Raw genomic sequence first — 143,550 nt, 5'->3', positions numbered from 1 at the left:
TCTCCTCTCCCTCCCCTAGGTGGTCACCCTCAGGACTTTGCGATGTTGCGGCTGATTGCAACGTGTCTGCAGTGCCAGCGAGTCCGAGCTCTTCCTCTACAGCTCAGGCCGTGTGCAACACTGAGCTCAGCAGAGAACCGGCAGACGGTGGAGGCTCTCTACGATCTCTCAGTGGACATCCAGAAGATCCGAAAACTGAAGGGCTGGGTCCTGCACCGGAACTCGGCCTACGTTAAGGAGGTAGCGGACCTGCTGAAGGACATGGGGGCGTCGGGTGTCATCATTGCCCGGATCCTAGCGCTCCACCCGGAGGCGGTCCTCTGCAGCCCGCAGCAGATGCAGGCACAGAGGGAGCTATGGGTGTCAGTCTGCCCAAACCAGAGGGAGCTGGTTGGTATTATTGAGAAATTCCCCGCTTCCTTCTTCACGTCCTCCAGCCACCACGCCAACCAGCGGAACAACATCGCTTACTTCCAGAGCTTACACCTCAACAAGCGAATCATCACCAAGCTCATGGCCAGCGCTCCCCAGAGCTTCAGTCGACCGATGGGGCAGAACGAGATGATGGTCCGCACCCTCCAGCAGGCCTACCTGGAGCTGGGGGGAGAGGAGGCCAACATGAAGATCTGGCTTCAGAAGCTGCTGAGCCAGAACCCGTTCGTTCTCCTCAAGCCGCCCGAGGTGCTGAGGCAGAACCTGCTGTTCCTGAGAGACAAGGGCTTCAGCACCGCAGAGCTGCTCCGCCTGCTCTCCAAGCTCAGGGGCTTCGTCACCGAGCTGAACCCGGACAGCATGCGTCGCACCCTGGCTTACTCCCAGGACACCTTGGGCTGCTCCGAGGCAGAGCTGCGGGACATCGTGCTCAGCTGCCCCGCTCTGCTGTACTACTCTGAAGCTATTCTGGCCGAGCGCTTTGAGGGCCTCCTCGGCGCCGGGATCAGCATGGCTCAGATCGTAGAGACTCCCACCGTTCTGGAGCTGACCACACAGATAGTGAACCACCGCATCCAGAGACTGAGGGCGCATGGTTATGACATAAGGACAGGCAGTCTGAAGCCCCTGAATGGCACTAAGAAGGATTTTGAGATGAGCTATGGCGAGCTACGGCTGAGGAGAGAGAGGCCGCTCTTTAACCCCGTTGCCCCTTTAAAAGTCGATGATTGACAGGGGTGTTATGGACTGATGCAAGTGAATAGATCAGTAACTGGATGCATGTTCTTCTTGTGATTATTGGTATTTACACTGTCATTATCAGATAAAACTGGGGTCTATGGGTGTGTACACACCAAGCATGTTTGGAGCGGTGTTGAAGAAATGTTTCAGGAGTCAGAGGTTTGTCTTACTTGAATATATATTTATTGAAGGAGTCTTATAAGAGGAAGAGATGCACACAGCAGGAGGCTACATACACTTCTTCCAAGAGGAATAGATTGAACCAGTCCTTTATGTATCTTCCAAGGACGTACAGAATGTGCTGACATCAGAACAGGTCACCAAAGTAGAGTATAAGTTACACATATTATGTCTCAAGTTAGAGTTCCCATGGCCATCTTGGAGACATCCTGGAGCCATTCTGACAACAGGCATAGTAAGTTACGGCACAAAGGTTACAGCGAGGTGACCATACATCATGAACCTTACACTCCCTGAGGTGACCCCAATTCAGCTGTTAATACATATATTAAGTTTTCTTTCACAAGGGGTTTATTTGAACTTTGGAGCTTTTCCTCCTTTAGTTTGGTTCATTGGGCAACTATTCGATCTCAGGTGGCACCAAATAGCCGCACCGGCATGCCTGAAAATGCAGGTCTGGAGGAGTAAGAACATAATCTGAATCAACTACACGAAACGACCCCAAAACGCAAGGTGTTATGGGTATGTTCTCTAAGCAGGTGAAGAGAAGCAGAATAGGTCAGTTGCAGACAGGTCCATCATGCTTAGCCAAAGGTACCCAGCTGTTTTGACCCCCCCTTCCTCTCTCTTTCTCTGTCCAATGCACAAGCCACTTGTGAGTCTTTTGTGTGACTTTTGTTTGCAAGCTTTGGTTCGCAACAAAATAAAGCTTTCAACTATGGTTTTGACTGAAGAATCCAAACTAGGTGTGATTCAAGATGTGGTTCAAGATTTGTCATTGAGTAAGATGGTACTATGCATGAATACCAGGGCAAATTCATTGCAGGTAAAAATGAATGTTGGAAGAGACAAGGATAACTATGTAATAATTTGCAAGAGCAATATTAAAATGTAAGACAATTGGAATGACATCTAAACATCTCATGCTATTTGGGGAGGTAGTCTTTTGCCAAATGAACAATTTATTACAGCCTATTTACAAGTTACCTCATCACAATAACCTAATATAAAATGCCACCTGACATAATATAACTGTTTGATGATAGACGTGTTGACACATCTATCCAATGAATTACTGGAAAAACAGAGGAGTAAAGCTCCACAAATAAGGCTTCTGAAACCCTTTTATCTGCTGCCTGTGCCAGTGTCTCATTTTCACACAATGTACTTGGCAGCACAACTGTTCCCCTCTGGGATGAAATCTAACTGTGTCTCAGATTTTTATTGTTGCTTTACAGATGGAGACACTTTATTATAAGCTATTTCACCACTGAAATGTCACTTCATTACCATTTCAAATAATGACTTCAAATGCACCCACACGATGAGATAGGGAAAGGAAGGAACGTAAAATTCCTTTGATTTAGATTGAAAGTGCTTTATTCAAGCATATATTGCAATCTTTACACAAAGAGCAGTTGGGATTCAGATCATTTATGCAAAATTGTTTTCCCCTTGGGCTGTGTTAATGTGTTTGTCATATGTCTTTGTGCGTCATGTAGAGGCACAAAGACATTTGTGAGTGCTTTTGGGTTAGTGCACACGTGTTTATTTTAGCGTAGGCCACAGAATCAATATGCCGTGTTACTGAGCATCATGCAAACTGAGCCAGGGCATTTGTTTTGAATGTTTTGAAGCCAGCAGAAGCCCTTGAAACCTGCTTAAGAGTGCGTTTTTAATGGGGAGTGAGCTTCACAGCTAATGAAGCCATGACTTAATGCCTCAAGGTCCCCTTGCTCTGGTTGTGTGGATGATGGGGGTCACAATGAAGAGAGAGGGGGGACTTGTGTGTCCAGAGGCAGGGAGAAAAACACGTTAACAACTTCCACTTCCCATCTGCTGTAGTCTGCATCACTCTCAGCATGGGTCCGTCGTCATGGCAATAGCCACTGGGCAGATGATGCGAAAGTGCATCCGGTAATGAATTTGAGCTCAGCAGACGGATGTTTGACTGTGGTTCATTTTCAAGCCATTTACAACGCGGAACCCCCAAGGAGCCACAAGAGTACTTCAAGTACACCATGACAATAATATTGAAGGTCACTTTATTTTTATTTTTTTTACACAGGAGCAGTGACAGTTCCTTAATATTCTTCATGTTGCAAGGTTATGTGCTGTGTATCAGATACTAAGTCCTAAATACTGAGAGTCCATCAGGAGCTTTCATTTTATCTGTGCCAAGGCAAGGCAGAAAGGAATCATTCCCCGTGCGACTCGGTGCACGAGGCCTCAGGTGTATAAATGCAAATATGCCATAACCTCTATTTCTCACCCGAATGTTCCCTTGTCCTCTATCCGGGGCTCCGGCGGCCGACTGTCCTGCCATCCTCCGCCGCCGCTTAGCCGTGCTCTTCTGAATTACACAGGCAAGCAGGAGAGGTTAATAAGAGGGAGAATAAATTGTCCTTTTCCATTTCTAACATGACACTGGGTGATATTAGCCACGCTTACACATTGCTTTTATGGGTCATAACTCACAGGGAACAGATGACATCCGCAATTAAAACCCATGATTTCCAGCTAAAGGCGGAGCATGGACAACTATTTAAGTGGTAAATACTCTGCGTTTGAGGTCAGTGGGATTTAAACTCCAGTCCAGGATGTTTCCAACTTAAAATTTGTAGGTATTTAATTATGTATTCTTCAAGAGCAGTAAATGTAAATGTAAAATAAGCTTTTTGCAACTTTAATATTCATCATAACTCAAAGAATGTTCTTTTTAAATTCTTTTTCTACCTCAGTGTTTCCAAACAATGTAGAGGGAAAACCTCCCGTTACATTAAAATACATTTAAAATGCACATTTAGTTGTCATACACATTAGTGCCAAGCCATCAATCATTTTCAGCCTTTCAAAACATCTTGAACCCCTTGTTTTGGACTGTTGTGGTGGGTCTTTCCTTATATTTACATTTGCGTATTACACACTGATTGAAGATCAAAATTTTGAAACGTACAATTTCATTTGGAGGGTCACATTATAGATAATATCACCCCATTTGTGGCATCTTTACACTCCTTTTCTATCAGATTCAGAATTGATTTAAGAATTTACTGATCATTTGGCACAGATGGGCCTGGCAACAAGCTGTATCTGTAGGGCCAGATCACATGAGGTGATCTGGCCTTCGTCATCAGCGCTCCTGGACTGTGAAACGACCTGTGTCATCTTTTAAATCACTTCTTAAAACTCACTGTTACAGACTAACTTTGATGTAACAGCCTTTTATCGTTCTTTAATTTTATTACTCTGATCTTTAATTGTTCCTGACCTCTCCTTTGTGCCTTTATGTTTCTAGATTTTCTTACATTGATCTTTTTACTGTTGAGTTAATGTTTTTGCTTTTCATTTATCCCTCTGTAAAGCACTTTGTAGCTGTGTTTTGAAAAGTGATATACAAATAAAGATGACTGTTATTACATTTAGTAGCCAGTGGATTCAGAAATTTCCAAGACAGCGAACAGAGAAAATGTGAAATTGAATCAAACTTACAAATCAAAAATGTCTTTGGCTGGCAGCTGGTGGTAAAATCAAACCTTGCATCTCTCTCCAGAGAGACCGGTCATCAGTTACCAGCAGCATGATGTAGGCCTGCTGCACCTTGTCTTGCTCTTATATCTCCATCTAGTGGCTCAAGGCATCACATGCAGCACAGTGCAAGAAGATACAACCAAACAGATGATTTGTGTGACCATAATTCTTTTCACAATGAAAAATAAATTCACAAATGAATCTCCAATCAGTAAAACATAACATCTATTTATTTTCATGAAATGCCTTTTGTTTTTGATAAGCTCCACTAATGAAAATGTGTTGACAGCTTTATGAATCACAACACAATTTGAGACAATAAAGAACCATTTTCACCCAGCCACATCACACCATGTAACATTCCTCCATCGACTAGCCTGAACAGCAACACGTCCCTCACGGTGAACAGATTCAGCTGTTTATCAAAGTGACTCCACTCCAGCATGCAGCTTTAGGAGGCGAACCGGTGCTATAATTCACCCGTTAGTCTCTAAACCGGCATCTGTTGTGTGGGCTGGGACGGCAGCAGATCCCCGGTGAGTCGGTGACGCCGGCTGCTGACTGACTCACCGAGAGGCATATTGGTGCTTTGGTCCAGACACAATATTACTGAAGAGGAGGACAAGATGTGAAGCACTGACAGGAGACAAGGTGACAGCCAAGTACACACACCTGTATCCAAAGACATATGACTAACACCTACTTCTGGTCAATGGGCTGCTATGGTTACTCTGTTGATTTGTTATGTAATTGTGCAAAAGTATACTCAGAAACCAACTAAACATTTCTGGAGAGCTATAAGGCTGAAAGATTATAGGGTCTTTCTTCTAATATTGGTCATAATATCCTACCAAATGGCAGTGATTGGGAAAATACTGTAGATCACCTATCTGTAGAAAGGTTGGGCTGCCGTTTAAGTGTCTGTGCTCACAGTGTTTCACATTTCTTTCATGGTTTACAAAGAATATAAGGTCATTTACATTGGCTGAAATAATGTATGATCACGTTAAGAGTGTTAACAAGTCTTCAGCTTTCCTTTCATTTAAAAATACAGCAGCCATTCAGTCAAAACACTCTCATTGTGGGTTTGGGTTGAAGCAGCAAGCCTCTACTTTCTATCCAGGAGTTGATTCTGCAGTAAATGTGGAATGCTGACAGGAGGAGGGAAAAGGCACCGGAGTGACACCAGCAGACAGTTTTCTGATAGCTTCTTGATTTCCTCAGCTTGTCGTTTCCTCTTCTTCACAAATCTCTTTCTTGAATACTTGGAATTTGTACTTGATGCCGTTCTCCTCTTGAACTTCACTCGGTACACCAGGAAACCTTATTTGGAAACAAAAAAGGTGTTGTGGGTTCATCAGATGATAGATAGATTATAAAACCTAAAACAATTCAAAGACTGAGAAGCGGCTGTGTGAGGATGCAGCATAGAGGGAAAACAAAATCAGTTTCCATTTGTTTCATGATTTGTCTGAACTGATATAATTTAAGCTACTGCTACTATCTTTATTTGATTGCATTTCTTATACTTTTTGTTTTTTGTAATGCAAAAATAATGTCACAAGCTACTTTCAGTGAACGCAATTTTGTAAAATACAAACTTAGCTTTAAGGGAAGCAACATTAACTGCATACTAACATAACAGCAACCAGCAATGTTAAGGTCAGCAAATTCTTTTAAGATAAGATAAACTTTATTATCCCTCATGGGGAGAGTTGTCTTAGGCAGTGCTCCACAGTGTTGCTCCATTAATGTAATCTATTTAAACAAATGACAACTCTGTCTGCCACATGACATGGATGTTTACTTTGTGACAAAGAGCAAAAATCACTTTCCCATGGCACAACGTTGAGGCGGATCCTGTGAGCTGTTCAAGATCAACAGTTAGTAGCTGTTTCAAAATAACTATCCAGTACAGTAACACTTGTTTTGATTTTCATTTCAGGGGGTTCAGACATAAGGCCACAGCCTTGAGGTGAGGAAAGCCTGCGCTAATAAAAATGTACCTGTGTTGCATTTTAAAGACTCTTCTGTCAAACTGAGGGAAGAAAACGTCGCAGTCAAAGTCGGCCATGACGTCCGTCAGGTAAACCAAGTCACACCACGGGTGCAGCAAGGCGTCCTGATCATGAAGAAGAGGCAACAGTGGTTGTAGGTCAGATACAGTATATTGTGCCTAGAAAAATTTACAGAGGCTTATGTGTAATGTTATAATACAGCAAAATATTAAAACAGAAGGATTAAAGCTGCACTAGGACATTTCACTTGTTGGCAGTTCCAAATGAAAAAGACGGTTTCAGCCCCTCAGTGTGTCTAAATTAAATAAAGGTTGAATGAATGAATGACTGAATGACTGACTGACTGACTGACTGACTGAATGAATGAATAAATAATTGCATGAATGAATGAATGAATGAATGAAAATCATTCAACCACAGGATCTACAGTAATGGTGAGTCCAGCTTTCACTGGATAGATCTTGCCTAGTGCAGCTTTAAATTTCCCTCTGCCTTGTCTCATCTTGTCTTCTCTGAATGGTTTCCACCATGTTACCTGGTACACCTGCGCCCCGCCGACGACCCAGATGGTCTCTATCAGGTCGGCGAGGGGCGGCTGTGCGGCCAGGTGGACAGCGCTCTCAAAGTCCTGACACAGGAAGTGGGCACGATCTGGAGCAGCTCTGGAGGAGGAGAGATGTCACCAACACAGCCCATAAACCCCACACACAGCCCCAAAACATAACCACACACACACACACACACACACAAAACGTCACTATCGATAAATGTATTTTTCTTTTTTTACTATCATCCCAAGGGATATTACACCCTCTCTGAGGAATATAGTCTGACTGACAAGCGGTTTCATATCCATGGAGCTGCTTGTTAAAAGTTTAAGTAGAGCATTAAGCTCTGCTGAGCAGCAGAGTGGCCTTTAAATGGATCCATGTGAGCCGCAGAGTTTTGATACCAAACAACAGTGCCGCCGGTCACAGCTCTATCTACATCAACCTGGTTATTCATTCAGTGTGGACAGTGGCATGAGGGAATGATTCCCTGTTGAGGATAGTTCATTATTAATGCACCTTCAGTTAAGAATCCACACTGCTCACCTTGTAGAGAAATTCTATGTTTGTTGTCGGGAACGTGATCAAGTCAGAGAACGGTAGATATAAAGATGAAGGTTCAGAGAGAGACAGGTGGATAATCCAATAAATTCTCATGTCTCCCTGGACTGTTGACTATCCTACTATAGTCTTGCACATGATTCATTTTATCTTGTATAGTGACATAGTGACATGCTCTTTGTTGATGCAAAGTATTTTATGATATGGAGCTAGAGTTATGATATAGAGTTCCTTGTTGTGTGTGTGTGTGTGTGAGAGAGAGAGAGAGAGAGAGAGAGAGAGAGAGAGACAGAGAGAGAGAGAGAGAGAGAGAGAGAGAGAGCCAGCTCACCTGAGCGTCTTACTCAGAACCACATGCAGAGTATTGGCCATTGGAAATAGACAGTCTGGGTTGGAGTACCAACACAGTTTGCCCCACACCAGCATGTTCATCTTTCCTGCAGAAGACGGTTTGAAACAAAACTCCTCATCAGCTCTCTACCACATCTGATGGCACACACTGTATTACAGAGTGAACAGACAACAGCAGAAAGCCTCCACCAGCTCTTCTTCTTGGTACAGTAGAACTTGGATGTTGAGGATTACCTGGTCGGGACACTCCTGTGACATTGCTCAGAAAGAACTGGAATTCAGACCTGTGAAAGTGACATTTTTAATATTGAATAGACAGAAAAATCAGCGGCAGATGAACTCGCTTATTCTGACTTTCATTTAGGCTGCTTCTCTTGGGCTATTTTCCACATGGAAAAAGAAATATAGTAGCCTAACAGTACATTTTAGAAGGACTCTACATAAATATGAAAGCACAACTATAAGACCCTATAACACTCCTCCTCCTACTACTACTAATGATAAACTTAATAGCAGCGTGTCAATAACAAAGTTTACAACGGAGCATGGGAATATTATACAGAGCTATAGGAATATTAAAGTGATGCCATAGGAGATTAAAGTAGGCCTATGAGAAAGTCACTATAAACTCACTCTTGATTGAGAACCAGACACACTTCACATCCCTATATGAACATTAGATACAATATTACAGTGATACAAGATAGATAATTAAATAAAAAATACCATGAAGAACGATAAGGTCACTATAAACTACAATTACAGGCATAATATTGTAACAATATTGGTATTTTTGACTCAGCCTCCTGTATGAACTCAATTAAGACCAGACTTCAGGCAACTATCCATGAATGATTTTACTCTTACGGTAACTGCCAGGGCAGATGTCCATCCTTTCCGATCCCCATGTCGTTACAAGCTGCTGCAATGAGCCGGACAGGTTTCTTCTGGACTTTGTCCCGATTCATTTCCAACAGATCAACCAAACCGAGACGAGACTAGGATCAGGATCGGGATGTAGTCGGGTTTATAACGCCCACCGAGCCGCAGTCGCTATTGGACAGGATGCGGATCATTTCGGCACATCCTTGCCAATAATAAGTGAATTGTTGTCCACTGTGTTGAGGTGTCGATGCGCTTCAAAGCCCCAAAAGCTTCTCCAAACTCCGCGTGAAATCCTGATCCTGACGGCCGTCATGCGTGACACATCTGGATCTGATGTGTGTGAGCTGAGAGCAACTTGACTGACACACAGTGGGCCGTCCTCCAATGATTACGAAATATTTAGATCAGTACACAAGCCAACTTGGATTTTCGTCCTACCTGTTGCTCCTACTTCCTCCTGCTCTCTCGAGTCCAGCAGCTAGGGTTAGACTTGCTTATGTGATGTCGTCTTTTTCATCTTACCTTTATTTTATCCTTATAGTGTTTATTTTGGTTTTCATCTTCCGGTTATCCTACTATTTACTTGAATGTTGCTCTTTTCCAACTCCTCCTGTCTGAATTTAATTCCTGTTCACCACTGTTCGTTTAAATTCATTTTCTGCATTTATTTTGACTGTCAACTTTGTAAACTCAGTTTTTAAAGGTGCTATATAAATAAAGTTCTTATTCTTATTCTTATTATTGTTATTCCTATTCACTACAGTGTCCACGCAGTAGGATCCTATGGGGAGTTAGTCTGTGGTAGCCTACTTGGTAGTTTTGATCGTTTTTTTTTTATCGTGGTATTACTATATAATTTCTTTAGTATATATGTTGGACCTAAAGTAGCCAGAACATGATTTGAAGGTTTGTGTATCAATACTTTTAGAATGAAATCGTCGATAGCCGATATTTTGTGCAGTAGCCTATCTTTAAATTTGACCATTTTCATACCAAAAAGGACAGATTCATTGTTACCCCAGAATTGTATTCATGGCAGGGAGGAAAAGCCTCTGAACCATCATGGGACACAGATTGAAGTGACCCAACCCACTTATCCCATGGTCTAAACTTTTTCTAAACTTTGAAAATTCATTAAAAATCAGCCGTATGTGCTACAGCTTTGCAACTTCAACCTCAATGTAGGCCCAAGTGTGAAGCAACTTTTGTAAACTTCAACCTAGTGCAAATTATGAAGTCCATCACTGTTTTTCTCAAAACTGTAAAACTAATTAAACCTATCTCCTCCCACATTTCTTTTGTTCAATTGACACCAAACTTGCTACACTGCATCTCCAGACTGTCCTCCACAAACGATCCAGCCAGATTTTTGAATTAGAAAAATTGAGCCCACAATGCATCAAAATATTTTACTGTAAACAGTACTGTAAACAGCTACTGCACATTCTCGCTAAATAAATCTCCAATGTTCATGAAAATAAATGACAACATTTTCCAGTCATGATAGATGAAGTCAAATTTCAGAATTTTATCTCAAAAACTGAATTTTTGACAGTATTTTGAATTCTGCCCTCATGTAAACTATTGCAGTCAATGGAAATAGAGCTTATTTAAACATCAGTTTTTGGCTTATGGAGCAATCAATCTTGTCTAGATGAAGTATGCAAATTCTCAGAATTTTGTCTTGAATACTGAATATTTGACACTAGTTTGAAATCTGCCTGTAAATGCATGGACAGCTGTTATCCTGCACCCTGGTGGTTGGCAAAGTTCTAGTGTGAAGCCTCCTCTAACTATCCCACTTCTCAGGTAGCTCAACACGATCACAACTTGCCATTGGTGGCAAAGGTTGTGAGTTTGAGCCCCGGGTGCTGCAGAATGAACATGCTTATGTCTACTCAGGCATTGTGCTGTGTGGCTTAGAGACTCATGATTTCAGAGATACTTAAAGGTTTAATCATAACTTTGGTCCAGACAGGTCTACTGATGGACCTACCTTCTCTTCTTCCTCTTCTTCCTCTACCTCCTCAAAATGCCTGGCCTGGACTCACCACTGCGCAGCAGCTATAATTCTTTTTTGTAAGGGGGTAGATGAGGAATTGAAATCTCTTGCCATTATACTGTATCAAACACAAACAAATATAACAATAAAACATAAAACCATAGGATATAATAATGTTTGTGTCCTTTATTGCCAATTTATAACAGTTACAATTTGGTCATTCTTTATACAAAAATAATAGATTTACGATCACATGGGAGAGAAAAGCACATGCATTCACAGTACAACTGAGTTTTGGTGACTCGCGTTTATTATTTACAAAGGAGGTTATGAAACCCCATGACAAAATATACAAAAGTTGGACATTAAAAAGAATAAATGTTTACAAAATGTAAGATGGCCTTGGTAAGGACGTCTCTATCACCAAAACCTGACAGTCTTGCTGCTTCCTAATTTCCCCATTACTATTGTACATTAGACATTTGTGTCCTAAAAGTTTTGGGGAAAAAAAACGTTTGTTGAATATACAAAGTTGAATATACAAAGTTATGTACATTTATGAGAGTGCACCTCCATGTTCTTGATATGAATAACTGAGAGGCTTGTTTGAGGAATAAGATCCAACCTTGTTTCTATTTGGGCCGCCGATCTCAGTGTTAACAATGGGTAAAGGTGTCAGCTGTACACAAGGGATCCTCACCAGCTACTGCCTCATTTCATCTCCTGATCCACACCTGAGGAATGTCGCCATTCCAGACCCGCACATTTTCAAACATGGTTCAGACGTCGAAGCATTCAGGTTAGTAGCAAGAAGTTCAGTTCTCTACTTATGTGGCCCGATGCGGAGACAAAGACCCAGCTGACTGAAGGACACATTATTGGACAGAGAGAGAGACAGCTGATAGAGTAGCTGGACACGCCTCCTCCCAATTTCCATCTACTCTATGGTTGTTAGTTAGTTATTACTGTGTCAGGGCAGGGCTGCTATCAGGATGGTGGAGACGGAGCGGGGGACTGAGAGGCCCCTTTTCATTCTGCTTTTCTCCTGCTAATTGCTCTGTCTCCGGGCTTTAGAGCCGTTGTCGGGCACGGGCTCTTCTCGACGACGCTTCTGAGTGGACGGTCCTCTGCCTGCATTAAAACAGACAACAAAAGGGATTTTACAAAGGAGATTACGTCAGAATACTTTGGTGTTCAACAACTTTCATTTTGAAAGTAAAGTTGACACCTGTGAACCTCCTACTTTCCTTTGCAATGCAGAAACCAGTTTGACAACACCTGGTATCAGGTGAAGCACTTTTGATATCGCTGGCCTGTGTAATTACTGTGGTGGAACAAAAGCAGTTGAGTTGTGTTGTATATTAGAGCCATTTATTCAGTGAACTGCTCTGAGCTGCCTACAGCAAGGGATATGGGGATATCAAAGATGCTGGATCTAATACTACACAGATTGTTACATTGCCAACTGGAAAAGGCTCATATGTATACATCTTTTCCTCTTGAGTGTACCAATTTTAGATAATACTGAAAATTTCACTGTATGATATACAGTGAAAATAAAACGATTTTGAGCCAATATGCCTTTATGTAGGCCAAGAGTGATGGGATTCATTTAGAATTCCTGGCAACATTTAAATATTAAAGCAATTACATCTCCCAATAGGATGTAGGTTGACAAACTGAAGAAATGATTCAATGGACTGAAATGCCTGTATCTTGTCTGTTGTGCACAATCAGAAAAGTGTGTGATACAGTGAAAAAAAAACGTGGTTGAGCCTATGACATGTCAACCAATCAATTAATCTACCTGTATGAGAGGTTCCCTCTTGCATGGAGTGGTCTTCAGTGGAAACCCCCGGCCCGGTCCCTGGGTTCACTCCAACATTACTTCCATTTCCACCATTGCTGGGATTGGCTGGAACTGTTGCCAACAGCCCTGTAAAGTAACCAGAAAGTTGTAATTTCCTCCCCCAAGACCATACTTGTTTGTTAAAGGATGAGTTTGATTTCTTCTTTGACATGATAATGATGCGATGTCTGCATGATAATTACTAGAGACCCAAAACATGCATTGCAATTTTCTACTCTCAAAACAAGAAGAAACATCTGACAATCACTTTAAAAAACTAACACCACACTACCTGATAGCTATGAATAGTAAAACACACTGCTAGCATCTAGCTGAGGCTTTAGGTTGTGGTGTAACCCCGAGAAGTTAACATGGATTTCACGTGGATATTGTTTGAGAAGCAGGAAATTGGGAAATAATTTCAAGGATATTAGTATCTGGGTCATGTCCCTACCCAGTCCTCTGTAGCAGGAGAGCTGCTGGTAAATCTGCTTCATCCGCTCGATGTTGAGGCGGCTGGCCTCAGCGTGGTTCACCATGGGCTTGGGGTAGTGGACTCCGACGATACACTTGGCTGCCCTCTGCACTTCCTCCGGGGCGTTCCAGGGATCATAGATGTATTTGGCAGGGAAGCCCCTCAGTATGGGCAGATAACGCCTGGGAGCACAGAGAGAAAAGGATATAAGAGAAACAGAAGTGGAACATGCAGGAAGATGAAGTAGAGCAAGATTAACGCAGCGCACTAAAGGATTACGTGACATGCTTGTTTGTTTTGGATGTTACAGATGTTCCATGATAAACAACCCAGTGTACAACCACTTTTAACAATGAGACTGGAAATTAGGTCACTGAATTTCACCATGTCGTCATTTACCAATTACTGCATGATCACATTCAATGACCAAACTTCCTCTTTCATTAATTTTGGCAGCAGGATCTCAGCTGTGTGACGCAGTTTGGGCTACACTATCACTAATACTGCAACAGTGAAAGAAACCACAATTTGTTGATATTTTTGAAATCCTGATGAAACCACAGCAAATTGTTTCCCAATTTGAAATGGCTACTGGGGGACAAAGGTTAATCTTTACACCAATATCAGCTCGTGAAAGGACAGTGCAATGTGACATCCATGTGATCGAAGTGCCGAGCCTCACCGTATGTAGTCTCCGTTGGGGTCTGTGCGTCGGCCGAACCCCACGGGGCAGTAGCAGTGGAAAAACTGCTGGAAGAAGGAGCTGCATGAGAGCCACATCCAGCTGCCGGCGTTTACGCTCCAGTCCGCATCCAGCAGCAGCTCCTCAAACACCTACAGAAACCACACACACACACACATGGGAGAGTAAGATACACTGCATGGTAGAAATGTTAATCACAGCAGGGAGCTACAGGACGGTATCCAGCTGCCTGCATTCACTTATTCTAACTTTTCTATTGGTGAGGGATGACAATTCTGTGTGAATCTGGTCTTAAAAAAAATACAGAAGTTCTGTATGATTCAGAACACTGGTTTGTGTGTTTCCTTCTCTTTGGGCCATGAAAATATACCCATGCAGTTTTCATCTTTCTCATACAGCTTCCCCACACATTTCACCTGGTTAATGGACAGGTCAGAGAACATTTAGCTTTTCTTCTTTTTTTAGCTAGACTTTTCTTCCGTCTTCCCACTCAATCCTCCATCCTGTCCTGCTCACCTACATGCCCTCCTCTGAATGTACAGTACTGTGCAAAAGTCTTAGGCACATGTAAAAAAAAAAAAAAACTCTGTAGGGCGAAGATGCTTTCAAAAATAATGAAATAGTTTCTAAATGAAAAAAAATTACTATAAAGAGCAGTCTACTGACACACTAATGCAGAAAACTAATAAACATCTAAGACAAACTTTGTATTAAAAAAATCTAGGGCGCCTAAGACTTTTGCACAGTACTGTAAATCCACAAATCTCATCTTATGAGGAAAACTGGCTGCAACTTGCTTTGCTTCCTTTCATTCCTCACCTTCCCCTCCCTCTCTCATCACCCTCCTCTATCCCATTGCTCCATCCTCACCTTCATGCCTTCCTCCCAGCTGATCCACAGGTCTCCCCTGGTGACGAAGCAGGCCACAGCGTGCCTCGCCAAGTGATGGATCCACCCCTCCTGCCTCAGCTGGGTCATGATGGCATCTATCCAGGGGAAGCCCGTCCGCCCCTCGGCCCACTTGGCCAGTGCCTCGGGGTTCCTGTCCCAGGGGATCTGGACACACACGGGGTTTCCCTCCATCTTGTCGAAGCAGGGGTTGTTGGTGGCGGTCGTGTAGAAGAACTCCCTCCACAGCAGCTGGCCGTACAGGGAGAGAGGCGGGGTGCTGTTCTTCTTGACCTGGGATGAGAATACATGCAAAAAAGGTTTTAGAGTTGCACATGAAGTTTATCTTGTGCATTCTGGACTGTGTTGTGCTAAACGATCAATGGATCACGGCACAAAAACTGACAAGTATCCTATTTCTAAAATTCAAAAGACAGACAGGCATGTGAATTGTACATTATTTTGTTGTCAGTTCAAGGGGTTTGGCCCAATTTACAATAACAAACATACAAAATAGGAAAAAAGGCCTAAGGCTAATGTTAAATTGAACTGCAATGAAAAATGTGAGTGACACAGTAGTATTTCATTTATTCTAAGTCACTGCATTGCATTCTGTCAATGGAAATTGGAATGTGTTCTGGTGAATCAACTTGAGTTCAACAATAAATTATTACAATAAGGTAAAGTAAATTACTATTATTTGGTTTGGTATTGAATGTACTGATGGCGCATCTATATATCAGAGAATTTCCCCAGTTGTAAAATCTGGTTATAAAAAGCAGTGTATAACATGTCAGATGTCAAAGCAAAGTGAAACTGAAACTGGCAGAACACAGTAGCTTCACAGAAGAGAAAATGTCATTCAATTTTAAAGTAATTGCATGTCCTTGTAAAAAATTAAGTGGAATAAAAAATCTATGACGTAAATGTTCCTTTGTGGTATCCACATTAAAAACTTAAGCATATCTTTTGCATCTCAAATTAACAGAATAAACTGTTAAGTTAAAACAAAGTTTAACTGTATCAGTAAGAAGAAAAAACATCTTGAGGCAAAATACAGGCTCATTTGAAATACACATTGCTTTAATTATTTAATGTCTGTGGTCATTCATACCTTCCTGTACAGGTCGGTGAGTTTGAAGTAGAAGAGGCGACAGGAGAGACATCCAAAGCGTAGGTAGGGGCTGAGGCCCGTGGGACTGGCCAGCAGGGAGTTCGCGTTCATACGGGGACGCTCAAAGTTAGCCACCCACGCCTGTAGAAAGAAAGACAAACAGCTGTCACTAACATATCAGCATCTAGACTGCTCAGACTAATGAGCTAGGGCCCGATTCAGACCTTGACTTGGACAAGATGCGTCCACCTTCATATTAAAATACACAGATTCTGATTCCGACTGAGTCCATTGGTACGCACTATTCCTTACACACCCAAAACCCTGCAACATGTCTAACACTCCCATTGGTTTTCTGGTATAAAACAAAACAATCTGCATATGAATAAATCAAAAACATCAAATAGGATATGAACTGTTGAGTCACAAAAATTGAAGAAACAACCAGTAAAAATAAAATAAAACAAAAAATTGGAAGAGGAATTGACAACTGGCCAAAAAATGATGTCCCATATTATGTTCAGTTGTCTTGAAAATGTATTAGGTTGCCAGCTAAAGCCAAATTATACAAGTGTACTCGTTTTTCATTGAGTGAATATAATTTACAGTATCACAGTATTACAGTACTGTCTCCTTACCTTCCTCTCCAGATGCCTCTCCAGCCTGGTGAGGGCTTCTGTCTCTCCGCCCGGCCACACTGCTGTGGACAGGCCCTCTGTCTCAAACCCTGGAAAACACAAAAACACACAAGTGTACAGTCAAAACACATATTTAGCATTGACTGTGTTCCTGAGATATCCTGGATAGCATGTGTGCACATACACAAAGACAGCTTACGTGCGTGCACAGACTCAAAAAAGCAACTCACCAAGCTCTTCCAGGGAGGGAACACCGAACTTGTCGTCATGGTCCTCACCGATGGGTGTGGCACATTTCCTCATGACCTCAGACGTGATGGTCTCTGCGGGCGTTTCCACGGCGTCCATATGGCTGATGAGGGCCTGGAAGCGCTTGTACGTAAGAGGAGGCTGACCACCGTTTAGTTCTATGATCCTTGGTGGATGAAAAGGGGACAAAAGGGAGTCAGCACAACTTTTCAAACTGGTTCAGTACTCAGTAGCATGGGACATTTGCATAAATTCATCTAGTCACTCACTTGTCCAGATCATAGAGGGTGTGTGAGATCCGCCCCATGACTTCTACCCCAGCCTCACTGGCTAGTTTCTGGATGGCAGCATCCCGTTCCTTGCCAAATGGCTCTGAGTCGTACTCATAAGACAAGCGGCTGATCTTCCACTCCTGGGGAGCAAAGATACAGACACAGACACACACAATGGTAAATATTATTTATTTTCTTATTTCCTTCCTAATCATATTTCCTTTTCTAAATATCATGGACCACAAAGTGATCTTGCCCCATCAAAATCAAACCACCACAGATTATACATATGCAAGTGGTCCCATGTAAAGACTGACCACTACCTGTAAATGTGTGCAAGACACAAGGAGGGAGCCAATTTTATTTGTGTTTAAAGTGTGATGGATCATGTTCTGTAAGACTGTAGTGACGATGACTCTCTTTACGGACTCTGTTAGTGTCAATAAATGTTAGGACTCTGCCCGGATATTGTAAGGGGCAAGCATGACTAAAACACACTCTGGGTCAAAGCGCTGCACAGAAGTCAACGACCGGTCACCACATCTGAAGCACGGTAAGACTGCCTCCTCTACTCATTCTGTCTCTTACCTTAAAAAGGCGAGGGAAGACGTCTGTGGGCTGGCCTCTGATCACAAAAAGACGGGAGTTGAGCTTGCGCAGGCTGGCGTCCAAGTCCTCCAAGCACTGCAGCAAAAACCTGGAACCCAACAACAGAGAGCATTATCAATTAGTTGATTTTACAGGACAAATCAAATTAAAACTTTAAGATAAAAACCTGTTGCCAAAGATCATAGCTACAGACACGGTGCAATCATAAGACTACTAATCATAAGTGTCACTAATCTAAAAGTCACATGCTTAACACTTCCACAGGAGAGTCTAACAAAATTCCCCTTCCTACTTTGCTTTAAGGGACAGTAGCGACATTTCAGATAGTGGTTGGCTTAGAGAGTCCTGTGAGATTCTTACTTTGATGAGAGTCAATGCCTCAGACTGTTTTTCCATTACTGAGATATTCTGAATTCACTCTGAACTGTTGGACATGCCACCAGGCAACAAAGTTTCACTTGTTGTACAGATGAACTTGCTTAATTGGAAAACAACATTTCACAATTTGTCTATCCATTTTTGTTATTTGATTGGTCAACTACTAGGTCTATGTGTTAATTTAAAACTTGCTCACTCACTTATACAATGGGCCAAGTTTGTACTTTATCATGAAGTGCAGCAGAATACAAACTGAGAACAGGCAACGACCAAAGACTGTGTATAACTGAGGCATTCAGATGTTATCGTCTCTAAAAGTTACTGTTCAGTGTGGTTAGACACTTATTGATTTATCTACCAAAGACAATGTTTTACTAGCATTTGACGCTTGGCGGGTGTTAATTCTATTGGTCTGTTTAGGAACAAAAACTGATTTTCCTCAGTCTTCATATTTATGACCTTTGGGAAGGCTTTCTATTCTCACAGCAGTTGGATGAAAGGTACTGGCATGCGAAAGGGTATTCATATCAGTGGGTTAGGTGTGCAAATCAAGAGGTTAAAAACAACCCAATTTGGTGACCTTGATATGCAGAAAGTTCACACTCTCCTTGATAAATTGGATACTGCTATAGTTCACTGTAAATTTAAGTGCTCCAAAATTACTCACACAAATTAACATCAGCATCAAGTAGTAAAAAAATCATCAATATAACATCCACATGCTACTGCAGTACATGAGGGAGAAAAGTATTATTTGGTGCATCATATAAACCAGTTCCTCTGGTCCACCCACAAAAAGGTTTGCGTAGCTTGGAGCCATACTCATGGCAATAACTGTTCCAAGGTGCTACATGTAGCATTTTAACATCAATAAATCATTACCACATTAATACTGAGACATGAGTTACTGTAAACAAACGAGACTATTGCCAAGAAGATTGGCATCCGCTGCCGGTCTCTTCCAAGCGGCCAAAACCACAGGTGTATTTTGAAGCCAATAAGGAAATGTCGGCAGGCAGCACTTCCCCTAATGTCCACTAGAGGCCGGTTCCAAAAAGACCGTTTTTGTGACTGTCTTTTTGTGTTATGTGATATGTGTATTCTTTGTTTGTTTGTTTTTAATGATTGTTTATACTTTCAATTGCGTACTTTGAACTACCCCATGTGGGATAAATAAAGTTGTACTGCAGTGTTTCCTCTGTATTCCTTTAGCAGTGGTGCACTACCACAGCAGGGAAACTAGAAAATGTTAAATTAAAATTAGCATTGTAATTTAGTCTTACTATCATTTAAAACTAAAATAGGTGTAGTCCAAAAGTACTCTAATTATTTTCTTTATGATCAAAAAAGATTGTTTGCACTATAACCTCATCTTGAAATATAACAGTCAAAATTACAGAGGAAACACTGGATTGTATTGTAAGTATAGACATTTAATTTTGAGAAATTGCTAATGCGATATACAATCTGGTATATTGCATCGAGGATGTGTGATTGTAATAATTTTGTCCATGTCATTTTATCTAGAGAACTGTGTAAAAAACAACTACTCTAAAGAGATTGACGTTAAAGTAATCAAATTGTATGCTCCAATCTAGTTTTACAGAATAATAGTATCATCAAATTGCACTGCAGTAGCACATGGTGTTTGGTATCTGTGACTGTGAACATAACCATTCACTAGTATCAGCACCAGAAAGCCAAGAGAGCTGATGTAAAGAAACTGGGAGTTAAGCCCATCATGTGATTACCATGTGGTACAGATAGACAAAGTACTTTGGTGTCAGATAGAACATTTTTATGATTTAATTAGGCCTATTTCATCTATGCAGATGCAGGGAAATGAACAAATGCTTTTTAAGAGGATTCAAACCACTGAATGTGAATAGGCAGCCCTCTTGTGGTGAAATCTTTTTCAACACATTGGCCACCATAACTTGTTTAGTTCAAAGCGAAGTCATCCAGTAGTAAAATGTTGAAAACCAGTAAAAGCCTAAACATGCGTTGCATTCAAGAAGCTGTAGGCCTACTTATATTCACGTGAGGAATTATGATCTTACTCAAAGAACCAGTTTCACAGACAGAGGTTAAGCTCAGGCCAACGCCATGGTTCCTGTACAATGGATGTTTCTATGAACAAATCTTTTAAGTCTAGCAATAGCCTATACTTAATCCAAATCCATGAAACCAACCCCCAAAAGCCTCCGTGGAAAATTAAATTTGTTATAACCGCACGCATGGCGTAAACAGTCCTAAATCCTCATCTTCTAGACTGTGGATGGCTGAACAATATCCAGGAAGTTAATTTCTTTGTTATGAACCTTAATCTGACCTTGCACCCCTGCCATGTGTGAGGGGACGAGTCTCCTGAGCTGTGTAACATGCAGGGGTCAGAGATACAGGAGGCAGTTTCTAAACAAATGGATCCCTGAATAGGTGTTATGAGAGAGGGATTGATGCTGATGAATCAAAACTGAAGAGGCTGATCATCCTGCAATGTCTCCTGCCTGCTAGAACCACTGACAGAGGCTTCACCCTTCAAATAATATTCTTTCAAACTGGATAATAGCTTCCAGTATTCAGTGCACAAATACGGCCTTATTTGTCACAACGCCTGGGGTTCTTTGCCTCATACAGGTCTAACATTTAATGAAAAGAAAAATCCTTTCATGATACAACACAAAGATAACATCCAGCTACATTTCTCAGCTGATATTCTTGAAGCATGTCCCTCTAAAGTACTCTAAGCACATGAAAATCTCTTGCTGTTATCCATTCTCCTGTCAAGCAGCAGGCAGACAGCGGTACCAGGTGTAATAATCCAGTCACCCGCCACCTCATACACATTTTTAAATCTGTCTGAGTTCGAGCTGTGCCTCTGCATCTGAATCAGAATGTTTTCTCTTCAGTACATCTTGGTCTGGAGAGCAATTAAAGGCTGCGGTACACCAACAACAAAGTTGAACTAGCCCAAAATAGAAGCACACTCGAACACAGTGCCGCATACAAATGTGTGTGTACTGGCCGTGGCTTCGTACTGCCCATTTATTTACAGTCTGCGCCACAGGGGGAGCATGAAGATTAAAAAAGTAACTATAGACTAGGGACACTGGGAACAGTGGCGACAAAAACTCTGAACAACAAAACAACAACAACGGCTTCAGTGAAAGAGCGACAAAGGTGACTGAGGGAATATGAGAATTTAGAAGCCAGTTGATTGGTCATAGCTTGTAACAAGCTCAGCAAGTCTACTCTCGAAACCATTCAGTTTGAAGGTGTTGACCACAAGAGATGTAAATGAAGGCAATGGGCCGTAAAAGGAAATACTAAAAGGAGATACTTTTTCACAAGGCAACACAAGCAATCATGTGATATTTTAGAATTCAAGTAGTTCGGCCAGCAAGCCTGAAATTCATTTCCGCATCAAGTATAATGTGGCATCTGGACAGCTGATGCAGAAAACATGCGCAGGTATTTAGCCAACACCCTAGGCTTGTTACTACAGATGGACTGCCATTTACACTTTGTACGCCTGCTACATTGAAGACAGCAGCAACAATCCCACAGAACGGATCAATTTGTTGTGTTTTGAGACACTACAGAGGGGAAATGGGGATGAGGAGGAGCAGTGCTATAAATAGTCTGGCTGGTTCATATATAGTGCTGCAGCAAATGACGAAGGAGGCCCTATCATACACAGCCGGGGAACAGTTGGAAAGCTGGCAGAGGCCCCAGTGTAATAGTGATGGTGACCTCAAACAGGGGCAATCTGTACCATGGGGATCTATGTGATCAGCCAGGAACAGCGTGTATATACAAATACATAAACACACACACTTCTTTCTGCAGCAGTGGAGGTTGCATAAGACAAGGTGATATCAGTCAATAGTGAATGAGGTGGTGTAGCTGACTATTGCTAAAAGGGTGGGTGGGCTGGGGGGTGGGCTTGGGTGTGTGTGTATGCCAAAAATGTAGGTCAGAGCAGTGAAGAACATTATGTAATGACCATAATGACACACTGACCCCATTTCCTCTGCTTTCCATTGAGTGCTGAGCAGGAGAGTTAAATGCGGGAAAAATGACTTGCATCATCATGGTGGTGCGGGACCGTGCTCACTGCCTGTGGCCTTTTCAGTACATCTGACATGAAAGTGAAAAGTAAACTTGATCCCCAAATGATTAATTATGGATTGATGAAAGAAAAACTGGACAGTATAGTGGCAGTATAGTAGTATAGTAGCAAAACATGTGGCCAACAATACTTTCTGCCATCTACTCACTCTATCATTGCAAGAAAATCTTGCAAGGGGAATTTCAGGCTCTCCTTAAACTTTGCTCTGTTTGTTTTTACCCTCCTACGCATTTTCTTTGCAGATATAGACTATCTTGCATCCTCCAGTACAGTTTGTACTATTTCCTAGGGCTACTGAATTACTTGTGCTGATTGTGATAAAGATAGAATCTGAATGCTTCTTGCTGTCGTCACACACAGAAACAGAGACAAAGAGAGAAATGAAGACGCCTTCATGATACGGGGATAAAATTACTACTGGAAACTTGACCGTCCTAAACATGCATTCAGCAACCAGAATAAACCCTTGGAAGCAGGCCCGGATTAACACAGTGTGGTGCCCTAGGGTGAAGTCACTTGAAGTGCCCCCCTCCGTCCACTTGACACGAAAAAGTGAAATTTACTATGCCAATAAAGATCATAGATTTACATTAACTTAAACAATACAGGCTCAACACACATACTGCAGACAAATGTAAGACAATGTAACCAAGACAATGTAACCAACAAATTACTTTACACCATAGATTGACTTGAGCCTACAAATGCCATTTTAGGCTTTACACACAGAGCTATACTGTATCAAATTTGAATGCAACTCATATCAAAGACATCATGCTAAAAAATCATTGTTTCCACCATAAATTTTCAAAGGCCTGAATGAAGACTAAACGCCAAACCATTACAGAGCATGACTAAAAAAAATCATAATACGAAAAATAAAAAAAATCATTTAACAGACATCTAATGCAACTTCAGCACCACGGACAAAGCCCCACATACCACCAAATAAAGCAAGCTCAGTAACTGTAGCAAACAATCACTTCAGGCGAGTTGATGTGACAGTGGGACTGTCTGCAGAAGGTGAAAGGAGCAGCACACACACACCTCTGTAGTGCTCACACATGATCTGCACATGGGCTCTGCAGTGCAAAAAAGTCACAGAAGGCACACTGGTGGGCTCTTGCAGCGTGACACCCAGCCCCACCCCCTTACCTCCACCTGCTGATGCCAACATTGGAGGAGCCTGCGAACCAGGGGTCCAGGATGTAGACGCAGCGCAGAGTGTCCGCTCCCCGGATGGAGTCCTTCAGAGACGGGTTGTCATGGAGCCGCAGTCCCTTCCTGAACCAGTGGATGGTGTTGACCACCATGTCGTCTGTCTTGCTTGTGTGTCCCCTGGTCTGGGGGGGCGTGAGGGGGATTCCCAGTAACAACAAAAAGACGCCCCTCTGAACTTGTTTTCACAACTAAATAATCAGAGTCCGTTCACGAACTGGTGTTTTGCTCGGTGGCCCGGTTATTGATTTTGCACCGTAAGAGTTTGTCTGACCTTAACCTTGCTCCATGAATTTGTCCATTGATTTGGTTCTCTTGACGAGTAGCCGCCGCATGTGTGAACATAAAATGTGGCGACAGGATGTGCAGGGAAACGGCACAACTCTCGTCTTAACAGCGACGTTAAATCGAGCACACGATAAGCAAAAAAAATCACCAAAAAACGTTGTCGAGACCGATGTTCAAACGAGGTATTTTCACAAGCAAATACGCGAGGCGTGGATGAAGCCTTTACGCGTGTTTATATGCGAAGATACGTCAAAGGCAGCTAGCTCACCGAAACTACACACGCGCAGGAGTTTCCAGGTTGTTTCCAATAAAAACAGAAAGGGTAACGCACAAATCGGGAATATTCCAACTCTCCAACGTATTCAAGATTGAGTATAAACTCGTACTACCTGGTACGTTTGTGGGACATTCAAGATGTCCTCTCTTTATCAATATATCCACCCACAGATACGCACTAAGGATTGGAGCAACGTGATTGGTCAGAGTCATTCGTTATACAACCTTTCCTCTGTCACGTTTTCGTAATGTGCTTGCTTATTATGTTCTCTCCACGTCCTCCAAACAGTCCTTACATCAACTTTAGCTTGTATTCTCTCAAACGTTTGTGTCAAGATTGCCTGTTGCGGACCAGATTTAAAAACAAAACAAAAAAAAACAAAATTATTTTACAGTCGTTGACAAATGCAGCTAATCTCAACGCATTTAGATACTGTTATGTAGTTGAGTCAGGAGAACCCGGATGAGCACATGTCGCGCGGCAAGGCGAGCCCAGGATAAGGTGTGTTGGATTTACTACACACAGTGCACCGCTTACACTGGAGCCACTGTAAATTTGGTCGAACACCGCCAACCCCGCCCACTCGTTGAGTCCGGTATTTTACTGTAGCACTCCCTGCAGCGATAATCGGTATAAACTGTAAGTAGATATATAACTGTAGGCCTATTATAGTCTACTGCTATAATAGCCTACTTACAAGTATCAAGTTAACACACTGTACTTTGATTTGATAGGACAGAAGGGCCTTCTAATAGTGAAATAGGCCTCTATAGGAAAACTTATAAGTTTAAATAATATTATATAGGCTACATACAGAATGACATATCAGCATTATCGTTAGGGAATGTTCTAAAACTACCAGAAAGTGTAATTTAGAAGTCGGATTTTAACTACACTCAATGCACTTTTTGAAAATAACACTACTTACTAAAAGGCATAGCACACAGAAATATGAGTGAAACAGCACTCTGAAGCCAGATGTCAAAACAGGATTTGGCCACAGTTCAAGAACCCAAACCTTCACTGCTAAATACCCAGGTGAGCATTCAAATATCCACTGCATGGTAGGCCACTGTGCTGCATGATAGTGTCATATCCACTATGAAATACACTATGAAAGTTTGGAAATAAATCAAAACACCACAACCTCCAACCATAAACATATATGAACAAATTTGACAAGTTTGATGTTTGGTTGAATTAGACCCACAGCAGCTCAGAACCAGCCCCCTCTCAACACTAATCACAACTATATTTATCCACTACTGTGTATCTATCCATAGGCTTACACCTAGTTTATAACATAATACCTGATCATTTCTATTTATTGCTGTCATCAACAATAGGCTAATGGGATTACTGATCCTCCTGGCTTCAAACAGCCCACTCAGCGGTCCAGAAACCAAATTCTATCAGCAACACTAAGCTTAGTTATGTAAGACAAGTGTAGTAAGAGTTGAAAATGGTGTATGACCCAATTCTGCTGTAGCTATGCCATAATATGATATAACTCCTGCTGTATCATGACATAGATTTACACACTTTTTAACCCAACTGGCTGCTTTTTGCGGCTGCTTCAGAAGCCGCTGTGTTCCCTGACCAGTGACCAGACATCTCAAACTCCCTGAGTAAACTAGTAGTGGACGGGGCTACAAATCCACTGCACCCAACTTCTTATGGTGTACCCTGGCTTTCCAGCATCAGCACCACAATACTCTGCCAGATCCTGGGTCGGTGCTCACTATCTGGTGGATGTATGGCTTGTTCATCTGCTTGCATTTCCCAATCCTTAGTTTTTCCTTTTAACTGTTCAAACTCACTGATAAATGTATCCTGATTTGTTCACCTTCACATAAAGCCAAATTGATGTGTAACATTCTCTTTCTTCAATGTTAAAGAATTAATTTCTCTTTGTTTACTCTCAGAAAGATAGACTTTGTTTATTGTTCTGAAGGAAATTTGTCTTGGACACAACAGGGCCTGCTGTATAAAATACACTTCAAATACACATAAATACTCATCATCTTCCACAATATTCTCTCTATATACTGTTGATTGCAGCAGCTGGACTTGGTTACACTCAGTTATATTGTAGTGGATGTAATTGAATCAAACTACACATACTTATCTACTCTCCATTACTGTTGTTAGGTTACTGTAATGAGAACAAATAGCTGCTCTCATACGCCAAGGCCAGCTACATCAGAGGAGAGGAAATAAACAGAACTAAATAAGCCATTGCATGTTGCTCTGTGATTGGACACTAGGTGGCGGTGTAAAACAGGAATTTAATTTTGGAGAGGCCCTTGGATTGTCTGTGATGCTGCGTCATCCCCCCCCCCCCCAAACAATTTCTCATTCATTTATTTTCATTCCTCAACTGCTGTCTAAATGTGCTAAGTCAATATCCTAACTTGACTGATAATTTATTTTACACCATGCTGTATAAGATAGACCTCTAGGCTTTATACATTCTGCTATATAACAATAAGTCATTAGTCTTTTAGGAGAACATCATCTAATGTAACATGAAAAAATATTAGGTCAATAACAAGTTTGTGCTTAGGCAGCTGATGGGTTTTCACTGGAAATTATAATTTAGTATGAAGCTGCTGTCTATGCTCTTCCCACAGAATCAATTTGGGTTCAGAGAAAATGTTTTGATCCATTATTACCTCATTCCAGGCTCAGAGGCTCATTTGCACCCAACATGCGAGGCAAGGACAGAGTATATGAAATACATCCAGACACGTGAAACAGTGATATTAAATTATCTTCCACGACGATGAAAGACCTTCAAGGTAAATTTAGAAACAAGCTACTTCAATTTAAACAGGATTAACTTGCCATGAGTCTTTTACGCCCAACATCAACTATTTTACTCAAAGGATGGAGCAATCAGCATGAGGTACTGAGAGGAATTAACTTGATATTCAAATCAGCAATTAATCAGTCAGTCAATCAATTAGCCTACCTAGCTATGGGTCAAGTGGATATTGTCTGATTAATGCATATGCCAATCAAATCTCATTTTACTCATTATCTCTCTCTTTTTTCTCTTCTCTCTTTCTCTCTCTCTCTCAGATTCATGCTGCAGTCAGACAATGACTTGGACAATAGTAAGTTAACGGCATTTCTTATAAGAAACCCCATTGATTTGATTGTGTGTGTGTGTGTGTGTGTGTGTGTGTATGTGTCTGTTATCTGATCTCCTGGCAACCTTTGTATGCCCATGCAGTTTCTTTATTCAGAAGCAATGAATGTACATAATGATTCAGCTTCAGGCCACTATCATCTCTATCAACATTAATAACTCTCTATCTTAACCATACTTTCTTACTTTCTCTCCATACCAAAGCATGTAACAAGAAATTAATCATCAATTAAATTATTAAATAACAACAAAAAAAAAAAATTAAGTAACAGAAAAATAATTCCATCCCCTCCCATGTATTATTGTGTGTGTGTGCGTGTGTGTTGCTGTGCCTCCACTGTCTACTGACTATCATTGTTTCTGTGTTTATGTCACTTGTGTTTCTGAGGAAACATAAACCAGCAAAATATAACCTTATCCAATTAATAAACAGAACTTTTCACATACATTCACATATTATGCTTCACATTTCTCATTCAACTGAGTGTCCCTCTTCCCTTAAAGTGTGACAGCAATCTACAAATTTAACTTTTCTCCCTACACAGGTAGGGCAGTTTGAGAGGATCAGGCAGATGGTTGAACTCTGGGTAAATTCTGCCTATCCTCTCAAAATAAGTCTGTCTCACATGTTTGTATCTGTCACAGTGTAACAGAAAGTGACTTTCTGTCTTTGTCTCTCCCTGACAACAGAATAAACACAACCTGCTCTCCCTGGGTTGCCAGGTCTGCCTGTGGCGGCCTGTTTCTACAGCCAGCTTGTGAGTACAGAGCCTGTACCTTGTTAGGGATTTCCTCAGTTTGCTGTTGGTCACAGTGGTCAGACATTCTGCCACTGTGTACTCTCTGTCTAGGGTCAGATAGAGTTCTAATTTGCTTTGTGTTTTTGTTTTTTCCTTCCAATAGGTGATATATTTTTCTTTCTGATTTGAAATTATTTGGTTGGTCCAGAGAGACTGAGGATTGTCCTGAATCCCTGGTGTTTGTGTCCAGAAGGAACTCTTCTTGTCCTTGTTCCACTCTTGGCACTGAAGAGCTTTATACTGATAGGAGTGGGGGTCGCTGGATCGGAGATGTTTGTAGAATTTGATGGCTCGTTTCTGAATGTTGATGATGATCGGATACTGTCCGAGTTCTGCCCTGCAAGCATCACTGACTGTGTTCCTCTGGACTCCCAGGATGATTTTGCACAGCTCTGCATGCAGGACTTCCAGTGAGTTTTTCCCATTTTGAGAAATCTTGATTGGCTAGAGGACCCAACACTTCACTACGATATAGCATAATTGGATGTATTACTGAATTTAGAATTTTGAGCCAGGTCCTAATTGGGATGTCAATTGGAATTTTTCTTTTGATGGCGTAGAAAGCTCTTCTTGCTTTCTCTTTCAGTTCATTCACAGCCAAGTTAAAACGTCCTGTGGAATTGATAATCAAATCTAAATAGTTATAATTTTTTGTGTGTTCAATTTCTGTATTTCCTAGTGTTCTCTCTCTCTCTCTCTCTCTCTCTCCTGTTTCGCAGAATATTCAAGAAAAGGAAAGGGTTGAATAAAACTCTCTCTCACACACATACACACACACACACACACACACACATACACACACACATATATATATACTATATGTTAGTGACAACATCACTGCCTTTTTTTGAATGTTGGAATATTTCATGTTTCTATACTATACTGTGTTACACCTATCTATGCCGTGTGTTTGTGTGTGTGTGTGTGTGTGTGTGTGTGTGCTTGTGTATGTACGTGTGTGTGTGTGTGCGCGAGGTTCTTATGTGGTTTGAGTTTCAGAAACTTACCATCACAGCTCACCCTGTTTGTCTCTCTTGTGTAACACCACAGAAAGCCATTGAGGTAATATCTCTCTCACACACACTCACTGCTGTCTCACACACTCACACACATGTCAGCATGTGCACATACACACATCCTTACCCACATACAGTATATGACGGCTGCCAGTGTGGTATAGCTGACCTGGCAGCTATAAGCCTGACCCTGCAGAAAGTGGGCACCACTGCTATGAAGCCCAATCTAAACCAGACGACGCTTTCTCCAATTACATCGTTTTGTCTCCACTTCTAAATGTAAGAGCTCTGTCTCAGCACTTCCAGTTTATTCATTGCTTTTTCTCTTCCTTTCCCTGTCCTCTCCTTTCTCCCAGGGCAACTCTGATGACACCAGGAGGAGATCAGGGTTCCTTAGTGTTAGTCCTGTCCCACCCTGTCCAGGTCAGCCATGTTACCACTGACCATCTGCCTAATTGCAACAATCATTACGGATACAGTTACTCTTCCCCCCGCCACTTCAAAGTCTATGTGAGTCCCCTCTCACCTCGGTTGAGTGTAATCTATAGCTCACAGGTCCAGCAGGGTTTGTCGTGTGTGTTTTTGACTTCTTTATATTTCTCTGTCGCGTGTTCATCATGAAGCCAATACTCTGCATTCAAAGCAGAGGGAGAACCTACATTTGAGGTCTGTGTGAGTCTGTTTTGGAGAAACCTCTCTCTCTTTCACACACCCCATACTGTCCATTTTTTCTCCTCCTCCTCTCATATGTCCTCTTCCTCTTTCAGTATGTGGAACTGTGTGTCTTGAGCAACTGGGGACGACAAGTAGGCTACACATGCTTGTACCACATATGTGTGCATGGACGGATCTCCAATGTGGGACAGACAGTCTCAATAGTCCATAGCTGTCAGCTATTTTACATCAATAAAAATGTAAAAATATATATTCTCTGTTCTTCTATCACTTACAACTGATATTTTATATGGACTGTTAGTGTGGAATACCATGAAAACAAAGGTCAGTCATGTTTATTTATATTGTCCTTTATCAAGCATGTCTCAAAGGGCTTAACATACCATCATATACAGTACATGTCATATGTACATACCCTACTACATCATATTCCAGTCTATGTCATATTATTTATTCATTTAATTCCAGTGTCAATTGCAGTTTAATCTATTTGCACTGACATGAAGCATTGGTTTGAATGTGTAATGAACTGAAGTTTGACTACAGCACACCAGGGTTCACTGTTGCTCCAGGAAGAAATCCAAGCTGCTGTCAGCTGTAGATCCAGCCTCACTGCATCTCAGATGTCAACTCAACCTCAGCCCCACAGACCAGTAAAAATGAATGCAGTCCATTTTTTATTGTTTTACCAACAGTTTAGACGGTTCAATCCCGCGACTCAATTTACACTGGACGTGGAAATTGTACAGTTATTAACTTGCACTGAACTGGTAAGGTGCTGTCAGTAATATATCTGCACTCTTGTTGTACCATTAATACCACATTTAAGTTAAACCTCAATGTTATTTAACATTAAAGAATGACCCCACACTAACCAACCCAGCTGTCTCTATCTTCGCCCACCTTACTGTACTTACTCATTTGCAGGCTGAACCCTCATTGGCTTTAAGTAGAGTACACTTGTAGATAAATATTGCAAAGGTGCAATGGCATTCGTTGTGGCAGGCTACACAGAGCCGGAGCATCTGTTTCAGAGAAATAACCAAGTAGGCTGGGGCAGGTTAGACCCTGTGAGTGATCCCAGCAAATGACCTTGAAAGTAATTCAGATCTTTTCAATGAGCTCCTCGCCGAAGGAACAGAGAAGGATACATTATGCATGCAATCTATTATTAATGCACTTGAGTCATGTTACGATCAGACATGGGCCCTCAGAAAATATCTAAAAAGCCCGATGCTCCTGAGGAATTGTCCTCCAAACATGGGTTATGTAAATATTGCTGCTACTATGTGCATTATTATCTATCCTAGTTTCTATCTTTTACATTTTATATTTGGTAATTAGATACGATATGATAAGGTTTCTGCAATGTGGTATTTCAAAGCTTTGAATAAATCCTTCTGAAATTTTTAGACAAGAAAAAAAGCGTGCTCACTATTTACACGCTATTCTTTGCTCTTTATCAATAAGCCTTAATATTTAACAATTAGGGCTACATCCACATCAATGGCTTTCTATTGAGCCTGTGAAGCGGTCCAATTAAAACTCTTTGCTGCTTCATCCCGAGAGTCCATTGGCTGACAGCCGTTCTCGGTTCTCCCCGGCCCCGCCCCCATCTGTCAGAGACCGAACTGGTAAAACACACAGTGACTGTTGATGCACTGTGTGGAGAGATACTACTCTAAGTTTACACTTCAGCATTTGACTGACTTTTCCTAAATAGGCGGTGGAAATAAGCGACATTTGTTACCAGACCTCGCACCAAGGCGCGCGCGTATCCAGACTCCATTGCCTTTTATCCCACTTATTCCAAGCCCTCTTTTACAGTATGAAGTGCAGTTATGGCAAGGAGTAGCAAGTCAGTAGCGAGGACCCTGGAGGATTTGACGCTAGACTCGGGTTATGGTGGAGCCGCCGACTCCTTCAGGTCTTCCAGTGCGTCGCTGTGCTGCTCAGAGGCACATGGGGGGAATTACTGGCATTTAACCGACTCGATGCACAGTCGACACAACAGCCTGGACACTGTCAACACCGTCCTGGTCGAAGACGCCGAGATCCTGGAGTGCACCGGGCAGTGCGCTAAACTACCCGAGCTAGAGGATGTGCCGTGGAGCCTCGGGGAAGTGGCGAGCGCACTGAGCAGGGGCGACGAGATGAGCCTGCCGACCCCGCCGCAGGACGTCCTGCTCCGGCTGTCGGTGCTGGTCAGCCGGGCCCTGGTCAGGGTCGCCAAGGAGGCGCAGCGGCTGAGTTTGCGCTACGCCAAATGCACCAAATATGAGATCCAAAGTGCCATAAAGATTGTGCTGTCGTGGACCGTGTCGGTGAACTGCATCACCGCGGCCCTCAGTGCCTTGTCCCTGTACAACATGAGCACGGAGGATAAGTTCAGCCGCGGCAAGTCGGTGCGCTGCGGACTCACCTTCAACGTGGGGAAGTTCTTCAGGTGGATGGTGGACAGCAGGGTCGCGGTCCGGATCCACGAGCACGCGGCCATCTACCTGTCCGCGTGCATGGAGAGCCTCTTCCGCGAGGTGTACGCGCGGGTGCTGCGCAGTGCGCTGGTGGAGAAAGATAACGGGATTCCCAAGTTCACTGTGGAGTCTCTGGAGCAGGCCGTCAACAGTGATTCAGAGATCTGGGGGTCTCTGCAGCCCTGCCAGCACCTCATCTGTGGGAAGAATGCAGGCGGTGAGTTGTTAATGACTGTAAGTCAGTGAAACAGGGTCTTTCTGCACTTGTTACCCTGCCATGTTAGTTTCCAAATAAACACGTTAATGTGTTATTTACACATTTCCATGTATTATACACCATTTTCCCTTCCAAGTTCCACCCTCTCTCATCTTACGACAGATATTTATATCAGAATAAAAAGGAAAGTGCTTCTTCATTGGATTTACCCCAAACGGCCATAGATCCATATAAAGACAGGCTTATCATGATTCAAACAAGTTTCACAAACATCAGAAATGACACATTTGATGCTGTAGTGATTTATAACAAGTCACACTTGCAGACAGTCCTCTGACATACAGAAGGAAAACTACTGCCGTTTCTCAATGTCTGTAATTGCTGAGTAACTGATTAGTAGGCCTATAACTGAGTAACAGACACCACTGACAGATCATTTTTGTAGTAGAAATGATGCTTACCCTGAGCCTCCTCAGAGCGCAGGAGCGCTGCAGAGACTGCAGAGTGGTGATGAGTTCAGGGTTGGAGAGCGTGGTGTTTGTAAAGCCAACCTGCCCCTCCTCTAGGTTTACCTCTCTGTTGTATTATAGAGGATATCCTTGGGAATCCTCCTTATATGTGACTGCTTTGTTAATGTGCAAAATGCTGGAGCAGGACCTAATATCCCCAGGCTGTCTTAATGCCTTACCTGTGAGGGTTTTAGTGAAAGGGCTACTCACAGCCAGTTTCCTATTCTGATGCCCTGCAGAGATTAGTATTAAACTTTTCACCCATAGATGAAGGGAATTCTTTCATTCCTCTGTACATTTGCAGACTGTAGTGCACATAATACTTCTCCAATTATTTTCACATTTGCTTTACTTCTCCCAGTTTCTGGAATCAGTTTATCAAGTTGGCGTTATTGTATTGAGACTTCACCTTTGCTTAACCAGCAATACATTTTCATGAACCACCTTAAGACAGTACATACTTGCCCCTCTTTTGATGGATGCTGTAAAAGTGCTGCTGTGGCTCCAATTGCAACAGGTTTACGTAATGAAAGGCCTCGGGGGACCTATGTGCTATCATGCATTATGCAGAGTGATGTGAATAAAACTGAGTTATAGAGAGAGAGAGAGAGAGAAAGAAAGAGAGAAACAGAGACAGGCAGACGGAGAGAGAAAGTTGGAGAGACGCTGTGACCGTATCTCTAACAGGAGCCGGCCATAAGAAGAACACTTCAGAGGCAAGGGCTTTGCTATGCCAGCTCCCAGGGTCAAGAGAAAAACGCTCCTATGAGAGAGGCTAAATAGCAATGAAAATTACCTCTCACCTTTTTTATTGAAGTTCTTCTCACAGTGAGCACGTCCACCACAGTACATGATTGTCAGTACAGTATGGACTTATTGCACAGGCATGATCAGACTCAGACTCAGAAACACTTCACCTATTGACTTGAGACAGTAAACAATCCTTAATGTCTGGGCACAATAAATTTGCAGCCATTGGTGCATCGACATGTGAATAAATTATATAGTAACACAGTAGATACTGACACATAGTGCATGAACAACAGGGCCGCTCACATACAATGCAAGGACAATGCAAAACACGTCTTCACAGTAGGCTATACATACAATATGAGTACATATATGGCTATATATCGACATGCAATCGCTCTGTGCATTCAGGCAACTTGCCACACAGTATGGGTCCAGCTGTCGAGTGTGTAGTAGTGTGGCGAGTGTCTGTGGTGCATTGGGCCAGCGGATAGGATGGCATGCAAGAAAACATGAGCATATAGAATATAGATGTAATGCCTGCAGCTGGAATGTGGCATAGAGTATAAAGTGTAGAGATTTGTTTAGGTAATACTTGGGTATTGGGATAAATAGCATGGTAAGCAGTAGCAGGTTTACAGACAGTGGAAATAGGAGGAGTGATAGTGGGGAGTGTGTGTGTGTGTGTGTGTGTGTGTGTGTGTCTGTATGGGGGTCGCAGGATGGCTGGTTGAGTTAGTATAATGAATTCCATATTGGGAAGATTTCCTGATATGAAACCTTGAAACCTCAGGATGCCCAATGGCTGCAGTGACAGATAAGGCCGACACGGCGACATCATTCGTCGTCTCCCCAGTAAAACCCACCAGCCGGCCGACTGGAGCGCGGGTTGACCTTATAACCGAGCTGCCGCCTGCCAAAATGAACCTTCATATCGCGCCATCCATTCTCTCTCTCTGCCAAGTGGGAGTAATTGAGGTGATTTTTCCATATTATGCTAACGGTGGTGGTGACCCGGCATTGTGAAGAGGCCTCTGTGCATATCTTTATTGAATCTCTGTCAGCCAGAGCTATTTTCCTTTTTTTTATCCTCTCATACTCTCAATAAGGTAATGACTTCTCTGAGTGTTTTCTTTGTTTTTTTTTACACTTTACCATATAGCTTCCCTCAGGAACCTCAGTGATTTTATAATTTTCTGGGAGTTTGGGAGGCTAATCCTTAAAATAATAGAATATCATGCAGACAAGACCAAGAGGCTCTGCAGTGGAAATCTATATGTAATGTAATGTATCGGTATGTCTGTATGTAAGTATGATGTATGTATTTGTTTGTTTAACATTCTTCTTTGTAACAATCATTGGATACAAACAAACAAGCAAATACAAAAACAGCTCTCTTTGTTCTTGGCTGTTTCAGGAATTGATGTCGCAGGCTTCAACACAGGATCCATATTATTACCCAACGCTATAGGTGAGAAGAATATCTCTTCTCACCTACTGCAGCTTGCAGTTCCGCATTGGCACATCTAGCATATGGCAGCCCTCCCACACACATACACAAACACAAACACACACGCACACGCATGCACACACACACACACACACACACACACACACACACACACACACACACGTCTGACTCAGTGCTCTTCACAGGTGGGTGTTGGGTTTCCCTTCTTTGGCTGTGGTATCCTGTCAGAACAGGAAACTGCCCTATATGGTGGAATAGTTCCTACAGCTCCCAGTAAACCCAAGAACACAGCGACCACACAGCGCTGGCTTTGATTTCCTTATGGACGTGTCGCAGAAAACGTATAGTGGAACAGGATACCCGGTGCTCAGGGACATGTACCACCCTGAAGACGAGTTTCTAATCATACTTTACGTGTGAGTTGTCTTGGTTTCAAGCCTGGGCAGATGTAGAGATGTTTTGGAAGGCTTTCAAGGAAAAATCCACTCTAAAACACTATATACTGTTAAAAACAGCTATTGTATTCTGCATTTCTGGGCCAATTTTGTTGTTTGGTGATGTATTTTTCTGATTCCTGTGGATAACTGGCCAAATGTGGACGATGTGACAATACAGCAAGCTGTTTACAGCGCAGCTCCAATGGAGTTTAATAGGAGAAAACGGTAAACGTCAGGTTTTGGTGTCAGCCCCGCAGAATAGAAGAGCAACGGCTTCTTTCTAGACTCACCATTTTGCACTGATGTTTGACAATCATAGAAAGAAACCCATCAGACAGAGATAGGCAGAGGGAGGCAGAGGCAATTTCCCCACAGACAGTAGCCTCAATAGTCCATCCATAATGCAATGCAGCCATAGCTTGCCTCTTTGCAGATAGCATATGAAATATAACGCCCTCTTTGACGTCTTTTTGGCAATTTGAACAACCAGGTACGGCACACCACTGTTCTCTCTCTACTCTTACTTTCTCTTGACTGAAAAATTTACTATGCTATCACTATCACTACTGCTCTCCATACATGTAAACAGCACAGAGAACCCCCTTCTCTGGGGCTTATCGAAAGGAATTCTGGGAAATGTAGGAAATCACTAACTGAAGTAGAAGTAGATGAGGCAGTTTGAAGGAAATTGGGTATACCAAAAAAGTAAATTACAACACTTCATCACAAAATAACTCCTGGAAGGCATTGAGCATCACAGGTTGACGATATGTAACAGTGTAGGTGTCTGAGGGTGGATTTTTCCTTTAAGGCCACACTAAAACCAAAAATATGCTTTTAGTGTGGTTGACACTTTTCTCAGCAGACATTTTATTGAGACCTCAATTTCTGGGACGCAGGCAGGCCAGGTTGGAAAGAATCACTGATGAAGTTGTCGTTGGAAACCTAATACACCACAGTATAGGACACTTGTTGAGAGTATGATGTGTGTGCTGTTAGTTGGGCATTCAAAAGTATCATCACTTTCTCACAGCTGCAGACAAAACAATGGCATGTTACTGTTCTACTGCAGCGTTGTGCCATTACAGGGAGGGGGTCTGCAGCTGTGAAGCAGTGCAGGTCCCGCTCTATTCACAGGTCTTTGTTCCTTATCCAATAGCCAGCGTGGCTGTGCGAGGTCGGTGCCTGGCGCACGTGTGTGGTGGGGAAAACAGGCAGGCAGACAGGAACGGCTCTGGGGGTCTGCAGTGGTGCCACTCTGTACCAGTAGAGACCAGTCCCCACTGTGTCTGGGAGGGAGATACACTACATCTGTGGTGGTGAAACACTTACACACCAGCACGCATAGGAATAACATGCAAACACACACTCAGAAACACACACACACACACACAGTCACACGTGGCTCTGGAGCAGATCTGGTTTTAATTGCGAACTTGGAAGGGAACGGGGAATGCTGATGTGACATGGAGTCTGGTACGGGGAGGGAGAGCTCCAGCCAAGTTTACTTCAATTGATTAAGAGGAGAAAGGTGATAGAAAACAGTTAATCCTTTAGCCAGCCGGCAGCCCCTACAATGGATTGGGTGTCTTTCTTTTTCTTCTTTAGCCGCCCCTTTATTCCTGCGCCTCAGAGGATTCTGCAAACCGCTTCAAAGTTGCACTGTGTCATCCACTGCTGTGTGTGTTGACGCATGCAGCTGGCAGACTGGCATTAAGCTCTGTTGCACTCGGTGTCAGTCAGCCTCCATGTGAGAGAGCGTGACTGCAGTCACTGTGCACAGTAAACAGACACAAAATAAGGATCAGTACCCCGGCGTTCAACAGACGCCGTCAATGGTGATTCCATGTTGAGTCGGGTCAAGTCCCAAAGTCCTATTCTTAACCATCAAAGAAAAATAATCTTGGGTAGTTTAATCAATATTTCTAAACACAAACCAGTCTCTTCAAGGCTAAAAACCACGGCGCCATTCTGGCAACAGACAAAACATGGAGATGCTGAAGTGGAGAATGATTATGTGAAATTTCTGTGCTTGACCTTTTTACATCCGAATGAGATTTATTTCATTATAGCGCTGGCAATTTCAAAGCAGAAGCTGTGCACTTATTGCTTTAAAATCACTCTGGGCACTGTGTTTAGTTTCCCATTTACTGACAGTGCTAAAGCTCCAGTGGTTTATATCTAGATGACATTAACTGGAGGAGGACATATGTATTATGTTGTAGAATGTGTTTTCCTATAAAGGGGGACATTCAATAAATATATGACAATAAAGACTTCCCACATATATATATATATATATACGTATATATATATATATATATAATATATATGTGGGAAGCCCACTCTTCCTTAATGGTCTCTGTTAGCTCTTCAGATAATACAGTATAGGTAGACAAGACATAAAAGAGAGATAAATGCCACTATACAGACACTGGGCCAGAATAATCCAGCAATTATTCTGCACTATGGAGCCAAAACCTGTGAAGTTGTGGCTAAGAATGAATTGTTCATGGTGTCGACTTTCAAAGAAATACAGAGAGAGAGAAAGAAGAGGCGCAGATGGCAAGGATCAAAACAGGAAAATCCATAAGAGAAGCTGTGGGTGACAGATGAGACCCAGACAAGCGATGTCTACTTCTTAATATAGCAGGAAGAAGTCTCAAAGCAAACAAGTACCAACAAGTGGATTAGCGAGATGAAGTATTGGTATCTGCCACACAGTCATTTTCCCAGCTCTGACTTCCTATTGTTGTATAGGGGGAGAATGATCCCATTTATATGACAAGTGCTCTGGCTGGAAATTGTAAAGGAGATATACTGGTAAACAAGCTCCTAACTATCTCCCCTTTGATGTGAGCTCAGCGCTGCATTAAATTCAAAGAAATCATTCTCTCCCCATTAGAAATGCAATGTGTGAGAAAGTTGATGTGTTAGGACATGTCAAGATTCTCCTGCATTCATGATTGGTGACCTATGAACAAAATTCCAAGAAATTTACATAACACACACACACACACACACACCAGTTTACATCAGATAAATGCTGGCCCAAAACCAACATGAACAGAACAGGTTTCCAGATTAGCCAGCTAATCCACAAAGCTATCTCTTGCCATGGCGAATGCCAGTGATGAGCAGTATCATGCGAACCCATTACAAGCCATAGTTTAAGTCAGTTAGGCCTACATCATCTCACCTGTTGTTTCCTAAATGACAAACGGCAAGATGACTGTCAGAGAACCTGCCAGCGGAACCTGATTGGTTCCTTGCTCCTCTATTGGCAGCTTGAGCAGCAGAGGTGTGACCAAGTCCCAAGTCAGTCTCAAGTCTTGACGCACAAGTCTCAAGTCAAGTCCCAAATCTAAATGTAGAACATCAAGTCAGAACAAATCCAGAGTCCATTAGCAATTTAATATCTTAAAGAAAACTAAATATCTAAGATTTTTCAGTGCAATATGGTTTAATAGGATAAAACCTTGGTGAGAGCATCATGAGTTTGATTTCTATAATCAGTTCCAACTTCAATAAATTCAATCATTCCATACAAATTCAGAAAACAGAATTTAAATTCAGTCGTCTGCTGGAACAAATCTCATCACTTTCAATCAAAGTAATTTACACAAACACAAGATCTTTTGTCAAGACTTAAGAAACCAAGCCATCGAGCCATCAAAGTACAAGTCAAAGTCAAGTCCCAAGTCACCAGAACCCAAGTCAAGCCTCTTCATGCATCAAGTCAACTTTCAAACAATTAAAACTGTGACTGGAGTCTGACTCGAGTCCCCATGCCTGGCAGCTCGGCTCGGCTGGATGTGTGTGGTAATCCTCAGCAGAAAACATTGGCAGGTCCGGAGGACATGGTTGGCCCAGAACAAGTACCAGTGCAGCACCAGCAAGGTCAGTCCATCAGTGAATCAGTGTGAAGAGGAGCTCTTATCTCCCCAGAACACCCACTTGAGTCCAATCTGAGGACAGCTCCCATGATTTCTTTGGGATAGAGACTTCTCTCGTCCAACTGACCTGTCGGCTTTTAATCTTCATAGTATCGCTGATTGACACCGCCGAAAATGATTTAAAGTGGAATCGGGTTTGGGATCATTAATCATGTTTTTCACTGCATCCTCGGGTATCCTGAACCTTTTACAGTGCATTAGTCAAGCTGAAGGAGAAAATTTGCTCCCTAGCCTCTGAGCCGCCTACATTCGACTGTGCTCGGGCTTCACTAATCCTTAGCTATACTACAGTAAGCCATAGGGGTCCAAACGTGTCATGGATTTCTGAGGTGATAGTGGGGAATTCAACTTTTGTTATTTCAGTCCTCTGTAAACCACTTTCAGCGCGTTTCCCCTGCACATGAGAAATACATCAGCGTCAGCTGTATAAACACGGAGCAGACGTAGTTCATGTGATAGAAATAAACACTTTCTGCTTCTGACATGCCAGCGTGAACCTGGAATAAACATATACTTTCCCCAGAGGACATAATTATTCTTGAATATATGGATATATCCGCTGGTTTTGCACTGATCACTACAGCCTCCTGCAGTGTTTGGTGGAAAAATGTGAAGCAGTTAATTAAATTTTATTGAAATACATGCTGCTTGGTGGATTAAAACTATGCCAAAATCAAGCGTAGACTCTAACTTTTTGGAATAAGGAGATACTCTTATGCTGTTTTATATCATCAATCTGTGATGTTCAGTGCATTCCAGGTATTCCAGAGTTATTTTGTGATGAAGTGTTGTAATTAACTTTTTTGGGGTACCCAGTTTCCTCAACCTGCCTCGTCTATTTCTACTCAAGTTAGTGATTTCCAACATTTTGCAGAATGCCTTTCGACAAACAGAATGCATTCAGTACTTGTAGGTGGAAACTTGAGCAACAGTGACAGTGATCAAAAGAACAAGTTTTTCCACTTGAGAAAAAGTGAGCTGCGCCCCTAAACACAACATATTGCAGCTGCATTGCATTATGGGCTATTGAGGCTACTGTTGGTGGAGAAATTGGTATCTTCTATCTTCTATGATGGATTTCTCCCTGTATATTGCAAAATGGTGAGTCTAGAAAGAAGCCCTTGCTCTTGGATTCAGAGAAACTGACAACAAACCCTGATGTTTACCGTTGATGTTTTAGATAGCTGAAGATTTTTCTGCTTTCAAACTCCATTGTAGCTGCACTGCGAATATCTGGAGGTGACGTCATGTTGCCTGTGTTTACCCAGTTATTCATGGGAATAAGAATGTACATTGCCCATTGCTGTTTTTTAACAATGTTAAAGTGCTATAGAGTGGATTTTTCCTTTAAATCATTTCCCTACAATGTATGTATGTTTACATGTGAGCAAGGAAACATTAAACTGCCAAATTTTGTCATGCAGTTTGTGACATTTCTCCCATGCACAGAGTGAAAAAGAGAAAGGCAAATACTGGAGCTCAGCCACTTTGTAGAAGGCAATGGATCTGCTGATTGAATACTGATTCTGTTCCGTTTGACCGGTATCCCATTACCTCCCATGGGAGCAGTGACCTTCGGACTGTATGTGTGTGTGTGTGTGTGTGTGTGTATATGCATGTATGTGTGAGTAAATGTGACTATGCCTGCCTGCCTCTTTCTTTGCCCCATGCTGCAGTTGCCTCAATCAAAGCCCCTGACCCGAAGAATTTAGATGGAGTATTTTTTGTGAATATATGGATGTTTTCTACCTGCTCTCTCTTTCTCTCTCTCTCTCTCTGTGTCTCTCTTTTCTTATTCTCTCTTCTTGCCTTTCTGTCTCACTTCTGCTGCCCTTTCTCACTCTCTCTCTATCTCACTCCCTCATTCTCTCCTCTCTCTGCTTCACTCTGGCCTTCCTTGCTCAGCGCAGATATAATGAGTCTACATTCTGCCGCTGTTGTGATTGAGAGTAAGTGCTGAGTTGAAGCGACCTTGTCCTGTCCTACATGTCTGGCAGGGGTCTAATAGTTCTGTCAGCCCAGACATGCAAGGCCTCGCCGGGAAGCCGCTCCCGCCTCCCGCCCGCCTCGGCCCAGCACACTGCAGACAGACACGTGTGTCTGAACCATGACAGATCTCCTCCAGATCGAACTCCAATCTGTAGTTGCAGTTTGTAGCGTGGAGTGGGCGGGCTGCTGTGTGTATGTGAGAGGAAGACAATGAGAGAGAGAGAGAGACCCAGAGAACAAGAACAAGACTATGCTTGAGTGAAGCAGCTTTGACAAGCTGAAAATGAACATTTTCACATTAGGCCTACATATATAGTGCTATATATACTCAGTACCAAACAGCTTCTGTCAGACTCTGTGCTTAAACAGGTGAACGGTGCACATCTCCTCAGTATTCAACTCCATGTGAGCTGTTTAGAGTTGCTCAACCCTGAGCTGAACTAGCAGCATATGGTACAGATTACCTCCAGAGAAGGTATATGTCTATTTTGTTCATGACATTTTTTATTGCTAACACATGCTGGTTCCTGCTTTGCGCCCATTTCATTCTCAAAGTGGATCGGAGACTGGCAGAATAACAGCCACATTGTGAAAAGACAGATGCAAGCAGCAACTGTAACTACTGCCCTTCACTTTTCTATAAAAACACAGTTGGCTTGGCTAGTACTTTAGAAACAAGATACAAAAGCACCATGTAGCAATGTATTTAATTCAGAGTATCCTGTATGCTTCATTCTTTACTGAAGGAAATGATACATAGTTTTGAAAGCTTGGATAGAAATCTGGTATCTTTTCCATTTATAGGGGAATTAAGTTTGGTATATTCTCTGCTGAATCCAAAAGTACTAGCGATGCATTTTCAAAAGTATGTCAGGATTCAGGTCCTTTAAGGAGAGCTTTAACTAAGGAAGCAATTATGAATGGTTACAGATGAAGTAGATCCTCAAGATACTTCTGGCAATACGGCTCAGGAAAGGCTGTTTAAGTTAAATTCCCTTTACAAAACTTAATAGATCATTTTTTTATCCTTCAGCGAGTGGTTAGCGCCGAGGCTGAAGAGACGCCCACACCGCTGAAATAGCACATGGTTAATGGCCACTATAAATGAGTCAGGCTTGTCATGATGCACCGACTATCCTTCTCCTCAGTCATTCTCACTCTCTGGACAGATGGAAATTGGAGAATGCTCTCTGAGTCACGGGGTAGAGAGAGAGTTGAGGGGGTTGCCATGCTGATGCCATGACAGGTGTGTCTGTCACTTTTGGGCTTGGCATGATGTTGTGTCAGCCGACCACACAAGTCTGCTCCTCACAGTCCCGCTCGCTCCCTCCTGCTGGTTGGAAGGAAGTCTCTCTCTCTCTGAGGAAGCTCAGATAAAGAGAGGAAGAGTGCTGGGAGGATGAGTTACAGGATACTGAGAAAAGGCAATATTTCTTTACTTTATCTCCAAAGCAGCTGAAAAACGCCTGGAAGCAAAGAAATGTTATTAATTCTATGTATGATTCTATGTAATATTTACTCATTTAGCTAGGAGAATGGAATCAAGTGAGATTTTTTTGAGTCGTGTCCATCTACTTTTTTTCCTCCCGGTTTAATTAAAACCTTTAGCGGTCATGTTATTTGTCTTCACCTGAGAGCGAGCCAATCTCAGTCTCAGGGAAAGTTCCTGAGTCTAATGAATAAAGTAGTCAGTCACTAACTGAGTGCTGAGAGCTTCCTGCTGGAGTCGAGCATCTGTGATCTTAGAGACCAAATACTGCATGTTTGATGCCTGAAACTAATTAACAAATGTCTTTATCTCTGGGGTGGAAGGAGATCGTAATGAATAACATTCCTTATTTTTTTTGGAGATGAGTGATGAGCCACTCGTGTCTGTTGAAATGGAGCGCACAGACACAGTCTCCTACAGCTTTCTCCCACACAGCTCTCTGGAAATGTCAAATTCAGAGCCGCGTTGGGCTCATTCTTCATCCTTGACATAAATTATGGATGGTCCCCAGGATGATTATGACTGATTGCAAAACCGATTTCTGCTATTGTAACCTTTTGCACACCTGCACTCGCACAGAGAGACACAGTGCATTTTGTGTCTGAGCACTTGCTGCCGCAATCCCATAGACTGACAGTTAGTTATTGAGAGAGAAGGGAAACAGGTGGAAGGCATGATATGAAAACAAGGAGAGAGAGACTGGGACTGAGAGCTTGGAAACAAGAGGATGTGTATTTTGTGTGTGAGTGTGTGTGTGTGTGTGTGACAGAAAGAGAGATAGAGGAGGAGGAGAGAGGGCTGAGCAGTCAGATCTGAAGTGAACTATTAGGGTCGTCTCTGCTGGCGGGGGAAGCTGCAACCATCCAATTTGGTCTATTTGCTTGCCTGTCAGTGGCTCGAACCAAGTAGGGCGAGCAGCACCTAAAAGCAGCGCTGCCAAAGTGACTGTACAGTCCAGCACTTGAAAAGATGGATGACAAGAGCTCAGGCAGGAAGGCGGGAGGTGCAGCAGTACACTGAGCCAGTCGGGGCTGAGGTGTGTGTGTGTGTGTGTGCGTGTGTGTGTGGGTTGGGGGGTAAATAGAAGAGTAAGTCAAAAGAGGACAGCAGGGAATACTACAGTCAGATGCAGACAGTCAGCAGCCCACAGATACGTTTTTTTTTGTTTTTTTTTAGCTTCATCATTTAGCTGCTGGCTTGTGATAACCGCAATATAAAGATTAGATTTTGTTTTGCAATAGATAAAATAAAATGCAATTACATCATCACCGCACAGACATGAGAGCAAGATAACAGTCTGAAAGCTTGCTTGCTTTACACTTCTCTTTCAGCACCGATGCTATTACTGTATGCCCTTTTGTTTTGCCTTCCTATCACTGTGTTATCTGATGTTCTGCGGCTGACGGGTGATGCCTTCTGACATCATGGGTGCAGCGCTGTGCTGGGTGATGTTTTGGGGCGGATTCCTTTGTTAACGGGGCAGGGTGTGGGGGGGGGGCACTGAGACGGAGCCCCTGCCCTCTGCCCCGTCCCGCCACTCCTAGCTGTTTGATAACCGAAGCAAAGGCAGAAAGAGAGAGAGAGAGAGAGGGATCCTCGGGGCGGACAAGCGACGTTGACCCGAGTGTTACCTCCTGCGGGGGGCAAATAGATTATCGCATAGACATCACAGTGTCTGTTACACCCGCCGCAGCCCCGCAAGCTGCAGGGGGTGTTGAGTAACAGAGCGCGCCTCAGGAAATGACTAAATCCATACCGACAGGGATTCGACATTCCATCCAGAGCATCCGAGGCGGCGCTCCGCTCCTCCTCGCTCCTCCCGGCTCCCCTTGCTGCCCCATCCTCCTGGTGCAAGACAATGTAAAGCGAGCATCGATTTTCAGACCCATTTCAGCTTTAATGGATGAAATGTTGAGGTCAGTTTCAGCCTGAGAAGAGGCTGACAGCATCCCCCTTGTCACTCCTGCAAGGCCAATAGTTGAGTTGGAGAGAGTGAGAGAGAGAGAGAGAGAGAGAGAGAGACCATAATACATAATACTTCTACCAAGTGTTGCTATCCAGAAGGTATTAGTATAGGTGGCTGAGGGGAGATCAAGCTTTAAACACCCTGTCATCTATCCACTGTGATGTAGAGGGAGAAAATTCTTCCTATCTGCCGTGTTGTTTGCTGCACTAAGGCTGCCTAATCCTCGCCTCACAATGACTGATATCCTTCTGTAAGATAGCACAACACTTTGTCCTCAAGAAACACATTCACACCACCGCACCAATGTCATCGTATAAACTTGCATCAGGCAAGGAAATAGGTTGTTTGAAGATACTGTGGGATTTGATTTTCTCCACGGACTAGGATTACTGCTCGGAATTCAAAGCAGGCGTAGCCAATTTGCATATTCGTTCTGGCGGGATGAGAGCTGACCTGCACCGTCCTATCTATTCCATCTCAAGGTATATTGGATTTCTGATTTGAGGGATAACTGGACTGCTTGTACCCAGTGCTTAATTTGTAAATGACGAGGTCCCGGAACACCAAGTGGTCGGTGTTCCCGCGAGTCGGTGTGGAGGGAAAAGGTTCCGGAACATATCAAGACAACAAGTGCATTGGAGGCACGGTGGTGCTCAGTACAGCCATATAGCTTACTGTAGACCTAACAGCCTAAACATTACTAAATGACCGACTATATGACCTTAGAGCTCCGACTACTGCTGACCTATAACAATATTTGATTATTGCATAGGCTACATAATGCTCATTTTTACAAACCTGCCCTTCAAGTAGTAGACTAAAGATACACTGTGCACAACATAAAAATGCCCACATAGGCTACTATGAGACATCCTAATCATACATAAAGGAAACTGCAATGGCTTCAACCATTTACCAGAGAAATTCTGGTTCGAGTAGTGACGCATCAATATTCAATACAAATACTTTCATAGGATATTGATTTTGAATGTAGGAAACAATGTCAGCGAATAATGCAATAAAACGTGTTGTGGTGCAGCTAGAAGTCGGCCTAAATGCGACACTCAGCTGGACCACGCTGGTTTTGAAATGCCCACAGTGATGTGGGGCTTACAGCCCTTCATGTCAACCAATTCTCATGTTATTACCAATTATTTCTGGACACGCAACATAACATGAGCAATTGCCTGCATATTTAACTGTGGGACTTACAGGTCCGCACTCGCTGTCATCTATGCAAATATGCATTTTGATTGTCCCAGCAGAGACCTAATAGATTACAGAATATGCGAACACATTTACAAACAAAAAAAATCATGCTTACCTTGTCTAATTTTCCAAAATAGTCCACACAGCGGACATATGGACAGCAAATTAAACTTTTAGCCATGATGCTGTCAGAAGTTTACCATAACACACTCTGACTCACTCATGTGTGAAGTGATTACTATGCGCTTGTTGTTACTTTCTAATATGGTAAACACCTGTCTTCATATGGAAATGAGACAGGTTTTTGGAAGGGAGGGGAAAGGAAAGAAGAGTCAACTATTGGGAGTATTACATGGCAGACAAAAAAACAAAAACATTTCATGCCACCAGGTGCCGGGTCCACGCAAATAGGTACCGGAATGCAGGTAGTCCAAAACCGTGAGGTGCCGGATCCTGTTCCGGCAGGATCCGGCACAAATTAAGCACTACTTGTAGGCAGGGCGTTATTTAGGACGGATATCGTGAAGGCTGAGAGTGAGTGTTTGGAGATTGATGCTCGACGGAGAAGGTCATTTTATGTATAATCTAAATTGGGGAACCATGAGCTGTGAAATTTGTGTGTAGATTTTGAAATCCTCTCCTCTTTGTGATGCAGACTCAGGCAAATAAATCATGTCTAACTTATCACACGAGCCATGCCTCTCAAGGCCTGATTGTCAGCAGGAGAAAAATGAGAACGTGGCGGAGGATGATTTTGATCTGTTCAGGGACCCGGGACAGATAAATCATTCAGTTACCTCCAGCTGACAAAGTCACATTCTCAGATCTGTTCTCACCAGAGATGTTGACATTTGAAAAACAGCTCAAGAACTCTGGGAGTGGAATGTGATTAGCTCCATGACAAGTACTTGTATATGGTGGCTGTAGTGATGGTTTCAAATGATTTTTTTTTTCTCCAAATCTCAAGTGCAGTGTCATTGAAATCGCTCCTGTAAGATATGGAATTATAACTCGAATTAGTATAAGTTTGTGATGAGTTGACGAGGATTCTCCTTCCTCAGCCTTGGAGTTTATTTGGGGATTGGAAGGGTTTAATATAAATATCCAGAGATTCACAAGGAGATTTGATAAAGTGGACTGTGCACTGGGGTTCTCATACTGCACTTTTTACCTCTCCGTGCCTGAGGAGAATAATTGTAGCTCTGTTGACATATCACAAGATTAATATGATGGCTGTTGTGTTTCATATTGATCTTTATTTGACTTTCATTGTCCTCACTGTTAAGCCAAAACCAAACCGTTCCATTTATTTCAGAGGCTGTACCATTTGCCTGACAGTACAAATTACAAGCATTATCTGTATATAATGTATCTCTGGAATCATATGCTGTGACATTCATATAAGTACATAAGTACATATCATATCTCTCTAGCCAACTTTCAAAGCATCATGGGAAAATGGCTGAAGATATGCTTAGTGGATCTATGAAGCTCGTTATTTTCCCTTGGATTCACCCTGCGCCGCTGGCAGAGCCTCAGTGGAATTTAAGCATCATTAAGGAACCGTTAAGATATGCTTTAGTTAAAAATCCAACCCACTTTATTTGTCTATGCATGGAAACTACACAATGTGGCTGGATCTTGCTGTCTGCTTTATTTAGCATCTGCCTCACTTAGCAACTAAGGTAAGCATTGAGCTGGAGTTGCTTTTTTGTGTGGCAAAAGTTCTGATTTGTTGTGAGAGCAAGGTCTCATGCAACATATTTACTATGTACACCAACGCAGCTGTGCTATGGGAATGCGGTAAAGTTCAATGGTGGCAGTCAAACTCAATCACCTTGTAAGCCAAAAATACTGCAGTTAGTAGCTTAAACATAGGCATTTTAAAATATCCCAGGAATTCCCCTTAAACACCCAACAAAGTGACATTATTGTAGCCGCAAAACTCAAAACAAACACAGTTGGGGCAGCCAGGAAGGCCACCTTTAAACCAGCCCACAGCGGGACACTGGCTGTGTGTGTCCCACTGCTGTGATTCACTGGGAATGTTAGCCATGCCTACAGAGCTCTATGGACTCATTGAATGTGCTTTTGATTTTGTAGTGGATGGCTCTGCAGCCCATAATGATGGGTCTTTAACAGTGTATAACAGCCCATCTCTGGGGGCCCAAAGCACCACAGTGATATCACAATGGACACAGTCCAAGAGAAAGGGATTTTTTCTGCACCCTCATTTTTACACAACTTGTCTGTCATATCAGACCATCTGATTACTTTTTTGGAGATTAACTCTTCTTAATTATAAGTCCTTGCTGTCTGTCTGTGCAAACAGAGCAACATTCACATTCAGCTGCTCCTTTACTGTATCTGTTGGCTGCAGGGAACAGTGTTAATTTATAATTGTTAATTGCTCATCTCTATCCGAACATAGATAGATTTCACATGATTACGGAGAGGCTTGGTAATGAAAATTGCCCCATGACATCACACCACACAGCGCCTAGCTGGACCTATTTGGATGAGACAGCGCACTGAGCACAGGGGACCCACATGCTCGGTTTGTGGTCATGTTGGCTTTGGGGTTTTTAGGCCCATGGTATAATGAAGGAAAGATGGCTGAGAGCCACATGAAGCAAGGTCTATTATGAGAACAACATTCCCTTATCCACAAGCAAGAAGCCCTCGAGCGCACTTTGCGATGACAGCATTCAATTGGCTGATGGCAGGAGCATGTATCGTAGTTGTAGACAAGAGCTGAAAGAAGAAACAACATAGCCCTTTGTTTCTTCTATTTTTGTGGTTTATTGAAGCATGTAAACAATCAAAATACAGACAATATGGAAATGGTTTTGTTCCTAATGACCAAAGTACTATAAATATGCAGTTGTGGCTGGTGAAGACGTAGATGGGCTGTGGGGTTGCTTAGGAAGTGGTTATTATGCATCTCCGTCATAGGCTAACAGGCAAATGCTGCTACAGAAGTAATTACATTTCATAGTACAGTTCAGTTTAAGATGACAATGTAAGTCATTCAACGTCTTGCTCAAATACCACAGACCATGATGAAAGAATATGTTGTTGCTTTTCTGGGTTGACTCGCATCTGGTGATCTTTGATGTCTGTTTTGAAACCCAAAATCAGATAATCAATAATAAGAAAAAGGTTCTAGGTTGATATTTCAAGAGTAGTGAAAGGCTGGGAAAGAGAGAGAAAGAGAAAGAGAAAGAGAGGTCTGATGTAATCAGAGAGTTCCCATCAAGCCCTGTGCTGACAACTGCAGACTGAATTTCCTCTCTTACCTGTGGTGTTCTGCTGGTGTCAAGTTCCCCAGGGGGAAGGAGATTAATGTGACACACTGTGTCTCTGATCCTTAACCCTGTGCGCACTCATCACGGGTTCTGCTGTGTCGCCTTTGCCTACATCAATGGTCTGATCCGGCTTTTGAGTGAACTCAGCTAGTGCCAAACAGCATTAAAGTAAGAATACAAAAGAGTTGCATCTATTTTCACATATGCAAAGTATGTGCTGCTAGCTGTTACTTCAAACTCAGAAAAACTGTCTCTCTCGCTTTGACAGTCTCCTCCCTGCTTGCTCTGCCATGAGGGAATAATTTAGCTGAAGCATCAGGGAGCAGTTTAGGATAAAAGTAGAATCAATAAAAAGAGAGAGAGAGAGAGAGAGAGAGAGATTATAAGAGACACATGCATCTACAGTGCAGTGAGTCCAGTAAGATCTATGTTTCTTGTGTCTGCTGCACACCTTCCAGATGGCTAATGGCTCTCTGTCATCTCCTTAAACCTCTGACACAGCTGCAGGCCAACCAGAACACTTCTGCATGCATAAGAAATACCCAACATAAATAAAATCAATCCACGATCAATGGATTTAAATATCTAACCATTCAAATGGTTACACAGTGGGTCCTTGGGGCGTTTGATCTGCATCGCATGTGTGATCAATGAAGGACTGTCACATGTGTGTTCAGCTGTGTGGGGAAATGCATGGTGATGATAGCAGGCCACGTGCCTCCAAAACGAACTGCTGTTCAACATACAGCAACATACAAGCAACTCTGTTCAGCTGGATGACAAGTCAGTATGGATGTAAACAGCAGAACAGAAAAAGAACGGAAGATGAGTGGAGAACACGGTAGGAGAACAATTTAATATCATGGTAATCCTTAATTAGGTATGTATCAATGTACAATAATATCTGCTAACATGCAAAATCACATCTTCAGTAATCAGATTGATGTTAATTGCATTGAATTGTAATATGAGCTCTGATAAAACTCTTTTTTAGACAATTTAATTGTGTCATGATATCTCAATATCATCATTTCTTCACAATATGATTCTGTTGAAAGACAGTAAATGATATTGAATTATTACCTAGCACTATTGGAAACCTTAGGGGAATTGGATATCATGTGATGAAAAACGCAAGTTGCATATCACTCATTTACAATTGCACTACATGGAATACACTGGAGTAGCATACTTATCGCTGCAACTTTATGCCATTGATGGCATGGAGTATGAAATGTAGACTGCTGGCCATTCCTGGCACATCTACAATCAATATTCACTCTCTGTTGGAAATAAACCACACAGAGGTTAAAAAAAAACAGTAAATATAAAGTTATTCATACATGGAACATGATGAAGTATGATTTCTAACAGAGAGGATGAAAGCTCCTCGAAGCCAAAGTCCCACCTGTGTTAAAGACCTGCTGTGTCGTTCCTACCTGAAGTTTGGCCCTGTTTTACAGCCGGGGCCTGCGGGGCCTTTTCTCTCTTTCATGTCTGACTGAGGGCAAGAGCTGTGTTTTACGGCCCTGGACACCTGGGGGTCAGAAACCAAACACACCTACAAAGTAGACTGAGAGTCGGTGCATAACCCTTTGAACTAGTTTATTTCCCCCCCCGGTTGTCCGCTGCACCCCTCCTTTTTTGAAAGTGTTATTGCTTTTTGTCTTTCCCAGTCTGCGCACGGCTAACGCTGCCCGACAGGTGTAATGGCTAGCATCAAATATCATTGTCCTTGCCATGGAGTTTGGACGAACCACTCAATTAATTTCACAGTTGAAAAGTGGAGAGTCAGAGAAAGGTCATCCCTATTCATTATCCACAGTAGCTATTTATTCTGCATTTGCATAATACTGTTGTCTTTGCCATTACGCAGACATTAACATTTTGACTTCTCTAAAGGTTGGATTGATTTCAAAACAGCGCTAACTGAATTACAATGTGTTCTCCATTACTTACATGAAATGGAAACGCTGTCCTCTCTTTTGGACGAGTATGAGAAGAAATTAGATTTTTCTCAAGGTCTGAGCGGAGAGACAGAGAGAGAGAGAGAGAGGGTGGGTGGAAGAGAAAGACAGATAGAGAGAGAGGAAGAGAGAGAGAGAAAGAGAGAGAGAGAGTCTGCATGCTGTAGTCATTAGGCTGTGTGGTGGGGAGGTTTATTGCTTCCCACTCGTGTTAAGTCAATCCAACATTTTACTTTTACTCCCCACTCTCTCTCTCTCTCTCTCTCCCCCCTCTGTCAGTTTCATGTACGACTGTTATGTCTATGTACGTTTCTGGTCAATCAGTGCAATGTTCTGGTTGGGTGAGCCAGCAGCCTGTCGGCCCCGTCGGGCTGAGGCCGTTCCCGCTGCAGCTCCTCCAGGCAACAGGAGGATGGGTGGAGCTCCTGAACTTGGAGCTCTTAGCTGCGTGGCTGCGGGCCAGCGGCTCGGACGGCCTCCAGTCATTGATGTCATCGCAGCTTTTCTGGTATCAACACCCTCGGGATGTGTGCTCAGCCACGTTTGTTTGTGTCCGCGGCACAAGCGGCAAGTCGCAAATACGGTCCAAGCGCTTTTCGAGGGTTTCTTTGTTCCTTTGTGCCTATTTTATCCTCTTGTTCACGCAACAAAAATGGAAGACAAAAGCCAGAAGAGCTACACTGTGGTGGTGCGTTTTTTTTTTTTTAAACACTGATTACAGAGGTCGATAACAAAAGCCTATTTTTGTGTTCCGCGGCTGTAAAAGTTGCTGATGCCGAGTGACCTGGAGCTGACGAGGAATGATTGTGTTTCACATGCTCCTGCAGGCGCTTCTGTCCGGCCCCCACAGCCTGGAGGCACACAGACTATCACATTTTACACCAAAGGGCATCGGCCGCCGCGCTCCAACCTTCACATTGCGTTTTTTGTCTTTTCCACGTCTGGCCTCCCCCAGCACAAGGTCATGAGGAGAGGCGGACGAATAAATTAAGCGAAAGCCTTTCTTGCGGTTGATTGATAGTCACGTCTTGACAGGTTATATCTCCATGATATTTAATGACAAGGAAAGTGACTGTCACGTCTTGTCCGTTTTGGCTCAAAATCCAGTCAAGGCTATTGACTGGCCGTCACCGTCTCCCCGTTTCCATTGATTTTCCTTTTTGCTCTTAGCTCCCACTCTTCCTACACCCACCTCATCACTCTCCCTTTTTCTTTTTTTTCCACACTATACATCTGTCTCTTGGCCTTCCAGCTCTCTCTCTCTGTTCCTCTGAAGGTAAACATGACTCACGGTCTAGAGGGAGTAGAGAGGATGATGCATTCATTTCAAACACCTTTAGCCAGAGGGGGAAAGGAACGATTATTTAAAATTGACCTGAGTTTGCACATTCAAATTCTATATATTGTAGGTTCTCCAGCAGTCTGTACACTTATAATATATAGCAAAATATGACATTTGGTGAATGTTTTGATCCAAGTCAACCTGGAGGCATACATTTTAAATATGTGGGGTATGTAGGAGTCAAACCCCCGACCACAGCAAGTGCTCATGCCACGCTCTTCCTACTGAGTTACATCAACCACAAAAGGTATAAGAATAATGTGTGTGTCTGTGTATACAGTATGTATATAGGCATATACAGTATGTAGTGATATATCTATATATCTATATATATATATATAGTATAATGTCCCTTGGGTGTACACAGTACCTTTAATCCAGAGTGAATTATTCACGACTGTAGGTTTGCCAGAACCTACTACATGATGAGAAGAGAAGGAAAGAAACAGATCTCTCTTCCTTTTGTACACGTGCACATGCTCTCTCTCTCTCTCTCTCTCACACACACACACTCACACACACGCACGCACGCACACATCCATCCCCCTTACAACCCCTCAAGTAGCGTGGCTGCCGTCTGCTGCAAAGCCGTTTTCTTCTGCAGTGTCGGATTACCTGTCATTCTGGAGGCTGCCATGTCTGATGACACAGGTGGAGGGAGGTTGGATCCTGCTTCAGTAGCGAATATTAAATGTAGCCTGAGTGTTACTTTCTGCTCATGGGCCAGAGGGCTTTCTTCCACTGTTGCTATGATAAGCATGGAACAGCTAAAACAAAGAAAGCGAGTGTAGTAACAGCTCATCCCCTCATTGTTTTAGTTACATTATCAGCACCGTTGTTATTCTGTAGATGATTTTGTTCCATGTAACCGAGATTGAACAAACGGCTTTGTCTTTGAGGCCAAACGAGACCACGTTTTCACCTTGTAGTTACTCATACATGCCTGAACACCGACACCATAGCCTTGTGCAGGATATGAATGGCCTGACAGTCATTCACTGGCAAATATAAATTCTCTGCAGGGGCAGAATGGCACCGGTGCGGCACAAGCTGCTGCCTTCCCATGAGTCCGCTGATTTCCTGTCCCTGCACAGTGGCGATAGAGAGCGATTCACCACTGAAGCCTCTCTTCATTCCTCTAGTCTCACTTATTCATTCACCGCTCCTGTAATTAGTTCTCCTTTATTCACAGTAGTCGTACTATAAGTCATCGAACTGGTGGTTTAAAGATGAGACAGAGCCGCATTGTTCTCTCGCTGATTTAGGGTATGAATGAACAGCCGCAGCTTAGAGTCTCATTTTATCTAAATGAACTTTATTGATCATCTGAGGCGGACAGCGGTGAAAAGGATGCTGGCTTCTCTGTTTCGCCATTTCAGTCGTGCAGCTGGATGATCAATGCTCTAATTCTTTACTAATATTTTGTGTTAATTTGTTTGCTTTCATTTTACTCATTTCTCTGTGTTCTGTGTGTGTGTGTATATATGGGTGTGTGCTTATAGACATTTTTTATCCTCATTCCATTGAAGTCGGGACTTAATTAAAAGCAAATTGTCTCTGGGGTCCAGGAGCTCAAGTCTCTGTCGTTTTTTTCTTCTCGATTAGTTAAATGGAAACCATTAACAGACCATTTGTGGGATGCCATAATGGATCTGTCCAGAATGGTGCATGTTAGCCTCACTCTTCTGTATGAATGATGCAGGATGAAGATCGAGAGAGTGAGAGAGGTGTGAGAGAGAGAGAAGGTACATTATGATCACGCTCCAAATTTACTACATATTCCAGTCTTGTATTCTGGGTGAGTGATAGTGTATATCAACTGATATCCATTACATGTTTTATCGCTGATCCCTGATGTATTTGTCCATGTCGGGGTGGGGTGGGGTGGGGTGGGGGACACGCACTCTTTTAAATGCATAAGGAATTATGTTTTTACACTTTAATTTATAGTTAAAAAAAATATGAACAAGTATTAAGTTTGAAATCAACTTGAGCATAATTCTTGTCTTGTGTGTGCTTCACTATTATCAGTGTCAGCGTTTCCTGCAGGAAATGTGATAGTCAAGGTGAAGTAACTTAGCTGACTAACCTGAAAACCTAAATAAATAACGCACACACTTAATATTTTCTATCTGCCATTTCTGTTTAATATGCAAGGGTAGATAAACTCGATTAGATTAGTTTGCATGGAGTTTGAAAAGTAAGAATTTGTATGAGCTTACTCATAGGCCCAACAAAGTATTCCAGTGAATGCAGGGAGGAAGGCAGTGCAAAGTCTCAGTTTATAACGGCATGAAATTTGAAGTTAGTTTGAGGTTGAGGACTTACTTATTTGCTGACAGAGCTAAATACCAACATTTTAGACTGGGTATGCTGATATTATGTCTTTAACGTTAACACTAAAGTCGTAGCAATTGACACACACACAATGTGATGCTTGCTCCCAACATAATATGCTCTTCACTGGTCATAGTGTTGCATTTGGTCAGCAGTTAGACCCTGTGTTCAACTGGGCTTTTTATTATTTTAAGTAAACGCAAATATAATGGAGATTTTTACAGTCAAGGCGGGGTGTTGTTTTGTCAAGGCAGCAATCTATGCTTGTCAAGCACTGTGGGAAACCTTGTGTGTATTGGGCTAAGTTACATTTTTAAGTACCAAATATCAAGCCAAAAAAAAATCGGCAAGGGAATTTCCACCGGTGATGGATTCATTGCAGCGCCAATCCCCTGATGTAATCTTCTAGTCGCCCAGCCCTAATTCTGGGTACTTGTTCTTGTCTGAGATGTCACTGTGTGATGTAAATCAATATGTTTTTATTTGTTCCCTGTGAAGTGGTGCTTGTCTGTTTGTCATTGCTGTCTGACAGCATCATCTGTTTTTTTATTGGGAGTGGGTGGACAGGACTGGAAGCCTGGGAGAAGGAGGATCAATGAATGTCTTAATTCTCTCAAACAATACCTCTTCATTTCCGTACCCAGGAGCTTCTTGTTTTGAATGAGCTGAAGTGTAATCATTGTGTGAGAGGAAAGTCAGGGGAAACAGTGCATGAGACTACGTGATACTACTGTATTTACCAATACACATGATGTAATGTAACAGTCTTCTGCCGTAATCCAGGGTGAGCATTCATACAAAAACCCAATTCAGGGGATAAAGAATGATGTACTAACACACAAATGGTGACTATAAGACATCAGGCTACATTGTGATAATAATTCTACAGGAGCATCAGACAGGCAGCGACATTCACCAGCCACTTTAATCTAAATGTTACAAGGATAGTGTGTAAGTTATGTTATTCTATCCCATCACAGATGTTTAGTTGAATTAGACCCCCAACACCTCCAGAAACTCCCCTCCCCACCTGCTGTCAACACCAAACACAGCTGTTGTCACCTATAGGGGCTGCAGGTGTCAATTATTTTGGTAATCAATCATTGTATTAAATATTCTGACGATTAATCAAGTAAATGGATAAAAAGAGCGGTAAATGCTTTATTGAAAAAATGACCAAGGCCGCCTGTGTAACTAAATGTCAGCACATTTTTCCCTTCTTCATGTCATTTACTGCACTATGAAATAAACCTAACCAGCAGAGCGTGATGAATACAGAATAAGAAACAAGAAAAGACAGGAGGAGAAGGGCAAAAGCCACTGGAATTGAGCTACAACTTCTTAATTTGGATATTGCATTTCTTTTCCATTTCTGGGCAGTTCTGCTGCTTTTTTAGCAGCATCTTAATTGCATGTTCTCTCTCAACAAAAAGGTATTTGGTCAAATTAAGTATAATTACCTGTTTAATTATCACAGCCAGCGCTGTGAAGACAGATCGTGACATACACAGAAACATGTTTAAACATGCACATGAAAAAAATGACTATAAAAGATGAAGACGAAGACTAATTGATATTTGGAATCGAGTATCTCGAGCTTGAGGAATGGTTTCCCTCATGGTTTATACCTACGCTTAGGCTCATCCATACTTCCCATCATTGCAGAATCATTTCTAAGCTGGCTATTATACAGCAACACAGTAATGGGACGGCTGACCCTGCTGGCTTGAAACAGTCCGCTAAGCAGTTCAGAAACCTAATTCTATCAGCAAACAGTAAGTTATGAAAGACAATTATGCCAAGAAATGAGAACAGTGAGTAATTTCTCACTCCGGCGGCCATAGCTATACTGTCGTGTGATATACAGATTTCTATATATTGGAGGCCAGCTGATATTCTTTCCTTTCAGCCTGACCAACCATACTACTAACAATCAAATGCATATCAACAAGCTAACAAATCAATATATTCAACATACTACTAACAAACCTGCCCTATAACTCAAGCGTACTCAACTGTCTTTGTTTCCCAGTCAGTGCGCTTCCTCCTCAGCCGCAGCCACTCACCGACTCCCACTGCTGCCTGCCACAGCCTTCACTGTCTGCTTTAACCTCCACTCATGAGTTTTGCAATTTATGTAGTAGTGTTACAGTTGACTTTGCTACAAACTCTTGGCATTCAACCTCCACGAGACGCAGACTAGCTTTCCAGCCCTGCTGCTCCACCTCTGCTGCCAACTCCGTATACCTAAGCATTTTCCTTTCACACGCCTCATCTGCTGCGTCCTCCCATAGCGCCGCGAGCTCCACAAAATACACAATCTGCTGCCTCTGACCACAACACCAAGTCTGGCCTTAAGGCAGCGCTCACTGTTTTCTGTGTGATTGTCAGCTCGTTCGACAGAAATTTGTCGATCTCTGCCCACCTTGCCTGCCCAAAAATGCTTCATTCCCTCTTTTCTCCTTCATTGACAATATTAGCTGACAAATTAATATCTATTAATTATGCCCTCTAAGTATTCCCTCTCAATTGTTGCTTCCAGACACATGGTCATGTCACCAGGTGTATCGTTCTTGGGACATACTGGACTGGGAGTTTGGGGTTAGCATTAGCTGGTAGTACATCATTGTTTGCACCTATTTTGAATCTAATTCGATTCGTCTCCAAACCCCAGAAATCCCTCCAGCCAAGTTTCTTCCTCTCCACACTTTCCCCAATTCATTTGCTGTGTGTACCTGCCAGTTTAATAATTTAGGCAGCTGAAGTTTATCAAGGAAGGTGAGCTGTAAGATAGCATAATGCCATTTTCTATTTCTTCAGTGACTCAGCAACTTCAGCCCGTCTTGGAGATAATGCTGTGTAAAGAAACAGTATCAATGACATATCTCCTCTACCTTTTGTGTGGTTATAGATATGCTCTGCTACCTGGACGGGCAAACCAACATGGCTGTCAAATTAGAGGACCCTCTGACCTGCAGTTTCTATAGCGACCTTGAAGGGGGATTTTTAAGCTTTGAAGCAGAGATGTACCGCTGTCAAGATGTCAGTGTGCAGCACTCTCCGTGAAAAGATTCTGCTGTTTGTTTTCAAAGCAGAACTATCACTGGAGTTATAGAGAAACACCATTATTTTATAAAGTTTTTCTGAGAACAGAATTTTTTTTCTCACTTTCTCAGTGTATTTTGCGAGCGGAGGGTTTTCACATCTATCGGCCGGGCCCCTGCTGAGCTTCATCCTCTAGCTCTCTCTTAAAAGAATGCAGAAGAAGAGCTACTGGCTTTTCTGACCCAGACGGCAGTGCCGGCGCGTGCCAATCAGGCGCCCTGGGCAAAACTATAAATGCCGCCCATCCACATGTTCTCACGTTTTATCAACTATTTCACGTAGGGTTGCCAACTCAATACAGGTTATACAACCTCAAAAACTAATAATAATATGATGCCCATTGTTATTGCCACACAGTGACCTGCAGCATCAATCAGTTCTCTCTCTCTCTCTCAAACACACACACAGCGTTACCATGCAAAATAGAAAAATAGGATCATCTACTATGAAAATTTCACTTTACTTCGTTCCAGACATGTATTTTGTTGCCAAATTGCCATATGCTGTCACCATTACGCAATGCCAAAAACTACGTGTCCCTCTCACCATTACGCAATGCCAAATGCGCAACGTGCATGTCCCGTTAACCATCATCACACATTGCCAATTGCTAAATACGCAACCTACAACCAAGAAAAACAACACAGTAAATATGTAAAAAGCAAAACCCAGCAAAAAGTCATGAAAATAAACTGCAAAGGCATCTTGTATCTTACCTTTACCCGACGCACAACAGGCCTACCCGACGCACACACACATCGCCCTTGATTGGTTAATACATTACGCTACATTCAAAACAATTTAGTAAATCCTCCCCAGTTGTGTCTCATGTCACTTAAATCAACTCACGTAGTGCAATATTTATTATTACTTTACTGAAAGAGACTTAAAGCTACTCAAAGCTACTCGTCGGGAGCAGGTCGGGAGATTGGGAGTAGAACTCAACCTGTTGCTGTAACTCAGTCTCTACTCAGTACAATGTTCCAAAAGCACAGTAGGTTTATTTCTGTTTTTTCTCTCTTTGTAGATCGTGATAAATGTATTTATGCTGTGTCACCCAGTGTCACCCTAGTAACAATCAAATTAAGACAAGTATGGACAAATTTGGCGCCCCTAGTGGCGTGGCGCCCTGGGCAATTGCCCTGTCTGCCCCGCCCACACGCCGGCACTGGCAGATGGACCAACAATGCTGAAAAGCTGAATTTGCGTGAGCAGGCTGAAGTCACTTAATGGTCACGGCGGGTACGATTTCTAAAACAAAGATTGTTATCCGGAGAAATGGGCAGAATGAGAACAGATGTGCGTTCTCTACTGACCGCCTCGAGCAAGAACTATACCTGAGCTGAAGACATGGCCAAAACAAATGTAATTGCAACTCCGCATTATCGCATTCAAAACATTTGCCCCCGACATTTGCTACCCTGTTGGTTTAGTCTGGTTATTCTCCTTGGGGGCCTGGATGCTAAACAGAGACCTTTATAGCTCAGTCCCTCTTTGTGAAGGAGAGTGTGCTACTGGATACTTTTATCTCAGCTTAACTGCGCCCTTCAGATCACATTGTCAGGTAATTTCCAGGCTTTGGTTCCAGCCTGTTGACTACTGCTGGTCGCTCTGAGGAAGTGGCAGTGACTCACACTAAGAATGAAAGACCTTTACCTTTTTTAATAGTTGATAACAATTTATAGCGGGGGAAAAGAAATGTCCGGTTGATGGTCCCTGACATATTTAAAGTCTGTGTCATTCATTTCTCATTTTGCCGTGGCTGGGGGAGTGAGAGGGCTGCATTGCCCCACATGTCAGTGGATAACTTAAAGGTAGCTAATGTGACATGGCATGAAGTGATTCATATAAGCTACTAGCACAGTACCGAATATTCTTACGTGAGAGGAGTCAAAGGACAATTAGCGACCTTGGATGCAGACATGCACCCTAATGTGTAGTAGAGCAGAAAACACATTCAGGCATGCTCATGAAGGCAGCACACATGCTCCAAGGCACTGCGTCTCCTAGGCTTCCTTACTGTCACTGGAACACATGCTGCACATGCACATACGCACACACACACACACACACACACACACACACAAGCTCTGCTCATGGGTACAATCAAAGAGGGGGGCATTGTTAAGGATTATTAAAAGAAAATAACTGAAGTCCACAAATCTAATAACCGAGCAGAAGTTTAACTTTGATCCACCCTCTGACTGGAACGGGCGGCTGAGTGTTTTGGAAAACGGCTCTAGAAGGCGTAGGCCCTCTATTCATACTCATACCCTCCATCAAGAGCTTGACTGTAATATCCCTGGCAGCCAACTCAGCATTATATAATGCATATGAGAGTGTCTATTGTGAAAACATAAGAGACTGTTCTTAATGGCTTAAGGGCAATAAGTAATCCAAACAGAGAAAATCAATTACGGAAATCATTACTCGCAAGCGTAGCAACGACAAGGCCTAAATGAAGAATGGATGGGCGAAAATCACAAGCCCATGAATATTAGCATGGAGAATGTTGACATGGTATCACACTGTGATGGGCCGCTGGGTATTATTGCTCTCATTTTGCTGAACATGACACAGGACTTATAAGCCTGGTACAAGAGAATGCATTTTGCAGGCAAATTCTCATGTCGTTTTCCCACACAGTGTAAATACTGTAATAATGACTGCCTAAAAGATTTTTGTGCAATAGCAGTCAACCAGTCATGCACTCAATAATGCTAGTCGTTGGCATATTTCTGCTACTATTCACTGTCAAACTCCCAGTATTTGACTTGCATTAACGGCTCACTGACTTTCTGGACTAGGAGGGTAGTTGGCCACAAGCAGATAAATGAGGCAAGCAGAACATTTGGAAAACAATTTAACATTACACCCATTTGGAATCCTGGGTTGATGTACATTTATAACATAGCATCTCTGAGCTGCAGCAAAGAACCACAAGAAGGATAAACTATACTGTACAGTAGAGTAGTTTCTGTTGATACTGCTGAGGCATTTGTGTTTATGCAGTGTACACACTGCACACAGTGCCGTATGTACATTCACTCTTTTCAAAGCAAAACGTCATGTGCAGCCCTCTCCAAAGCTGCTCGACTTCAAAGTCAGCCTATCATTCTCCATGAAGAAACTTGGAAGCTCTCATATATACAGATGATGTGACTTCACTTTTTTTAAAGGTCAAATTTTAAATCTCAGCTCTCTGGAGTTGGCCAATTTCCAGCTCTGGCCAAGCAGCCAAGTGCATTAAGCCACACAGACAAAGTGCCACAGCTAGCCAAGCAGAAAAACAACTTGTGCCCAGGCCGGTCCGGGCTGAGCTGGTCTGGTCCGGTCTGGGTCTGGACTCTACAGAGCCTGGGGCAGCCTACGGACTTGGCCACCATTAATTACCACTAATGACTTGAGCATGACCGACCTGATTATGATGGACTGTACATCCCCTTCACAGACTAGGGAGGGATGTGGGATGCAGCACTGTGATGGGACATGAGGGGAAATGCGGCTGTGCTGGTTAGAGGGGTGTAGCAGCAAATTTCAGAAGACTATAAACTTCAGTTTCAGAATGACATACTTTGAATGATTCAGAATGGCTCCGTTATTATAGCAAACAAAGTGAGAAGTCAAAGGGAACAGAGCCACCTAAACTAGTAGTATACTGTGTTATGGCATGTGTGGGTGGGATCAAGGCTGGCTAAAGATAGTTCAGAAACATTTCTCAAGGGATTTTTTGGCACAGGGGAGCCATTTCATTTTAGCACAAAGTGTGAGGTCACAAGTCACTGAGCTACACGGCATGAGAAAATCTTAAAGTGCGCTATTATGGCTCTGAAAGACTTCAATATCCATGTTTTGCTGTTTTAAACTTTTAACTGTGAGCCCCACCTCAGGAACTGAAGTTGAACACTGAACTTGGCTATTTCAACAATGACTCCCTTTTTACATTTATATTCCTGGCAGGCGGTGGGTATGGATCTCAGAAGTCTGCAGAGTGAAGCATGAACAGAGGAGAGAGAGGGACAGCGTGTGTGTGTGTGTGTGTGTGTGTTTATGCATGGGTATGCACAAGCATCTAAATGTGTGTTTGTGCAGGGATGCATGTGTGAGCGTGTGTGCACATTCCAGCTCCTACTACAGTATGCGTGCGTACTTGGATTTGAAGTGGCTGCCCTCTCATTGCCAGCCAGCCTCCTCCACCCTGCTTGTTTCTCACAGCAGAGCCAGTGTGCCTGAGGGGAAGGCTGGGAAAACATCTGGGGGAGAACATGCAGTAGGAGGGAGACCCGACCTACCTGCTGCTGCCTCCATGCCGCCTGCAGCCGAGCGGAGTCAGTTAGCACGGGGCAGACACCCAAAATACGATACCTTCAATATTTGCTTTGGCTGGGTTTGACCGATTCGTTAAAGGATGTACTGTTAGAGGAGACACTTTTAACCTGCAATAACAATCCTGGTTTAGGTTCATATCCTCATTTAAAACCCCTTAAGGGAAAATTGAACACACTGTGTATGTATTTTGTTTTGCTACTTTCTGTTTATATGTGCAGAACTATAGCAGCACCGTTTCTGCTTCTTGAGCTTGTGTGTGTAAAAAAGCGTTAGAGGATGTGGGTTTTTTTGGAAAGATGAACATGCATGACTGATTGAGTCCAACTTTAAGGGGATATTGCAAATTGCTCTATTACAGCTTGGCCGATGTTCACCCCTAAGTACGAGTGCAATCGTTCACCCTCAAGACTCAACAAAGACGACATTGTTATCGGTGGGATTTTCCACATTTTATATAATAAGTGGTAGAGTCGAGCTGACCTGGGCTCCTCCCCAGAGGTTTCCAACATTGTTCAGTTTGAATGACCACATTGCCCATGCCGGGTTTCTCACATTATCAAAGTGACAGGAATATTTGCTAACGGAGGCCCTGAACAGCGAGGGTCATCCCCAGGAGGAGGTGCTGCGGTACGGGGGAGCAACAGGGAGCGGCACGCGGCCCCGCGCCTCATCACTCTCTGCCAGACATGGCCCACTTCCAGTCAGTGTCTGCGCTACACACAGCTACTCTGCAAAGTCAGAATGATAGATTACACTAGGTGAGTTAAACAATTACTGGGCAATTTGGAGCTCCGTGCCTCATGAATTGCTGGTCTCCCATCCCGAAACAACTCTGAGAACAGTAATGAATCAACAGTCGGCAAATAAAGTCAGAAAAAAAAAAAGTGATTCCATGGTGATAATAATAACAATTTGTGGGGATGGAGTGATGTATTTTTGACGGTCAAAGACTCACCTCTGTGCAGCTTTTCCTGACAGATGGTGGATTGAAAGATTGAAAAAGAATTGTGAAACCGTAAACATGCACATGCACATAAACGCACCAAGACAAAGAGAGACAAACATAAACACACAGAACAAAATGCACATGCAAGTACATGCCCACACACACAACACACACTGTGCTTTTATCTTCATGTGAACATGAGCGCAGTAAGAAGCCCCACAGCTTTACACTGGGCAGGGTGTTATCAGGCAGATGAATGATAACTGACTTGTCTGCCCATGATGAGTCCAGCAGGCCGGCAATCAGGACGTTATTCAGGAATGTGAGAGCAGGACATGTGCTTGACGTGTCACTGTGATGACGCAGGAGACAGTGGGGGTCTGGGCCCTCTGTTGGGACGGCAGCAGCTCATACATTATATCTGCCAGTTTGCAGACATGGGACTCTTGGGAGGAGCAGGGGGAAATGGAGATAAACCATGTGGATAACAGTTAGGTGTTGATACTGTGTGGATATCAAGCACAGGTTATGTGTGTGATGTGTTTTAAAGGGTCTTTTTTTGTTTTTTTTCTTACATATAAACAAGCAAACAAACATAGCCTAGAAAATAGATATAATACAGAGATATACAGTATGTACATAAGGAAATGTATATGTACATGAGGGAAATATATTATCTAGTGATGACATACAGACACATATACGCATAACAAACACATTAAATAATGTGTCTCCGTGTGTGTATGTATGTGTGAGTGGACATGTGCATGTATATGTGTGTCTGTATGTGTTTGTAGGTGCATTTGTATCCATTTGCGATAAAGGAAGAATGTGAGGCCAAGTCACAGAAAGAGAGATAGAAAGAAAGGAAACATACAAGTGCATTTATGGGAGAAAGTAGCCTACGCATGGAAAACAGAAAGGCGCTGGTTCAAATGTTTATTTATGTAGATTGCAGTCTGTGTGAATGTAGAGTTAACCTAAGCATGACCATAGTTTATCTCTGTCTGTATGAGAGCAAGACTTTTTATAGAGCCTTTGCATATTCTCCACTCTATACATCCTCCACTGAATTGGCTCCGCTACGGCAAACAAATTCCCCATCTGGTTTAATCGAATTGACGCCTTACATTCCAGCACATTCCATAGTGTTTTGCCTGGAATACTTTGACTCATCCAATCTTCCCCGCATTGTGAATGTCTTCCCTGCTGCTTGTTTTCCTCTGTGAATCTAATGCCTTCAAAACTGACATATATTCAATAGCAATAGCAGTGCAGAGAGGAAGAGTGGGAAAGGTTGCCTCCTCACTGGAAGAGGCAATGCAGAGAATATGTACAGTGTAGGATCAGGCCTACAGAAGCAGGAGTGTGGGAATGCTGTTCATTAAAATAGAAAGTGTTGTAGAGCAGAAAGTTATCGGTAAACAGCATTAATAGTGCATGAGGGCTGTGGTTTGTTTTCTTTTTTGACTGGCAATTTAGATACACGTTACATGCTCCCTGGGAATACCTCCTCGTTTTATCTCACACACACACAAATACAGAGGAACACGCACACACACACACACACACACACAGAAAGATTCAGACGGAGACAAAGCAACACAGACACACAGAGAAGTAGCGACAGACACTCAAACATGCACACAGGGAGTGAGTGTACCCTTCCTGCCACAAGGATTTAACTTCTTTTTTTTTATCTATGGAAATGTTGCACTTTGCTTCACATTTTGTGCCGCTGAGTGTTCATGTCCAGCAGCGTCAAGTGGCAGCAGGGCTACAAAGCTTAAAAGGTCCCAGTGTTTACCAGCGGCTCCGTATGATGTCATTCATTTAAAATGGCCCAGAGGAAAATATCCCCTTGCAGCAAATCTCATTTTATGACATTAGTCATATTCTTTAATTACTCTAGCGCCATCAGTGCTAAATGAGCAATTACTTCAGAACAGCGTTGAATTTAGCTGGATTGCTGTCTCTGTTTGTCAAAGGTTCATGGGCCTTTTTCATATTTTTCTCAGTCTCCATGATACCCGGCGACTGTATTCTTGATTTTAGTGCGACATGCCACACACACACATTCTTCCCTCCCCTCCCCATATGAGATAACTGTAAGTAAGAAAGTAACGCTGCTCTCCAGACTCTCCCTGAAGCTCGTAGAAGGTAGTGCAGCAGGAGCAGAGGGATCGGTGCCAGTACGGCTCACTGACTTCAGATCTTTCCCTGCTGCTGCTGATTGCCAGTATTGTCTGGAATGCATCCTGCGGGAAGCATGCAACTCATGGATATTATACACAGAGTTATTACCCTTGACAGAAGAAATGAGATGAAAAGGGAGCAGTAATGGCAAAAGAGCTGTTACCTCGGGATAGAATAACACGCGGCCTACAGGGAGGCTGGTTTCCCTCTGATTGGAGAAGATTGTGTAATTCCAGTTGTGCCCTTGTTGTGCTTCAGTCAGCCATCGCAGACCTCCGTGTGTGTGTGTGTGTGTGGTGCATTGTGTGTTGATGAATTGTATAGTATGTACTTCCATGTGTGTCTTTTGCTTGACCTATTGGCATGCCTGTCAGCTTTCAGTTGCTGTGTGTTGCTGTTGCTCAAATCCACGCTGATGCCTCTCTCTCCACTCAGCTCGGGTCTCCATCTCTCTCTTATTTTTCTCTTTGCACTCACTCAGCGTCAGTTACTTGATGTACTGTTGATTCAACACCTGTGTTTTCCATCAGATCTCATTACTGAGGTGGCGCGATCGTTACCGCACATAGAATTAAGGATTGATTTTACGAGAAAATTCATTAGATAACCTTCCTGAAGATTGTTCTTAATTGAAAGAGACAAGCTCCGTAATCAATGGACTGTCGGGAGAGACAAGGCTCCATGTTAGAGGCAGGATAGGCTAGATCAGAACTACCGGACTTGCCTCAGGCAGTCTCAAGGAGACGGTGCTGCGATTCCAGTTCAGTAAATTTCACCAACATCAACAATAACACAGTATTGTACAGCTACAACCTCCCTTGCATGCTACTCATACTTGTGTAAAGAACACATCAGGAGACTTGGATGTTTCTTTCAGAGCGATGCACCTTTTACTAAGGATATTAAATAGAGTGTATCCTGAATCCGGTTGCCCAGCAATCGGAAATATTCAATTTAGACTCAGCTGTACACATTGTATTCTCCAGAGAGCATGTCTCACTTCAACTAGACAGAAAGTGACCAGGTTGAGGACTTTCTAATAACTGAAAAATTTATTTGTGCATCTTCCATTTGTGTGTTGGGATTGTGAATACAATATACGTATATAAGTATGGAAGATGGCTTGTTATTATTATTATTAGCATCTGTTGTGTATGCGTGTACACACACATGTGAGTGTGTGCATATGGCATTTGGCTCAGCCAGTGTCGACATGCCTTCTCCCTATACCATGTTCCTAATTTAAGCAGACATTTGCATGTGTACATGTATTTTCTCACCAGGCCCGTGGGATCTGCCTCTGTCACGGCGGTTGTACAGTTCCCCTTTATATCCCTGTGGCTGCTGCACTACTAACCCATTAAAGACTTGTGGCGATCTCAGACCATACTGTGGTCACTCGGGAACCCAGACCAAGACCATACCTCTGCAGTTTTACAGTCAGCCCAGGCATACCAACACTCCCTCTGAAAGACACAGCATGAGTTTCATATTTGCACCTTTATTTCTATGACTCAACGTACAGTGAGGATCATTCAGGCTGAACAAAGCAGCCATTTAAAGCAGCGTAGGCATTCTAACACGTCCGAACACACGTCCCCGCTCCATTTCCCGCTCTCCATCGCTCTATGTCTCCCTCTCTGATCCCTCTTTCAGTATACATATGGTAGCCATCTGGCCTGGCAGAACAGAGCCGGAGCCCAGAGTGGGGCAGTAGTACTGTGGCCTGTGTACAGTAACAACACGGTTAACCCCTTACAGCCATACTGTAGCGCTAAGCAAAGCCTTTCTCTCCTGCTCTCTGCTATCCCGTTATACAGTAACTGTGTTTTTCTCTTACTTTCTCACCTTGGTGTGCATTTCTCTCACTGTCACTCTGCCTTATTCTCACCCTTAATCAAATACTAAGCTATAATTGAGCCAGATCACAATCATATTCAGTATGTTATCTCATTAATCCTCCAAAGTGCTCTGCCTCAGAGTGCCTGCATGTGCAAGATAGTTGTGATTTTCCAAATCAATGCTAGACTCTGTTGCCTCTGTATCTTCTTCTGTTTGTGTGAAACCCAAAGCTAGTATTCCTGCAGAGCTTCTGGGGAAGTGCAGTTCTCTGTGTGTCCCTCCAAAATAGATTTAAGTGCCGGGTAGGAGCCACATCGAGGTCAGCGTGCCTTCCCCGGTGCTCCAAGTCAAGCCTGCGATAAGTCAGTGGATCCAAACCAGTCTGCCCTCTGACAGTCAGACCCATAGATTTTGGTCAGCGGAGATGATAAAAAAAAACCCATTGAAAACAAGAAATAAATGCATAAGTGCCACTAGTTTTTTGTTATTCTACAACTCACATACCATGATTTGTGTGGTAAGAGAGTGTTTATAGTTGAGGTAATATGTTTGATTAAAAAGTCAATGACATATTCTGCCAAAATACTGCAAGCTGGACAAAAACCTAGCCAAAATAAACCATTTATTAACACAAGTGCATAGTGACAAACTGCACTTGCACCTTTAAGTTTGTCACTATGCATTTGTGTTTGTAAACTGATTATTTTGGCTAGATTTTTGGCAGTGTGCAGAATATGCCTTTGACTTTTTTTACGTTTTACTTCATCTGAAGTTTGTTCCATGCACCTGCAGCAATGCTGAGTCATCAGAGCGCAACAATATTCTTCTACAATGTTGTTAGTTAAACAAAGATTTTATCATTGATCCCTTACTGATGTACCAGAACAAGTGTTTATAATTTAAAGTAGGCTACTGAGCATTTTAAATGTCTTTTTTTTTTATGTTAATCCTTGTGTTGCTTGCAGCACTAAGGGAGTCAGTGTTCCAAACCAAACTGGGGACTTCCATGTCCCAGATCCTTTCTGTGAGGCTGCCTATCACAGAATATCCTTCTTATTGACTATGATGCATTCATTGCACAATGACATCTTAATGGGAACTCCTGTACACATTACTTCATCTCCAGTGACGGTGCCTTGCCTGGAGCATCTTCCTCTCTCTCTCTCTCTCTCTCTCTCTCCCCCTCTCCCTCTCCCTCTCTCTCTCTCTCTCTCTCTCCCCCTCTCTCTCCCTCTCCCTCTCTCTCTCTCTCTCTCTCTCTCTCTCCCTCTCTCTCTCTCTCTCTCATGTGCTTAGAGACTGAGCGACACTCTGAATAGCTACCATATGGCAAACAGGACTGGTCCATTTATAGAAAGGCAGGTGCCCAACATTATCTATAGATCCTAAAACAATCACCACAAATTAGGGCTACAAGCACTGAACTAATGTACTGTTCTATAACGGAATGGCAAACCAGTAAACAACACAACATCTCTATCCCAAAAAACTGGCAGGCGGGTTTGTGGTGCAGTGATAGGGTGTCAATCAGGAGGAAAATGCAGACAGGAGTTCCCATCACGCAAGCCCAGAAAGCGGCTACAGTCGCTGGCTGGCTGGCTGGCATGTAAGAGCTCCATCACTTCCTCCCTGAGGGCAGACAGTGCCTTGCATTAGGACGCAGAGAGCCAGTGAGTCACCTTGCCGCAGCCGAGCCTGAGAGCATCCAGCACTTCACTGTCAGCTGGTCCCGCTCTCTGTGTTATTCCCCGAAACCAAGGTTAAGGAGCTGGACAGTTAAAAGCTCAAGTGTAACAGCAAGGTGTTTTAACACGCAGATTTTTTGTTTTTTGTATTAGGTTTGTCGATGATTGGGCCTCCTATGTTGCTGTCCTCACATGCTGGGTGTGCAAGCTCATTTTATATGCCTGTTTTTTATGTAATTATTTATCTGATATGTTTTCTTATGGTATGTTCTGTGACTGTCGGCCAGCCAATGACATGTTTTCTTAGCGTTTTTAGAGGACCACATTTGAAATACATTTTGGTAACTAAGAGTTATCCTCAGTGGTTTTATTTCATGCATAAGTGATGGCTGTGCATTATTTTTGATTATCAAACAAACAAACAAACAGATATTTAGGATTGGGATGTTTGGATTCACAAGGTTTTGACGATATCAGGAATTAAACTCCCCCAGGATCCCCAAAAGATATTGGGTGATTAGTAAAATGGGGTCAGTTAAGTTTTTTTTATATTGGCCAACTTTCTAGCCTGAAAGAATAACAACATGCCATTACAAAAGTCTCTAATTTGTCTTGAAATAGCTGTAAACAAAGCTTTGACACACACCACCCTGGTATTTTTGTATCACTCAATGTGTCCAGCGGAACTCACAGTAGGTGTGACTGAAGGACGGCCAAGGGATGGGGAGATAGAGAGAGAGAGAGCAGAGGGAGGAAAGCTTCCCCACCATCATCCCGGACCGCTCCTTGGTGCTAGCCTTGAATTTCTCAGCATGTTTAGTCTCTTTCCTGCAGCCTCAGTCTCAGGTCAACTCAACTCAGGCAGCCCTGTGTGACCACCACAACCTCCAAAAATAAAAATGCAATGAAACCAATAGAACAAAGGTGATATGGGTGATGTGAGAGTGAAAGAGCAGGCTTTTTGATCCTGTTCAAGTCAAGTCAAGTGGTGTTACCGAGTCAAAATTGTATGTGGACCAGACTGCAATTATGAAAATTATGGCTTTTGCAGCTCAATTTCCTGCTGGGGGTCCTCTGTCTGCGCACATCAAAAGAGGTGGAGCAGGAATCCTATGGCCATGGTCGGAGTGGGCTATTTACTTAGTTATATAATTGTGTGAAATGTTAGAGCAGGCAGGAGAAAATCAGAGTTAAGAAGGTGGCAGGGCAGCCCTCCCACTGGTTTAAGTGGTTTAAGCTGGATTTCCCGGAGCTTTGCACAATTGCTCACCAAAGAGGGCACACTGCGAGCTGTAAAAGCAATAAAAAGGTGTTTCAGAGCAATCAGGCCAAAGCCAGGTGCCGGCAGAAACAGAAAAAAATGAATGAAGAATGTTTCTTTTCTTTGCTGTTGATCTTGTTTCGAAATTTTTTATTACATCTAGAAAATATGGTAGCCCCGGTAATATTGTCTGGTGCTTTGGCTGAAACCTGTATCTGCAGACACCTGACACCAGTGTGGCAGATGGTGGTGTCTCCTACTCTTTGTTCCAGAGTCATGCATGTTGTCAGTCGCTCTCTGGCCTCACCTGACCAGGATGTAGATGAGAGGGTGCCGTGGTTTTTGTTCTGTAAAGTGTGACCTCGCAGCACAGAGCACCTGTTCTGTCCTCATCTGTTATTACCTCCACTGTGGGAACTTAGCAACTAAACCTGACGCCAAGAGTTCAACCTATCTGTGGTGTTTCAATATTTAATATTTCAATAGCCAAGAGTATAAACTAAACAACTTTAACTCATTTCAAAGAAATCTTTTTCCAGTTGCTGGATAGAGATGCATCATACGCATATGGGGTTCATGATTCGATACAACCACGATTAAAGTTCAGTGATGACAAAGTCTGACTGTATTATGAATTATGTTATACAGAATTGGGTTTATTTCTGAGCCACAGATCTTTCTAGTAATGGCACTGGCTTGCTAGAATGTAATCAACAATTAAAAAATGTCATTACAAAGTGCAAATAATATAATTTGTATGGAGAGCTTGTGAAATTGTGATGGGCAAGCCGTCTCATTTGTGATTACTACAGCAGAATAAAATGGAGCGAATGTCACGAATAATTTTGCTGCGATATTGCGATATATTGGTTTTCGATATATCGTCCCATCCCTAGTTTACACTCAAAGAAAGTTTTTAGGACACCAACACTGACTGCCCATAGTTTCTCTATCACTAAATGTTTCTATTGTCTAAATGGTTAGAGGAGAGGTAAAATGAATTGTCTAAAGAACTGTCTACTCCCAAGAGACAAATGAAGAATGCCACCTTCGCTGCAGGCAGTATGTAAATTAAATTAGCAGCATATAAAGACAGAGGAGCTCTTAAAACCAAAGCTACTTTTTTTTTTCTCCAGTGACTAAGTAGAGAGCCATTGGTTACAGCGGTCTCATGAGTTGACATAGGCTACTGCAGACGCTAAGTGGGGTGCAGCGCAAAGCTAGAGAGGAATAGGAAACTGTCAGCAGAACGAAGTGGAAAGCAATCTGCCTTGTCACCCTCGGAGCAAGGAAGAATAACTAATGCACAGAGGGAAGATGTGAGTAATGAAAGTGCATCTGAAATATTACACATTATTAGTTTTGGGACAATACCCTGGCAGGCGCACGCTGGAAAGCATAATTACCATCTAGTCTGCCCTCAATTGTTTTCTCATTCATTCACTCTCACTTTTTAGACAAATAGATAAACACATGTAACAACCTCTTACGCTGCACCTCTTTATCCTTTTGTAACGATATGATGAATCGGTAATCAAAACGACACAGTGAAACATTTATGAGAAGATATTTGTCATTTATTCCTCTTTCATGTCATGAAAAATATCAATTCTCATGCACAAAGGTGAGAACAAGACATAGCCGTAATTGGCGGGGGGGGGGGGGGACGCGTCCCCCCCAATGTTCAAAGTAGGCAATAATAATGTAAAAAAAAAAAAAAAAAAAATCTTAAATTAGCATTTTGACTAGTCACAATGTAAAAAAGATATCTTAAATTAGCATTTTGACTAGCCATAATGTAATTAGAGATATCTTAAATTAGCATTTTGACTAGTCATAATGTAATAAAAGATATCTTAAATTAGCATTTTGACTAGTCATAATAAAAGATATCTTAAATTAGCATTTCGACAGGTCATCATGTAATGAGAGATATCTTAAATGCTAATTTACAATATCTCTCATTACATTATGACTAGCCAAAATGCTACTTTAAGATATTTCAGATATCTGTAATAAGAACCAGTGGAACTACAACTACTAGGCCTGTACTGCTGCAGCAGCAGCAGCAGTGTTGTTGCTTGCCACTACTAACTACCACCTGGCTTAAAAGTACTGCTGCAGGAGCAGCAGGCAGCACATTCCCAGGAGCCCCCTTTACCCCTGGTAAAGCTCTTACTGTGGACTTTGAGAAGGGCCCACAACCCGATAAGATAAGATAAGATAAGATAAGATAAGATAGCACTTGATTTCCCCTTGGGGAAATTCAGTTTAGGTTGCCTCCCCATTGGGGAATTGAACCCCTTGTCTCCTGCGGGATTCTATATCAAACAATGTGGGATTCTAGCCACTACACTAACGAGGTGGACTGGGTGGCGGGTTTGCTTCAGCGGGAGGCGAACCGCACATCAACTGCGACCACCAGACCACGTTTGGACTGGCTGGCAGGCTTCAGCGGGAGGCGAACCGTGTCTCTTCGTAAAAACCACAAGCTCTTCAACAAACCGCCATCACTAACCACCAGACCACACCTTTGGAGCAACTGGCAGGCTTCAACGGACGCAATCTGCGGCTCTTTGCGCCAACCACCAGCTCTTCAACGAACCGCGGTTGCTAGCCGCTACACCACCTGCTCCAAACGATCAAAATGTCCAAAAAAGCCGGCACGAGACACGTGAGACACCACCTATCTGCTGCGCCTGCTCCATCTATCGCCGGTTTTGCCAGGATTGCGATCATTTGAAGGCGTGTTTTCACAGGGTCCTCATTTCTCTTAGAAACACATTTCACTTAACTATTAACTAAATATAAGAGAAGGTTTCCAAACACGCCCATCAAGCGTCCAATAGCTACTGGTCTGAAATGAGGACCGTGTAAAAAGGTTCCCAAAGAGAGCCTCTTCACCAGCACCCAGGAGGGAGCCTCATACCTTACCGTGGTAAGGTATGAAGCTGAACACCTCAAGCGGGGCCCTTTATGCCCTGAGCTGCTGCGACCAAACACTCAGAATTCTGATTGTGATGTCATCAGTGCAGCTGAGACAGGCTCTGATTGGTAGAGCAGAATCCAGCTCCATCCAAGATGTCATAATCAGTTAGAATGGAGAAGCGAAGCCGTGTTCTGATTGGTGGAGGAGAAACAGGGGGCCAAGCCGCCGATTGAATGCCAAAAATGAGTTTGGATTATTTGAAATGATATTTAGCTTATTACGTAGAACTTTATCTCTATTTGGAGTAGGCTTGTAGATGCATGCATTTACAAGTCAAACTTTTCAAGACTTATGTTATGTAAAATAAGTCAAAATTTATGTGCAATTGGATGTGACATGCTTCTTGTGGTGTGTGTGTGTGTGTGTGTGTGTGTATGTGTGTGTGTGTGATATAGAGCCTTGAAGCATAAACACGCTGTCAAGCCTCCAGCCGGTCCAGCTGCACCGGGATGAAAGCGACGAACAACTCAGAGAAATTGTGTGTCTGAGTTAATAGAGTTAAGCTGTCCAAGTAGTCCATTTTATCCAACAATGTCTGATAGGAAATAATTGCAATTGATTGATTGATTGATTGATTGATTGATTGATCGATTGATCGATTGATTGATTGATCGATTTAGTTTATTTAAGTGTCATACACACAAGGTAGGCTACCCAGCCCACATGCACTTACATGACACTGTCACTTAGTTACATGGGTGTGCAACATAATGAAAAAGAATAATTAATTCAGTTTGTTTGTGATACGGGACATCGAAAACCATCTATGTCGAAACCACCTACTGTATGTCATCAATCACCAAGCATGCCAATCCATATCCCAACCTCATCCCAAACTGGACTCTGCCTTGTGTTTGATACCTCTGAACCCAGTGAGTGGGCATCAAATTAACCAGCAAAAAGCATTAGAACGCAGCTGGAAAAATAATCTGCTCACTCCATCTCTGTACATGGGATCATTGCTATCATGGTGTTATCCATTGTCTAATTTCATGTTGTAGCCAGGTCTGCGGCAAAGAAAAAGCATAGAATAAAAAAAGCTTTGAAAGGAAAACTTTAAAAACACAAGAACTGGTCCCACGTCATTGTGATGGTCAGCATTCACAGACCTGAGAGACTTGCATCTTGACTTGCACTTATGAAGACTTACAGTAAGCTCTGAAAGACTTGTGACTTGACTTGAGACTTGACTTGGACTTGCACCAAAAGACTTAAAAACAGCTCTGCTGTCTAATAGCTGGACCATAAACACCTGTAGCCACACACTAATGGTGACTGCTGTTTGAATAGATGCATCACTTCAATAACATTTAGTACACACACACACACACACACACACACACACACACACACACAATGTTATGGTACCTGTGGGTTGGGGTGGGAATAATAAACTCTGTTGAATAATTTGAATTGTATCCGTCTCAAGTTCTCTTCACTCCATTGTTATGATTTATGTAGTTACCCTTTTTTTACAAGTAGACACATTACACTGTAAAAGAAAAAAATATAACTAATAGAGAAAAGGATGGTATTAAAAAAACTGTTTTAATTGTGTTCAGAACTCAGGCCTACATATATCAATGGTTTGTCACTTAGCATTTTCCTTTTTTGGTGAAGGCAATTTAGTCTTTTACTGTATTCAAGAAAGCTCAACAGTGATGCCAAAGTCTGTAGAATTGCAGGAAATGCATTTAAAATTAGTATCCGGTTGGTCCCCCCCAATGTTTTTGACACAAGTACAACACTGAGACAAGTTATTCTAAACTAATGGCCTAAGTTGACAGGATTTAAATCAGATGCTGTATTCAAGTTGTCTTTTGCGCAGGCTGTAGTGTGATAGTGAACAGCCTTTATAAAGATGGCTGAAGAGACTTCCATATCTGTTACATTTAAAGAAGGAAGGGTCTTGTAATTAAAATTTAGAAAGCTCTTCTCCTCTACTATGAAAATGCTCACTTAATGAATGCAGTTTTCACTCATCTCTCTCTCCCTCTCTCCCTCTCTCTCCCTCTCTCTCTCTCTCTCTCTCTCTCAGGTGTGCTCAGCCTGCCAGAGAGCCTGACCCTTCACAGGGACCAGCAGCAGCGACCGGGGAAGAGTGCAGAGGGAACGCCTACTGTCAGTCTGAGCTGCGCTCCATTGAGCAGTGCTTACTGGCCACGAGAGTGGGCAGCATCTCTGAACTCAGTGAGTTGCCTCTGTGTGTGTGCACGTGCATGTGTTTGTGTGTATGTGTGTGCATGTGTGTGTGTTTTTGTGTATGCATGCCTGTATGTGTGCATTACGGTTCAGCCAATATGGGTTGTTGGAGGCCAGTACCGATACTTACGATATTTTTAGACTGAAGTTACTGATGGCCAAAACATTGCACCAGTGCCAATATTCAAGATATTTAAATTTGACCATGGTCATGCAAAAAATTACAGCTATTCAGTGTTTCCCCCAGAATCGTATTCTTGCCAGGGTGGAAAAGCCTCTGAAACAGCATTTAGACCAAGGGACACTAAAACTGTAATACAAATGAAATTCTTTCAGGTGGGTCAGCAGCTCCTTAAAGGATAAGGCTGGTGTTTTTTAATGCATTGCTTACCATCAACAAATCCTATGAAAATAACAAAATCAACAATGCGTTTGCTCTACTCCTGTTAATTTCTGACTTCCCACGTACCGTTTTTAGCCGTCAACCCGGAAGTCATTGGCTCCAACTGTAAGCTAAAAACCTTGAAATACAGCTCACAAAGACATAGTTTCAATTTTAAAAATCGCTAACTGTTACCACGAAAAGTCAAGCTATTGTAGTTATTACCAAATCAAATTCAAATGGGAACAAATTCTTCAATACACCGGGGCTATTTTAGGTGCTACGGAACTACTTTCCTGAGATCGCAAAGTGTTTACAGCCGGCTTATGAAGGTGTTTGAGGGAAAAGTTGGCTGGCCCGGTGCATTGTGATGATGAAATATGCTGCCCAGAGCAACAGCATGGCTCTTTGACGTGTTTTTAATCGTTTTTTTAACACAATGGAGTTCCATGGCTGCTGGGACATGGCTGCATTGGGCACCGGCTACATGGACAAGATTTGTTGGCAAAACAAAATCATTGCTGATTTTGTTATTTTCATAGGATTTGTTGATGGTAAGCAATGCATTAAAAAACACTAGCCTTATCCTTTAAGGCAGGGTGACCCACCCCACAAATTCAGCGGTAGAGGAAACTCTGGAATACATTAGGCCTTTAAAGTATGAATTCATTTACAAAAAGCAATTGAATGAATAAATAAAATGTGCAAAGAAAATAAAATTCCATTAGCAGGACTGTTTCTATGTAGCTGTGGTCAGGGAGGAACCTCCATCATATCGCAGGTCAACAACATGACTGGCTGATGCCTGATATTTAATAAAAAGGCCAATATAATAATAATAAGGCCAGTATGTAATAATGAAGGCAAACCGATATGTCAGTCTAACCCTAGCGTGCATGCGTGTGTGCAGTGTGTGTGTGTGTGTGTGTGTGTGTGTGTGTGTGTTTGAATGAATGTGAATCGGTGGGTTAAAATCAGCATGGTACTGTCAAAGTAAGCAATTCCAGTGAACCAGAGCCACTCATTAAAATATGATTTTAATAGCTTTATAAGTTTTACAAGCCCTCCAAAAGTTAATTGAATGTCTGTCTGCTCACAATGTACTCATTATTCAAAGAATAATGGGCATCTGAATGTTTTCTGAATACATTTAGATGAAGCAATTTACATAGACTTTTAGGAATATTTTGTAAATTAGATAATAGTAATAGGTTTTTTCAGCATCATTTGAGAAATGACGTATTGCCTGTGTTTGTCCCTGTGTCCACACTCACAACAAAACCCCCAAAACGTTTTAATGCCCAGCCAAAGTTCATTTCAGCATAAGGCCTTCATTAGTGTTTCCACCTTCTTCTCTGCTTCAGGGAAACTTTCTGGTGATTCATAAAGCATCAACAAACCTAGAGTGGCATGCTGTGCTGTACACCTCTGCATACACAGCTCTATGTTTTCCCATGGTGTTGTGATACAATCAGATGTAACCACTGTTTAGTGAGTGAGTGCGGCGCTCATGTGAAGTGACAAACAGTTTTGTCTCTTGGTGTGTTTGCGTGCAACTGTGTCGCTCATTCCAGCTGACTGTCTCAGAAAACACCACCGAGGTCTAAAAGTGCTGAAGCTATACTATGCTATACTATACTCACAGTATAGCTACAAATATAGTTATGGGGGGGGGGATCTCCTGAGATGTTGCTGTTGTCATGGCATCGGCACGTCAAGAGGATAAGAGAAAAACAATTTCCTGTATATCCAGTGCAAACATTTATCATCAGAATAAACACCGAGCCAATTCTTCTCAGGATAGATATGTTCTCCCAGGAGCTTGAGAGAAAGTGGAGCCGAATCACCGGTCCTCTGTCCATGTTGTATTGATGAGGTCAAGCAAGGACTCATTCTGCCATGTTGACACTGCAAATACACTCTCAGACAACAGAGCGGCGAGGGATAACGCCGCAGCTTAGGCCAGCGATAATGTTATCAAGTCAGGAGGGGTAATCTGTAAATAACTATAGAATTTAAATATAGACACACAGCTTAATCTGACAAAAAAATTATTATTGAGAAAAGCAGAATAGCCAACAATGACTGCGTTATCAGGCTGTCGCAAAGTGTGTTTTGAAAGAGTGCAAGATGAGAAAAGGCAGACAAAGAAAAGAGCAAAAGATGGGAATGGTAGAGAGAAAGATGGATGAAAATTGTTTCATTTGCTGAATGAAATCTGGTGGCATAAAATGACTTCTTCTGCTCCAGTGCAGTGAAATTTGCATCTCAGGTACAATCGTTCTTTTTGCCACTGATTTGCCTCTTTGTGCTGTCTCATTTTCTCTTTCGCCAAAATGCCAAATTAGCATATTTGAAATGACAGTCCCTTAAATAGTGCAATTATTAGGGTTGTGTGTGTGTGTCAGTGTCCTGCTGCAGATATGTGCCATCAGGTGAAGTGGAAGGGATTGTTTGTGTAACTCGGTATGTTAGTGAATTTGGCCAGATCTATTCTTAGAGCTGTCAATGGATGGAGGATACCATATACGCTGCATGCAGGCTATTTCCATATGTAAATCTATACAACATGACTGCTGGAAAATAGCAGCGCCACAAAGTGAAACAAGGTCAAATGGCAACGAGCTCACTGTGCAGGTTGAGACATCTGTGGTCTCCGTTCCACAAGACCGCCAGTAGGGAGAGAGGGAAAAATCGAGCCACATTCTCTCACCTTTATTCTATTCTATTAGATAGACCCAGAGTGATGGCGTGCTGTATAAGGCAGAATTTTGTCTTTTATTGTTATTTTTAGCGGTCCAAGCACCGCATGTGCTGGAACCCTATTGTTTTTGCTTGGATTTTTCTTCCACTTCTTCTTTGTCTGCCATAAAACGATCTGGAGCTCAGAGACCCGTGAGTCCCAAGCCACCAGATATGGTGGATAGGTTTCAAATCTCCTCCACTACTCAGGGGAAAATATCAACCAAACAAAAAAAAAAAAACAAGCAACTTTATGTATTGGCTAATAACTCCTGAACTATATAGCCTGGAATAATTTTTCTTCCTCATATTTCTTCACTCAACATGAATCCATTGCACAAACTGGTTTCATTTCTGACTTGATAGTTTTCCTCCATTTTGAATTTTATGCAAACCTCTTTTTTGCTATTTCTCCTTCAAAGTTGATCCAATCTAGATTACGGCTGTTACGCAGAAATTCCAGTGTTTGACTGTGACACACAAGTGAAGTTGACAGCAAAGATGTGCAAACAGGAAGCGAGGCATCATTTTTCTGTGCTTAAAGCTAGTGCAGCCAAACTAGTCCAAACCAAACCAAACTAGACCCAAAATTGTGTCAGACCACATATGACTGTGTGCCATCACGCCACCATCAAGCCAACTTGCAATAAGACTTTTTTTTACTCCTGCAAAGCTGACTTTTACACACAGCGTATTTCAGCTGCCTGCATCAAGGCTATTCCAGAGAATTTTGACACATGTAGCCATTTGGCTCAGACACACACATGAAGTTAAGAAGCACAAACCTAAACATTTAATGCTAGAGCAATCAAACGTCACATATATATTTACAAAGGGGTTCCAAAGTGTGTCAGATCACATTTGGTTGTGCAATTGCAATTGCAATACTTCAGGCATCTGTGTGTGTTTAGCCCATGGGCTTGGACCCAGCTGATAGCCGCTTGTGGCTTTATTTATGACTTGAGTTTTTTGTCACGTTCATCACAGTCTTTTATTTACAGTAATACAAACTTGTTCACAAATTTCATTACCTACATCTACAGTATATTTAGCGCTAAATTAATAATGCTGCTATTAATATTTTAGGTTTAACTCACCCTACTTTCCCCAGGAGGTACTTTTTTTCATACAGTATTAGGAACAGCATTATTCATGATTATTGGAAGTATTGCAGAAATCAATTTTAAATTTCAAAAACACATGTTTCCCAGGGAAAGGAATAGACCCACAGGCCATGTGGTGGAAAGTAAAATACCCCCTTCCTTTTAACATTTATCACAGGATTTTGAGGCTGTGTAGTCAGTTTAACAGGGCAGAAGGTTTCCTCTCTTCTTCTTTGGCTTCATTCTGGAGTCTCATTTGATGAAATCAGTATTTGGGACCTTTTTCCAGGAAGTGTTTCAGATGAGAACTGACTAAGTACGGTGTGTGCTCAGTTGAAACTACTAATGGTGTCTCAGTACTTTCGGTAATACGTTTCAGAGATCAGCACAAAAAGGGTATAGATTTTTTTTTTTACATCCACACTGAAGGTAGTGTTTACTTTTAATAGCCCAGAATGTCCGTGTTCTTGATGAAAGCAGCAGAGTCTTAAGAGGGAATGTTACCATTTAATGATTTTAGTGCCTCGTCAAAGGAAGTGTCATCTTTGTGTTTTGCACCGTAATGATCGTTTCTTACACATTAGGTTTTGCCTCTGACATATATAATGCCCCAGCGGAGCATATTGTCGCCGTCCTGTGAAAACCTTGTATCTCCAAAATGTATTGCACTCAACTCGTCAACTCAACTCTCCCCTTTCCCCTTAATTTTCCCCTTAAGTAGCTTCAAAGTTGAACTGTATGTCATTGTCACATACATATTCTGTATCTGCTCGTTCCAATGCTTCAGTGAAGCTTATATTGAGTGACATATTCAAACCTAAGACCCCAATTTTTTTTTATGGCTGCACCATTACATCAAATGGAGTCTAGATGTCTTGTGCATCATTTTATACACATTTCCGTGTAATTCAGCATGACATATTTAGTATCTTTGGGAAAACTTGGGATCTTGACTAGAATTTAAAAGAAAGTTCTGTGGGTTTGAACAAAGTTTGGCCGTGTGACATGCGTTTGTAATGATGGTCCCATCAGTGGGACTGAGAGGGTTGAAGAGGTTTTAAAACATGAAAAGAGAGTTACAAGGTTTTCACTTGGCAACAGCGACATGTAATATATCAGAGACAAAACATACCATCTAAAAGATTACTGCTCTAGAACAGCACCCTGCAATTTTCAAAGTGATTACTTCGCTCTCCTTATCATAAAGTGAAGTATACTTTCTTTGTTGAACCACATGCTGGTGAGGAGTAAATCATGCGCAGGCAGAAACAACACCTGTGATGCATCCTCACTCCTCCTAATGCATTCCCCCTACTCCCATAGAGGCCACAGAGTTTCTTACAGTAAGAGAGTCTGTCATCTGTCATTAGTCTCTTGTCATTTTGTGTGAAGTAACGTCTCCTGATTCTGCGGGGAGAGACTCCAGGGGGTTACAGCTGGGTCGCTGTGTCCTCGTTCCTCTCTCAGACTGAAGTGTGTGACTCCTCAGCCCGCATTCAATCACGCTGAACCTGGACGTCCGGATGCAGAGATGGGTCATGATGAGGAAAGACCCTCTTAGTGGGACTTCCACTGATGGCGTGACATGGAAAGGGAGACTTTTTGTTCTCTCAACAATAGGGCTGGGCGATATGGTTGAAATCAATATCATGATAATCATAAGGATTTTTCTCGATATCAGTATATATCACGATATGGTTCATGTATGCAAAATCACGTTAAATAATCAAATTAATGTTCTTCTCATTGAACCGGATGGTGATGTTAGGTGTGGTGTCAAACAAAACAGAAATATTCAAATAATATTCCTACCATACCTCATTTTATGAGAGTAAGTAAGTAAAGTAGTTCAAGTAAAATGTACATGTCATCATCAATTTAGACAGCAGAAATGTGTGTCACAATATCAAAATATCTTCATATCATCACGATATGATTCCACTGAAAGACGATAAGCAATAATATTGAATTATCGCCCAGCCCTACTCAACAATGTCTCATAACCAGAGGGAATATGAGTTTTGTAGACACTAATTTCTATTTTTCCCCCTTTCTTTCTGGCCTTTCTCTGTTTGTGAGCGAGTCTTTATTTACTGTATTAAATCCAGACAGAACATTTCTTAACTTGTTCCAGTAAGATATCGTGTGCCTTCCATGTTATCTGGTGGCTAAAGGCTCTGAGTGTTTTCTAATAGATAAAACTAATAGCAGGAGGAGTATCTTCGCATCTTGTTGAGTCAGGATGGCCACAGGCAGCCATTAAACATAGTCATGGCTGCATAGCGGCAAATAATTGAAACACAGTAACAGCGATGATGGCAGCAGCTGCACAGCCACTGCACAATGCAGCTAGTACTCATTCATCAATGCCCAAAGGAGAGCTGGATACTGTGTAGTTACATATAAAGGCTCGCCTGTAATTGCTCCATGAGGAGTGAGAATTAATTGCTTCTACATTGCTAGAGAATATACTTTCTCTCTTACCATTAAACATTAAACAGCCTTCACACACTGTGATGTAATGAGCAGTGTTGTTGTTATGTGGGCGTTGCATTGCTGGTTTCTGACCTTAAAGGTGCCAACTCTCATAAATTCCCCAGAAATCAAAGCAGTGCCATTACGCCCCTGGAAGCTGGCTTATCCATGAGATTTTGCTTCTGAAACTTTTTCTAAGAGGTTTTCAAAGCTTTGAAGATAGAAAATTCTGCCCCAGTGCTAAAAGGTAATCACTGAGATACCTGAGGAGCTGCTGCGTCCGTCCTCAACCTCTCCTCTTCTTGTTAGCATAAAGAATTAATTGCCTTGGATGAGATATTGATTAGAGCCTTGAGTCTCATAATGAAACGACTATTGACTTTTTTTTAGCTCCTTAAACTGCTCACCTTCTGTGCGTCCTCCCCTCCTTTTGCTGAAAACAAGGAATTCCTCACCGTGACCTTGGGGCTTTACTGTAATACACGGCCACCAGTTGCTCTTTTTCAGCGGTAACATTCTGGCAGTTTTTCCTGCGTGCACCTCCCGAAGGAGCGGCAGTAATCTCACTTTATGTGTTAAGCTGCTGGTACTTCGCCGGGGCACTCTTTCAGTTTTGCTGTGTGGGCTTAGAAATAATCTCCCTCCTCAGCCCGACGGCGGCCTGCCTGCTCGTCCTGCCATCCCTCACAGGGAAATGTCACAGGCCAGCATAAATAAGACATGAGAATGGCTGTTGCTGCGTTGCCTCTGAGCCGGCCACCTCAGCTCCCCTTACCTTGCTTAAGAGGGCACTGTTACAAGCTTATCTGTATCCCCATTGGTACAATTAAGAGGAAAAAGAGGAAGAGGAGAGAGATAGAGGGACGGAGAGAAACTGCAAGGCGGTTGGGCCTTATCTTAATAAAGAATGTCCCAGAGTTTGTGTTTAAAAAGTGTCATTCCCATCCTGATATTTCCTGCTCATCAGTATTCATTGCATCATAAGGTAATGTCCACCACGATTCTGTGTTTGTCTTTATCAGCACAGCACCGCTGTCCCCCCGGACGGCTGAAGATCGACTGTGTTACTGCATGAACGCTCTCTCCTCATTCACTTGTCCTTTTCACACTTGCCTCTCACATTGTTGAGGCTAAATGGAATCTTGGCAAGCACCAAATAGCACAATTTTGATGCTAAACAAACCCTTTGTCTCTTTGAATGACTGTTTGTTCCCGCACACTCACCGCTCTGTATGTGCACACATGCTGCAGTTCATTTAGACCGAACAATAAAGTACCCATCGTGATCTATTATTATGTTTTTGTCTTGAACAATGCTAAGTTGAACAGTACAATATGACAGAGACAATTGTTTTTTTATTTTTATTTTTTATATGTACCCTGCTTCAGAATTTCATTACATCTTCTCATAGCGCAGTGGGGTTACACAGGAAAGAGAAGTGACTGAAAGCTGACAGCATAGCATGAGGTGGGATTTGAATCCATGCTGTAATAATACAGGGTTGTTTTTCAGGTAAGCATACTCGTCCATTCAATAACCGAGGCACCGCAGTAATGATGTTTTCGAGAGTTAGATGGCAGTCTGACTATCTGTCTGGCTGTGAAAAACAAACTTCCAGTTTAGAAATAAAAAAAAAAGTTCAGCTCTCTCTTTTTGCTCAACTAAAAGGCTTTATGTCTTGTCCCTTAAGTATAAAAAGAAAAATTCTCAAAACATGCTTTTCCAAGAACTGTTTACTCCATCAAAGCCGCCTAGAGAATATTCAAATTTTATTAGCAGAGTCCTTTCAAGCTTTGATTTTCAAGCCCTACTGGATGACCTTAAAGTACTGGAGAATTATGCAGAGGAAATAGCTTGGAGAGTAGCTAATGTTTATCCATAAATATTCATTTTTTCACACAGTGCAGTCATGGGCATGGCTCCTCTGCTGCTCTCCCCCTGTGAGCGGCACACAGAGGACTGGGATGAACCCTGTCTGCTTCCTTACTGTGGCGCATGGAAACTCTGGATTTCCCCTGACAGAGCGGCTCTTAGGGGCCTGGAAGGAATGAGGATGATTCCCCCGACGTCTTTTTAAAGGCCATGCTCAAAATACCCCTGTCTTTTTCCCCCTTCTGTGTGAGTGTGCCTGCACATGAATGTCTCTTTGTCTGCATGCTTGTGTTCCTTCATTTGTGTGTGTATATATGTGTATATGTGTGTGCGTGCAGGTGACTTGGTGTCCCGGGCCATGCACCACCTCCAGCCGCTGCATGTGAAGAACCACAACAACGGGACGCCGATCCACCAGAAGGGCGGTGCGCTCCACTGGGCGCCGGAGGCGATCTACACACTGTGCTACTTCATGCACTGCCCTCAGATGGAGTGGGAGAACCCCAACGTGGAGCCGTCCAAGGTCACCTTACAGACCGACAGGTGAGGAGCAGACACATGGATGTAACAGTGAAGAGGAACACCACTTCCTCAACATCAACACAGACAAGGGAAAGACCAAATATAAACAAAAGTTATGCAAAAAAGGTGTAGTTAAGAACCAATCCTTGTCAATTACATGTGAAGATCTTTGAGGATTATAAAAAAAAACTGTATCAAAAGTTGTCACCACTATGCTGAGCCTTAAAGGGACATTAAGTCATTTATTTTTTATCAACCTCTATGGGCAAACAAGGAATTGCAAAAACATCAACATGTCTCTGACACAGCTAACGGTGGCCTGTAACAGAAATATAAGTCACATTTTTACAATAGAAAAAGTAAGTAAGCTACCTAATTAGAGCAGATTTCCAACAGAAACGTCTAGTGAAGAGGTGATATGTCATCATGCACAATACTGTAATAATAATACTGGTTTGTCATTTGCTGTTTTGAGTTGAGAATGAAAATATGTTGCGATGCCGGTTGCTCGCTTGTAGCAATCCTCCATTTTTGGGCAGTTGAAAATGTGAGGAGGGGGGCAGGGTTTCCGAAACAGAGTACGGGCTGTAAAGTAGGTGTTTGCAAACCAGATATCTCAGCACCTGGCAAAGTAATCACTGAGTCATTGGTACTGATCAACAACAAACTCCCTCAGATAGATTATGGTCATTTTGTACTATGGGGACAGTAAAAATCTTACTTAATGCCCCTTTAATATTCACCAGGGCAATAAATAAGCAACACCAGTACGCAAATCCTACCTCTCGCTTTAGACCGCAGTAAAGACGTACTGGAAATTCCATCTCCAGTTCACACCTCTGAATTTGTCCTCTTCCTCTCCTCAAGATCAAACTTTTCTCGATTTGTCAGGCGCAGTAATCCCGCAGTAACGTCCCTTCTATAGGGAACGGCAGAGAGGATTCTGGTGTAACTGTACACCTCTCCACGTTGTTCTTTTATTATATTTCTGGCTCTCCATACTTACTCCATAACCCCTGAAATGGCACACCAGATGTTTTCCTATGGAAGGAAAGTATAGGTTTATATGAGTGTCAGCTTGTCAGGGAGAGTGAGGCCCTTCTGGTGACCTGAGAGGAAACGACCGTTGGAGAGGGCGTGCACAGACACGTGTCCGGTCAGTATTGATAATTAGCATCACTGACATAGTGGGTCATTATCAGCCGGCAGCTATAGAGCTGCGTTGGTGACTTATAAGTGAATGGCATAAGGATTAGGCAATATTTCCATGGTATTAATTCCCCTGACCCTTCATAGTTTCTGGCCGCTGCGTAGTTTTCTCAAAATTCAGTATGCCAGAACAGCGAACAGTCAACTGCAGCTCCGGTGGATTTCTGTGTAAATTTACTCGCCAAACCCTCGCATACTTTACATATCCTGCTTATGAAACTATTTTTCTGCTGAGTTTATGAGCTATTTTTTTCTATATTTCATTATTGCTCATATTACACTGTATCCTAGCATTTATAACTGGAGCTGTTCAGTATTTCCTACGGTTTCGGTGGAACCCCCTGTCAGCTTGCGGCAGAGGTGGGAAACGGGGCTGACAGTTGAGGCTGAGCAGTCCTCCTGTGGGGCTCCAGACTTTATCGCCTGTAATGGAGCGACTTATCAGCTAATGTGTCTCCTAGGTGTCCAACTCACATCTGCTTTAGCTCTGCTCACCATAACAGAAGAAAGTCGCGTTTGTGCGTATTTATTTAAGTCATGTTGAAGCAAAATAAGGGAAAGCCCTGAGAAACCTGATGTCTCCACTTAATTACAATTCTTGAAAGAGGGTTGCGTAGAAACAGCAAGACCTTGAACTGCTCGTGAACCAGCGTTCCCGCTGGGGCTGTGAAGGAATGTATTGTCATTATACGTTTCATGCCTCTTGATGAGGTGTTGTGCACCTCTTTAATGAAGCCTGTGCAACCGATAGCGTCACGTTGGCTGTAGGTCACGTTTCTCCTTTCCTTTGAAGAGAGGAAAAAAAAAGATTTACATTTGTCAGCTGATGAAACTCAGGAGTATTAAAAGAGCATGGATCCTCCCGTCAACACAGAATAGCGCTGATGAGTGACTAATTAATGATGAGCGACAGATGTGGGCCGAGCGCATGTCAAGGACAGTCCAGGCATTAAGACATCCTTTGTGGAATGATGTATTGAGCAGTGAATCCCAGAGGAACAGACCGAGCTCCTTCAAGTACACATTGCACAGATATCTGACAGCTCATACAAAACACATGACCAGCTATGGAAGCTTATTTCTCAGTGCCGAGGCAGACCTGAGCTGTGCTGAAGAATGTTTATTCATAGTGAATAGGTGGAATACATAGTGGGTCCATGTCTCGGTCTCAGATACTGAGCCTGTTTAAGATAAAGATAAAACAGAATTTGCATTTGTTATTCCTATGATCTTGGATGGTTCAGATTTGCAAACATCAGAGTATCTCTTGGTGACACACCAATTTTGGGTCTTTGATTCTAGCTTCTTAAGGGAGATGTTCATGTTCTCAAATATTGGCTCAACTGGGTAAGATCATTGAAATAACATATGCAAATTCTGTATTAGGTGGATTTTCCTTGCTAGTGCTCTGGCACATGAAGCACTGTGGATGAGTGGAGTTCAGTGTGCGGCTCTGTTGGTGAGAACATGTGTCTCTGTCTCCCCCTGCAGGCCGTTCATGGTGCTGCCGCCCCTGATGGAGTGGATCCGGGTGGCGGTGGCCCACACCGAACACAGACGCAGCTTCTCTGTGGACAGCGACGACGTTCGGCAGGCCGCCAGGCTGCTGCTGCCTGGAGTGGACTGTGAACCCCGCCAGCTCAAGTATGGCTCCAAGCAGAGCACTTGCCTTTAAGCTGCAGAGTGAATGCTCCCAAGCACCTCGTGTGTGCACACAACACACAGGCACAGACGCCAACAGACGCATGGCACACTTGTGAACACACACACACACACACACACACACATATCTCAGTGATACAAACAAGGAAAGACACGCATACTCCCCGTACACTCATCCTCCCTGTAGTGACAGAAAATAAACCCAGCCAGGTATTTAGGGAAAATATGAAACAAGCGCAAAAACAGTCAAAACACCGCTACCAGTGTGAATCACTTTGTGTGCTTTGCCCTTCAGAACGGATGACTGTTTCTGTGCCTCGCGGAAACTGGATGCTGCCTCTACCGAGGCAAAGTTCCTGCAGGATCTGGGCTTCCGTATGCTCAACTGCGGACGCACCGACCTGGTGAAGCAGGCTGTCAACCTGTTAGGGCCGGATGGCATCAACAGCATGAGCGAGCAGGTCAGAGACACACTCACACGCTTACCGATACACACTCAGGCACACACACATTTGTACATGTAAATTTATGCTCACACTGTCTGAGAATCTGTTAGTTAAAATTACATTTCACATATGCCTGGTAAACCACAGCTCACTCGCCTCCAAACACCATCCAGTTGTACATACAAAAGCTTATTCTGACACAGTTCGGCCTGCAGCTTACCTGCTAAGTAATTCTGCATTATATTCTAACATCCACCTCCAATACAGTAAGCCCCTCAGGAGAATACTGCATGTTTAAGTCAAATCATTTTTCATGGGAAAGTCAACACTTAGCTCGGGGCTGATGTGAGCAGAAACTCTCAAACTTGTATTTCTTTCAGACAAGCTGTTTTGGTGTCTGGTCTGAGGCCCAGAGGAAATACTGATTCATACAATATCTCTGGAAATTTTGATCAGCAGCAGAACATCAGGTTGCAGCTCTCATGATACTTGATCAAGTTGCCTGGAGGGGAAACTGTCAATGATAGATGGTTTAAAGCAGACCAAAAGTTCAGCTTTGGTTCATATAACTTTAAAAAAAAATGATGATTCTTGGTAAATGTGGTGGATGGATTTAAGTTTTACTGTATTCATTGGGCATAATGTCAGATGTGTAACATGCCGCTTCCACAAAAAAAAAAAACAAGTTCAACCGATCTGACTGTGCTTGTTTTCTTTATCCCTGTGTAGGGAATGACCCCGCTGATGTATGCGTGTGTCCGTGGAGACGAGGCCATGGTGCAGATGCTGTTGGACGCAGGAGCGGACATTAACAGTGAGGTCAGTCCTGATGAAGTCTCTTCCGAGCATCAGCCAGTCTGGTTTGGACATGGGGAAATGAATGATGATTCAACTTCTTGCAGTTCTTTTTCACTGTGAAGCCGATCTACCCAGTGTGTGTGAAACCAGATATTAACGGGAGCCGCCAACAATCTGTGCAGCAAGGCACATGACAGAAACAAACATATTCAAGTGTTGGGTACAGTGACTCAGATTGTAAGGAATGAGTGGCTGATGACGCTGAGTAGAGATCAGATGTCTATGAGAGGTGAGAGGAGCTGACAGGAGCTTTTGTATTCTTCAATATGCACAGTCTATTGTTTCATTTTGTGCCATTTAAGTGTTAAAATTATTTATTTTCCATGCATTTGTAACTATTTATGTAAGTATTTGTGTGGTGTTGAATTGGAGAAAACCAAACATCTCGTCCCTCATCCCCCTCTCCTCCTCCTCTCCCCATGCCACGCTGCTTAGTGTATGAGAGCCGAGGATCATGAGGCACCGACTGTCCTGTCACCTCGGGGGTTCTGTAGCGGTATACAAATACATTAAAACGGACCATTCTGTAATTACATGGGTGATAAAACCCGCACACAGTCGAGTATCTGGAGCATGAAATGTGACGCAGAGTTTGTGTTTGAGTCATTCCTTGTTTCTATGTCAGGGAGGATGAGGTGAAGTTTTACTGATTTAAAGGGATTTCTCATAGGGCCCTCAGGGAATGGAGATGGCGTTCTTTGAACCTGTGGAGATGCAGTAGGGGTCATTCAGTTAAGGCCTCATGATCCTCGTCCCTGTTAGTCACCTCATCCATTTGCAGTCCACTGCGATCATGACCCTTGTCCAAAGCACAAAGCACCTTTGACGAGACCTTAAAGACCATGGCTCCCTCTCAGTTGTACTATAACTGTATGCATCTGGGTAAGTCCTAAGTTTTCAATTTGGTATTTAAACAGTTAAAGGCTCATTCTGGTTGCCATCCAAACGCTTTTCCCTCACCAGTCGGGCAACTTCAAAAATGATTTGAAACCGTTACATCCGTTCTATCAAAGTGATTAAACTGAGAATCATTTTACCTGCAGAGCAGCTGGTGGAAAATACGTGCCTTTGTGCTTTGTTCACGCGTCTGTGTCTCATGTGTGTCATGCTTTCATTCTGCTCACAGTTCGCTATTCATTTCAGCCTTCAAGTGCCCCAGACCAGAGAGATGAGCCCTAGAGAGGTCGGGTCAGGCCGGGCCTCGGTCCTGTCAGAGAGTCGGCAGCGGAGAGATAAAAAGATCAGAGCCATTAGGACGAGACTTGACTAGACAGATCAATCCACCGTGTTCATTAGAAGGCTAACACAGTGACAGGCTGTCCTCTGCAGCCCCGGGGTTCCTAGTTAATTACTCTAGTCCTCCTTTAGAGCCGCCTCTCTCCCCCCTCTGCTCCTCCCTGCAGCTGCTTGTCTGTGCTACAGCAGGCCATGTAGTCGTTTTAATGGCTTCGTATCTCTCTCCCTCACCTTCCCCTCACATTTGTCCCCCCCCTTTCCCCTCCTCCCTGCCTCCCTGTGTCACTTCCCCAGGTGCCAAACTCAGTGCACAAGCACCCCTCAGTCTATCCCGAAACGCGGCAGGCGACGCCACTCACTTTCGCTGTGTTACACGGACATGTGCCTGTGGTGCAGGTAGTGACGTCCTTTCTCACCTGTGATTTCTCTCATAACCTCTCGTTGTGCTTCAATCCATGGTTGGCTTGTCATTGTCATTTTTGTCATCAAAAGGTACTTGGTGGTGATGATGATAATGAATCGCCACTATGCGAGTTTTCTCCTGTCTGTGCTCTTTTTTTCAAATGTATTTTATTGAAATTGCACTTGTGTAATGCAGTTGGGGTTATTTTATAGGGTATTTATCTTCAAAGAGGTCATTTACTCAGACAAATTGCAAGTCTGAACAATCGTTTTGGACATGGCTTCCTCTTGTCAATTTGCATTTTTGTACAAATGGATCAGACTGCATTTAGAGAGTGGAAAGTGGAAAGACTGCGGTCTAATGGTTATCGAACTCATTTAGCTCATTTAGTTTTCCTCGAAATGATCTTTCCATCGAATTCTAAATCGTTAAATTCGAATGGAAAGTGGTTAAGCCGTGTGCTCTGCCATTTTATCTGAGCACATCAGATGAGAGAAAGAAAGTAGGTTAAAAGGGGAAAATCCAGCCTGAAATCATAAGGTGTATTGGCAGTAAATATGTGATCATTTCACACTCCATTTTCTAAGCTATTTCTTTTAACTGCAAGTCATTTTTCAATTCATTAAGGGGCAGGTTGAGCTGCAGATAAAGTTATGAGATTTATAGGATTGTTGAGATTACTTTCTCTTATGTGAAAAAATGCCCCAAACATTGCCAAGTCAATGATAAATGTCTTTCAGCCAGTGTAATGTGTCAGGTATAATGTACTTACAATAAGATAAGATGAAAATGTATTGAGCCCTGTGAGGAAATTAGGTCACAGTGGAAAAAGACAAATAGAATATAAGCACACAAATGGAATATGAAATGAGCAAAAAGGTACAGTTAAATTAATAATAAATTAATAAAACAAGCAATAAAACAGAATGTAAAAAGGTGTGGGGTTAGATAAACCTGCTCCTGAGAACTTCAACACATGTTAAGTAGAATATATGGGTGGGAAATATGGGGAAAGAATGTGGGTTACTTACATACATGGATTAATTTAGAGTTTTCTCTACAGTTACATATAAAAAACATGATGATTTTGATTTTGATTGAGGCTTACAAGACACTGTAAGTGATCAAACAAAAGGTACAATGCTGAAAACATAGAATGCTATGTTGTCTATCTACAATTCACTTTCAAATTACATTACAAACAATGAATTTCACCATCGTAGTATCCAGTATCTCACTGAGAATTCAAAATAAATAAGGAGTCCTTCATTCTTTCCCACGCCTTGGAAATATATTGGGCACTCAAAAGATATTCAAGTCTTTGAACAGCCTCCGTCAGACATAAATCACAATGAATTAGCTTATCGCACAGCTTAGTTCTTACATCATTATATAAAGGGCAATAAAACATAAAGTGAATTTCATTTTCAATCTCATTGATACAGTGTGAAATAGTGGAACCATTATGAACATAGTATTAGCGTTGTGCAGAATGTAACTGTGAAAGGGATCACTGAAACTGAAGATAGGTGAATTTACAGTTGCGGTGCGTAGGCTACTGTCTGAAAAACTAAACACCTTACCGAACATATTCACTATCCAGATGCTGATAGCATATGAGGGAGTCACTAGGTGAGAGAAGCTCAAATCCACTGACCTGACTTTAAATCTGACTCATGCTCATCCAACTGACTCTTCCATCTTCATCCCTCTCTCTCCCCCCTCTCCCGTCGCTCGCCCCCGTCCCCGCCCGACCTCCGCAGCTGCTGCTGGATGCCACGGCCAACGTGGAGGGCTCCCTGCAGGACGGGATGGAGAACTACACAGAGACCCCGCTGCAGCTGGCCGCTGCTGCAGGTACGGCGACGCAGCGTGACTCCCATCCGCTGTCTCCTGGCCAACTGTACCAAGCTGACAATACCAGCTGGCCGTCTAGAGCCAGCTGATAATAACACCTGACGGTCAGCGTGATTACTGGCCGACTTATGTCTTATATAGGCATATCTGTCCCTGGGAGCTGAAAAAATATGAAGTCCAGCAGAGGCGTGCATGCTGAACCAATGATCAAACATCACTTTCATCTCTCTCTCTGTCTCTCTCTGTCTCTCATTCTTGTTAAATCTTTCTCTTAGGGCGCCCCGGTGGCGCTCAGTCCTTCCCACAGCGACCCGGGTTTGAATCCGGCCCGCAGTCATTTGCTGCATGTCCTCCCCTCGCTCTCTCTCCCATACCTTCCTGTCTCTGTCAAATAAAACATAAAAAATAATTTAAAAATTAGACGCTCTAATAAATCCCTTTGCATCCGCAGGTAACTTTGAGCTGGTGAGCTTGCTGCTGGAGAGGGGGGCAGACCCCATGGTGGGAACCATGTACCGCAACGGCATCTCCACCGCCCCCCAGGGAGACATGAACTCCTACAGCCTGGCAGCAGCGCACGGACACAGGTGACACACACACGCATTCGTGCTCAATCAAGGGTACACACTCTAGTGTCAATAAACAGAAGATACACACTCACTCTGTTCATTCTTGTTTATACACAAACACAAATGTCCATGAAATTGACACCTCAATGTTATGATTTTAGTTATTGTTAGTAAATGGTTCAGTGCATTCAGAAACAGTTTTTTCAAGCTGCTGCTCCGGATAGAGGTACATAAGGGAAGGGCAGGTGACACAAAAAAATACACAAAAAAAGTAATCAAATAGAGTGCACTAATACATATAGACAAATCCATCTGAGCTTCTTCACCTCTTCGGTGCCCCTGTTCTTCCAGAAATGTGTTTCGTAAGCTGCTGTCCCAGACGGAGAAGGGGAAGGGGGACGTCTTGTCCCTGGAAGAGATTCTGGCTGAAGGGTCGGAGCTGGAGGAGAGGAGCTCCTCTCAGATGGACCTGATCCGGACTGGGAAGGCCAAGCTCAAAGCCCTGAAGGAGGCCATGTACCACAGTGCAGAGCACGGGCATGTAGACATCACCATCGACATACGCAGCCTTGGTTAGTTTCTCTAAAAGACTCTCTAATCACATACACTACCAGTCAAAAGTTTGGATACACCACATCTTTCTTTATTTTTTACTATTTTCCACATTTTAGAATAATAGTAAAAACATCAAAACTATGAAATAACACAGATGGAATTATGCAGTGACCAAAAAAGTGTTAAACAAATCAAAACTATCTTATATTTTAGAGTAGCCGCCCTCTGCCTTGATGGAAAGGCAAAGGCTTTGTAAAGAAATACAATGCAATTCATACATAGGCATCAACTTCCCTATTTATATTTGTCTAAGAAACACATTTCAAGCATTTAAGCAGAAGCTTTAGATCAAAATGGCTTTAAGAGAATGAGAAACATAGTACATTCAATCAGGTGTGTCCAAACTTTTGACTGGTAGTGTAAGCAACGCATAAAGAAAATATGAGAGATTTGTGAACGTGGCATTCATACTTTCCCTGTGTTTTTTTGCGTGTGTGTGTGTGTCTTTGATATGTTCCATGTGTGTTTATCTCCATAACGACTTCTCAGGGGTTCCGTGGACTTTGCACACCTGGCTGGAGTCTCTGCGCACGTGTTTCCAGCAGCACCGCCGGCCTCTGATCCAGGGCCTGCTGAAGGAGTTCAGCTCCATCGAGGAGGAGGAGTACACCGAGGAGCTCATCACACACGGCCTGCCGCTCATGTTCCAGATCCTCCGAGCCAGCAAGGTACGGCCCTGTCTGCGCTGCCTGTTACATTGTAAAATTAGGCATCGGTTCAATTTAATCACCATGCAGCTGCTTTGGGTAAGTGGAGACAAATTGCAATTTTCGGTGACGGGGTGAGACTTTTTGTCATCCCTGCCTCAGACTTCTTAACCAACTGGTCTTCTGTGTAAGTTTGGGGTAACATTCACAACTATTTTTGCAAAATTCCAATTAATGTGGGGTCACTCATGGATCGAAATGCAATATATCGCACGCACTACCCAAAAGAGTGACAATACGTATCATAGGGCAATGAATGGTACATTTCTACATTTTATTCTGCTGTAGTAATCACAAATAAGACGGCTTGCCCATCACAATTTCACAAGCTCTCCATCAAAATTATATTATTTGCACTTTGTAATGACATTTTTAAATCGTTGTTTACATTCTACCAAGCCAATGCCATTGCTAGAAAGATTTGTGGCTCAGAAATAAACATAATATAACATGATTTTCCATTAATATAACATAAACATAATTCTGCACAGTCAGACTTTGTTGTCATTGAACTTATCGTGAGATAAGAGTCGTCCCATCCCTACTTCCTATCTTTCTATCTTTCTTTCTATCCCACTATTTTCCACTTCATTCTGCATCTTTTACCTTCCTTCAATCTGCCTATTCAGTATACTGAGCCATGGCTTTACCTCCTCTCTCTGTTTGTATGGCTGTCATTAGGTAGTCCCGCCGTCAACTTCACAGTGACTGACAGCGCCCCACAGGCCTACTCAATATCAATTACCTCAAATGATTATGATTTATGATAGGCCCCCCTCTCTCTTCTCTGCTGCTGCTCATTAGATCGGGGCAGCGTTTCATTACTCCGGCTCATGATCCCCTTGGTAGGCTGGATTAGACTTAAAACAGCATCGTCGGCACCTCTCTTTCTTCTGCCTCTGTTGCCTTGGCTTAGTCGTGCCCTGCTAGCGAGATGAGTTTTGCTGTCAAAAAATAAAAAATAAAAAAGAATGCAGACACACACATAAATAAACACACGCGCAGACCTGCAGACACACACAAATGCTCAATCGTGCGCGTACACACACACACACACACACACACACACACACACACACACACACACACAGACACACAGAGGCAATCGTTGCCTTCAGTGTATTGCTGCAGTTGTCAGTCCTTGTCTGTGTTTTGGCTGATCTATGGCGGGGCCAGTGACCCCCATCTCTGCGAGGCCTCAGGGACCCCTATCACTGCTGGCCCTGTCCTGAGGACGAGAGACTTCAAGGTGCAGGCCGTTCATCTTCCCTTAGCCAGAGAGCCGCTGCCTCAGCCTGCTGCAAGCACAACAACAGTTATTCAAAACGCAGTTCAGTTCAGTTCAGTTCAGTTCAGTTTTGTTTAGTTCAACACAGTTCAATTCAATTCAATTCAATTCAATTCAATTCAATTCAATTCAATTCAATTCAATTCAATTCAATTCAATTCAGTTCAGTTCAATCCAATCCAAAGGGTTTACATTAAAATTGCTCAGTAAATGTGCATAATGAGAACAATACAAAAACAATAAAAGCAAAATAAAATCAATAAAAACACATAACATCAAACACAATAAAACACATAAAGCTTTGCAACATATGGCATACAAATATCTATATCTATCTATCTATCTATCTATCTATCTAGTATTTCTACATACACGCCAGGAAAAAGAACACAAATAACTTCACCTGGTGTATATATATTTACACCAGGTAGCCATACCTGGTGTATTACATTCTGTAATGCATTGTGCCTAGCTGGACAACTGTGAGTTCAGTGTGTGTGTGTGTGTGAGGGGGAAAATATGACAGAAGTGCATATTTGGTCGTCCCTCCTGGTGGAATAGGTGGCTGTTAATAGCTGTCACGCTTCAGTAGCAGCCAGCAGCCTGACTGCACACCGCTGCTGCAGCTGAAAGGCTTTAGGAACACACACACAATCACACACAATCACACACAATCACATAAACACACAAGTGGGAAGTTAGGGAGAGGATAAAAGGATCCCTCTCTCCATTCTCTCTCTCTCTCTCTCTCTCTCTCTCTCTCTCTCTCTCTCTCTCATTCACACACACACACTCCTAACTCAGCCTGTCACATAATATTCCCCATTCATCTCTGAGGAACTGTGGGTGTTATAAATCAAGCCTGATATCCATCTAATCCCATTTCAAAGGTGCGAGATAGTCATAAATACATGACTTATTTGAACATTTGCTTGAATAAAACGAATGAATGTTGAGCTGGACACAAAGCTGCAGAAGTGTAACCTGTTTTAATTGTGTTGGGCTTGTTTAAGCAGGAGAAGAGGGTTAAGCACTTTTGTTTTTTGCCTAACATGGACTTGTGGATGTTGATTTGAACCAGTCTCTCACCCTCTGATGTTGTGTTTCTCTGTCTATGTTTTTCAGAACGAGGTGATCAGCCAGCAGCTGGCTGTCATCTTCACCCAGTGCTACGGCCCTTATCCCATTCCCAAACTGGCAGAGATCAAGAGGAAACAGTCATCCCGCCTGGGTGAGGGCCTGTCTTTAGCATTTGAAAGACTCAGTATAATAGTTTGGATTAGTGTGTAAAACTATACAGTTTGGCAGTATATAAAAAATGCAACATTAAAAGCAGCACAAAGGCACTGAACATGGCATTGGATGTATGGCATTGACTCTACTATACAGGCCCAATGTTGAAAAGCCCTATGAACAGAGCACAGAATGCCATCTAGTGCTCAAAGCTTGTAACAGGCAGTGTAACATAAATATAATTCACTGATACAGTGTGTCCAGAATGACTGGCTGGTAGGGCTAAGTTATACGCTCCTTGTGTTTTTTTATGATTTATCAGAAAAATATAAAGTTTTTCTGGTCATGTGTGTTTCAGACCCTCACTTCTTGAACAATAAGGAGATGTCAGACGTGACCTTTCTGGTGGAGGGGAAGCCGTTTTATGCCCACAAAGTCCTGCTCTTCACAGCTTCCAGCAGGTTAGTTATTGTCCCGATATTTGGTCAAATTTCTCATGTAAAGGTCAGTGAATCCATATAGTAATGAACGAATACTTTCATGATTCTACATGCAGTTATGGGAATAGGATTCCCAACACTGGGTGAGATGATGAAGTGACTCCCTAAGGAACTGTGTTGAAATGTTAATGAGATGATCTGTCAATACATTCCCTCCTGCTGATCTATAAGGTTATTTTTCTTTTACAGCCCCTGGGATCCTGAGAGCAAATCCATTTTACTTTCACGTCATGTTGTGTTAAAGTTGGCTAATCAGTCGTGTCATAAAATGATTGAGGGGGAACGACATGTGTGTTGTTGATCCTCTGTTGGCACGGCGACGTCAGAGAGAGAACATGAGGAAAAATCCTTTTAAAATCAACCCATGATTTCAGGGCTCATTGCCATTCTGCCTCTGTGCCATAACCTGCTCTACATAATACTGAGAATTATCCCCATTTGCGGAGCGTTAAGAACTTGAGTAAAACACCAAAGACTAAATCAGGGTTTATCCTTCCTGGCCAAGGCTGTGATTTCTCCTCTTTTATGTCTCTCTCTCTTTCTCTCAAGGTTCAAGTTACTTCTAGCGAACAGGCCCTCCGGAGAAAACACATGCATTGAAATCAGCCATGTCAAATATCTCATTTTTCAGGTAATGTGATTAAGAGAGAGAGACTAATAAGATTAGATCCACATATCCATACTCCTTCTTTTGCTATGTTATACAATTATATGTATGCTTTGTAGAGCTGTGTAATATGTGTTTTTTCATATATTTGTGCACAAAATCCTATGGTAAACTTAGATGTGTTGTTTTGTGTGTGAGTGAGCTGATTTGCTGTGGTTTTTTGGGTTGTCTTTTTCCAGCTGGTGATGCAGTACCTGTACTGCGGAGGAACAGAGGCTCTGCACATCAGGAACACTGATGTCATGGAGGTGAGGTCATCATTGCAGCGTTCAGTGCAGACCTGCCAGTCATATCAAACCTCATGAGCCGTGTGGAAGTTACACTGAAAAGGAAACTACATAAGATGAAATCACTCAAGCTTATTTGGTTTGCCCAGCATGATACGATTGTTCAGGGTTAATCTCACAATGGATATTGAATCAGTCAGCTTTTAATGTTTATTAAATGATAAATATTTTATCAGGTAAAAGACAAAGTGTGTTTCTGTTGCAGCTCCTGTCTGCGGCCAAGTTCTTCCAGCTAGAGGCGCTGCAGCGGCACTGTGAGATAATCTGCTCCAAGAACATCAACACTGAAACTTGTGTGGAGATTTACAACCACACCAAGGTACAGGATAGTACAGACTGAGGAGGAACTGACTGATAGAATAGAATAGAATAGAATGCAATCCTGTAGCTCTGTGAGCCGAGCGTGACACTAACACTGTCAGGGTTAGGGGTTTGGTTCCCACAGTCATGAAACTTTTTTGAAAAGAATTTGAAAATTTATTTTCCAGGACTGGAAATGTTTTGGAAAATTTTAAAATATCATTACATTTTTGGAAATGTAATGATATTGAAAATTTGATAATAAATTATGATACTAAGTTTATCATTTTGTAAACTTGAAAATAAAGTTAACATTTTAATTTGGAAAACTGCGACAAAAATGAGCTAGCAGAAATGCAAGTGGTCTGCAATGTGATTGCTGTGAGTCTCAATCAAAACAAATCTTTGGTGTCATGGCATTTGTAAAGGTTGCTTTTCATTACATTGCAGTAGTGCAGTCATGAAAATATGGTCGGAATTTATGGAAAAGTTTTAGAATTTAATAAGTGTGGGAATCTGGATTTGGCCACCCACACTTAACATGTATGCAGTGCAGTCATGGTGCTGTAAGGTGTTTTGGATGAAAGCGTCCACCAAATGGAACTATAGTATAACAGATGAAGCTGTTTTTGCTGTGACAGGAATTTGTTCTGAGGTTGTTAGGGGTTTATGTCAATAATCATCAGCGATATGCAGAAAGTCTGCTTTTGGAATGTGCAAAAACATAAACGTCTTCTCTTTTTTCCTTTTGTCAGTTTCTTGACGCTCCAGACCTGGCCTCCTACATAGAGGGCTACTTCCTGAAGAACATGGTGATGCTGATCGAGCTGGAGCCGTTCAAACAGCTGCTGTACGACGCGCCTCCCGACAGCCCCGGCTGTGACATCCTGCAGGACCTGGAGAAGACGCTGGCCATCCGCATCCAGTCCATCCACCTGTCCTCCTCCAAGGGATCCATCGTCTGAGCTCCTGCCCATAGAGATCAGAGAAATGACACTGTATTGATACGCATCGGCGGGACAGACCAGCTCTCCAATGGATACATCGTCTGAGCGCGAGGAAAACACGACTCCCAGACTGTCCCGTTACGATCCGTGTCCCTGTGAAGCTCATCAACTGCTAATACGCTCCGTGTTCTCTTAGCACAGATAGTCACAAGTCTGTCTGTCTGCCTTGTTGATATCCGTCTGCTATGCATTAAGTTAGAATGACTGTCATAAGATAACTGTATTATGCTACAACTTGCCAATAACATTCATCGACGTAATTAAGTCCTTCGTTCAGCAAAGTAGTACACAACACAAGAACTGGATAGACTGCTGAGGCTCTGTGAAGGTGAAGCTGCAGAGGAACAAACGGCGGCCGGTCGGAGCGTCTCAATATGTGGCTTGATGTTTTGAGAAGATACACAACCTCAGTGTAATGTGATAAGCCACCGGTGTGTGCTCCTCCCTGGCAATAAGGAGGGACTGCTGCCTCATGTTGTGATCATCTACTTATTCCTCTGGACCTGTACAGAATAACTGATTTGTATATTTGTCACACTCTTCCGCATTATCTATGCTGATTACTCTTCCAAGCCAAACGAGACAAACAACTGACACGTACCTGTAATGTGACAGTAGGGACGCTCATCAATTGACTTTGGGGGAATTGGGTAGAAAGAGGACTTTTCCTTCCTCCACTGCTGTGTAAATATTGTTGATAAAAAACAAAAAACAAAGCTATTGATAATGTAAGTTAATGTATATATCCGCAGATGTTTTCTCATGTGTCTTACCATTGGATATCGCTGTAAAAAAAAAAGGCTCATCTTTTAAATGTCTATATGTGTTACAATGTTGCATGTCAGAGGGATGACTGTGTTTTGGATTATCTGTTTTAATTGTTTGGAGATGAGGCTGCGGAGCTGCATGGACACTGAGAGAGACTGAGAGAGAGCGAAGGGAGTTTTGTCACCAGCATGGGTCTCTAAATGTGTAGCAGTCGAATGGTGTCGTCGTTTAATGTGAGAGAGGCTCAGAGCCCCGGTTCAAAGACTTAACCCTGTTCGCTCCTGAACGCTGTCGGCTGTTTTCCAGGGATTGTGAAACCACATGACATGTATATGTGTGACTTGATATATCTTTCCTCTATAAAGATTAATATAAAGAACCTCTACGAATCCTCTCTAGATTCTTCTAGTGCGAGTCTCCGGCTCCAAAACAACCTCGAAGCGACATCAATTATTCTGATTGTTGTAAAATTTTTGAAAGCTGTTCTCGTATTTTGCTCTCCACAGCTAAAAAGGTTAGATCCCAGCTGGGGATTGGTTTAATGTGGCACCCAACTGCACACAACCTTATGCGGTCTTGGTAGAATAGTCCAAAAACAACAACATCAACAAAAAACCCTGGGTTCCCTTATTTGTTTGAATTCACAGCACTTTGATAGGGTCACTGTTTGATTAAAATACCAGTGATTTCAATTACTTATATAGCACATCATACTGTATGTTTCAGATTATATTATGTATGGTTTGCAGCAATGTGCAGATGTGCATGTAAGCTCAAAGAGCAGGCGGTGGAGTGGGAGTATGGTGGTCAAGGAGGGGGAGACGGGCAGAAAGCTACAAAGCAAGTCAAGGAGAGAGAGGCAATCAGACAGACAGTATATGAAGAGAGGTAGAGAGAGAGAGAGATAATCAAAGCTTTTGTAGAAGCGGTGCAGAGAGAACAGACCTGTCGTTGTTCTCTAGTCTAGTCTACTCTCCAGCAAAAAAAAAAAAAGCAAGGCTGTGAAAACCGTGTATGTGGTCATTCTGCACTGCTGATCCTCTCCTTCTTACCAGCCAGACACACACTGTGTATGGTGCTTGGTAGTCTATAATCTAAAATGACTGTTTGAGATTGCTGGATGATATTTATTTTCAGTTAGTCATCTGTGCCCCAGGCTTTGTGCCAGCCTGTTACAGTGCTACCCAAGTGCCAGCGCCTTTCCCAACATGATCCTGTTATTCATTACTCTTCATGAGAACAAAATGTCAGAAGCATCAGGACACTCAGGGCTTGTTTGGCTCTGCAATTTCCTAGCTGTGTATGAAATTATACATTTTCCCAATCAAATTATTTGAAGGAAAAGATCCAACCCAGACAGTCATTCCGTAATTGTAAAATTTTCCTCTGGAGCCCAGAAAAGATAGAGTGGTTTTTGCTGCAGGATTGAATTCTGCCAGAACGATTGTCTCCCTTAATATGTTCCTCACATCATCTTTGCGGTCTCAATGAAAAAAAAAACTACTCTTGTAAATACACAGTCCAAAAATCTGCATGTATAGCCATTATCTCCAAGTTAATGATGTCCATGACAACTTAATAGGCTTAATTGTTTCTCTGGTTTAAACATAAAAACAACATGTTACTGTGAGCAATCATTGCACAGTTGCAATGTACTTTTATCTCATTAAGTGTGTATGTTATTTGCTCTCTGTGTGTGTGTGTGTGTGTGTGTGTGTTGGGCGGAGACAGAAGAATGGCGAGGGAAGGGGTGACAGCAGTTGTTAAGGAGTCGCCATGGTTACGGCTGCCCAGGAACAATGTTGAGCTAAGAATGTTGCTGCTGTGTGAAAGACTGAATGGAATCCTGAGGTGCACATACATGCTCATGCACTGACAGTACACACACACACACACACACACACACACACACACACACACACACACACACACACACACACAACAAACAAACAGTGTGGGCTATTCAACCTTTTGGAACTGCATCCAAAAGGATTTATTCTTGTGATAAAGTGATTGAGAGATTCCTGTTTGGAGCACTAAAATGATCCACTGTCAGATTAGCTGTGTCAGACAAGAAGCCACGTGATTAACCCCACCACCAAATGTCTCTGTCGCCTCTTTTCTCAAGCCCTGTTGGGCATCTTGATTTACTGGGCTGTGAACTGCAAGTGGAGCACTAAGTAACATGAAGGGAAGTCGCGAGGGGAACTCCACAGGGGGACGCATTCAGCTGTATAACCAAAGCCGATTGTTTGACAGTGTACATGATTTGTGTGGCATTCTGTAGAGGCCGTTGGTCCGTGGCTGCTGCATTTCTCGAGCTATGAAGTGGAATTTCTGAATACGTCACTTTGTGTATCCCCTTTTCTGAATGTCTAGTGTTCTGTGTTGCGAGTGGGTCGATGTGCATGTGCATGTATGTGTGCATGTGTGAGCAAATGGGAGGGTAAAAGGGTGTTTGCCCTACTAACTCTGCCCCCAGAGCGAGCCCCTTCATCCTCCCCCTCTTTGTCATTCACAGGCCGTCTCCCTTTGGCACAGAGTGCGCTGGCAGCACAAGAGCCATGTGTTTTTGTTCCACGCTTTGAACGGCTCGAAAACTTTTTAGAACTGTTTTCTGAGGAACCTCTGGGTAAGGGAGAGAGAGGGAGAGAGAGAGAAAGGGTGTGTGTGGGGGAGTGAGGAGAAAGGGGGTGAAAGAGAGTGGAAGACAGAGGGAGAGAGATGGGGAGTGGAAGGAGCTGTAGACGAAAACAAGCCGACTTCCATGTGGTGATTTGATCTCAGTTGGTGAAGGATAACTTGTTGGGCAATACCTGGGGGAGATTCTGCTGCAATAGACACAACAACAGGTGAGTGCGGAAGGAAAATACGGGGAGAGGAAGAGGTTGTTAGGGGGTTTACAGGAACTTGGCAGAAGAAACGGTGAAAAAGGGGAAGTTGAAACAAGTGGCGTCCTCTTGGCTCGAGGAGACAAAAGGGAGAGGGTTGTTTTTGTGATGCTGCGTGATTCAAGAGCCTAATGACTGATTTGCTTTCAGTGTAATGCAATTTTCATAGATCATGTTCTTGGATTACCATGTTGGTGCATTCAGATTTCCTTCTAAAATAAAAATTTTGAGATCAAACTTACTGGGCCTCTTGATATTATCAACATATTGAGATCAAACTTTCTGGGCCTCTTGATGTTAGTAGCTGTGGAGAAAACACCCTTGATGGTGAAAATGATCACAGATGAAAGAAAGATATATAAGATAAAAGTTTTAGTTTAAAAAGATTTAGTTTCCCCTTTCAATGACCTCAACTATAATCATGTGATGCTTGAGTGAAGTTTTCTTTGCACTTGCCTTCCTCTACATGGAGGTCAGAGGTCAGGCTCAGCTGCAGAACAGGTAGGGATTCTGTGTCTTGCTCAAAGACACTTCAGCAGGTCAGATGCTTGCTCTCACAGGGCCTGAACCCAGTTCTTCTGGTTCTCTAATCACCAAGCGACCCTGCTGCCTGCTGCAGCTTCATCCCCTTCCTTTGTAGCTACTTTGCCTATTTGAAATTTCTTGATGCAACTTAAGCGTCTGAACGTCTTCCTTCCCCAGAGGCTAATCCTCAGTCGTGGGTTCCCATCCTGTTGTCGAAGGACGCTGTTACCTGCCGCCCGTTTTGGTGATGCAGCGTGAGGAGCTGTCGGCCAGAGAGGAGTTCACCTACAGCCACATGCCCCCCCTGGAGAGGGGCGGCGGGACGCTGGGACGACGGGGCGAGAGGGGGCAGGACAGGGAAGCGGAGAGGAGGCCAGACAGGGGAGTGGAGCGGGACAGGCCCGAGCGGGACAGCTACACGGTGGACGTGAGGGCCAGTGACCTGCAGCTGGCCCAGCCGGAGCCCCTAAAGCACCCCTGCTTCAGCTACAGGGCCTGGCTCTACAGTGTCCTCATAGGGGTGAGAGTAGAGGCGATCAGTTACAAAGGAGGCACACTGCAGGATTTTGGACAGATTTACCTGTTTAGTCCACTACACACAAATTTAAAAGATTGGGGTGAAAGTTTGGATTGGGAGCATCCCAATCTTGAAAATTTGAGTAGGATGGTGCAAGAAATCTTGTTGTGTGCCTCCACATTTAAGGAGAAACATACTCCCATGTGGGATGGTAGTATAGCTCACACTGTTCAAAGGATCAAAGCTGAAATAGGTGTTGCTCTCTCAGTCATTCACTTGACATTCTGTAAATGTATTTGAGAGATTGTTGTTTACATTCAATGCTGAACGAACATGGGCTGAATAAACTGCCAAAAGGGTAAAGAAGAGGGCGGATGAATATGTTAGGGTATAATTGATGATGTCGCTTTATGTCTGTGAGCTGCATGATTTATGTGTGTCTGCATATGTATGTGCATGCATGCATGTGTGTGTGTCTTCAGGGCAGTCTGCTTATCACGTCTGGTTTCTCTCTATACCTGGGGAATGTGTTTCCTGTTGCCATGGACTACCTGCGTTGCGCTGCAGGCTCTGTAAGTGACCATCAAGTGTAATCTCAGTATGCTCACATACCGATATTGCACGACTGTATCTTGTTGCTTTTACATCAGATTGGACTGTCATGTCAAAACATAGCCACTGTGCATAATGTCCAAAAGGCATCTGCTAAACAGATAAATGGTTATACATCAAATCATGTGCTTCATCTGTTTGTTGCCTGTTACTTGTGTATTCTTCACAGGGCGTCCCTGCAGCAATTGCTAGTTTTGCCATCGCTAAGAACAGACACGTTGCAGTAAGTAAGCAACAAACACACCAGTGGCAAACGAGACATAATTATGTTTTAATAGGTTTTTAATTGAAGTTCCTCAGGGGATTCAAGGCGAGATGCTAACGCAGGTCTTGTGTTTTCTTGTTTTTATTTCAAGGTGTCAGATTTCCAGGTGGTGTACGTCTCAACATTCGCTGTGACGACCACCTGCCTGGTTTGGTTTGGTTGTAAACTGGTCCTGAGCCCCTCCGCTGTCAATGTAAATCCATCATAGGTCATCTATTAATATAAGGCAAACTCTTAACTATCCCTTGGTTGTACATAAGCATCAAGTTGTTTCACGGTTTGTCATGCTGTATAGTTTGTACGAAACAAACCATATTTCTCTCTTTCATTTCTCCACTCTTCCTCTCTGGTCTCTCCCACCTTATTTTCTTCTTCCCTGCTTGTCCTCCTGCTCAGATCAACTTTAACCTCATCCTGATGATTTTGCTGGAGGTGTTGATGGCCAGTACTGTCATCCTGTCAGCCCGCTCTGCAGAGGACTGCTGCAGCCACAGGAAGGTGTGTGGGCCTGAGTGTGTGTGTGGATGTAAGTGACTGGTTGCCTTTGGTCTCCCTATTGATGTCTCACATATACTCCTCTCTCCCTCCCTCCCTCCCTCCCTCCACCCCACTCTCCTTCATCCAAACTCCTCTCAATCTTCTCTCCTTCCATCTCCCAGCCGGTGACATATGACAGACCCATGGTTTTAACCCCTGCCGTTTTCCCCACTCGACTCCTTAAGGCATATTCTGTGAGTAGGGACATGTTTTCGTTTTCAGCTTTAATGCATGAGCTGTTTCTTATAGTTTCCAATATGGGCCACTATCAGTCACTGAGGATTGTCTCTCATAGGTGATTGAAGTGATAGTGGGAATCTCGGCTGTATTTGGAGGTATTATTGCACTCAACATGGACGCTTTGCTGCCCGGGCCCTACCTGTCTGTCACCTTTTTCTGGATCCTTGTGGCAGTAAGTTCTTCTTACCGAAGCCTCCTTTTCATTATGACAGAGAGATTGTGTAATTTATGAGCTACTGTCAATCACTGGCTTCACCACATACTTTGTGTCTGATCTTTTATCTGTTGCAGTGTTTCCCTAGTGCTATTGCCAGCCATGTTGTGTCAGAATACCCCAACAGATGTCTGGTGAGCACATCACATTATTTTACTTGTTGCAGCCCCAGTCTTGGCCATTTTTAGTACATTAACAAAGAGCTTCACACATTCTCAAAGGGTGGGAGTGGTGGATGGAAAGTGATATATTTGGAGCTGTCAGACTCTGACATAACTCAAATACTGGTCCATATCAAATGTTTACAAAGACCATACAGATCCTCGTGGCTCAGTTGGCTAAGCAAATACCATGTAACTGCTGTTTCCTGGGTTTGAATCCACACAAGGCCCCTTGTCCCACGTCGTCCCACTGAGTGTCAACTGTCCAATAAAATTCTAATAAAAATACATATATGAAAAAAAACAAACGGAAACTCTTTAACATACATTCAGTAATCATGTTCGCCTGTTACAACCTGTTCTATCAATGGCAATCAGCACTGAAGTGAAAAATGTATTAAATCCAAAGAAATTAATCTAAAGCCAATGGTAAGGGGCTCTTGACACCACAGGTGACGCCAAAGTCAGATTCTGAATGGCGCCTTTAGGTTCTCATTATTTTTAGATAATAATAGATAATCTCATTAAGACAGGTGTCTAAATCCCCGCTGAGGCAGGATAATCTTCATCATTCATTACTAAATCTCTTTTGTAATTCTACAGACTGTGTCTAATCCCTCTCTCTCTCTCTCTCTCTCCTTGATCCCCAAACTTTTCCTCCTTTTTTCCCCCGTTGTCTCCCAGGTGGAGGTGCTGATTGCCATCAGCAGCGTGACGTCTCCCCTGCTCTTCTCAGCCTCCGGCTTCCTCTCCTGCAGCGTGCTCAGCTTTGTGGAGATCTTCCTGCATGACGTACCTACAGCTAAGGTGAATGTACCCCAGGTCTATTATGTGTAGATTTATCGGTGGTACGCAATATGTGTGATTCTGTCCTGCCTCTGCCTCCATTTCAGTACATGACTAGAATTTAGAGAAACTGTCTTATAAGAGATTTCATACAATGTCATCTAATCTCATCCGCATCCGTTTGTGTGTTCGTTATGTGTGTGTTCGTCTATGTGCCTGTGTGTGTGTGTGTGCCTGTGTGTGTGTGTGTGTGTGCATCCCAGCAATCCTATGACATCCTGCTGCTGATTCTGATGGTGCTGCTGCTGGTGCAGGCAGTTCTGACTCTGGCCACTGTGGTGCACTGTGCCGCCTACAAGAGCCAGCTCCGCATGGGGGCTCCAGAGTGGGACGACAGCATGCAGACCCCATCCCACTACTCCGAGGTACAGCACATAAAACACATCCGCACACAAACGCACACACATCATGGGAAAAAAAACACTAATTCACTGTTTCTCTGTGTCTCTATCTCTCTCTCTCTCTCTCTCTCTCTCTCTCCTTTCTCCTATCTCTCTCCATATCCAACAAGAGACTTGTGAGAGTGGAGTATGACAGATTTATTTCCGTTCCGAGGTGTGAGACTCGCCAGCTCTAAGTAAATGTCACTGAAGTGTGAGAACATAATATGTATGAGCTGGTCATACAGTAAGAAACATCCAAAAATGACACAATTGCTGCTTAATCTTCTCACATCATTTACGTCAATATTGTATGTCACCCTTCCCCTCCTCTGTGTTTCTCCTCTTTCTTTCTCCGCGCTCCCTCTTCCTGTTTCGCTCCCTCAGCAGCACGCACCCAATGGAACGCTGCAGGATTTTGACAAAGACAAGGCCTGGAAGGCAGTCGTGGTCCAAATGGCTCAATGAACAGTTTTAAGGGTGTGAGAAGCAGAGGAAGGAGGAATAAACAGCTGTGAGAAAGCTGTGCAACCGGAAGACTACAACCCTGAGACAGAAACGTTAGAACAAAGACAAGAAAAAGGAGTAGAGATTGATTTGGAGAGGATGTGAGAGAGACAGAAAGAGAGGGAGAGCAGGAGAGAGGGAGACAACACAAGAAGCTGCAAAATGAAGAGAGAGAGAGGTTGAAAGCTAAGAGGGACATATAAGATGGGATTTTAATTTGGTGAAGATATGTGCATAGATAAAGCTATAAGCACTGTGTTTTTCTCTGATGTCGGGGTTTTGATACTTGCTTTAACAATCTGCTTACTGTAGGGAAGAGTGGGGTAATTTGTGGAGGGGTAAGTTGAACCACTCCCTGTAGTTTTTAAAGTACAAACAGGATAATTACATTGACATCATATAAAGTATACAAGTATAATTAATGAAACGAGTGAGCCAATGTTCAGTAATAAAAAGGGTATCTAGTACTTAGGCTCAAACAGGGTTTTGTGATGTCTAGTAATGTTTAACGCAATATGATCTTCCTGTTCTATACAATAAATGTGTTCTTTAAACCAAACGCATTTTGGATTCCATGGATGATGCAGTTTTGTCAAAAACATTGTCAAGTTTGTGATATGAGCTATTTGGGATGGGGCAACTATCTATGCATAATAATACATCCAAGTATAAATGTGTCCCACTAGTGCATTATCTAAAATGAAAACTATATGCAGTTTTTGTAGTTTTCTCAAACGGACATCCTAACACATGGTGGCTAAACTTACCTCTAGCTCTGGCTCAACTTACTCCAACCTTGGGTCTGGTCATCCTTTTGAAACAGCAGCATCTATGGGAAACATCCTAAAAACACATGTGGCACATGTTGGTAAAAACAATGGCACATTTCTTTCCCCACAGATTTTCTTTCTCCATAATAAAAAAGTGACTCATCTTACCACTCTCACCCTTCAATATTTCAATAGCTCATTTCATACTGTGAGCTATATTTTATTCAGTGTTAGGCCTATCTGTGTCTCTTCATGCACAGTAGTCTGGTCAGCGGTCACAGTAGTTTACAATAAAAGAACAAAATATTTTTATTGATGTAAGGCAGTGAAAAAAACTTTCTGTTTACTATTAACTGTTTGTGTGCAGCCAGTCTTAACTGCATTTTTGTCTCATTTAGAAAAATAAAATGTTTGATATCAACTGTATGTAAAGATGTGTCTATAGCATTTTATGTCTGGTCATTCCTATTGTGCTTAGTGTTGCACACTCTATTGATCTATCCAGGTAGATAGACAGAAATTATAATAATGTATTATGTAGGCTATTGACAAATCACATTTAAAATTCTTGCATATTCTGACCATATACATGGATTTATGATACAGAAATACACATAGACCGACATCTTATCCCAGGATACATAATGAATATATTTACTGATATTTTTTAACTACTACTACTTTTGTACTATTTTTTTTGTTGTATATGTTAGATTGTGCTTTATATAGCCTTATATATATTAAAAATATAGCCCGGGCCACTTTTTTTTTTTTTTTTTTGTATGGGCTTGTATGGGCTTATATGTTTGTTGTTTTCAACCTCTGAACATAGGCCTATTGTTTGTTGGTTGGGAGATGAGACTGGTGCTTGTGTCATTGCTCTTCTACTAATTTATTTCATAATTTTTTATTTCATAATGCGCTGCCATCAGAGGTTCCTCTGCTCCATTGTTTCAGCACCATGGACAGGAAAGTGGAAACTGCAGAGAACAACACTGATTAGTCAATATGAATCACTGACAATAAAGGTGACCTTTGGCACCCATTCAAAAGAGAAAAGAAAAGAACAAAAGAACAACATATGTCACACTCACTTTAGAATAGAATATGCTTATGTTTCTAAATATGCAAAAATTGGCCAAAGAATTTATTTGGACATGCAGATGACATTCATTGTAAATATAGGCTATAAATGTGCAAATACATTTTTGGCCATGGTTTATATGTGTTCAAACATATTTCTGAGCATATTCTGAAGTATATGTGAAATTTATTTTTTCGGCGTGCTGGTTATTTGATTTTCCCACATATTGCATCCTTTGTAGGTACCAGAGAGCTGCTGCATCGCGTCTCTTTACCAAGTCATCTCCACCAGGATCTCTGCGGCGGTGCCGCGGCGGAGACACACACACACACACACACACACACACACGCATAGAGAGAGACCCTATATTTGGAAGCACACGTAGTGAGGAGCTGCTTCCCTAACCGGCGGAAACCGGCTCGAGGAAACTGACTTGTGGCTCAGTCCAGCTGACGAACATCGGGGGCGCGCCATCTTTGCGCGTTCACTGCCCCTTGAAATCGCAGCCAGAGAGGCAGTTGCACTGTGCATGTTTCAACTTCCCAAGCAGTTGCAAAGTGCCCTATATTAGAAGCAGGGATGTAGTGGCAAATAAAAGGCGAGTAAACCATGATCTCTAGTCGGTGGTCATGAGTAGGCGATAACATATAAGAAATATTCAATTCTTTCACAAAATTATTATTTTATGCTATTTATATATACTTGCCTTAAAATGCTATCTTCATATAACTTAGATCAGTTTAGCACTACTTACTATAGCCTATATAAATACTATGGATTTATGGCATAGAAGTTTATTTTACAAATTAAAAGTGGGTAAACTTGGGTTTAGGCGGGTTTACCCTCCACTACAACCCTGATTATAAGCCAAATCCACCCCACATCCCCACAGATCATCTCCTCGCTCCTGCTGCCTCTGAAGGTTTGCATGCAACAAATAATGCAACTCCGGATAATGGGCGCCACACCCATGAGACACATGAGTTTGAATGACAGACATCCTTCCCATTAGGGGTCCCCACATGTCTCCAGACCTAACCAAAGACAAACTGCAGCACAACAGTGTGTGCCGGTCCCAAATTCATGGATGATGGACAGGCTCATCAGACCTATCAATAGGAAAGTATTTCCGTGTCATTGCCTTGTTAGGTTGCAGACTAAATGAACAGAGGATTTGAATAGCGGTAGGCGATCTTAGACCTGTAGTTACTCACATGCGATCCTGTCCTGGCTTCACGAAAAATAGAATAATCCTAAAGTGTGTCTGTGGCACTCAATAGTGAGTTTATAGTGACATAATTTTATCGCCGATGGCATCACTGTAATGTTCCAGTAATATTCATAGGGACATATATTTTTTTCTGTGATATATGTAGCTAAGGTAAACCTGATTATATGATCGGTTATTTTCCTTAATGAAGGCTACAACATAATTTAGTTGTTTTTCCAGCAGCTCTGCGCAGTCACCACCTCTCCTTGTGAATCGCGCGGTCGTAATCCCGTGTTAATTCGGTTAAGGCACGGGGCTAAGAGCGAAGTGATGTGATGAACAATTGAATCCTGATGTATTATCTCATCCCTTGTTTCTGAGGAAGAGGCAGATCGGGGTAGGGAGGGGGAGGGAGGGAGGAGAGTGGAGGGGAGGGGAGGGGAGGGAGCTGGGGAAAAGGCGGAACAAACCGGTGTGCCCGGATACACGCTGTAGCGGCTCGCCCGCACTGCAGATTAACTCTTACTGTGCCGGGAGATGCAGCAAGACATGGTGAGTAAATTATATTATTTCCTCTCCGCATGCACATGGCTCGTTTTGTAGCCGCGAGCGATAGGTCTGCACCGGAGACGGCGCGTGGGTTTTCCGGCGCTTTGTCACCGATGTGGACAGGTAGACAGCTGATGCAGGTATTGAGCATCATTGAGAGTCCGACAGGAGGATATCCTCTTCTCTCATAGCCTGCACACACACACACACGCAGACGCACACACACACTCACACACTTTAGATGTTTAGCGCCTCGTCTCTGCCTGTTATTCAGGAGCTGTCCGCCGCACAGGTGCTGAAACGGCTCGTACATTTTTTTTGGTCTGCGGACAGCTGCAAATCACTGCAATGTCTCTGATGAAACTGTAGCTCTCTTGGTTTCGATTGGGCTTTTTTTTTCTTCAGTGTCCTGGAGTCACAGACCTGCCAAGTGGAAGCTGTGAGACGCATACTAGTCCAACACGGACTAACTAGGCTATAATGGTGTTCTCACCCTAATGAAAAATCACTATAATGTTTGTATAGGGACTTATAGTCTGTCTGGTACTCAAAAGTGAGGATTTATTGATCTTATTGTACTTTATGATATTTTTCTATCTCCTGTGCTATCAGTGTAATATCCCTTTAAAATATCCATACAGTATTCCTATAGGGACTTACACTGCGCCCTCTTAAAATGTATAATAGGACTACTGTAGTTCTTTTTCATCATGTCAGACATGGTTTCTGGTTCTTACATCAGCCAGGTAAAGGTCTGAGAACAAGTGTCAGACAACCTGACTGGAAGTTCTGCCCAGTTCATCAGTCACCTAATTCATAATGAACTGGAGTTCTGCTGCCTGGCTCCATCTATTTGTAGCCTGCTGTACTGGCCATAGCCAAGTGGCACACTGTAGTAGTCAGGGAATGTGGGATTCCCTCTCTAAACACTGGTGGCACTGGCCAACTGTGGGGCATAATCTGTTGGGCTGGAACAGTGCCAGTGGCTGACAGTCGCCCGTGCAGCCTCAAACAGAGTGTCTAAAATGTGATACTGCCCCTTTAAGTTGACATTATGTAAAGTTGATTTTTCTCCTCTGAGCTTCCTTGAGAAAGTCTTTGAGGATCTGGACAAACTTCTCTTGGTTGTCACCAGGCAATGTGTTGACAGAAAACTTCTACTGTATATTCTGTATCCAAGGACATCTTGTCATCTGATTCATATCTATGTTAAGTAACAGCAATTACTGCATCATTTCAGTGATTATATATGCAGCTCTGAATAACATTCAATTATAACCTTTTAAAGGTAATTATCTTCTTATGATGACTGTTTTGATCTTGCTCACCATGCGGGTGAGAGTGCTGCAAGCCATCCCACTGACCAGACTATGCTAATTGTCCCCTGTGCTCATTAAGCTGCGTGGTGAGGTTCCACTCCCCAAGATATTAAGTATACTTCCCACCCCCGGACCAGAGGGCTGGGCTTCTGTGTGAGGGTTTTCATGGACGAGAGGTGTTTCTGCATAACAAGAGAAGACTGAGGGAGTTAAAGAGAGAGAGGGAGGGAGAGGAGAGGGTGACAGAGCCAGTGAGGGAGAAGGAAAGAAAGAAAGAAAGAAAGAAAAAAGAGAGAGTGGGGAAGGAAAAGGGTGAAGACAGTTGATGGGCTTCCCATCAACTGTCTTCACCCTTCATGTATTTCACACCCCTCACAAAGGACATTCACATAACCTTCATGTGAAATGAGCATGCCGCAGCTAGCTGATTCCCCCCTCGCCCTGCACATTAACCAGCAGTTACACACACATATGCACACGCATGTACATATGCATGCTTATGCACACGCACACGCACACGCACACGCACACACACACACACAAACACAAATACAAACACACACACACACACACACACACATCATAACAAGACCTCCACTGGCAGGTGCCTGGGTCCACCTGCCATCCCAGTGTGAACATGCTGTTCCATAGAGATAATGACCACCTAGGAGTCCAGTGGGGGGGAGGGGACGAATTTTGCAGTGTCCAAAATAAGGCTACAAATGTCATGGCACCAATATTTAATATAAAATTTGTCAAAATCACTGAATAACTCCAGAATAAAATCTGTTTTTAATCACTTCTAGGTTAGCATTCTCTCCAGAGTATAAATTTGCCCTTTAGTGTCCTTGTTTGATCAAAGACAACCCCCCCCCTCCCCACACACACACACACACACACACACACACACACCCACCCCCTTCAGATGTGACCACACTCACACACTCCACTGGCCATTGAGTGAGTATCAGTCGCACACAGCCGCATGATAGAGGAAGATAGGAAGAAGCAGGGAGCTTGCTGAAGAAGGTGCGAGAATTTAAATTCACACTATGGCTCATTTGAAAGCTGGTTGCACTAATGTCTGCATATTTTCCCACAACTGGCATCTTGTAGCTCTCTGTAGTAGGTTACTATGTGTTTTCTTATACTCACTTAATTTATAAAAAAGTACATACTGTGCCTTCCTAACAGTGTGTCTGTCTTTCAGGAAAGGACTGGTCAGAGGTTCCCTTGGCCAAAGCTCACGTGAAAACCCATCAGCCAACAATCACACTCCCTGAGGATCGCAAGGACGCCTCTTAAACTCAGCTCATTATTCAACCTGCCATACAGAGTGTGGACTGAGGCCAGGCACAGAAGACAGAGGACGAAGCACAGGGATGCGTACAGTAGAGACGGAGCGAAGAGTGTTCTCCTGAACATTATGTCTTTTCCTCTAGCAGAGGGGCGCAGTCAGAAATCGTAGAGAAACCACAGCACTGGAGAAGACAGACCACATGTCCTGGTCCATGTGTGGTGACAGGGGCTGAAGCGGGCCACACATCTTTTGTGTATGTGTGTGTGTGCCTGTGTGTATGTGTGTATCTGACTGTGCGGAGGAGTGTTTAACCACAGGAGGGAGCGTCTGGTCTCTCCCCAGCCCAGCGGGGGTCGACGTGTGTGTCCCGGATGCAGAACATCCTTGATCAAAACTTAGACATGGCCACAGCTCTGCTCGCTGGGGAGAAGCTGAAGGAGCTGATCCTGCCGGGCTCGTCTCAGGATGAGAAGGGTGGGGCGCTGGCCAGCCTCATGGTCCAGCTCAAACTGGAGCTGCCCTTCGATCGGGTCGTCACCATAGGGACCGTCATCATCCCCATTCTGCTCGTCACCCTCGTCTTCACAAGGAACTTTGCAGGTGAGGCGTTCAGCCACTAGAGGGGGTTTGTTGGCTGTCCAAGTTACATCAGCAGCAGCATCTCACTTTGGACTGAGGCACAGTTTGTATAGTGTGTTAAGTTGAAGCATAGGTCTATAAGGGTTTTGGAATTTGCACATACACTGCAGTGTTTCCTCTGTATTAATTTAGCAGTGGTGCGCCACCACAGCAAGGACATTACCGCCACTGTTAGAGAAAATCTGAAAGTAATGTGAAATGAAATAAAATGTAGCCTAAGTATCATCTAAAACTAAAATACATGTAGTCCAACTGTTTTAGATGTAATTATTTTATTATAATAAAAAAATATTTTTGGCACTACCGCCTCAACTTGAAACATAACTTAGACGCAAACAACAACGGATATGGAACAAAATAGAATTATCCCCTCAAGCACCACAGCTGCATAAAATTACAGAGGAAACACTGCACTGCACTGTCTCCTAGAAAGCAATGGAAACTCATGGACAAACCTCACGTCTGACCACAGACCAGAGAATTACAGTATGTTGAGGAAGTCCTTCAAAATGAAACACACCCAGTGGTTTAGTGCAGGCTTAACCATGCAGTGCTTTTGTGTCTTCTGTGTGTGAGAGATCCGTGTGAGACTAACTACAACAGTGAAAAAAGAAGGGTGAGAGGGAGACTAGGCAGGGAGGGAAAAGGGGAACAATGGAAGGCAAGTGCAAAGGAGGGACAGAGAGGCAGAGCGGGGCTAGAAAGGCTAGAGCAGAGAGCAGGATTGGTGAAGGGAAAGACAGGAGGGAGACAGGAGGGGAGTGATTATTGGGAGGGGGAAGAGGTAAGTGGTTGGAAGGGAGAGAGGAAGAGATGGGTGGGAGTGATGTTAGCTCACTGCTGAGTCAGGGTGTCTGCAGAGCAGCATCAACTAGCTGTGACTGAGCATTTAACTTGAAAGCTGAGTGTTCACGCAGCTTTTTGGCTATTCGCTGTATTGTGTGTGTTTTTGGCTGGACCGCAACAGCGGGGCCAGCCCTATAAACAAGAATGTCTGTCTCACTGACTGACTGAGTGATCAAGTTACACCATTGGTCGACCAGAACACGGTCCAGCCATATACTAGGTTTTCTCCTAGTCTTGTTTTATGATAAATCTAAAGCATGGTCCCACAATTTATGGATGACTGACTACAGATAGCACCCTGTGTGACTGTAACAAAGTGTTTGTGCCATTGCTCTCCTCATTATCCATACCAGAAAAAAGGAAATGCTGACTAAATGCACATGTAGGAACTGTTAACTTTCAGAATGTTTTTTCCCCCCAAAATGTTCTTATTTTTATCTGTAATCTCAGACCTTTAAACTCAGTACACCGTGTCCCAGATGCTTAGTCCAACACCTATTAAATTGAATTCGCAAGTGGACCTCAGGGCCCGGCTGCAACGCTGAACTACTCAGACCTGTGAAGTTTGTTCCACTGCTGCACTTAATGAGTACAGGACTGATAGAACACAAGTTTGACTGGGGGGAGTGTTTTCACTTCCTCCGTCTGAGCCAGTCAGACAGTCTTATCATTTGAATAAGCAGTGAGAGTATTTTAAAAGACAGTGCAGCTCTTTTTTGCTGTAGAGATGAACAATTCTTAGAGATTCTCTGAGACACTGATGAAAATGAAACAGACTGAAAGAGATTCAAGATTCTTTGCAGAAGAAACTGCACTCATTGAACCTTTTGAATGATTATGACTTTTAGAAGGAGGCTTAACATTTAAACTGGAAACATATTTCTTTCAGCAGATATACTTAGATTACATTACATTACAAGTCCATCTTCCATCATGTTAAAGCAATGTCTGCTTACCTGGACCAATGATTTCCAATTTTATTCTCCTCAGAGGAATCCATATACTGTTACACACCACACAACTTCACCAGAGACCAGGCACTGTATGCAAGAGGCTACTGCTGGACAGAGCTGCGCGATGCTGTACCTGGGGTGGAATCTAACCTCCGGCCTTCACTGTTTGAACACAAGTTCCTGCCCTACGCTCTGTTGGCTTTTGCTGGCATCATGTACATTCCTGCTTTGGGCTGGGAGTTCCTCGCCTCCACGCGGCTCACTTCAGAGCTCAACTTCCTGCTCCATGAGATTGATAATTGCTATCACCGAGCTGCTGAGGGCCGAGCCCCGAAGATCGAGAAGCAGATCCAGTCCAAAGGACCTGGCATCACCGAGCGAGAGAGGAGGGAGATCATAGAGAATGCAGAGAAGGAGAAGAGTCCTGAGCAGAACCTGTTTGAGAAGTATCTGGAGAGACGAGGCCAAAGCAATTTTCTGGCAAAGCTTTACCTGGCGCGCCATCTGGCTATTATCTGCCTCAGCTCCATCCCCATCTCCTACCTGAGCGCCTACTATGCCCGCCAGCGGCAGAATGAGTTCACCTGCGCCCTGGGCGAGCCTCCGGACACTAGCAGCTACCAAGAGCTGAAGCTCAGCGTCAACTGTAAGCTGCCCGCTGTGCAGCTGCAGCGCATCATGGCGGCAGTGGACATTGCTCTTCTCTGCACAATGAACCTCATCATCCTGGTTAATTTGCTACATTTGTTTGTGGTGCGCAAGTCCAACTTTGTATTTGACAAGCTGCATAAAGTTGGTATTAAGACACGACGGCGCTGGCAAAAGTCTCAGTTCTGTGATATCAACATCCTGGCCATGTTCTGCAATGAGAACAGGGACCACATCAAGTCGCTCAACCGGCTGGACTTCATCACCAATGAGAGTGACCTCATGTATGACAATGTAGTCCGGCAGCTGTTGGCTGCCCTGGCACAGTCTAACCATGATGCCACACCCACTGTGAGGGACTCTGGGATACAGACCATAGACCCCAACATGGACCCCTCTGTTCTGGGAGTGGGAGAGCTGGGAGGAGAGCCGCTGGTCATCAAACGGCCCCGCAAGAAGATTAAATGGATCCCATCCTCAAATCCTCTTCCTCAACCATTCAAGGTAAGGCAATCACCAGTTTCCATGTCCACACAAATTGATATTTTAGTTGTAATTCATCAACATTCATTCACACATCAGTGACAGCAGCAGCAACAGACCTAACCCACTGTGCTCAAGAAACAGAGCACCACTTAGTGTGGGGAAATGTTCAGTGGAGCACAGCGATTCATATCAACATGTATTGAGATGACTTAGCAGGATGCTTTCAGTTGAACAGGCCCTTCGCAGGACAAGCCTCTCAGCAAGAGTTGTCAAAAAGTGGTGCTCATTTAGACTAAAATTTAACTTACTTTGCTTTATTCACTGACATTGGTTATTTGAGCTGTACTTGGCACTATAATATAATGACCTGTTACTGTTTTTTCTGTCCTTTGTAAAGGAACCCCTGACCCTCACACGTTTGGAGAATAGCACCAAGCCTGACAAACCCAAACCGCTCAGACGAAAAACAGTGGCAGACAACTTCATTGCCCCACTTCTGGATACCAAGAGCACACAGCATCCTCCCTCAAAAGGTATACAGCACTGTGAGTGTGAGACAATGAAAAGTTAATTAACATTTCAAAAATAAAGTTGTAATATGATAAAGATTTGCTATTTCAGTGTTGGTGAAATGGCAAATTTTCTCAACTTAATCACACATCATTTGTTGACCATCTGACTGTGTTCTAAATCCCCTGAAGACAATCTTTTAAATTTGAATTTTAGATTTAAGTGGGATAGAGAAGAAACATACCCGCAACTTCTCTCTGGACGTCCACCCATACATGCTGACCATTCGTAAGCCCAAGGTGGAGGCCACGATCACAGAACCACTGCCCTCAGAACTCCCCATGGATACAGTGTACATTGAAGGCACACACACTATTGTCCATGTGTCTGCTGCAATTACAGGTAATCTCTCTCTCTGCTTCGGGGCAGAATTTATCACCTCGACATGCCTGGTCCTAAACAGACCCTTTGAATCTTTGACCCAAAGTGTCTTGCTTTGATGTTGCCTATAGTGATTGTGCCACTAAGAACTCTTCTGCCCTCTGTGGGGCATTTATCAGCTAACAGAACAACTCAGCTTACTTGTGAACAAAAGAATGAACTAGATGTCCCATCCAGCTGTAGTTCACTTACTGAGTTAGGTCCAAACGATGGGCATCAATATTTACATTTGCCACACTGTTGTACATAAGGTAAATTCCAAGTGCTTAGTAAATTAATGGTGCTACTTACCCTCGTTTGAGTGACATATCTGGCAACTAATGAATCCCGACTGAAGCACATTGTTCAGCTCTATCTCAGCTTTCTAGACTGCCACCGTCCAGCTAGATGTGAGGTCTAGCTCACTAGGCTACACCTTGGGAGCCAGACATAACAATATTCATCCTCACATTCTCCCTGTGCAATTATTGTTGATGTTTGAAAGAGCACAGGAGATTTCTGAGAGAAGTGAGCCACTTAGGCAGGAGATACGTATGTGTTTGCATTTGAGACTTTGGGTTTCTCTTCCTCTCCCCTTACGGTATCTCATGCTTGTCTCCTCAGACAAGAAGGTTTGCACTCCGGAATCGACCAACACTGCCTTTTCCACAGTGACCCTGCCCACCACTACATACGTGAATGGTGTCAGCCCCAACCCACCCTCCAGTGAGGACCCCCTCAGCCCCAAGCCCTCCCCTCCCACCAGCGAGCCTCTCACCCAGCCGGAAAACCCAGAGTCTCAGCCGCTACCCTTAACCATAGCCCCTGCACAGCTGCTCAGTATGCATCATACTCTCTTTGAGAAAGACGAGGAAGAGGGAAACCGTAGAGACAGACTGGCAGAGAGACCTGGGGAGCTCATCGCTGCCGGGGAATGTTGAAGAGGAAGAAGAGGAATGCTGAGCAAGTTTCCTCTCTGAATTTGTCCTCCCCAACACGACACTGCGCACATGACCGCCATGCCAATCACCTCCTACCAACAGCCACCTCTTCTCTTTGAATGAACAACTCACACACTCCTGCGGTGGGTGGATTGGACTGACTGATGAGCAGAAACGGGACAGCAACAGAAACAGAAGGAGAACATGCCGGAAAGCTGGTCGTAAGAGCGGATGACAGAACAGTTACAATTAGATGAGAAAATGATGTAAGTTCATAGAAGATAAACGTGACAGAGGTTAATGTATTTGATAGTGATCACCAGTGTATTGCTGTAGGAAATGATGTCACATTCATGTCTCAGGATGACTGTGTACAGCCAATCACCCTCCAATGAAACCAGCAGTGATTTGATTCAACAGGGTGCTACAGTGCAGGGTCAAAAAGCCTAATGAAAGGATAATAGGTGGTGAAGGATGAGTGAGCTTTAAAAAAAAAAAAAAAAAAAAACAACACACAGACTTCAGAAATGCATACCTGCAAAGAGGACTGCATTATGGCTTCAAACTAAATGTATTTTAAACACATATGATAACGCTTAGTCCCTTTATCCCCATAGCCAAGTAGACAGGTAGCTCACGCAATACACTTGTTGAGATCTGCACAATTAATATGCAAAAGATCACAATATATTTGTGGCAATAATGTATGCGCTTACAGCAACATGTCTTACGGTACACTTACATGTATACACACTGTATATGACTCAGTGTTTGTGGGGTGTTTAAAATATAAAACACACAAGTTTCATGGATTCATCATTGCCATTTCACCACTAATTAGAAGAGTATGAGATTTTGCCTCTGCTCCATCTGCACTGAATTAATAATAGGAAAATTGGCATATGTCCTATTGTAAGGAACATCAAAAAAAAGAACAGACTGACATGTGATCTGCAATGAAAGCGAGTCTTTGCGAGAAACAGTTCCACTTCAAACTTCAGTATGTCCATATTGCGCAGAAGAACTGACAGATGTGCTCAATAGGTACCAGACATCTTTTGATCACCTGGTCAAAAGGCAGTTTTGTGTGTGTTTTCCTCTTGAAGACTTGATAGCAACTCCAATATAATGAATGGAACTGGACTCACTGGTAGAGTGACTTTTGTGGTCTGCTGGCTTCTTGTGGGAGTGCTGTGATGTGAAGTTAATGAAGTGATGAGTAGATGTAGAATCGTTCTTCACTCAAACGTTGATTACATGATGACTAAGCTTTTGATTGTGCTTTACACCATATTACAACTCCACACTATTGAAAGAAATGTCATCAGCTGCTGCCGAGTCCGGCTCAGTCTAAATTTCATTCAGTAACCCTGTCTCTCACATTGTGCTGACATCAGCTTGATCACCAAAAAAAGGAACGAATGAATAGTTAGAAAAAATTAGTTGGTAGCGTTGTTATTCATATTAAAAACAAGTATATAAGATATGATAGCAGTTTTCACAGGGAACGAGTCAGTGGACAAGGGGATGAGTGCCTTCCACAACCTCCATACCGATTTCATACAGGACAGGTACTGTGTCTGCACTGACACGCTGATATGACATATACTGTAGTTTTGGACAGTGGTGTTGTCGGGGGTATACCAGGGTAGGCCTTTGCATGGTATACTCTTTCTTTGGGGCATTGAGTATTGGTCTGTTTACCATTGACTTGTATTGGAAGACAGCAATTTTCCCCAGTTCCTCAACTACCAGTTAATCCATAGTTTTGCAGAAAACAACATAAATAATTCATCTCATTCCCATGACACTGGTTGGCTCAATATCCCCTTGTTAGACTACTCAAGCACACTAAATGCATCCAAAAGCACTTTACGACTTGTAGCACAAGTGTGTGCGAGAGCATGTTATATGTTAACACAGCTCTGCTTAAACTGATTTTCTGTGTACACTATCTTAATGAGAGATTTTCACATTGAGTTTGCCACAGAGACAAATCTCAGACAGTCTTGATGAGAGTAAAAACGTTGTGGAGGGAGTCAAGGATTTTGACTGTAATATGAAAAATGTAATAATGAAAATCAATTAAAAAAAAATTTGTTTAAATAATTGTGGTTTTTGTGTCCCAACTCCAGACAAAGGTTAATCCAGTGGTTCTCAGTCCTGGTCCCCAGGCTTCCAAGAACGAATACATGCATTATTTGTCAGCACCATTTCAACACATAGTAACACATTACTGTGTTTCATGTCACCAAATGGAGTTATGCGTTGTCTTCTGAGGCGGGGTCACTTAATGTTGAAAAATGATCCAATTTTATATTACACTGTCATATAAAAAGTTTTTAGCCGATGCATAAAATATGGAAAAACAGATGATATCTCTTCAAATGAAAGTAAAAGAGGTTCAACTGTTGGAGTGTGTTTGCCCCTTGGATGTATGTTGATAGCAGTGCTCCCAGCTAACTGAAGCAATTTTGAACACAGTAAATTGTCATGATGGCAAAAACTAGGAAAATAAGGCTCAGGCTGAAAATAACTGGAATTAGGTGAATACAACTTACTAACAAGCTGGAATTTACCCTTTAAATAAATGGCTGCTGATGCAACATCTCTCTGTATTCCGATGATATTGATATTTTTAAGCAACAAATTGCTGCTCATAACACATTATTTAGTAGAAATTACACATTTGGTTTTTCATTTTCACATAACCAATACATTATGTGCTGGCATGACACACTGGTGTGTTCATTTGCCTAAGAGTGTTTGTGTAGAAATGGTTTACACATTTAATGTGTCTTAAGCAACACATGTGTTGTCCCTGGGCGCGGCCTACTCGCCAAATATGGTTACATTCTAAACAATGTGTCATTTTTGACATAAATCTCGTTAGTGTGTGCTGGTTTTCATTCTAACATCAATCAGGGACTGGTTTACACCTGGTACGAATACAATAACTAGCTGGTAGGATCGAAAATGAGCAGGGGGCCAAGATTGAGAACCACTGGGTTTATGAAAGTTTAGTCAACCAACGTAGCTGTTGCCAACCGCTGTTAAAAGATGAGGAAGAAGACGACAGGTACCAGAATGCACCGCGGCTGTCAGACAGTCGTGTGCTGCTGCTAGTGAGTGGCGAAGAGCAGACTGACAGACGGGCTGCCTTGCTCCGTAAGTTATATTTCTTTTTAGACAACTATCGTATATATTACCAAACACGTTGTATTTGAGAGTGGCAACATTTAATGGAAAATGTTATTTTTTCCGTGTATGGTTTGACTAGCTGGCGTTAGCGCACTAGCTAGCCTAACGTTACATTAGCTAGTATCGTTAGCTGTCACCATTCGCTAGCTAGCCAAACCGAAGAGCCTTCAGTAAACGCACAGATGTTTACCAGAAATAATGCTCGGTGGTTAGCAGACCTGCCCAGCAGGTCAGTTAGCAGTGCAAGCTCGCTGCTTAATTACAGTTAGTTGCTATAATGGCCTTGCCAATGTTAAAGTTACGTGTCTCTGAATTATTCTCACAAACAGTGACAGTCAACACTGTTACCAGTGCTGCTAGCGTTAGCTGCGTTAATACAGCTCAGCAAACGATAAGCAACGTCAGCACTTCAGTAACGTTGGACTCTTGTGACTGTCAAAAAAACGCATTTTCGTTTAGTGTAAGTCTAAATTAGTTTTCATTCTGCCTTCTATTCCACGCAGCTTTCAGTGCTTCAGTCATGGACCAAGACAACAATTCAGAGGTAGAGGTGTGTGTGTGTGTGTGTGTGTGTGCCCGAGAGAGAGAGAGAGAGAGAGAGAGAGAGAGAGAGAGAGAGAGAGAGAGAGAGAGAGAGAGAGAGAGAGAGAGAGAGAGAGATCTGTTTTGACAGATGTCCTGTTCACACTGGGGTAAGGGGACACACTGGGCAGCTTGTGTATTTTTGAATGACATGGCTGTGTGCTCTGTAAAACACTTACAATGTTAGGTTTTTCTTGTGCTAACTTGTTTCTGTCATGTCCCATGTAAGAAACCTGTAACAAAACTTTTGTACATTGCCCCAAGCAGGACAGTAGTTCTGAGCAAATAGTGCAAGTTTCTCAAGACTAGACATGGACAGGAATAAGCTCTTAAGCACTTGCTGATGCAAAGACACCAGCACTTGACATTTTGCACACTTTCGCTCATAGCTATTGATTGACTTTCTAATTTTCTGTCATGTTCTACCAGGACGAGTCAGTCGGCCCATCAGAGGATCCTGCGGAAGAGGAACTGCCTTGCCTTCCTCCAGGACTCTGTAAGTTAGGGTAGGGTTACGAAAGATGGGCCAGAAAGATGTTGTAATAGAATAGAGTAGGAATAGAGTCAATGTATCTGTTGGGTGACATCACCAGCCAAATGCTGGTAAACCTTGTCTGACACTGGTAAGTTTATCTTCCCAGCCATTTACTGTGGCATGTAACCAGACATTTTTTAAATGTCTTTTCTATTCTAAAACCCAATCTCCCTGGTAAAATAGTGAAAGTTCTTGAATTCCCCTGCCACTGTGCCCAGTGGAGAGAAATGAGGATTTGCCCACAGTTTTTGTTTAGTGCCCTGCTGCTGTGTGGTGCCCATACTCAGCATAGTCATATTGGTCATATCTTAAGAATGCAGTTCTTCCTGAAGGAAAGTGGCACAAAAGAACTGAATGCACAGGCAGTTTCATTTCTTTCTTCAATAATAGCCATAGACTAATGGTGCTTTCTACTTTTTATGTCCCTCCATCATGGTACATGGTATGCAGGACATTATGTCGTCATGATGGCGTCTGTCTGTCTGCCTGTAGACTTCTTGTGAACACAATAACTCAAGAACAATACATGATTAATACTTTATACTCACACCACAGGTTCCCCCTACAGAGTAGGTGATCTCAGTAGATTTTGGAGCACCTTGCTGCATAAATTTGCATATTGAGAAAAAAACGTTTTCCTTGAAACTACTATTACTCATTCATCCTTTAAGATACGGACCTCATATTAATACCACCCATGTGTTATGTGAAGACAAGTATGTTGGCATAGAAATATTTATTAAATACTGCAATAATTATTTTAATGATTAGCATAACTGGTAATGTTTAAGATATGGTAATTATGGCATGACATTAGGCAGCTTAAGTGCCTCTTGTTTCTGCTCTTTACCTCCTGTATTGTCCTGTCCACTAAATAATTCTCCCCTCTGTTGTTACTCTCTAGCGGATGCTGAGGCAATGGAGCTGCTATGGCAGGTGCGAGCCCAGCGCCGCCAGTCGTCCCCTAACCTCCCGGAGACGGTCACCTGTTTGACGGCCCCTGATGGCAGCCTCCTATACCTGGTGGGCACCGCCCACTTCAGCGACAGCAGCAAAAAGGATGTGGCCACGGTGAGCCAATGACAGTTTACAATAGGATTTTTACAGTACAATATTCCATTTACACCCCTTTTGAAATGTGATGGCTGTGAATTGTCAATGAAAATCAGCTTTTCCATGAATGTGGACAAGTGCTTTAGAGTAGCACCTCGAGGTGATGATGAGGTGGCCTGCCTGTAATTACTGTAATTAGGTTGCCATTCCTCTTTGGTGACACATAAACCTGTCTTGTTTTTTCCACACTGATTTTTGTCTTCACTTCATCTTCACTGTTCTCTTGCCATCTGTCTCTCTCTTATTCACCCTCTCTATCTCCCTCTCTTTCTCTCTTATACCCACTGCTGTCTCTCTCTCCCTTTCCCAGACGATCCGTGCGGTGCAGCCAGACGTGGTGGTGGTGGAGCTGTGCCAGTACAGGGTGTCTATGTTGAAGATGGACGAGAATACGCTGCTGAAGGAAGCCAAGGACATCAACCTGGACAAGGTTCAGCAGGCCATCAAACAGGTCAGCCTTGCAGAGGGATGAGAATTAGTACTAGTGGTAGGCTGAAAGAGAGCAAGAGGTAGATGTGGAAGAGGTAGAAAGGGAATAAAAAGGTGAGGGGGGAGGGGCAGAGAGGGAGAGGTGTGGAGAGGGGGATGGAGTAACAGTGAGAGAAAGAGACAGAGGGATATTGGCTGAATAAAGCAGTAATGGTGTTGTTCTGGACTCAGTCCAACTGTAACAGCTCTTATCCTGTGATGTAGAGCAGCAGTGAAGTGGCTCGCAGCATGCACTCTGTAATCATTGTTAATGGAGCAACAAATATCATTGATGCACAAGCAGGATTAAGTGTCAGTAAAGAGCTTTTCCTCTGTTCTGCTCTCATGTTGAGCATTTTGTCTACTCAGTTGTCCTAAAGTACCACTATGCAAGGGCATGGAATTAAAGAAATTTGGCTACTGTCAATAAAATGTAATCCTCTGTGCTTATTGCTTCCCTCTGTGTTTGTCAGAATGGGGTGATGTCTGGCCTGATGCAGATTCTCCTGCTGAAAGTTTCAGCTCACATCACAGAACAACTGGGCATGGCTCCTGGAGGAGAGTTCAGGGAGGCCTTCAAAGAGGTTACACACATACAGACACACACACAAAAAATGTATTACTGTATTATGCAAATTGGGTGATAATATCCCCCTTTGTTGTTTATTTTAATTCTGTTTATATTCTTTAATTTTTCTCCCCACACAGGCTGGACGGGTGCCCTTCTGCAAGTTCCACCTAGGGGACCGGCCCATCCCTGTGACGTTCAAGAGGGCCATCGCTGCTCTCAGTCTGTGGCAGAAGGCCCGCCTCGCCTGGGGTCTTTGCTTCCTGTCTGACCCCATTAGGTATCGACTGCCCTCGGTCACTCTTTTAAATACCTCGGTGTCATGTGAGCTTGTTTTCATCAGTGTTCATTGTTGGATACTACTGTATAAGGAAGAATAGAGAGATATCATGTTCTTGATTCTCATTAATTAAGAAATCTTGATGCTGCCAAGTTTTGGAGGAAAAATAAACAGGGAGGTTCCTGGAACCTGTCTTTTTGGCTCAACCAGTTAGTGTACACACAGCACATACAATGGCAGTGAATGGATTCACATGCCACCTCTTGCTATGCTTTTGCATGTCTAGGGTTCTTATGTCTAGGGTTTCCATTTTGTGGAAATTGTGGACAAAATCACAGAATTCCGTTTAAAAACGGAATTCAGACATCAAATGCAGAACATCACAGAACTGTGAGGTTTGGGGAAAATTGTGGTAGCGAGTAAACAGAAATTATGTTTTGAGCAATTTCTACCATCATCATGGCAAAAAAAGTCCATGCGTTTGTCATATGATGATAATGCCCAAAATTTGAAGCAACTGTCATTGGCGGTGCCTGTGCAACATTCCACAACAGCCTACATGCTCTTTCACCATACATTTATTTAAAAAAACAAAACAAATGCTGGCACAGACTGTTTAGAACGCCTACACAGATTTTCCAAAGTATGTGCAGCTCTGCCAATCCAGTCACTTTAAAAATGTTTGTGATCAGTTCTGACTGGTGCTGTGTGCTGGAAGCTCTCTGCATAATGTGAATGTGTGTCCATGATCATCTATTAGTCATCTTTTAGATGTACCCTCACGTTGCCCTTAACGCTTTCTGATCTATGAAATGTTTTGGCCTTTGAGGTGGTTCCAAAACAGAGTCTGGGCTGGAAAGTGAGTTTTGAAAGTCACAAAAATTGAGATTACCAGCATTTGAGTATAAAAATGCTTACAAATGTGTGAAAAACTGAATAAATGCAAAAATGGGGACATATAAAATGTAATTTCGGAAAATTAAAAAACAGATTTTACACATCTCTCTCTACTGTTTTCCCCATCTTTCTTCAATGTGTGCTGTCAAAAACAAAATACTTAAGGAGAGCTGATGGCCCTCTCTTAACAAACTAAAATACCTTTACATGCTGACTTACTAACTGTACGTGTGTGTTTCAGTAAAGAGGATGTAGAGAAGTGCAAACAGAAGGACCTGCTGGAGCAGACCATGTCAGAGATGATTGGCGAGTTTCCTGCTCTCCACCAGACCATTGTGGCCGAGAGAGACATCTACCTCACACACACGCTCCGCCAGGCTGCACGCTGTGTGGAGGCTCCCCCTAATGCCCAGAGTGCGTATTACACCATTCATTCAGCCACCAACCCATCTTGTGTAACATCACATAGATTTTTCGATCTGTCCGACCCTATCTTTTACTCCACCTAACTAAACTTGGTGTCTTTTTTCCCTTGACATGTGCATAAGATAATGGTCGAACTTATCTAACAAAACATTGGTTGTAATTAACAATAGAAATATAGTGTAGCTGGTTGTCGGAGTGGTTGTCAGATGCATTTTGTAACAGTGCATTATGTCTTCCTCTGTAGAAGTGCCTGCTGTTGTGGTGGGAGTGGTTGGGATGGGTCATGTCCCAGGCATAGAAAGAAATTGGGACAAGCAGCTCAACATTCATGAGATCATGAGGTATGTTTTTGTGTCATATTGTTTTGACATTATACGACATAGATGGTCAGTAATAGAAACACTTAAAATGTATATGATTTTACATAACAGTTTCACAGCTGCTCTCTCTCACTCTCTCTCTCCCTCTCTCCCTCAGTGTTGCACCTCCCTCACGCTTCGGCCAGGTCTTATGCACAGTCATAAAGGGTGTCATGATAGGAATGCTGGGATATGCCTGTTATCGTGCTGGAGGGGGTTTGGGTAGAGCCGTACTGTCTTTCCCTGCTGTCCAGTCGTTACTGGAGAGTCTGCGGCCGCCCTCTGCTTGACCCCGGTCCTCTTCCCTAACCCCCGCATCTGTGACACGATTCTTGAAATATTAAAACGATGCATCTATCACCAATGGCCTTAACTACAGGAGGTGAGGCTGGAGGAAAGGGTTCACCGGCCCACGCTATGAACTAACAAGGACCTCAGGGGGTCTCAGAGCCTCCCACCTCGTATTGATGTCCCTGTAGACACAGCAGGGTCGTACTGCCAAAGAAACCATGACAGTACTCTTCATTTTCTATCATATTTTGAGCAAAACCTGGATTTTGTAAGGTTTACAAATGCCAATTATTCTTTTTGCGTAGATTTGCCGTTTTCCTCACCATTCCTTTTAATGACTTAAACACAGGTTTTAAGATGACTCACAACTTTTTTTTTTTGACATCAGTGATTGCTTTGACAAGCGCCATCTTTAGGCTGTATGAGGTGTCATCTTCAGTCGCCTGCCCTGATATGTTTGAGCCATTTTCTGAGAGGCACACTTTTCTAATACTGTCTCCTCTTTATTCCTTCTTGGATCCTGGCGACAACCAAAATTTGTGGTTATTGGCCCATTGCAAGTCCAGCACTTTATAAGAGATTAGGTAGAGTCTTGTACATACAAGTGAAAGGAAAAAGAAAGTAAACCAAAAGTAAATTGTAGTATACAAAGACAAACCAAGAAATGTTAAGTGCATAATGTTAGTACCCTATAAACACCTTCAATTTATCCAATTGGTGCTGACACCCTAAACCTATCATACCAACCCCCTTTTAAAATGTCAGTGTCAAAAATGCATGAACATTAATTGTAAAGTCAACTTTTCTTTTTTTCATGACTCCTGAAAAGTCAACTTTTTAAAATGCATATTCTTTCCAGGTCACCTACAGGATTAACATAAAGCAAGATTAATTGATTTCCCAACTGCACGGTCCTGCCCACATCAACAGACAAGTGCCTCATATTGCAGTTCTAAGGGCTTCATGGAGAATTCAATGGAAAAATCCAGAAAGGCAAAAATGTATGTAATATGCATCTTACACATACTTCAACCAAATGGTTAATGCAAGTTCATAAGATTCTGTACTTATATTACTGATAGATATTTTGAATGAATTACCATAATATAGGCCTATTTTTATGAATACTGTTGGCCTAAATGTGGATATTTAGTTGTTTGTGTTCTCTTGGTTTGAATTGAAATGGTACCATGGCCCCTACATTTTATAATCACTCATACATTCAGTGGAAACCTGACATGGGATTGGCTTAAATGTGCCTCAGGATGAGCAATGTATTTACTTTGTGATTTGTATATTTGATTGTACCTCCAATATGAGACACCTTCAAATTTTTTGCTTGAAACACAACTGGCTCTGTCTGAGTAACGGCTCATACTGGATATAAAAATATGCACCTTGTAAAGAAAGCCATCTATAAAACCTCAACATGGGGACATCTGACATTCAGAATAGCGACATGCTTCTATGATATGTACCCCTATGCATTCTTAGCACTTCCAGTCTCTGATTGTAAAATAACATGTGGAAGTGGAGTCACTGAATAGATTGTTTCCCTCAAATTGTGGATAGAACTTGACCATAATACATTTTCTCAATAGAATTCCCATTCAGGGAAAGTTGTTGTGGTCTTGTTTTATCTATATGAAGGAAACTGACGATGAGTGAGATGGGTCAGGGTTGGGAGTTAAAGCCTTACACTGCTATCACTGCTGCTGCCTTTGACCCTCAGATTGCCTCCACTGCTGAGGCTTATCATCAGCGTTGACCTGTGCCCCTATGTACGGTGTGTGTTGCACATGTGTAAAACTGACTGGATGAGATCTAGCCTATGTCTATAATTTGGGAGGTTTTCCCACAGTGCAACAGTCTGAATGAGTGGTTGATGTGGATACAAGGCTATAAACATTGATTTTGAATAAGGTGTTGATTTCCAGATCTAGTCCCGACTCTGTGCTGAAATAATTGTATGTACAGTACTAATCCTTTAGAGGTATTTATGTGAGATATTAAAATATAGCTTGGTTACTTTGTTAAATTTGTAAAATGGGTCAGTGAGTTAATGGGGAACTTGAATGATTGAAGCATTTTGATCTTAGAATGTCTTGCCAAGTTATTAAGACTCACTGCAAAGTATCCACACCCTGCCATCCCCATAATTACATTAAACTCAGATAATCTATATCTTCAAATGGTACATGAATTCTCTTGCTGGAATGAGAAATAAGAACGGTGAAAATTAAGGATGTCTCCTGGTCCCTTAGCAGCATAATGCAGTCAAAGTTGAAAATATGTTTCCCACTCATATGATTTCCAAAGGTGTTATCTGTGTTTGACTGTTGTTGAGAGAAAGCCGTATGAATGCCTGTATATGTTGTCCCTGTATATCTGTCTCCAAAAAGGTGTCTTTCCCACGTCCTTCAGTAGTATTGTCATTGTTAACAAACCAAACATTGAAGCCTAAATTCTGTATTGAATTATACAACGTTTTAAGTAAAGATAAACTATAGTTGCCTCAACTGACCCTTTGCCTTTTTATTCATTATGTTTTCGGGTTGTCCGTACGTCCGTCCCATTCTCGTGAACGCGATATCTCAGGAACGCCTTGAGGGAATTTCTTCAAATTTGGCACAAACGTCCACTTGGACTCAAGGATGAACTGATTAGAATTTGCTAGAATTTGGTGGTCACTGTGACCTCACAAAAGACGTTTTTGGCCATAACTCAAGAATTCATACGCTAATTGTGACAAAATTTCACACAAATGTCTAGGGATAAAGGTATAGGATAAAATGATGAAGTGATGACATTTTTTATCCAAGATTTCAAAGGTCAACTTCACTGTGACATCATAATGTTTTGCTTACCATTGTAGCTGAGAAAACGATTTTGAGTCATTCTACAAAAACGGTGGAAGTGCTGTCACTTTTGCAGACACCAAAATGCTTTAAGTTGACCTAATTATCACATTAATTGTATATGTTCAATAAATACTGTCCTTGCAATGATAAAACAAAGTTTATTGGCGGAGGCATACAGCCGCGAGGCGGTTATTTCTAGTTTCACCCTATAGCATATCACTAGGTGCACAGATCTCAACATCATATGCACTTATCACTTTGATAACCAAGCTGTCTGAGGAGCATTTTTATGACCATACTTAGTGACATATTGTATCGTATAAGGTCAGTACATTATGTGTTGGGATTGGCGTAAGGATAACATTATTTCACTGCATACTTGGGAATATTTACCCTATCAGTGGGTGCAGTCGTTTAAGGACTCCCGGTCGGGCACTGACACCGACTGGGCGGAGTCTGCACTTGATTTTGAAAGCCTGCTCGCTCTGAATCAGCGGGGAGCGAATAGAGAGCCTCCTTAAGCGGGAGCCTTTAATCGAGTGCACCCATTTATTTAAGTCTCGGTGTCTAGTGTTTGGTTCCGCCTTTAACATCGTTTCCAGTAGGACCAATAATAAAGTAACACCACCCATTACAAATATCCGCTGTCTGTTGCAGGATTATGAAAGCATGATTCGGAAATATTTTCCTGCGCAGGCGACTATAAACAGACAGATGGCCTTGGTCGGATGGCTTATCTAGGTGTTCGTCTGACAGCAACACGCGTTTCTCTCCCCGGTGTGGTTCTGATCAGACTTCTCGGTACCGTCGGGATGGACGACATGGGTCTGGCGATGAGTCGATCCCCGCTGGAGCGGCTTGACTTCGACAACGTCGCCCTGAAGAAACTTCCCCTGGACCCGTCAGATGAGCCGGGGGTGCGGATGGTGAAAGGAGCGTGTTTCTCCCGGGTCAAACCGCAGCCGCTGACCAAGCCCCGGTTCGTGGCGGTGTCGGATGAAGCCCTGGCGCTGCTCGGGCTCAGCGGGGAGGAGGTCATGGACGATCCGCTCGGCCCGGAGTATCTGAGCGGCTCCAAAGTGATGCCGGGGTCCGATCCCGCCGCACACTGCTACTGCGGACACCAGTTTGGCCAGTTCGCCGGACAGCTGGGGGACGGGGCAGCCTGCTACCTGGGCGAGGTGAAGGTGCCGGCCGGGCAAAGTCCCGACCTGCTGCGGGACAATCCAAGCGGCCGGTGGGAGATTCAGGTGAAAGGAGCTGGACTGACACCTTACTCCAGGTGCGAGAGGTTTTGCAGTCTCTTAAACACTGAATCAGTCATTATCATGGGCAGTTTGTGCAGAGCTAGAATAAGATGTTGATTTCCATTCCACTGATTTCCATACATTAATGATTTTACACACCACTCTACACTGAGTGTACAACATTCTAGGGTCATTTATGAACACTGGTGGGGTGAATCCAGGTAAAAGTCAATAGCCCATATTCATTTCCTTTTACCTATCTATACCAATCACAAATGTGATAGCGTTTCTAGGACTGTACGTTACAGGTTGAAGTATTATTCGCCACAGACTATCGGTAAGGTGCAATACGGTGCAATACGGGAAACAGGATGAGGTCACTTAGATTTCAATTCATGTAAGGTAGGCTACGTAACAGCACAGTATGGCAGTACACACCCACTTCAGTCTGTCTTTGAATAATTGTATCTATAAATGTATGTGTGTGGTCTAAATAAGAAAGAAATTAAAACAAAGATAAGCAAAACATGTCTATGTATATAGCCTAGTCTATTTAAATATTACATTTTCGTACTCCCAACTCCAAGCTGTCCATTCTGCCCCTTCTAGTTCTATTTGTCTAAGTTACATCACTACAAATCAATGCACTATATGATTACACCTCATGAATGCGCATTTAAGCATACAACAAAATAAACAGAGATAAGCTACATACTGGCAAGAGTACATTTACATATCTATAGGCATTAGTCTTATAAATACACAGAAAATACACTTTACGGACATCCAGTAACTCATAAACTAAGTTCCAGTAGAAACAAAGGTTAGACGCTTACTTTTTTTTGTCAATGACGCACACGACTTGTGAAGATAGAACTGGAGCTGGGTTTCCATAAATAACAGAAGATTTATTATAACTCTAGTCTGCTGGAGTGCTGCTCTGTAGGTAAGACGCACTGCGCTTTCCGTGTGGATGATTTGTGGCTGTCACAAAACAGCGCACTGCACACAGGAAATCTAGGTAAAGATAAGCAGAAGTGTTAGAGAAGGATTCTAAAGTTTTGTTACTTAAGGTGTGGATTGTGCAGAAGGGGCTGCAACTCAACACCAGCAAGGAAGATGTCCCCGATATTTTGAACATTAAGTGTATTCTGTCCCCCTCCCCTCTCCTCCCTAGACAAGCTGATGGCCGCAAGGTGCTGCGCTCCAGTATCAGGGAGTTCCTGTGCAGCGAGGCGATCTTCTTCCTGGGTGTTCCCACCACCAGAGCGGGCTCAGTCGTGACCTCGGACAGCAGGGTCATACGGGACGTGTACTACAGTGGGAACCCCCGCCATGAGAGATGCTCTGTGGTCCTCCGCATCGCCCCCACCTTCCTCAGGTGAGTGTCCCCCTCCATCTCTCATGGTACGATGTGAAATGCACTACCTGGACGTTTGAGCTCCTTGAGCAAGCAGCAAGTATGCACACAATAGCTGTTTGTCTTGTCTTATTTGTCTTGCGTTCTGTCTACCAAGTACTTGTTTACTCTGTATCTTGGCTTGTGTGTGTGTGTGCGTGCATGGTTGTGCATTGTGCGAGCAGGTTTGGATCCTTTGAGATCTTTAAGCAGGCTGATGAGTACACAGGCCGACAGGGTCCCAGCTATGGACGCGATGAGATCAGAGGTCAGATGATGGATTATGTCATTGAGATGTTCTACCCCGAGATCCAGCAGAACCACCCAGACAGGGTGGAGAGGAACGTGGCTTTCTTCAGAGAGGTAAGGGGCACCGGCTCCCAGATCATCCACACACAAGTCTCAAAAATAAGACTCAAAACTGCACTCTAGCAATAGCCATAAGTCCAATATGAAACAATGTAATGAGTCATGACTTGATTTAATAATAGGTCGATTGTTTTTGTAAGATTTACTCAAATCAGTATGTAGCCTGTTGTGGTTCAAGGCCTGACCTTTTTGTTTGGAGCCAAGAACACTTGGATCCTCTTATCCTGTTAAGCTGCTGCAGACGGTTCAGTGGCAGCCTGACCGCAGTGCATGTGCTGAGTCACTGGGCCCTCTGCTTTCTATTAGATTAAAATATTAACAAGGCATTACCTTCTGGACAGAGACATTTGACATTTCCTCATCTAATCAGTGAGGAAGAATATCATCTATCCTCCCTCAGTGTTGTTATGTTCTTCTTTTGTGTGAGTTACAGAGAGACAGATTTGTTTCTTCTGTCACATAGAGATGTGACTTTTTTGGTTCAAAATGTCAGTTTTTTAGACACACAACTCATTCATCTGTAATGGGAGGTTACTGTTTTCTGTTTTCCTGCATGTAGGTGGTGCTGCGTACAGCTCGACTCGTGGCCCAGTGGCAGTGCGTAGGATTCTGCCATGGAGTCCTGAACACCGACAACATGAGCATTCTGGGACTCACGCTGGACTACGGTCCATACGGCTTTATGGACAGGTCAGATGTCTTACAGAATGTTTGTCATCAAGGAGAGTGGACTGTTAATCAGGGTTATTTTTGCACGGCTACAGTATGTATCAACCATACGACAGGAATGCCATACCTGTCTGAGTGGTCAAACTCCACTGCCTGTAGATTTGCCCTTTTTGCCCAAATACAATTCTGGTGTTTGGTGTGGACACTTCTCCACCTTCAGGAAGTCAAGAATCAAAACTTAAAAGTGAAATACAAACCTGTCTCCAAAATAGCAGTGAATGAGCTGGACTCACCAACGTTAATTGTCAAAAGAATGATGTACTAATGCACAAATGTTGACCATAGAGGACATCAGGCTATGCCGTCATAAATCTACAGGACCATCAGACAGGCAGCAACATGCACCAGTCACCCTGTTACATGATTTCTGGGTATTGAATATCAAACTTTTCAATCAGTTACCTCTTGCTGCCATTTGGGGCCGCCAGCGTGCAAATTTGCCTAGTGCAGCTTTAACTTCATTCTTAATTATTCATCAGATTTTCTAAAATGTATTCACTTATCCCTCCCAGGTTTGATCCAGATTTCATCTGCAATGCCTCAGACAACTCCGCCCGCTACTCCTACCAGGCCCAGCCGGCTGTATGCAGGTGGAACCTGGGGAAGCTAGCAGAGGCCCTCGCCCCAGAGCTGCCGCCGGAGCGGGCCGAGGCCGTCATGGAAGAATACATGGATCTCTACAACGGCTTCTACCTGGGGAACATGAGGAAGAAGCTGGGCTTGCTGAGGAAGGAAGAGCCTGAGGATGAGATGCTGATCACTGAGCTGCTGCAGATCATGCACAACACAGGTTGGATGAGAGTGGCAGAGCATTATATATTGCATGACATGTATGAAGGAGGCCACAGAGTCTTTGGAGAGATCATATTATGTTCTAGTGAGAGGAGATTCACAATACATTCTATACAAACTTTATATTGGTTATCGAACATAAACAGCATAAACAACTACTGGTACAGCAGGACCAAGCAACATATTTTACCATTATTGTTTGGAAATTGACTCACTCTCTCTGATCCCCACCTCTTCTGTCCCCCCTGCAGGCGCCGACTTCACCAACACCTTCCGCAGCTTGAGTCAGATCTCGTGTCCCACCGAGGCAGAAGGTGAGGGAGAGGAGGGCGTTGTCACACAAGCCACAGACCTGCTGCTGGAGCAGTGTGCCTCCCTAGAGGAGCTCAAGACTGCCAACAAACCAACTATGGATCCACGGTGAGCAAGTCAAGGCAGCTACAGACCGCTCACACTATTCATAAGTTATGACTGACTTCATGCTGTTTCATACAGAACCTAGTTAACATGTCAGAGTGACTGTGGGCCACTTTGGTTGAGTTGATAACAAGGCAGTGGGATAGAGACAGAGCACAGATCGTTGTTTCTCCTTTGCTCAGCTCTTTTGCTCTTCACGATTCCCTTGTCTGTCTGTTGTTGACAGTGAGCTGGCGATGCTGTTGTCAATGGCCCAGAGCAGCCCGTCACTATTCCACATGATCTCAGACAGGAAGACAATAGCCAGACAGCTAGAGAAGCTCAGCAAACTGAAAGACCTGATGGAGACCAGCCAGGAAGAGCTGAGGACCAAACACGCTGAGGAGTGGACCCGCTGGATCACCTGCTACAGGTAGAGGGATGAAGATTAATTAGATTGGTGTAGGCCCCGAAAGGAGAAAGGGAGGACGAAATGCAATTGACATGTAAAACAAGAGTAGAGGGAGTGGAGGAACTGTACAACAGACAAAATTAAGCCTGGAGGGAGAAAAGCAAGGAAGGGACGAGAAAGATGTTGGGTGGATGAAGATGGGTGGAAGTGTGACTGATAAAGGGGCAGACAGAGGGAGGAGGAAATGGGGGGGGGGGGGGGGGGTGCTGACTCTGTTGTTCCGTTGCTGCAGTGACTCATGGGCTGTTTTTGACTGAGTGTTATCACTGCTGCAGGAAGCGTCTGGCTCGGGAGCTGGAGGGCCAGAGCGACGTCCAGGCGGTGCAGGAGGAGAGGGTGAGGGTGATGGACAGCACTAACCCGCGTGTGGTGCTCAGGAACTACATTGCCCAGAATGCAATAGAGGCTGCTGAGAATGGAGACTTCTCTGAGGTCAGGCTCTGATGCACGGTGATGTTTTGTTGTCAAACTCACTAGGTTAAAAACTTAATAGAATGTAATGTACTTTTTTTATATTTGAGTGTCAATTTACTCTTATGCTGTAAGTGTGTGTTTGCTTTGTATTTGCAGTTAGAAAAGTAATTAAAAAAAACTTTGTTGCCAGTGATACCACATGCATTTAATGGTTTATCAGAAAATGTTTCTACTTAAGTCAAATTTTCATATGAATAATGAATTCAAAACTAACATTGCATTTGTGAGAGAAATCTCAGGTAGCAATATGTGTTCAAAAAATACATCCTGTTAATTCCCAGCAACTTAGAACTTCCTCATTTAAGTTCAGCATGATCCCCTTTTGCTTTCTCCAGCCTTGTGTTTCACTTTCGTGGATTTCACCTGCTCTCTCTCCCTGTCTGTACGGTAGGTCCAGCGGGTGCTCAAGGTTTTGGAGAAGCCTTTCTCTTCCCAGCCCGGTCTGGAGCTTCCCGCATCGATGGGCCAAGATGGAGCAAAGCAGCAGGGAGAGAGAGACGAGGGAGAGGAGGAGCAGCAAGAAGCGGCGTCTACATCAGCCGACAAAAATCCTGTTCCCTACGACAGCAAGCCCCCAGCATGGGCACGCGAAATCTGCGTCACCTGATCTTCGTAATGTCTTCCTCGACAGTTAGCTAGCCTGCCTAAAGTGATAGAGAGAGTTGATTGGTCTTTCCCTCATATGTCTTTTAATGCCCCTCCCCTCTGTTACCTTCACTGTACAGCTCTCTCTATTGCTTCGGCAGGCAGTGTCATGGAAGGCAGCATGAGGCAAGACACCCCAAAGGCAAAATAGTCAATACACTAGCTAAGCAGAGAGGGAATGAGTTGAGGTTTGTTGCTAAATATATATTCACTAAATATATATTATTACAAATATGAAATCGCCATGTCTGATGTGAAGCTATTTACCATCTGTTAAACTTTGCAAAGAAACTTGTTCCCTCTCTGCTTTGTGTTTGGCTAGTTATTAATGAAGACTCAGGCAACCAGTCCTACAGTGACCTGTCTGAGTCTGACAAACCAGGGAGTGTCACCTCAATATTTACCAAATATGATGTGTGTGAGTGAGTAGATGATGAAAAGTATGTTTTGTGGGGATGTATGAGAGTGAAAGGGAGTATTTACACTTGATTGACTAAGCCGCAGCTGATAACACGCACAGTATACTCACAACATAATAGAAGACATCACCTTTTGCCATTGTCATAGTAGCATTTTCATAGGCACTGAACCACACAACGTCACATTATGTAGTCTGTTTTCTCATATATTTGAGAACATATTCAGGAAGCATTGGAACTGCCATTGTGAACCAGAGTCAAGTCAAGAAAAAAATGGGAACTGTATGTTTGACTGTTAAGTGAATTTGTGACCATACAAACTGTTATAATGGAAAAGAAATGGGAAATGAAATAATGGGGGGAAAAAAACATTAATTCCCACTTATTACTTTGTCTGGGCTGCAGTGACTGCTGATAGGGCCGATGCACCACTGATCATATCTCCTGTTATCTGAATCATGGTCGATCTTTGAGGAGATTCTTGGTGGGATCAGAGATGATCTGTTGGTTTGACAAAAGAGTGCAGAGCTCTTTTATCATAAGAAAGCCATCAAACCTTCACTTTTTTGCTAAAACGATGTGACAAATTGACATGAAATGAGATTACAGTTGCGATAGAGTTTTATTTTTCCTTAATAAATAAGAGATATACAATTGAGAGCTTCTTCAGTTATAACCTTAACCTTTCCAAATAAATTACGCTGTCAGTAAACGTGTGTATACTGTGTGTTCTTATTTTCATTATGTTGCTGAATGCATACCTGCCATGACTTTAATTTCTGGAACTGAACTCCACCTCTAAGTGTGTGTTACATAACTTTACTTGGGATGGACTGATGTTTCCACTCCTATAGCTATTCACAGTAGATTGCTCCATAATGATATAGATAAACTTAGTTCAACTAGATTTTCCTATTTGTTGAAATGTCATATAGGCTTGGGCCTTTCAGTTTGACTGCTCCCTTCAACATGTTGGCTGATTTTGTACAAATGTATACTGTTTCTTGTGTGTGTAATGCAGTGTAGTGTTTCTCTAACCGCATAGTTGCGTGTGGAATGTCAACACCCCTGGGCGTCAGACGCTGACGCGGGTCCCAGCAAGCCCTGAGCATACCTTACCCCCACACCTGTTTAAAGGCATACGAAATGTGTTTCAGACATGTTCCTGTTTACACAGTTTAAGACTACTGGCAATGCGGAATAAACAGTAATTCAGTTCCCATGTAACTAGGGCATACAGGTTTGGTTGTTATCCAAAATGCGCGCACCTGACAATACATTTCACAGTAATCTGGTCAGCCCAGTCTCGTGTTACTCACATTTCAGTGAGTCTCCTTGTCTCACCGTGCTTTACAGGCCTACAGCAGCACTCGGGAGTGGCTTTTAGTGACCTCAGGGTGCGCCCTGCGCTGTTGACGCGCTGCGCAATTATCGAGGGTGAAAGCATAGGTGGGATGTGGGACAATGGGTGTGTAGGACGAAGAGACAAAATTGCCACCGGATAATCACTAGACTCCTTATTTAGGTTTAAATAAGATGTCTAGTCGAGTCAGACCCGGCTACTGCCGCCAAGACGTCAACAAAACCACATGGGAAGTACCGGTGCGGTACCGGGATCTGAAGCAGGTGGGGACGGGGGCTTACGGGACGGTATGGTAAGTGAAATTAGCGAATTCAGGGCAAGCAAGGGACAAAGCAATAACACTTTGATCACACTGCTGTCTTATGTAGAACATGGTAACAAAGCAAGCGGCAGGACAGATGGTGCCACCGGTGGCTCGGCTGCTGTGCTGTGCCATATTGAACAGCAGTGAAACAAAAGAAAAAGTAGCTTGCGCCCCGCTGAACACATGCTGCTTCACTTCCTTGTATGATGGGGACACTTGTACCTCCGCTGTGCACTGGCCACAGGCATTTTGACACGTTTATCCCCGATAGTTATCTCACAGATTATTCAAATATGAAGAACGCATGCAGATTGCTTAGTGAAATGCTCTTGTGAAATTATTTCTAAGATGCGCTCACTGAAGTTTATATGATATACATGTTTACACCGATGAACAGCAGTGTTGGAAAACCTTGTGGTCTACAGTTGCACTTAAGGCGTCCCACGCATAATATCTTTGTGCGTCTCGCAGCATGAAGTCCCCATTGTTGTTATCAATGATTAACCCTGTGGGCGGATCCTAAACTGTGTTGACTGGCTGAATGCCCCTTAGTAACACATGATCGACTCTAATTGTGGTCGAATACAAACTGGAGATGGAGCTGCCTACTAGACCCAGAGATTAGGCTATACTGCTTGGCTGTAGACATAGGGAAAGGGCTGGTGCGATATATGGTTAGACTTACCTTACATACCTAGATCTGAAGATAGGATAGATAAATCATACCCAGATCAGAAGATAGGAGAGATAAATCATACCCAGATCAGAAGATAGGAGAATCCTTGTTTCACTGATCACAGAGGAGGCCATACAGTGATTCATGAACTGATGGGATATTGTTTCATCATGCTAGTGATATTACGGACTCTTTGGAGGATATCGTCTTACACCCTCTCATTCCTCCCCCCAGCTCAGCATTGGACTCCAGAACAGGAACCAAAGTGGCAATCAAGAAGCTCCACAGGCCTTTCCAGTCCGAGCTCTTCGCCAAGAGGGCCTACAGGGAGCTGAGGCTCCTCAAACACATGAAACATGACAATGTGAGAATCTGAGAACACCATAATCAGTTCATAGTTCAGGGGTCCAGGCCCTCAGGTCTGCAGCTAGTGCTGCAGTTACGCTGTTTTAGATTAGTGCAATGATTTTACACTGCTGACTCGATAGAGACTAGCCAACTGAGTATTCAAATGGTTTTTAATTTCCAATGAGCCAAGGGATATACGATTGTGGATTCTTTCTGTTAGCACAATCATTTCAGTTAATATAAGCCTTTGTGTGAGGCTTCTGTATTGTATTTCATTTATTTCCCTCTGGTGCAGGTGATTGGCCTATTAGACGTGTTCACTGCTGACCTCTCTCTGGACAGATTCCATGACTTGTGAGTACGGGTTATTTTTCTGGCACAACCCTCAGGATTGTATTACACTCTTCACTGAACAGTGTTGTGTATATATACACAGCTCCTGCCAAAATAATTTCAGAGTTGGAAAGTATCTTAATCTTAATGTTTTCTTCCTCAAGTTATCTGGTGATGCCCTTCATGGGGACAGATCTGGGGAAGCTGATGAAGCTGCAGAGGCTCTCAGAGGAGAAAATTCAGTACTTGGTTTATCAGATGCTCAGAGGGCTTAAGGTACTTTCAGCATGCTATGCACAATGTAGTACTTGAATAATTAACTTGAGTTTAATTATTCTTTTGTTGATTCAATCCCTGTTCTATTCTTTTACAACAGTATATTCATTCTGCTGGTATAATTCACAGGGTAAGTGAGTTACTTATTTTAATGGTGTGTGTTTGAGATTGTGTTGACACATGCTTACTTAAGTGAAAAGATAAATGTTTCCTATAGGAACTAACACCTTCCTCATTTTATTACTCTGTTATGACTTTTTTTTATTTGCGACTGACTGAAACTAGACTCACGATTTGAGTTACTCCTTTCATATCAACTTTTGCAGGACCTCAAACCAGGAAATCTTGCCATCAACCAAGACTGTGAGCTCAAGGTACAGTGAGCACAATACATAAAGCACACACCCAGGGCCCTGATAACCAAAATACACACAACCAGGTGTGTGTCTCATTGGCTTCTGAATATTGAAGCTATGGTGTTATAATCTAAAAATAGACGACCTGTAACTATTGAAGCAATTTCCGATGCACAGCTGTTTCATTGCTCCTATTAAAATGATCAGGGAGTGGTAAGGTGATGTACTTAGCTGTATCTAAACATACTGTCTCCTGTCATTTCATGCCAGATCTTGGACTTTGGTTTGGCGCGGCAGGCGGACAGTGAGATGACGGGGTACGTGGTGACCCGCTGGTACAGAGCCCCGGAGGTCATCCTGAGTTGGATGCACTACACTCAGACTGGTGAGGCACCCGCTCGCATCCTGCTGCATCCTGCTGTTAGGGTCCTGCTTTAATTCAGGGATCTTGGTCCACTTTTCAGTGTCAGCAGTTTTGGAAGTATGTAAAAAAATTTCTAGTCCAGTTTAATGTAAACTGGCTACAATGTGGTGCATATGAAAGGTTTGGCTTTGACAGATTTAGGGTCAGTTAAAGGAAAAACCCACTCTCTGATACACTGACACTGGTATATATCATCAATCTGTGATGTTCGTTGCATTGCAGGAGTCATTTTGTGATCAAGTGTCAATTAACTTTTTTGGTGTACCCACTTGACCTCAACCTAGGCCATCTACCTCTACTTCAGTTAGTGATTCCCTACATTTCCCAGAATGCCCCAGAGAACGTTTCACATCAGTGGAATTAGAGGTGAACTTGCTGCATTCAGCTGTGGGTTATACATGTAGGTGGAGAGTGCGATGGCGATGTGATATAGCGTAGTAAGAGCGAGAGAGCAGGAGTTTTTCCAGTCGAGAAAAAATGAGTCACGTTCCTTACTCAAAACACAACATGCCTCGTGGCTGCATTGCATTTTGGTCTATTGAGGCTGCTGTCAGTGGAGAAATTGGTGCCTCTTCTATGATGGATTTCTCCCTGTATGATTGTTGAATGTCGTGCAAAATGATGAGTCTAGAAAGAAGATTATGAGGGACTGACACAAAAACTTGATGTTTACTATTGATGTTTTAGATAGCTTTCTACTAAAAACAATTTCTGCTAATTTTCTGCTATAAAATCCATAGCTGCATTGCAAATATCTTGACATGACATATTGTCAAAGTTTGGCCTGTTTTTGGGAATCACCACCAAAAAATGCACCACTAAACAATAAAATGGGCCCAGAAATGCAACAGACATCACCAATAGCTGTTTTTGTAGCACTAATAAAGTGCTTTAGGGTGGGTTTTCCT

General features: G+C 42.9%; 9 protein-coding genes across 10 annotated transcripts; 7 read left to right on the top strand and 2 right to left on the bottom strand.

Annotated features, from left to right (window-relative positions):
• The first annotated feature begins 42 nt into the window (after positions 1-42).
• Positions 43-2,000, top strand: mterf2 (mitochondrial transcription termination factor 2). The gene has a single exon (XM_071523697.1). The coding sequence runs from the start codon at positions 43-45 to the stop codon at positions 1,162-1,164; it is 1,122 nt and encodes a 373-aa protein (XP_071379798.1). The 3' UTR covers positions 1,165-2,000.
• A 3,151-nt stretch (positions 2,001-5,151) lies between these two features.
• Positions 5,152-9,559, bottom strand: LOC139647734 (dihydrofolate reductase-like). Its single transcript, XM_071523698.1, has 6 exons — positions 9,230-9,559; positions 8,597-8,646; positions 8,343-8,448; positions 7,438-7,564; positions 6,891-7,006; positions 5,152-6,207 (listed from the first exon to the last, which is right to left on the bottom strand). Exons 1-6 carry the CDS (start codon positions 9,328-9,330, stop codon positions 6,105-6,107), a joined length of 603 nt encoding a protein of 200 aa, XP_071379799.1. The 5' UTR covers positions 9,331-9,559; the 3' UTR covers positions 5,152-6,104.
• A 1,875-nt stretch (positions 9,560-11,434) lies between these two features.
• Positions 11,435-24,501, bottom strand: cry1b (cryptochrome circadian regulator 1b). The gene is made up of 11 exons (XM_071523699.1): positions 23,712-24,501; positions 18,026-18,134; positions 17,435-17,577; positions 17,147-17,331; positions 16,917-17,005; positions 16,279-16,419; positions 15,147-15,458; positions 14,256-14,407; positions 13,553-13,755; positions 13,057-13,185; positions 11,435-12,380 (listed from the first exon to the last, which is right to left on the bottom strand). The coding sequence occupies exons 1-11, from the start codon at positions 23,867-23,869 to the stop codon at positions 12,298-12,300; spliced, it is 1,704 nt and encodes a 567-aa protein (XP_071379800.1). The 5' UTR covers positions 23,870-24,501; the 3' UTR covers positions 11,435-12,297.
• Positions 24,502-31,789: 7,288 nt separating this feature from the next.
• Positions 31,790-101,002, top strand: btbd11b (BTB (POZ) domain containing 11b). The gene is given in 18 exon segments (XM_071523692.1): positions 31,790-32,675; positions 75,797-75,864; positions 75,867-75,948; positions 84,874-85,078; positions 87,758-87,910; positions 88,224-88,389; positions 89,104-89,193; positions 90,763-90,864; positions 92,635-92,728; positions 93,180-93,315; positions 93,649-93,869; positions 94,402-94,580; positions 97,033-97,138; positions 97,499-97,601; positions 98,190-98,271; positions 98,487-98,555; positions 98,800-98,913; positions 99,650-101,002. Coding segments are annotated over 18 exon segments (3,030 nt in total). The 5' UTR covers positions 31,790-31,825; the 3' UTR covers positions 99,860-101,002.
• Positions 101,003-104,332: 3,330 nt separating this feature from the next.
• On the top strand, positions 104,333-108,325 carry mlc1 (modulator of VRAC current 1). Its single transcript, XM_071523696.1, has 12 exons — positions 104,333-104,423; positions 104,472-104,605; positions 105,085-105,174; positions 105,384-105,437; positions 105,571-105,672; positions 105,876-105,977; positions 106,139-106,210; positions 106,312-106,428; positions 106,548-106,604; positions 107,316-107,438; positions 107,681-107,842; positions 108,245-108,325. Exons 1-12 carry the CDS (start codon positions 104,333-104,335, stop codon positions 108,323-108,325), a joined length of 1,185 nt encoding a protein of 394 aa, XP_071379797.1.
• Positions 108,326-114,967: 6,642 nt separating this feature from the next.
• On the top strand, positions 114,968-120,039 carry panx2 (pannexin 2). Its single transcript, XM_071523700.1, has 5 exons — positions 114,968-115,196; positions 117,072-118,186; positions 118,566-118,701; positions 118,895-119,080; positions 119,723-120,039. Exons 1-5 carry the CDS (start codon positions 114,968-114,970, stop codon positions 120,037-120,039), a joined length of 1,983 nt encoding a protein of 660 aa, XP_071379801.1.
• Positions 120,040-123,084: 3,045 nt separating this feature from the next.
• trabd (TraB domain containing) lies at positions 123,085-131,278 on the top strand. 2 transcript variants are annotated; one of them, XM_071523694.1, is made up of 10 exons: positions 123,085-123,207; positions 123,744-123,784; positions 124,252-124,318; positions 125,262-125,428; positions 125,781-125,921; positions 126,412-126,522; positions 126,647-126,786; positions 127,925-128,097; positions 128,354-128,450; positions 128,587-131,278. In XM_071523694.1, exons 2-10 carry the CDS (start codon positions 123,761-123,763, stop codon positions 128,756-128,758), a joined length of 1,092 nt encoding a protein of 363 aa, XP_071379795.1. In that variant the 5' UTR covers positions 123,085-123,207; positions 123,744-123,760; the 3' UTR covers positions 128,759-131,278. The 2 variants fall into 2 exon arrangements, with proteins under 2 accessions (XP_071379795.1, XP_071379796.1); XM_071523695.1 differs by lacking the exons at positions 123,085-123,207; positions 124,252-124,318 and adding an exon at positions 124,808-124,926 and having other exon boundaries at positions 123,766-123,790.
• Positions 131,279-132,194: 916 nt separating this feature from the next.
• On the top strand, positions 132,195-139,274 carry selenoo1 (selenoprotein O1). The gene is made up of 9 exons (XM_071523690.1): positions 132,195-132,902; positions 134,045-134,248; positions 134,452-134,629; positions 135,195-135,325; positions 135,877-136,154; positions 136,408-136,576; positions 136,800-136,985; positions 137,300-137,456; positions 137,890-139,274. Exons 1-9 carry the CDS (start codon positions 132,349-132,351, stop codon positions 138,112-138,114), a joined length of 2,082 nt encoding a protein of 693 aa, XP_071379791.1. The 5' UTR covers positions 132,195-132,348; the 3' UTR covers positions 138,115-139,274.
• Positions 139,275-139,786: 512 nt separating this feature from the next.
• LOC139647729 (mitogen-activated protein kinase 12-like) lies at positions 139,787-142,671 on the top strand. The gene is made up of 7 exons (XM_071523691.1): positions 139,787-140,217; positions 141,140-141,269; positions 141,549-141,607; positions 141,751-141,862; positions 141,963-141,992; positions 142,189-142,236; positions 142,489-142,671. Exons 1-7 carry the CDS (start codon positions 140,099-140,101, stop codon positions 142,654-142,656), a joined length of 666 nt encoding a protein of 221 aa, XP_071379792.1. The 5' UTR covers positions 139,787-140,098; the 3' UTR covers positions 142,657-142,671.
• The last annotated feature ends 879 nt before the right edge of the window (positions 142,672-143,550 follow it).

This window comes from Centroberyx affinis, unplaced genomic scaffold, assembly GCF_046629955.1.
Source record: "Centroberyx affinis isolate AG114_WGS23_722 - 3 ecotype Tasmania unplaced genomic scaffold, CSIRO-AGI_Caff_v1 ptg001106l_1, whole genome shotgun sequence".
Taxonomy (NCBI): Eukaryota; Metazoa; Chordata; class Actinopteri; order Beryciformes; family Berycidae; genus Centroberyx; species Centroberyx affinis.
This window is presented reverse-complemented; position numbering and strand designations above follow the sequence as displayed.

Excerpts from the sequence above, each read along its gene's own strand:
- cry1b (XM_071523699.1), bottom strand. The coding sequence starts at position 23,869 with ATGGTGGTCAACACCATCCACTGGTTCAGGAAGGGACTGCGGCTCCAT. Across the intron at positions 17,578-18,025 it reads TCTTCCCTCGCCTTTTTAAG|GAGTGGAAGATCAGCCGCTT; the intron begins GTAAGAGACAGA and ends TTTGCTCCCCAG. Across the intron at positions 16,420-16,916 it reads AGAGGCATCTGGAGAGGAAG|GCGTGGGTGGCTAACTTTGA; the intron begins GTAAGGAGACAG and ends TTCTTTCTACAG.
- mterf2 (XM_071523697.1), top strand. The coding sequence starts at position 43 with ATGTTGCGGCTGATTGCAACGTGTCTGCAGTGCCAGCGAGTCCGAGCT.
- LOC139647729 (XM_071523691.1), top strand. The coding sequence starts at position 140,099 with ATGTCTAGTCGAGTCAGACCCGGCTACTGCCGCCAAGACGTCAACAAA. Across the intron at positions 141,270-141,548 it reads AACACATGAAACATGACAAT|GTGATTGGCCTATTAGACGT; the intron begins GTGAGAATCTGA and ends CCTCTGGTGCAG. Across the intron at positions 141,608-141,750 it reads CTGGACAGATTCCATGACTT|TTATCTGGTGATGCCCTTCA; the intron begins GTGAGTACGGGT and ends TTCTTCCTCAAG.
- panx2 (XM_071523700.1), top strand. The coding sequence starts at position 114,968 with ATGCAGAACATCCTTGATCAAAACTTAGACATGGCCACAGCTCTGCTC. Across the intron at positions 115,197-117,071 it reads CTTCACAAGGAACTTTGCAG|AGGAATCCATATACTGTTAC; the intron begins GTGAGGCGTTCA and ends TATTCTCCTCAG. Across the intron at positions 118,187-118,565 it reads CTCTTCCTCAACCATTCAAG|GAACCCCTGACCCTCACACG; the intron begins GTAAGGCAATCA and ends TCCTTTGTAAAG.
- LOC139647734 (XM_071523698.1), bottom strand. The coding sequence starts at position 9,330 with ATGAATCGGGACAAAGTCCAGAAGAAACCTGTCCGGCTCATTGCAGCA. Across the intron at positions 7,565-8,342 it reads GTTCTGAGTAAGACGCTCAG|AGCTGCTCCAGATCGTGCCC; the intron begins GTGAGCTGGCTC and ends CTCCTCCTCCAG. Across the intron at positions 6,208-6,890 it reads GTCTTTAAAATGCAACACAG|GTTTCCTGGTGTACCGAGTG; the intron begins GTACATTTTTAT and ends TTTCCAAATAAG.
- mlc1 (XM_071523696.1), top strand. The coding sequence starts at position 104,333 with ATGCAGCGTGAGGAGCTGTCGGCCAGAGAGGAGTTCACCTACAGCCAC. Across the intron at positions 105,673-105,875 it reads TGAGCCCCTCCGCTGTCAAT|ATCAACTTTAACCTCATCCT; the intron begins GTAAATCCATCA and ends CCTCCTGCTCAG. Across the intron at positions 107,439-107,680 it reads ATGACGTACCTACAGCTAAG|CAATCCTATGACATCCTGCT; the intron begins GTGAATGTACCC and ends TGTGCATCCCAG.
- trabd (XM_071523694.1), top strand. The coding sequence starts at position 123,761 with ATGGACCAAGACAACAATTCAGAG. Across the intron at positions 123,785-124,251 it reads ACCAAGACAACAATTCAGAG|GACGAGTCAGTCGGCCCATC; the intron begins GTAGAGGTGTGT and ends ATGTTCTACCAG. Across the intron at positions 125,429-125,780 it reads GCAAAAAGGATGTGGCCACG|ACGATCCGTGCGGTGCAGCC; the intron begins GTGAGCCAATGA and ends TCCCTTTCCCAG.